We start from the raw sequence: 144,179 nt of genomic DNA, 5'->3' as shown, positions 1-144,179 counted from the left end.
GTGTGGCTAATAAGATGCCTCTGTGGCTTTAAAAAAATGTGTATTTTTCGCCACAAATGAAGATTGTGGCTCTTAGTTTAAAAATCCTAGCACTAACTCTGAGACTGTACTGTGTCGTCTAAAATGACCTAGTTTCTCTTTCTCTCTCTCTGGAGTATGATTTCATAAAAGTGACTACAGAGAAGGGAAAGACATGAAGGTTTACATCAAAGTATGAGTAAAGTCTTACCATTTTGCCATATTCAACACTTAAAAAAGGTGTGTTGTTTAAACTAGGGTTGGCTGGGTTATCAGAAACACACTGGTTTTGTTAATTTGGTCAAAGAAATAAAATCTGTAAATGTAAATACTATGTATTTGCAAGTTACTTGTTTGTTGCATGGTGCGGACTGAAAGTGCTAGTAGTGTCACCCTTTAATACTAGTAATAGTGATAATACATGTACACATGCAATCAGCATGAATTTTAAAATAGACAGACTAATTTGTAATGATCTAAAAAGTGATGCTGACACACACAACAATAACAACAACAATTTTCACGAGGAACCAAAATGTGACTCTGAGTAACCATGTCGTAAAGTCTGTATTATTCTATTGGGTATCACACTTCCCAAGTAACCATGTCGTAAGGTCTGTATTATTCTATTGGGTATCACACTTCCCAAGTAACCATGTCGTAAGGTCTGTATTTTTCTATTGGGTATCACACTTCCCAAGTAACCATGTCGTAAGGTCTGTATTTTTCTATTGGGTATCACACTTCCCAAGTAACCATGTCGTAAGGTCTGTATTTTTCTATTGGGTATCACACTTCCCAAGTAACCATGTCGTAAGGTCTGTATTTTTCTATTGGGTATCACACTTCCCAAGTAACCATGTCGTAAGGTCTGTATTATTCTATTGGATATCACACTTCCCAAGTAACCATGTCGTAAGGTCTGTATTTTTCTATTGGGTATCACACTTCCCAAGTAACCATGTCGTAAGGTCTGTATTTTTCTACTGGGTATCACACTTCCCAAGTAACCATGTCGTAAGGTCTGTATTATTCTATTGGGTATCACACTTCCCAAGTAACCATGTCGTAAGGTCTGTATTTTTCTATTGGGTATCACACTTCCCAAGTAACCATGTCGTAAGGTCTGTATTTTTCTATTGGGTATCACACTTCCCAAGTAACCATGTCGTAAGGTCTGTATTTTTCTATTGGGTATCACACTTCCCAAGTAACCATGTCGTAAGGTCTGTATTTTTCTATTGGGTATCACACTTCCCAAGTAACCATGTCGTAAGGTCTGTATTATTCTATTGGGTATCACACTTCCCAAGTAACCATGTCGTAAGGTCTGTATTTTTCTATTGGGTATCACACTTCCCAAGTAACCATGTCGTAAGGTCTGTATTTTTCTATTGGGTATCACACTTCCCAAGTAACCATGTCGTAAGGTCTGTATTTTTCTATTGGGTATCACACTTCCCAAGTAAATATTTTAAAAATAATTTGGTATGATTTGGACTAGACTGAGAACTTTATACTAGTATTTACATTCATTTAAATATATTATTATATGGGTTATAACTTATATATACATGTGTACAGATGACAGTATGTGTCTATTGCATGCAAACATCCTTTATTGTTTATGTATATTTTACCCTCATATTTCACATTCACATACAAGAAATCATAACTGAAATATTTAGATCCGCTTTTACATGTAGTAAATATTTATTTATTTCTATTGAAAAGTTTTCTTGTCCCTTTTCCGATTATCAGTGGAGGTCACTATTTAGTCATTCGGTCATGGTATACATAAATTTATAGTTAAAACTTTGGTTTGACGAACAAAATTGGGTGAATTTTTACGGTAAATCACGACAATATTAAAAAACTAAGTTAAACATGGGGTAGGAAAATCGGACCATCTTGATAATTTCATAATCGAAAAACATTCGATAATGAAATGGTGTCATCCTTGTATGAAGCAATGTGTGACGACATGCATGGAATCCACTGTCAGCACTGTGCCGTGAACACACTGCAAAGTTGCTGATCAATGTATAAATGTAGTCAAATTTCTCATTCAACACTGTCATTGTGATACACATTTCTGAAAAAACAATGAAAAAATAGCCTGACATGCACAAATTTAAATCTTGAACAATTTGGCTAACGGAATGTTTATTGACTAAAATGTGACAGTTCACTACTTGTGCCCGATTCAATAAGGGAAAAATCTCGACGATCGCATAACGAAGTCTAACAAAACCAGGTATTTTTACATACTAATTTGTCTACTATACATCCTGTTTCAAATTGATTGTTAGAAATCGGACCGATGTTGTCGTTTACTAGCAATACTTGATTCCTTGTCTTTTGGTTAAAAAAACAATCCGGAAGTAACAGTGATGTTGTGAAAATCACTCTAATTGACTCCTCAGAGCAAAGCCAATGACGTCATTCTATCGGTACTACTGTCAACCACCCAATTTTATTTTTTAGGGGTTTTAAAATTGAATTTTCAAACGAAGTCATGTGATATATCCATTGTCATCATGTCGCTTGTTTAGCTCATTTGCATAGTATGCCCTGGCAACACCTGCACACCCATGTATGTGTGCAAGCACACATACAATGTTCCATATTGATTAGATTTCTCTTGCATTTATGGCAGTGAACAGCCATGGTGTGTGTGTAAGTGGGGGGTCAGAGGAATTTAGGGAAGGGGTCACTCAAAAACTGGGGAGTAAAGGGGGGGGGGGGGGTGCTACTTAAAATTTTACATGTTAAAATAGCACCAGAAAGCATTCTTTTAATCCTTGAAATTAAAAAATCTCCGGGATGGGAGGGGGTTTTCCCCTCCCGTACCCACCACCACTTGACTTCCTCAAACTTTGATTCAACTAATACCACCTAATTTCAAATTTTACCTATGATACTACTTTGGCAATAAGCTGCATAAATTATAACCCTTTCCTCTTGAAATATGCTACAACCATAACGATATAAGGAAATTCAAATTCAAAATAAAAAGTTTGAAAAATGAGAAGGGTAAGCAAGTGAATAAAGATTCCGAAAATGTATGCAAATATGCCTAACAAAAAGCCCACGCCCATAGCAACAGCTAAATCTAGTTGTGCTACTATGCCATTGGTGCTATTTTGACTTAGTTATGTATGAAGCAGCTACATTGACACTGATCTATGTGACGTTTGTTTTTTAAGGGTTTTTTTCTCACTTTTATTGGAAAACAGTTCTTTGGAATTATTTTATTTCTATTTTAGCAAGAGGGCACTAAGAAATTACAAAAGGGTGCAGTGCCACTGCTCCTTGTCCAGGGAGAACTCTGATGTGTCCATGCTAACCCATATCTACAATGGTGAATTGCATTCAAACCTGACACAAAGGTCACATACATATGGGTTATATTGAAAGAAATATTTCGTAATTTTTACAGTGGAGAAAGCCAAGTCAATCACTATGACAAAACCAAAGACAGCGGAGAAGATGATGGAATTAGCACCATCCAATGATAGTAGTAGTGTAACCAATGTTAGACAATTAAAGAGAAGGAAAACTGCACAGGATGATGTCATACCAAAGAAAGCCACGGCTGCCCAGTTTATCATCACTCCCTCAACTAATACACGTTCAGAGGTGAGTAATAACCTGTTTTCCCAAAATGTAATTCAAACTGAGTATGCGTAAATGCCAAGGATGTACATTATTTGTCTTTCTGGTCATAACTTACTTTAAATAGTCAGTTGGCTTATCAATATCACCATTTTTTAGCAATCTTGTTACACGACGGATAAAAGCACCAAATTTGGTGTTCCTAAGGACCTAGTTATTAATTTTAGCTTAGGAGCCCTCATGAATATTTGCATAAATTTGCATAAATCAGTAAAATTAGTAAAAAAGCCACATCAACCATGAGAAATCATGTTTCAGCAAAATAACCTGCTGAAAGGCAAAAATTTTGGCATGAATTATGCTTAAGATCTATTAAGATCTAATTTTATCTTACAGTAAACATAGTAAATGTATTAAATGTAGAGTAAACATGTAGTAAACATGTAGTAAACGTAGTAAATGTAGTAATCGTGTAGTAAACATTGAGTAAACATAGTAAACATGTAGTAAACGTGTAGTAAACATTGAGTAAACAGTAAACATGTAGTAAACGTGTAGTAAACATTGAGTAAACAGTAAACATGTAGTAAACGTGTAGTAAACATTGAGTAAACATGTAGTAAACGTAGTAAATGTAGAGTAAACATGTAGTAAACAAATTAAATCACACACACACAGAGGTATTGGTAACAAAGGGAACTTTAATCCTTACCTAACTTTACTACAAGGTAAGTCCCCTGAAGGACAAAGGCTTCCCCTGCATAGGGGTTACAAGATTACATCATTAAAGATACAATGCAAAGAGACAATGTTCTACAAAAGTATTGAACACTATAAATGCTTACAGTAACAAGAGAAAAAAAAACTTTTCTCCACACAAGGCATGTGTGACAGCCCAGGCGCCAATATCAAATCTCGTATGCTACAAGTCTCGTGAAGTCACACGTCACTTTGGCCTGTCTGTCACACTGTATTATTTAAACTACGCTCAAAGGAGCTAAACCTTAAATCACACACACACAGAGGTATTGGTAACAAAGGGAACTTTAATCCTTACCTAACTTTACTACAAGGTAAGTCCCCAAACATCCAATACTTGAGTTAGTGAGAGTTAGTTGTAGGATGTAGGTAAAGAGGAAGTGCACTGTAAGGCTGAGTTAACTTTAAACAGTAGGGGTAAGGTTAAATATTTCATGTAGGCATCACTCTGCCAATCCCCCATAATCTTAATTACCTCTCCAGGAATACCACACTGCAAAGCCCAAGATGCACCGCCCCGGCGCAAGCTGTGAGCTGAATAACGTTCCTTTGACACTCCTAAATGGCCTAGGTGTCTACGCAGCTTACTACAAAAGGTAGACGGGAGAAGCGGTTTAAATTCCCCATTGGCACAGGGCAGTACAAAAGCTGGTCCTTCCCCAGGGGCATTGATTGAAAAAGAGAAAGCCTTAGCAACAGCCCATACAGGGCAGAGTGGATGGCTGGGTACCATGGGGAGAGGCACCATTAGCACCCGATCCTTAGTTTGAATAGTTTTTGACCATCTAATGGACATGGCAAGTCCCCATGGGTGAACCTCGAAAGCATTACGAGAAAGATGTTTAGTGCCATCAAACCCTGTGGCCGATGGTGCCAAGAAATTTGACTTACGCAATAAACCAAAGAAACCCACTAGACAGGCTGCCCAGAAAACGGCATCAGAGGCAACCTGAAAATGTAATTGCTGTCTAATACCAAGTAGAAGCTTAGGAGTAATTGGGAGTTTCCTGTCAACAAAGGTTCCCTTATCTTTAGCAATGCCACGCAAGAGAATAGTCAGGAACCAGTTATCCTGCAAGGGGTTGTCAAACCCATGCTCAAGATGCAAAATGCGAACAATGTTTAAATACTGCCGGATTGAAGTAAATTTAAGCCTACGTGCCAAGTACGCTGCATATCTGCACACCATGAGGGATGAAGCAGGAACTGGCGGATATCCCATGCGCAAACAGAATTCAATATATGATCTCCAGTGTGTACTGTATGTACGTTTTGTGCTAGTGGCGAATGCTTTTGAACGATATCTTTCTACTTCCAAGTCAAGCTCTGTTTCCAACTGCGTGACCTGTGGATCTGTGAATAAACAGTTTGTAGTGAGGAGTAAGACATATGGTAGGGTAAGTTATCATATGTCCAACATGGGTGGACAGTCCCTGTTGGATGTAAAAGGGTATGAAGGCGAAGAAACTGTCCTGGTTCATGTAGCCTGGAGATAGCATCTGGAATGTCATTTTGTTTACCTGGAATATAAACAGCATGAATTGAAAATTGTACCTGGCTGATAGCCAAAACAGGGACCGCAGACCCTTCATCACAAATCTATTTCTGGTAGTACCTTTGTTTATGATGCTGACTGCAGTCATATTGTCAGTGTAAAGGATAACCTTGTGGTTTGCCCAACATGGTGACCAGCGCACAGCTGCCAGCAAAATTACGAGTGTTTCTTTATAGTTTATATGAAAGTCAGCCACAGTCGGCCAGTCAGACCATGGGTAGTAAAACCAATCATTGCGAAAGAAAGCTCCTGCTGCACGACCTGATGAGTCTGTATGAACATCAGTAATAGGAACCCTATTTAAAAAATGTTTAGTACCATTAAAAATCGGCAAATACTGGATCCACCACTCTAAATCTGCAAAAAATTCAGTCGACAATTTAACTTTGTGCCCTGGCTTCTTAAGCTTAGCCATTGTGTCAAGTATACGGCGGAGGAAAGTTCTACCTCCCTGAATAACCTGACATGCCCAGTTTAATTTCCCAGCAAGGGATTGCAATTGGCGTTGTGATGCGCGCTTTCGCTTTCTGAAAGGCACAAGCAGGTCAGACAAGTCGCGCAATTTGTCTGACGGCAAGGATAAAGTCTCCGCAACAGAGTCAATCACGACTCCTAAAAAAGTAATACGCTGTGTTGGGCCTACCACCTTTTGCCAAGCAATGGCAAACCCAAGTCTACGCAACAGCTGAAGTAAGGCATTGAGGGCCGCTTGACAGTCCTCATAACTATCGGCAATGATCAAAAAATCATCAAGATAAACAACAACACTATTAATCCCCATTCTATTGAGCATACGACGCACTGCTTGAGTAATGCGATGAAAAATCATAGGAGACCTCTTGGCCCCAAAAGGTAACCTAGTATCAAACATATATGTCGGTGAATTATGTTGATCAAATGTCCACTTGAGGCCTGTGGCCCTGTAATTGGAAGGATGTATACGTACAGACCGGTAGGCTGACTTAAGGTCAACCTTTGCCATGTATGCACCTGGCTGTATCAAATCAATAGCATCATTTAAAGACTGGTAAGTGAAAGAAGGTGCTGATGCATAATCATTAAGACCCGCACCATGTGGGCGACTACAATCATGAATAATGCGAACATCTGTTGAGTTTGCCTTAGGTATAGCACCAAGTGCACTTATAATGTCTGGCTTGTCTTTAGTAACCATATAACGACCCTCACTCAATTCAACACGAATCTGAGCTTCAACAGCATCTCTAAGTCCATGGTTAGTGGTTGACTTGTAATTATTCTGTTCAACCTTAACTATCATAGCATCATGGTCCACTATATGAAACCCATTTAAAACCCCATCTAAAATAAAGTCTCTGTCTGGGTCATCCTGTGCTAATTCAGTGACCCATGCCTCATAATTCAATGCGCTAGGGTGAAGAGGCGGGAGAGGAAGATCCCCTACGCACTGGCATTTTTTGCTGCAGAGTCATTTTTCTCACCAGGATGTGAGAGCTTAGCATGTTTTTGAAAACATATTTGACAGACATGACTATAATTGCATTTTACACCAAACTTGCAATCACCCCTATTAAAACCTAAGCAAACTGGTTTTCCTGTCCGCTTATCCAATGGTGCAGTCTGCACAACCCTACCTGAGGTTTTACCATTTTTGGTCTGAGTTATGACTGGTACTTTCTCTCTGAGGTACACTGTAGACAGATGTTGAGATTCAGTACCCCAGGGTAAGTTGTATGCAGACTGCAACATTCGAAATTCACGGTCATACAGCAAAACCGAAACCCATTCATATCTATCAGCTAGTTGTGATATCTTAACTGTATAGGCAAGATATTGCTTAACCTGTACCATATCATATGCATGATTTGAAATAAATTCAAATAAAATACGAGCATTAGCAGCTGCCCACTGTTGTGGTGTAACAGCATTTAAATCTGGCTTGTTTGGCCCAGATTCCAACACCAACTTCATGTCCCCTTCTCACCCACAGATAACAAAGTCTTGTCCATTTTAACAGTGAATGATCCGGGGACATAATCTACTATGTCCAAATGTTTCTGACCTGCAAGTGTTTTTGGTTTAAGATACACCAATGGATCTAAGTCCATTCGTTCTGGAATAGGGGCACGATTTTGAGGACCACCACAAGCATCCCATCCAACGAGACTGGTGCGGAATCCAATTCAGTGTGTGGTGATGCTGCCTCTGGTGTGTTGTTGACGATCGGTGACGGGTTATCCGGAGCGTTTGTTTTTGGTATGGCCGCCGCCATCTTTGTTGCCGTGTGTTTGTTTGTGTGCAACTCCTCCAATGCTGCTTCTAGTTGTCTAAACTGCACTAGAGGGCTCACTTTCATTAAAATCAAATCTTCGGGTTTCATTCTTTTTATCGAATTTAAAGTTACAAAACCATTAGCGCCCAACAAAGCCATCGTTGCTGTGGTTAGTCCACTCCCTTCGGCCCACAACATTACCTCCACGTTTGGGGTCAGTGAAAGTATGTCTTGTTCAGTTGACGTTGGTGAGCTAACTGATGTAGCGGGTCCATGTGCACCAGCATGTGCGCGTGTGGCTTGTGCCGACATATCGGACTCCTTCTTGACGGGTCCTTCCATATCATGCATATTGTCTTTAGAAAGTTCCACTGTGACTTCTGGCGTGTCGCAAAAGTTTCTTCTTGGTTTCTTACACCCAGTGTTATCCACAACGCAGACGTAAGCTCTTATTGCTCGTGGAAAAACCAGAGAAACTTTTCTCCACACAAGGCATGTGTGACAGCCCAGGCGCCAATATCAAATCTCGTATGCTACAAGTCTCGTGAAGTCACACGTCACTTTGGCCTGTCTGTCACACTGTATTATTTAAACTACGCTCAAAGGAGCTAAACCGTAAACGTGTAGTAAACATTGAGTAAACATAGTAAACATGTATTAAATGTGTAGTAAACATGTAAATGTAGAGTAAACATGTAGTAAACGTGTAGTAAACATTGAGTAAACATAGTAAACATGTAGTAACAAAGTAAACATAATAAACGTGTAGTTAATGTACAGTAAACGTAGTAAAAATAGAGTAAACATACAATAAACATATAGTGAACATATAGTAACATGTATTAAGTGTAGAGTAAACACGGAATAAACAAGGAGTAAACATCTGGTAAACAGATTAAACATGTAGTAAACATAGAGTAAACATGGAGTAAACATGGAGTAAACATGGAGTAAAGATAAAGTAAACATGTAGTAAACATAGAGTAAACATGGAGTAAACATAGAGTAAACATAGAGTAAACATAGAGTAAACATGGAGTAAACATAGAGTAAACATGGAGTAAACATAGAGTAAACATGGAGTAAACATAGAGTAAACATAGAGTAAACATGGAGTAAAGATAAAGTAAACACGGAGTAAACATAGAGTAAACATGGAGTAAACATAGAGTAAACATGCAGTAAACATGTCAATGTATGTATGGTATCACCATCAAAGACCTGGGGTTTTTTTTGCTCTGCAGGTCTCAGATTCCAGCCAAGTATCTGGACTTGAAGAAAAAACTTGGCCACTAGAAGAAAACAGACTTTGTAGAAATCCAGTAGAAGAAAATAGAGTATCTACAAGTTCAACACAGCAAAGGTCAACTAAAAGATCAAGGGGAGCCTCTGTGGAAGGAGACCTAAAATCAAAGTGAGTAGATACAGATTTATTAGCCCCACCAGGCAACACCCACCAGGGGCTATTGCATAGGGTTCCATTTGTCCACCCATGCTTGCATCCATGCATGTGTGCACTCTCATGTCTGTGACATTTATCAGCCTATTTCAACCAAACTCTGTATAAAAGTGACATAGTGTGTGGGACATGCACATTACTTAATTACATGACCTTTACCTTTATGGCCAAAAGGCAGCCATATTTGGGATTCAAACAGCTTATTTTGCCATATATCTTCAAAAGTTTGATACATACAGACACCATTGAAGTGTTTCACCACACATTATCAATGGTAGGCTTTCTAATGAAACCTTAACGTTTGACCCTGACCAACATTTCAAGGTCAAATAGCCAAATTGTTCTACCATAACTCAAGTTGAATACAAATACTCAAGTCAAGTGTGTACACCCTTATTATTAAAGGTGAGCTCTCTTTTTATACATTGACCTTGACCACCATTGTCAAGGTCAAGTAAATTGCTTAAGAGCTGATGAAATATCAATGTTGAGACACCATTCAAATGTCTTTTCCTATATTAATTGAGGAAAGCTTTCAGCTTGACATGAATTTTAAATCTCTTCATACACGTGAGTTCTAAAGGACATCACTTGAAATTTTAAATCTCTTCATACACGTGAGTTCTAAATGACATCACTTGACATTTTAAATCTCTTCATACACGTGAGTTATAAATGACATCACTTGACATTTTAAATCTCTTCATACATGTGAGTTATAAAGGACATCACTTGACATTTTAAATCTCTTCATACATGTGAGTTCTAAAGGACATCACTTGACATTTTAAATCTCTTCATACATGTGAGTTCTAAAGGACATCACTTGACATTTTAAATCTCATCATACATGTGAGTTATAAATGACATCACTTGACATTTTAAATCTCTTCATACACGTGAGTTCTAAATGACATCACTTGACATTTTAAATCTCTTCATACATGTATGTTCTAAATGACATCACTTGACATTTTAAATCTCTTCATACATGTGAGTTCTAAATGACATCACTTGACATTTTAAATCTCTTCATACATGTGAGTTCTAAATGACATCACTTGACATTTTAAATCTCTTCATACATGTGAGTTCTAAAGGACATCACTTGACATTTTAAATCTCTTCATACATGTGAGTTCTAAATGACATCACTTGACATTTTAAATCTCTTCATACACGTGAGTTCTAAAGGACATCACTTGACATTTTAAATCTCTTCATACACGTGAGTTCTAAATGACATCACTTGACATTTTAAATCTCTTAATACACGTGAGTTCTAAATGACATCACTTGACATTTTAAATCTCTTCATACACGTGAGTTATAAATGACATCACTTGACATTTTAAATCTCTTCATACATGTGAGTTCTAAATGACATCACTTGACATTTTAAATCTCTTCATACATGTGAGTTCTAAATGACATCACTTGACATTTTAAATCTTCGTACATGTGAGTTCTAAAGGACATCACTTGACATTTTAAATCTCTTCGTACATGTGAGTTATAAATGACATCACTTGACATTTTAAATCTCTTCATACATGTGAGTTCTAAAGGACATCATTTGACATTTTAAATCTCTTCATACACGTGAGTTCTAAAGGACATCACTTGACATTTTAAATCTCTTCATACATGTGAGTTCTAAAGGACATCACTTGACATTTTAAATCTCATCATACATGTGAGTTATAAATGACATCACTTGACATTTTAAATCTCTTCATACACGTGAGTTCTAAATGACATCACTTGACATTTTAAATCTCTTCATACACGTGAGTTCTAAATGACATCACTTGACATTTTAAATCTCTTCATACACGTGAGTTCTAAATGACATCACTTGACATTTTAAATCTCTTCATACACGTGAGTTCTAAATGACATCACTTGACATTTTAAATCTCTTCATACACGTGAGTTATAAATGACATCACTTGACATTTTAAATCTCTTCATACACGTGAGTTCTAAAGGACATCACTTGACATTTTAAATCTCTTCATACATGTGAGTTCTAAATGACATCACTTGACATTTTAAATCTCTTCATACATGTGAGTTCTAAAGGACATCACTTGACATTTTAAATCTCTTCATACACGTGAGTTCTAAATGACATCACTTGACATTTTAAATCTCTTCATACACGTGAGTTCTAAAGGACATCACTTGACATTTTAAATCTCTTCATACATGTGAGTTCTAAATGACATCACTTGACATTTTAAATCTCTTCATACATGTATGTTCTAAATGACATCACTTGACATTTTAAATCTCTTCATACATGTGAGTTCTAAATGACATCACTTGACATTTTAAATCTCTTCATACACGTGAGTTCTAAATGACATCACTTGACATTTTAAATCTCTTCATACACGTGAGTTCTAAAGGACATCACTTGACATTTTAAATCTCTTCATACACGTGAGTTCTAAATGACATCACTTGACATTTTAAATCTCTTCATACATGTGAGTTCTAAATGACATCACTTGACATTTTAAATCTCTTCATACACGTGAGTTCTAAATGACATCACTTGACATTTTAAATCTCTTCATACACGTGAGTTCTAAATGACATCACTTGACATTTTAAATCTCTTCATACACGTGAGTTCTAAAGGACATCACTTGACATTTTAAATCTCTTCATACACGTGAGTTCTAAATGACATCACTTGACATTTTAAATCTCTTCATACACGTGAGTTCTAAATGACATCACTTGACATTTTAAATCTCTTCATACACGTGAGTTCTAAATGACATCACTTGACATTTTAAATCTCTTCATACACGTGAGTTCTAAATGACATCACTTGACATTTTAAATCTCTTCATACACGTGAGTTATAAATGACATCACTTGACATTTTAAATCTCTTCATACACGTGAGTTCTAAAGGACATCACTTGACATTTTAAATCTCTTCATACACGTGAGTTCTAAATGACATCACTTGACATTTTAAATCTCTTCATACATGTGAGTTCTAAATAACATCACTTGACATTTTAAATCTCTTCATACACGTGAGTTCTAAAGGACATCACTTGACATTTTAAATCTCTTCATACATGTGAGTTCTAAATAACATCACTTGACATTTTAAATCTCTTCATACATGTGAGTTCTAAATAACATCACTTGACATTTTAAATCTCTTCATACACGTGAGTTCTAAATAACATCACTTGACATTTTAAATCTCTTCATACACGTGAGTTCTAAAGGACATCACTTGACATTTTAAATCTCTTCATACACGTGAGTTCTAAAGGACATCACTTGACATTTTAAATCTCTTCATACATGTGAGTTCTAAATAACATCACTTGACATTTTAAATCTCTTCATACACGTGAGTTCTAAATGACATCACTTGACATTTTAAATCTCTTCATACACGTGAGTTCTAAATGACATCACTTGACATTTTAAATCTCTTCATACATGTGAGTTCTAAAGGACATCACTTGACATTTTAAATCTCTTCATACACGTGAGTTCTAAAGGACATCACTTGACATTTTAAATCTCTTCATACATGTGAGTTCTAAATGACATCACTTGACATTTTAAATCTCTTCATACACGTGAGTTCTAAATGACATCACTTGACATTTTAAATCTCTTCATACACGTGAGTTATAAATGACATCACTTGACATTTTAAATCTCTTCATACACGTGAGTTCTAAATGACATCACTTGACATTTTAAATCTCTTCATACATGTGAGTTCTAAAGGACATCACTTGACATTTTAAATCTCTTCATACATGTGAGTTCTAAATGACATCACTTGACATTTTAAATCTCTTCATACACGTGAGTTCTAAATGACATCACTTGACATTTTAAATCTCTTCATACACGTGAGTTCTAAATGACATCACTTGACATTTTAAATCTCTTCATACATGTGAGTTCTAAATAACATCACTTGACATTTTAAATCTCTTCATACATGTGAGTTCTAAAGGACATCACTTGACATTTTAAATCTCATCATACATGTGAGTTATAAATGACATCACTTGACATTTTAAATCTCTTCATACACGTGAGTTCTAAATGACATCACTTGACATTTTAAATCTCTTCATACATGTATGTTCTAAATGACATCACTTGACATTTTAAATCTCTTCATACATGTGAGTTCTAAATGACATCACTTGACATTTTAAATCTCTTCATACATGTGAGTTCTAAATGACATCACTTGACATTTTAAATCTCTTCATACATGTGAGTTCTAAAGGACATCACTTGACATTTTAAATCTCTTCATACATGTGAGTTCTAAATGACATCACTTGACATTTTAAATCTCTTCATACACGTGAGTTCTAAATGACATCACTTGACATTTTAAATCTCTTCATACATGTGAGTTCTAAAGGACATCACTTGACATTTTAAATCTCTTCATACACGTGAGTTCTAAAGGACATCACTTGACATTTTAAATCTCTTCATACATGTGAGTTCTAAATGACATCACTTGACATTTTAAATCTCTTCATACACGTGAGTTCTAAATGACATCACTTGACATTTTAAATCTCTTCATACATGTGAGTTCTAAATGACATCACTTGACATTTTAAATCTCTTCATACACGTGAGTTCTAAAGGACATCACTTGACATTTTAAATCTCTTCATACACGTGAGTTATAAATGACATCACTTGACATTTTAAATCTCTTCATACACGTGAGTTATAAATGACATCACTTGACATTTTAAATCTCTTCATACACGTGAGTTCTAAATGACATCACTTGACATTTTAAATCTCTTCATACATGTGAGTTCTAAAGGACATCACTTGACATTTTAAATCTCTTCATACATGTGAGTTCTAAATGACATCACTTGACATTTTAAATCTCTTCATACACGTGAGTTCTAAATGACATCACTTGACATTTTAAATCTCTTCATACATGTGAGTTATAAAGGACATCACTTGACATTTTAAATCTCTTCATACACGTGAGTTATAAATGACATCACTTGACATTTTAAATCTCTTCATACATGTGAGTTCTAAATGACATCACTTGACATTTTAAATCTCTTCATACACGTGAGTTCTAAATGACATTACTTGACATTTTAAATCTCTTCATACATGTGAGTTCTAAAGGACATCACTTGACATTTTAAATCTCTTCATACATGTGAGTTATAAAGGACATCACTTGACATTTTAAATCTCTTCATACACGTGAGTTCTAAATGACATCACTTGACATTTTAAATCTCTTCATACATGTGAGTTCTAAATGACATCACTTGACATTTTAAATCTCTTCATACACGTGAGTTCTAAATGACATCACTTGACATTTTAAATCTCTTCATACATGTGAGTTCTAAATGACATCACTTGACATTTTAAATCTCTTCATACACGTGAGTTCTAAATGACATCACTTGACATTTTAAATCTCTTCGTACATGTGAGTTCTAAAGGACATCACTTGACATTTTAAATCTCTTCATACATGTGAGTTATAAATGACATCACTTGACATTTTAAATCTCTTCATACATGTGAGTTCTAAAGGACATCACTTGACATTTTAAATCTCTTCATACATGTGAGTTCTAAAGGACATCACTTGACATTTTAAATCTCATCATACACGTGAGTTATAAATGACATCACTTGACATTTTAAATCTCTTCATACACGTGAGTTCTAAATGACATCACTTGACATTTTAAATCTCTTCATACACGTGAGTTCTAAATGACATCACTTGACATTTTAAATCTCTTCATACACGTGAGTTCTAAAGGACATCACTTGACATTTTAAATCTCTTCATACACGTGAGTTCTAAATGACATCACTTGACATTTTAAATCTCTTCATACACGTGAGTTATAAATGACATCACTTGACATTTTAAATCTCTTCATACACGTGAGTTCTAAATGACATCACTTGACATTTTAAATCTCTTCATACATGTGAGTTCTAAAGGACATCACTTGACATTTTAAATCTCTTCATACACGTGAGTTCTAAAGGACATCACTTGACATTTTAAATCTCTTCATACACGTGAGTTCTAAATGACATCACTTGACATTTTAAATCTCTTCATACACGTGAGTTCTAAATGACATCACTTGACATTTTAAATCTCTTCATACATGTGAGTTCTAAATGACATCACTTGACATTTTAAATCTCTTCATACACGTGAGTTCTAAATGACATCACTTGACATTTTAAATCTCTTCATACATGTGAGTTCTAAATGACATCACTTGACATTTTAAATCTCTTCATACACGTGAGTTATAAATGACATCACTTGACATTTTAAATCTCTTCATACACGTGAGTTCTAAATGACATCACTTGACATTTTAAATCTCTTCATACATGTGAGTTCTAAAGGACATCACTTGACATTTTAAATCTCTTGATACACGTGAGTTCTAAATGACATCACTTGACATTTTAAATCTCTTCATACATGTGAGTTCTAAATGACATCACTTGACATTTTAAATCTCTTCATACATGTGAGTTCTAAATGACATCACTTGACATTTTAAATCTCTTCATACACGTGAGTTCTAAATGACATCACTTGACATTTTAAATCTCTTCATACATGTGAGTTCTAAATGACATCACTTGACATTTTAAATCTCTTCATACACGTGAGTTCTAAATGACATCACTTGACATTTTAAATCTCTTCATACATGTGAGTTCTAAATGACATCACTTGACATTTTAAATCTCTTCATACATGTGAGTTCTAAAGGACATCACTTGACATTTTAAATCTCTTCATACACGTGAGTTATAAATGACATCACTTGACATTTTAAATCTCTTCATACATGTGAGTTCTAAAGGACATCACTTGACATTTTAAATCTCTTCATACACGTGAGTTCTAAATGACATCACTTGACATTTTAAATCTCTTCATACACGTGAGTTCTAAATGACATCACTTGACATTTTAAATCTCTTCATACACGTGAGTTCTAAATGACATCACTTGACATTTTAAATCTCTTCATACATGTGAGTTCTAAAGGACATCACTTGACATTTTAAATCTCTTCATACACGTGAGTTCTAAAGGACATCACTTGACATTTTAAATCTCTTCATACACGTGAGTTCTAAATGACATCACTTGACATTTTAAATCTCTTCATACACGTGAGTTCTAAATGACATCACTTGACATTTTAAATCTCTTCATACATGTGAGTTCTAAATGACATCACTTGACATTTTAAATCTCTTCATACACGTGAGTTCTAAATGACATCACTTGACATTTTAAATCTCTTCATACATGTGAGTTCTAAATGACATCACTTGACATTTTAAATCTCTTCATACACGTGAGTTCTAAATGACATCACTTGACATTTTAAATCTCTTCATACATGTGAGTTCTAAAGGACATCACTTGACATTTTAAATCTCTTGATACACGTGAGTTCTAAATGACATCACTTGACATTTTAAATCTCTTCATACATGTGAGTTCTAAATGACATCACTTGACATTTTAAATCTCTTCATACATGTGAGTTCTAAATGACATCACTTGACATTTTAAATCTCTTCATACACGTGAGTTCTAAATGACATCACTTGACATTTTAAATCTCTTCATACATGTGAGTTCTAAATGACATCACTTGACATTTTAAATCTCTTCATACACGTGAGTTCTAAATGACATCACTTGACATTTTAAATCTCTTCATACATGTGAGTTCTAAATGACATCACTTGACATTTTAAATCTCTTCATACATGTGAGTTCTAAAGGACATCACTTGACATTTTAAATCTCTTCATACACGTGAGTTATAAATGACATCACTTGACATTTTAAATCTCTTCATACATGTGAGTTCTAAAGGACATCACTTGACATTTTAAATCTCTTCATACACGTGAGTTCTAAATGACATCACTTGACATTTTAAATCTCTTCATACATGTGAGTTCTAAAGGACATCACTTGACATTTTAAATCTCTTCGTACATGTGAGTTCTAAATGACATCACTTGACATTTTAAATCTCTTCATACACGTGAGTTCTAAATGACATCACTTGACATTTTAAATCTCTTCATACATGTGAGTTCTAAAGGACATCACTTGACATTTTAAATCTCTTCATACACGTGAGTTCTAAATGACATCACTTGACATTTTAAATCTCTTCATACATGTGAGTTCTAAATAACATCACTTGACATTTTAAATCTCTTCATACACGTGAGTTCTAAATGACATCACTTGACATTTTAAATCTCTTCATACACGTGAGTTATAAATGACATCACTTGACATTTTAAATCTCTTCATACATGTGAGTTCTAAATGACATCACTTGACATTTGAAATCTCTTCATACACGTGAGTTATAAATGACATCACTTGACATTTTAAATCTCTTCATACACGTGAGTTATAAATGACATCACTTGACATTTTAAATCTCTTCATACATGTGAGTTCTAAATGACATCACTTGACATTTTAAATCTCTTCATACACGTGAGTTCTAAATGACATCACTTGACATTTTAAATCTCTTCATACATGTGAGTTCTAAAGGACATCACTTGACATTTTAAATCTCTTCATACACGTGAGTTCTAAATGACATCACTTGACATTTTAAATCTCTTCATACACGTGAGTTATAAATGACATCACTTGACATTTTAAATCTCTTCATACATGTGAGTTCTAAATGACATCACTTGACATTTTAAATCTCTTCATACATGTGAGTTCTAAATGACATCACTTGACATTTTAAATCTCTTCATACATGTGAGTTCTAAATGACATCACTTGACATTTTAAATCTCTTCATACACGTGAGTTCTAAATGACATCACTTGACATTTTAAATCTCTTCATACATGTGAGTTCTAAATAACATCACTTGACATTTTAAATCTCTTCATACACGTGAGTTCTAAATGACATCACTTGACATTTTAAATCTCTTCATACACGTGAGTTATAAATGACATCACTTGACATTTTAAATCTCTTCATACATGTGAGTTCTAAATGACATCACTTGACATTTGAAATCTCTTCATACACGTGAGTTATAAATGACATCACTTGACATTTTAAATCTCTTCATACACGTGAGTTATAAATGACATCACTTGACATTTTAAATCTCTTCATACACGTGAGTTCTAAATGACATCACTTGACATTTTAAATCTCTTCATACATGTGAGTTCTAAAGGACATCACTTGACATTTTAAATCTCTTCATACACGTGAGTTCTAAATGACATCACTTGACATTTTAAATCTCTTCATACATGTGAGTTCTAAAGGACATCACTTGACATTTTAAATCTCTTCATACATGTGAGTTCTAAATGACATCACTTGACATTTTAAATCTCTTCATACACGTGAGTTCTAAATGACATCACTTGACATTTCTTCTTTCTTTGTTTTGTTTTTTTGACAGCGCAAACGCTAAAAAAACAAAGATAGAAGTGCCTGATGATAGCATTGCACTAGAAGATGAATTCGGTGAATTTCTTGATGATGACCTCCTAGATGACACCATGGATAAGGAGGATGGACCTGAAGATGACTTGCTTTTAGAATTAGATGAACTGATCAATAGTTAGTTAATGGAAGCACACATCCCCACATCAAAATGGAATGAACTAATGAACCATAACAGAAGCACACATCCCTATATCAAAATGGAATGAAATGATCAACCATAACAGAAGCACACATCCCTATACCAAAATGGAATGAACTGATCAACCGTAACAGAAGCACACATCCCTATATCAAAATGGAATGAACTTATTAACCATAACAGAAGCACACATCCCCACATCGAAATGGAATGAACTGATCAAGAGTTAACAGAAGCACACATCCCTATATCAAAATGGAATGAACTGATCAAGAGTTAACAGAAGCACACATCCCTATATCAAAATGGAATGAACTGATCAAGAGTTAACAGAAGCACACATCCCTATATCAAAATGGAATGAACTGATCAACAGTTAATGGAAGTACACATTGCTATACCAGAATGGAAATGAAGTATGTGAAAGGACCAACGCCACGGTTGACATTAAAAGTATTGCAAAAAACACTACAATACTGTGTACGTCTTAGAAAATAATGACAGTCCTGAGAAAGTTACATGACAAAAGAATGTATTAGGACCTCAAGAACTCCACTACTCTATAAATGCATCGGCAGAACTCTGACAACTTAAGTGGATAATTCCAAAAAATATCCAGATGTTCAAAGGGAGTAATTGTCCTGATAAACATGCTACAGTTATTAGTATTATTCATTTATTAAATGCAATATTTAGATTCTTGTAAGAATTGGTTGTTTTGTAGCAGACTGTCTTATATTAGAATTACATATCCTAGATGTTGAATATATTTACAATACAAAATTAGCAATCTCTAATAGAGACAAGTTGCAGGTATGTAGAATGTACCCAGCATTTATTTCAGATAACTGTGGCAACAAAAAGTTAGGATGTAGAATGTACCCAGCATTTATTTCAGATAACTGTGGCAACAAAAAGTTAGGATGTAGAATGTACCCAGCATTTATTTCAGATAACTGTGGCAACAAAAAGTTAGGATGTAGAATGTACCCAGCATTTATTTCAGATAACTGTGGCAACAAAAAGTTAGGATGTAGAATGTACCCAGCATTTATTTCAGATAACTGTGGCAACAAAAAGTTAGGATGTAGAATGTAGCCAGCATTTATTTCAGATAACTGTGGCAACAAAAAGTTAGGATGTAGAATGTACCCAGCATTTATTTCAGATAACTGTGGCAACAAAAAGTTAGGATCTAGAGATTTTCTCACTCTGCAGAGGATTTACCAGTCACCTTACCAGATGACTTACCAGTCACATTACCAGATGACTTACCAGTCACATTACCAGATGACTTACCAGTCACCTTACCAGATGACTTACCAGTCACATTACCAGATGACTTACCAGTCACATTACCAGATGACTTACCAGTCACCTTACCAGATGATTTACCAGTCACCTTACCAGATGACTTACCAGTCACCTTACCAGATGACTTACCAGTCACCTTACCAGATGACTTACCAGTCACCTTACCAGAGGACTTACCAGTCACCTTACCAGATGACTTACCAGTCACCTTACCAGAGGACTTACCAGTCACCTTACAGTATAGTAGTAGTCAGCATGGTAGTTATAACAACAAAACTTTTTTCTCTCTACTTTTGAGCTGATGAACAAATATTTGATTGAAATTTAGTAAATTTTAAGTTCAGTTCTTGTATGAAATATTGACCATATATCAGCTGTCACTGATTGGACACAATAATATCAAATGGTGAAGTCTGGTATAAACAAGCTGAAATCACTTGTAAACAGTGGATGCAGTAGTTTGCAGTTATTATATTCAAGAGGTGTATGTGTTCAAACACAATATTGATATTATTAGCTGTTTTCATTGACTGAAATTGTTGGATTGTCAGGATTACAGCCCTTATACCCCATCCCCCACTATGTACAACTGTTACATCCCCACCCCCACTATGTACAACCGTTACATCCCCACCCCCACTATGTACAACTGTTATACCCCCACCCCCACTATGTACAACTGTTATACCCCCACCCCCACTATGTACAACTGTTATACCCCCACCCCCACTATGTACAACCATTATACCCCCACCCCCACTATGTACAACCGTTACATCCCCACCCCCACTATGTACAACTGTTATACCCCCACCCCCACTAATGATGCCATGTAAAGTATATGATGAGACAAAAGAAAGGAACATGTATTAATAAGCTTGTAAGTTCCTATAAATACACCATCCCAAACAAATAAACTACTAGTGGTCAAACTATACTATCTGATTAGTACTACTAGTGGTCAAACTATACTATCTGATTAGTACTACTGTCAGAGAAAGACCTGGAATATTTGAAGTACATTTTAATATATGTGAAGCCTACTAGTGTGGCTAAAGGATATGATGATTTCAGACTAGTTTCATTGTTAGACATTATACATGTATAATTTGTTGTTGTTGCTTTCAAAGATCTTGACTAAAGGATTGATGACAATACCCAAATATCTGGGTTTGTAAAAAAAAAAAAAAAAAAAAAAAGAAAGAAAGAAAGAATAAGGGATGTCTCTAGAAGCTGGAAAAAAAATAAAGATAATTGTTAGTTGAGACTAGCCAGTAGTTGCAGTTAAGGTATCATTTTGAGATCAAATGGAATGATTTAAAAGGAGATATGATATTGTATTCTATGTAATTACATACTATTCCCTCAGATTAAATGTTTTCATTTTTAAGCCAAAGCACTTCAGGTCTTTTCATGTGTAGTGACAAACCCCATATGTCATGAGTATTTGTCAGTTACTGCCTACCAGAGTATAAAACCCATATGTCATGAGTATTTGTCAGTTACTACCTACCAGAGTATAAAACCCAGATGTCATGAGTATTTGTCAGTTACTACCTACCAGAGTATAAAACCCAGATGTCATGAGTATTTGTCAGTTACTACCTACCAGAGTATAAAACCCAGATGTCATGAGTATTTGTCAGTTACTACCTACCAGAGTATAAAACCCAGATGTCATGAGTATTTGTCAGTTACTGCCTACCAGAGTATAAAACTCAGATGTCATGAGTATTTGTCAGTTACTACCTACCAGAGTATAAACCCAGATGTCATGAGTATTTGTCAGTTACTACCTACCAGAGTATAAAACCCAGATGTCATGAGTATTTGTCAGTTACTGCCAACCAGAGAATAAACGTATATTTTTGGTTCATATGTGTTCAATTTGGCTTGCATGAGTTGTGATATACTAGTATACATCCTTACAATTTACTCTGTTTTTTTTTTACTGATGTAATTTCAAGACTAGTTAGGAATGTTTCATGAGAATATTTCATAAAACAAGAATTTTGCATTGTAAAAAAAATAAATTTTGTGAACGATGAATGGCATTTCTTGTGCAAATAAACAAACAGATTATCTGTTAATAACAAAATATGTTTGTTTTTTTAACCTCAGTTCAGTTGTGCTATAGGGATCGCCCGGTGTCAGTGTGTGTGTGTGTGTGTGTGTGTGTGTGTGTGTGTGTGTGTGTGTGTGCGTGTGAACAACTTAAAGTCAAAAATGGCTGGACTGATTTCCATGATATTTTGTTGGTGCATTACCTTGGGTGTCTAGTTTGGGAATTGTTCAAATGATCTTATCACTGGTGTGTGATTTGGGTCAAAAAATGTGATTTTTGGTCAGAAAGCTTAAACTTAAAAACTACTGGGCAGATTGGGCTGAAATTTGGGTGAAACATTCTTCAAGGTGTCTTTACTAAGAATTATTAAGGATACAATGATGTCATGAGTGATATGCAAATTAGGTGGTAAAGTGTTAAATTTTGGTCAAAAACATATCTCACAAAATACTTGGTCAATGAGACTAAAACTTGTTGAGATGTCTCTTAAAGTTTTATTATGCAGATTTTCTTCAAAACATTTTGACAAAATTGACCCTAGCAATCATGACCACGCCCTTGGCAACATCCAAATGGCAGTATATTTTGGTTAAATAACATCATCTGGTAGGCAAGTGAGTAAAACATTCAAAAAATGTATGCAAATATCCCAAGCAACCATGGCCATGCCCATGGCAACAGCCAAACGGTCAAGTATTTCACAAAGAGAACAATAGGGATTAATAAACAATTGAATAAACATTCACAGATATATGTAAATTTGCCTAGCAACAAGACCACGCCCATAGCAACAGCCAAATGATCATATAGATTGCGAAGATAACAGGGAAAAATTGAATAAACATTCAAAAAATGTATGTAAATTTGCCTAGCATCAAGACCACGCCTATATATGTATTTGTTTGAATTTCATATTTAAAAGGTGTAAAGCTGACTTTGTGTAATTTAATCAGCTGCTTTACAATTTGTTTCTAACTCCATACATCTAGTGTGATATAGCCCATATACCCTGATACCCCATATATCTAATGTGATAGCCCATATACCCTGATACCCCATATATCTAATGTGATAGCCCATATACCCTGATACCCCATACATCTAATGTGATATAGCCCATATACCCTGATACCCCATACATCTAATGTGATAGCCCATATACCCTGATACCCCATACATCTAATGTGATATAGCCCATATACCCTGATACCCCATACATCTAATGTGATAGCCCATATACCCTGATACCCCATACATCTAATGTGATATAGCCCATATACCATGATACCCCATATATCTAATGTGATAGCCCATATACCCTGATACCCCATATATCTAATGTGATAGCCCATATACCCTGATACCCCATACATCTAATGTGATATAGCCCATATACCCTGATACCCCATACATCTAATGTGATAGCCCATATACCCTGATACCCCATACATCTAATGTGATATAGCCCATATACCCTGATCAGTGATACCCCATACATCTAATGTGATAGCCCATATACCCTGATACCCCATACATCTAATGTGATATAGCCCATATACCATGATACCCCATATATCTAATGTGATAGCCCATATACCCTGATACCCCATACATCTAATGTGATATAGCCCATATACCCTGATACCCCATATATCTAATGTGATAGCCCATATACCCTGATACCCCATACATCTAATGTGATAGCCCATATACCCTGATACCCCATACATCTAATGTGATATAGCCCATATACCCTGATACCCCATACATCTAATGTGATAGCCCATATACCCTGATACCCCATACATCTAATGTGATATAGCCCATATACCATGATACCCCATATATCTAATGTGATAGCCCATATACCCTGATACCCCATACATCTAATGTGATATAGCCCATATACCATGATACCCCATATATCTAATGTGATAGCCCATATACCCTGATACCCCATACATCTAATGTGATAGCCCATATATCCTGATACCCCATACATCTAATGTGATAGCCCATATACCCTGATACCCCATACATCTAATGTGATATAGCCCATATACCCTGATACCCCATACATCTAATGTGATATAGCCCATATACCATGATACCCCATATATCTAATGTGATAGCCCATATACCCTGATACCCCATACATCTAATGTGATATAGCCCATATACCATGATACCCCATATATCTAATGTGATAGCCCATATCCCTGATACCCCATACATCTAATGTGATAGCCAATATACCCTGATACCCCATACATCTAATGTGATAGCCAATATACCCTGATACCCCATACATCTAATGTGATAGCCCATATACCCTGATACCCCATACATCTAATGTGATATAGCCCATATACCATGATACCCCATATATCTAATGTGATAGCCCATATACCCTGATACCCCATACATCTAATGTGATAGCCTATATATCCTGATACCCCATACATCTAATGTGATAGCCCATATACCCTGATACCCCATATATCTAATGTGATAGCCAATATACCCTGATACCCCATACATCTAATGTGATAGCCAATATACCCTGATACCCCATACATCTAATGTGATAGCCCATATACCCTGATACCCCATATATCTAATGTGACAGCCCATATACCCTGATACCCCATACATCTAATGTGACAGCCCATATACCCTGATACCCCATATATCTAATGTGACAGCCCATATACCCTGATACCCCATATATCTAAAGTGATAGCCCATATACCCTGATACCCCATATATCTAGTGTGATATAGCCCATATACCCTGATACCCCATGTATCTAGTGTTATATAGCCCATATACCCTGATACCCCATACATCTAATGTGATAGCCCATATACCCTGATACCCCATGTATCTAGTGTGATAGCCCATATACCCTGATACCCCATGTATCTAGTGGTATATAGCCCATATACCCTGATACCCCATGTATCTAGTGTTATATAGCCCATATACCCTGATACCCCATATATCTAATGTGATAGCCCATATACCCTGATACCCCATATATCTAGTGTGATATAGCCCATATACCCTGATACCCCATATATCTGATGTGATAGCCCATATACCCTGATACCCCATATATCTAAAGTGATAGCCCATATACCCTGATACCCCATATATCTAATGTGATAGCCCATATACCCTGATACCCCATACATCTAATGTGATAGCCCATATACCCTGATACCCCATACATCTAATGTGATAGCCCATATACCCTGATACCCCATACATCTAATGTGATAGCCCATATACCCTGATAGCCCATACATCTAATCTGATAGCCCATATAACCTGATAGCCCATATGTCTAATGTGATAGCCCATATACCCTGATACCCCATATATCTATTGTGATAGCCCATATACCCTGATACCCCATACATCTAATGTGATAGCCAATATACTAGTACCCTGATACCCCATACATCTAATGTGATAGCCCATATACCCTGATACCCCATATATCTAGTGTGATATAGCCCATATATCCTGATACCCCATATATCTAGTGTGATATAGCCCATATACCCTGATACCCCATATATCTAATGTGATAGCCCATATACCCTGATACCCCATACATCTAATGCGATAGCCAATATATCCTGATACCCCATACATCTAATGTGATAGCCCATATACCCTGATACCCCATACATCTAATGTGATAGCCAATATACCCTGATACCCCATATAGTGTGATATAGCCCATATACCCTGATGCCCCATATATCTAGTGTGATATAGCCCATATACCCTGACACCCCATATATCTAGTGTGATATAGCCCATATACCCTGATACCCCATGTATCTAGTGTGATATAGCCCATATAACCTGATACCCCATGTATCTAGTGTGATATAGCCCATATACCCTGATGCCCCATATATCTAGTGTGATATAGCCCATATACCCTGATACCCCATATATCTAATATGATAGCCAATATACCCTGTTACCCCATATATCTAATGTGATAGCCAATATACCCTGTTACCCCATATATCTAATGTGATAGCCAATATACCCTGTTACCCCATATATCTAATGTGATAGCCAATATACCCTGTTACCCCATATATCTAATGTGATAGCCAATATACCCTGTTACCCCATATATCTAATGTGATAGCCAATATACCCTGTTACCCCATATATCTAATGTGATAGCCAATATACCCTGTTACCCCATATATCTAATATGATAGCCAATATACCCTGTTACCCCATATATCTAATGTGATAGCCAATATACCCTGTTACCCCATATATCTAATATGATAGCCAATATACCCTGTTACCCCATATATCTAATATGATAGCCAATATACCCTGTTACCCCATATATCTAATATGATAGCCAATATACCCTGTTACCCCATATATCTAATATGATTAAGCAATAAACCACCCCCTGGGGATGGTATACCAAGAGGTTTTGACCAGTGAACGAAATATATGCACGAGCGATAGCGAGTGCATATATTGAGTTCACTGGTCAAAACCGAGTGGTATACCTTCCCCAGGGGGTGGTTTATCGCTATTATATTATACCAGTATATTGAAAATATCGGAAACAAGATAAGAACTAACGTTTTCTCGTTTCATATGCGCCCCTGTGGCTAATTTGCATAACAATAACGCTGCTTTCAAGACAGCTGATCTTGGCCTCAACGTGAACGTCGTGCAGCGACTGGATTTATTTTACCTGCGAATCGTTTCTAGGGATAATCTGTACATTGATCGGCTCATTAAAAGTGCACAGTGATGAATAAACAACCTGTTTGACTCAAGGTATAAACTTGAAGTGGTTTATTGAATACAGCATGCTTCGATCGTTCCCGGCCGAATTCGCGACTCGGTGAAGTGATAGACAGGTTGATATTTACAATGTATTTATATTACTGGAAGTTACGTCAGTAGATTTTCGGGTTTGAGGATTTCCCTCTCGGATTGATGACTGATACTCTAGGACAGGATCCCAGACAAATTTCTATTTAGATTAATGGTAAGTCGGCCAGTGTAACCTCTTTCACTTGCTTCATTTTTATGACAGGACAGGACAGCTCACCAATGTTTCCACTCCAACTGGCCGCGCCGCCCCGAGGTGGGACCGATTTCGTGCATGCCTTGACCTTAGTACATGTAGTAGGCGATGATTTGAACAAATACGCGATGACTTGGTTGCTTTCGAAATTTCCTTCAATAATTTCTCATAAAATATTGTCTCATTGAGAGAAAATCCTCCTCTGACAATTCGAAGAGTTCACTATCAGTATCACTACACGGCCCGGCGGACTACAACTCAACGCTCGTAGACGAACAAAATTTGGACGCGTGCCAGCAGTGCATTATCGTACCAGCAGTGCATTATCACTCGTTTTAGACGCGCTAGTTCGATGTCTAGACCAATCAGATCCCTCGATTTCCACCATCAATATACTGGTATAATATAATAGCCAATATACCCTGTTACCCCATATATCTAATATGATAGCCAATATACCCTGTTACCCCATATATCTAATGTGATAGCCAATATACCCTGTTACCCCATATATCTAATGTGATAGCCAATATACCCTGTTACCCCATATATCTAATATGATAGCCAATATACCCTGTTACCCCATATATCTAATATGATAGCCCATATACCCTGATACCCCATATATCTAATGTGATAGCCCATATACCCTGATCAATCAATCAATCAAAAAATCAATCAAAATAATTTGTAGAGCGCCAAAATCCAGGCAAAGTTCTGTTCAGGGGCGCTGGATGGTTAATCCACACCGTAGGCTTTACAAAACAAATGTGTCTTCAGTTTTCTTTTGAAACAATCAATAGTTGGAGCAAGTTTAATGTCAGTTGGCAGTGAATTCCAGAGCTTTGGAGCAGCATAAGCGAAAGAACGTCCACCGTAGTTGATTTGCTTGTAACTTGTTGTCGTAAGAAGGTTTTTGTCCTTTGAGCGTAAGGTGCGAGCTGGTATGTATACTTGTATAAGGTCGGAAATGTACTCCGGTGTAAGACCATGAATTGCTTTGTAAGTCAGGAGTAAGATCTTCGATTCTAGAACGAACTGGTAACCAATGGAGTTTGATGAGAGTAGGAGTTATGTGTTCATATTTCTTTGACCGCCGCGGGTGATGATTCTTGCAGCTGTGTTTTGTGCACGCTGAAGTTGGTTTGTGACTGATTCAGGGAGACCATACAGTAAAGAATTACAGTAATCAAGTTTAGTGGATATAACAGCATGAATTAAAGTACAGCAATCCGCACTTGAGACGTATTGACGTATAGATCCAATGCGGCGGAGATGACAGTACATTGATTTACATGTATTCTTGATGTGCTGGTTATACATGTGGATATTGTCAAAGAGTACACCCAAATTTCGTGCTGTTGTAACTGGTGTGATAGACGCAGAACCAATATTGACGGAGCGAAGAGGATCTGGGAGCTGATTGAATTTTGAGCGAATAACAAAAGAACTTCAGTTTTGCTGTCGTTGAGCTGTAATTTATTAAGTGTCATCCATGCCTTGATATCATGGATGCAGGACTCCATACTGTGTATAGCAGTTGGTGAATCTTGATGGGAGAACGCAAGGTATAGCTCATTATCATCAGCATACTGATGAAACTTTAAGTTATGGCGACGAATCAGATTACCGAGTGGTGCTGTATAAATTGTGAATAAAAGGGGACCGAGGACGGACCCTTGAGGCACCCCGTATTTGAGAGCTGAAGGTTCACTTGTGACGTTTTCGATTTTTACTGCCTGGTATCTGTTTTTGAGGTAGGATTCAAACCATTTCAATGGTGTACCCGTGATGCCGAGATTTGATAGCCTATTTAGGAGTAAACTGTGGTCGATTGTATCGAATGCCGCCGAGAGGTCGAGTAAGATCAGTATGACGTATTTTCCAGAGTCCAGTGATGTACAAATGTCACTATGAACTTTCAGAAGGGCTGTTTCGGTGCTGTGATACTTGCGGTACGCTGACTGAAGTGGCTCTAGAAGTGAATTCTCGTTGAGATAGCTGTTAATCTGTGAGGCAACTATTTTCTCAAGAACTTTGGACAGAAATGGTAGGTTAGAAACGGGTCGTTATAGTTCTTTAAAATGTTTTGATCTAGGGATGGTTTTTTCAGCAGAGGTGTGACAATGGCTGACTTGAACATGGATGGAACCTCACCAGTTTGTAGAGATAGGTTTATAACATTTGCAATGAATGGGAGAAGTGGATCAAGACATTGTTTCAGCAGTGATGTAGGAATCGGATCAAGAGAGCAATGACATATGACTTGGTGGGTGATTGCATGATAAATTTCCTGACGGCATCAATATTGACTGGTTTAAATGTTGACAGAGTAGATGAGCTGAATACTTCACTAGAATCAAACTCTTCAACGATTGTTGTAGTGTCTAGAGTGGCACGTATGTCTTTGATCTTCTTGGCGAAGTACTGTGAGAAACGTTCAGCGAGTTCATTAACAGATATATGCGCTGGAAGGGAGGCTTTGTTGTAAAACAGTGACGATACTGCATTAAAAAGAGACTTCTGATTATCTGCGTTTTTCTGTATAAGATCAGTGTAGTATTTCTTCTTGGCTTGGAAAATCAGTCTGTTGACAAGTTGACAGTGATGCTTGTAAATTTGGTGATGAATTTCTAATTTGGTGGTGCGCCATTTACGCTTGATCTTCTCAGCTTTTTAGCCTGATGAATTTCACTTGTATACCATTCCGTGTTGGGATGAATGGTTTTGATCAACTTCTTTTCAGGTGCATGCTTGTCCAGAACGAGGGAGAGATTGGTATTATATTCCACCGATTTTACATCTGATGGTGTCTGATGAAAGTCGCTGATCGATGAAATGTCACTGGCAAATTCGTGCGCAGAAATGGACGAAAACTTACGGTAAACCACTTGACGCCTTTGCAGTGCTGGTTTACTGAGTGTTAATGTGGCATGTATTGGGTGATGATCGGAGAGAGGGTGGTAATTCACACAGACGGAATCAATGACATGATCAGGCTTTGTTATGATGAGGTCAAGTATGTGACCTTGGACGTGAGTTGGATTCTTTACCCACTGTTTAAGTCCGCAAGAGTCTATGATGTCATTCAGCTTTCTGGTGTTAGAATTTTCATGGTTATCAATGTGGAAATTAAAGTCACCAACTATGAACAAATTTCCATCGTATGAATTTACTTGCTCAAGCATGGATCCAAACTCTGTGAAGAATGTTGACACGGTTATAAACTTGTTCTTAGAATTGGGTGGTGGGCGATAGAGAATGATCAATTTAATAGTATTATTGTGGTAGGTCAAGGTAGCTTCAGTTGACTCGAAGGATTTAAATTTGCGGAGTGCTTTCCAGGAAGAAAGCTTTATTGATGGCTTGTACACAAGAGCTAAGCCACCACCTGTAGCATTGAGTCGTGGACTTTGCTGGAATGAATAACCATTGATGACATGCTGATCTGCATCTTCTTTCAGCCAGGTTTCAGTCACTGCAAGCAAGTCAATATTCTTTTCTGTGATGTAATCACCAACCAGACTTGCTTTGTTGCAAATGGATCTAACATTCCAGGTAGTGAGTAGTAATTTACATTTCCTGGTTATGGGTTTGCATTGGTCAACTACAGGTGCACTGGGGTTAGGGTTCAGATCGACATCAGGTAGAATACCTGATTGTGGCTTTGTTATGACTTTGTGTTTATTTATTCCTGCCTGCTTACCTCTGTGGGTTGGTTGTCGAGTCTGCAGGTGACAGGACTTGATGACATTCCATACTGTAACTGGAAGCCTTTGATTGGCTGGAACTCTGTTAAACAGGTGTAGCAGATGCCTAGTATACGGCATGGTAATATTAGTATATGAAAGCAATGCAGAGAACAATAGTTTGCCGGTACTAGTAGTAGTTTCCAAGTGAACTTTCCAAAACTTTCCAAAACGAATGAAGGAGAAAACTTGTCGATATGCACCGGATTTTGGTGAGCCGCGTACAAAGTAAGAAAGGTGAACTGTTCATAAAGGATATATAGCAAATTCACTGTTCAACTAATTACTCCAATCGGGAAATTTAGGATAACTGAAGAGCACGGTGTGGAGGCTGCCAGCTAGGCGCACTACCCCAACATACCCATGATACCCCATATATCTAATGTGATAGCCAATATACCCTGATACCCCATACATCTAATGTGATAGCCCATATACCCTGATACCCCATAAATCTAGTGTGATATAGCCCATATACCATGATACCCCATACATCTAATATGATATAGCCCATATACCATGGCATGGTACGTACCCATATATCTAGTGAGATGTAGCCCATATACCCTGATACCCCATACATCTAGTATGACATAACCCATATACCATGTTACCCCATACATCTAGTATGATATAGCCCATATACCATGATACCCCATATATCTAGTGTGATGTAGCCCATATACCATGGTACCCATGTATCTAGTGTGATATAGCCCATATACCATGGCATGGTACCCCATATATCTAGTGTGATGTAGCCCATATACCCTGATACCCCATAAATCTAGTGTGATATATCCCATTTACCCATATACCCCATACATCTAATATGATATATCCATATACCTTGGTACCCCCATACATCTAATATAATATAACTCATATACCTTGATACCCCATACATCTAATATGATATATCCCATATACTTTGATACCCCATACATTTAATGATATATCCCATATACCCATACATCTAATATGATATATCCTATATACCTTGATACCCCATACATCTAATATGATATATCCCATATACCCTGATACCCCATACATCTAATATGATATATCCCATATACCTTGATACCGCATACATTTAATATATATCCCATATACCCCATACATCTAATATGATATATCCCATATACCCTGATACCCCATACATCTAATATGATATATCCCATATACCTTGGTACCCCATACATCTAATATGATATATCCCATATACTTTGATACCCCATACATCTAATATGATATATCCCATATACTTTGATACCCCATACATCTAATATGATATATCCCATATACCTTGGTACCCCATACATCTAATATGATATATCCCATATATCCCATATACCCATATATCTAATATTACCTCCATCGACATATAATATCCTTAGCAAACAACATATACATAACATTTTAAAGAAGTGAACAAACACAATTTGAGGTGATTTTAGAGAAACCACATTTGTTTTATTTATAGTATTAATCAAAAGAAAAGTCATAGACGGCTATTTAGTTGTAAAACACACATTGTTCCATTACAATCAATTACATTTCAAATTTCAATCTTGATATTACATTTACATTGTATTCAATAATTGCTATCATAAAATTCTTCAGCTACCTGGGTGTCTTAATTCATTTTTAACTGGCATGTAGAGGACTGTCAGAAAATCTGTGGATCGGATGTTATTTACTTCCCATTGATGTTGATAGTGTATTCAATAAGCCTGACAATAATTACTATAAAAAAAACCAAGTGTAAACTGAAAGTGCTCCCTTGGGCTAGTTTGGGCTGACTTTGGGACTAAAAGTATAATGGCAACAAATTGTGTAGCCTCTAGGCTAGCAAAGTGTAGTTTGGATGTCAATGGATAGCCTCTAGGCTAGCAAAGTGTAGTTTGGATGTCAATGGATAGCCTCTAGGCTAGCAACTTCTTAACTGGCAATTTACTCACTATTTTATCCACTTAAACATATGAACCAAGCATGAATACATTTCCTGTGTAAATATTGGAATTGAGAGTCTTGTAAATTTTTCCAATGTGTACTACAAATATAACCTTTTATGTTGATGAACAGTTCAACATACTTTATTTGTATTTAAGTAAATATAAAGTTACAAGAGGAATAACTAGAGTAGGTGGACATTTTTTTGGCAGCCACTTCTGATAGAAACACTAAAGTTAAATGCTACATCAACAAGCTATGTTATAATCAATGTGCATTAGAAATTTTAAGATTGCAAACTTACATTGCCTAATTACCAAAAAACCATTAATCATGCAAATAATTCACTAAAACTATAAACTACATCAACAGGATTTGTTGGATATCTGCTCTATCTTCAACGTGTCTACTAAATTATAATTCACTAAAACTATGAACTACATCAACAGGATTTGTTGGATATCTGCTCTATCTTCAACGTGTCTACTAAATTATAATTCACTAAAACTATGAACTACATCAACAGGATTTGTTGGATATCTGCTCTATCCTCAACGTGTCTACTAAATTATAATTCACTAAAACTATGAACTACATCAACAGGATTTGTTGGATATCTGCTCTATCTTCAACGTGTCTACTAATGTTGGATATCTGCTCTATCTTCAACGTGTCTACTAAATTATAATTCTGAAGTTTGCATGCTAAAGATATTGCCTAATTACCAAAACTTTTTATTTTTGCAAATGCATCATTAAGTTAATGTTCCTAGGATGTTTACCAAAATCTAATCAGTTCTCTGAATTTGCTCACAGAATCTCTATGCCAAATATTTCAATTAAAACAGGCCAATAGGGTTCTTGAAGTTGAGATATTGAAGATGTAGACAGACAGACAGCCAGACAGACAGCCGGTATATCTTAAGCTCCCCTTTGGGAGCTAAAAACATATTAAATGTAGTGGCAGTAAAAAATAAAATGTCAAACTGAGCATAAAATGGAGGGTTATTATACTGGAATGCAGGGAAAATTATCAATACAAGTCAAAGTTGCAAGACTAAAAAAAATCCTAAAAACTTGCAAAAAGTTCAAAAGTGTAGTGGAGATGAAAAAGGAAGCAGTTGCATTATCAGATATTTGTTGCTGCAAAATTACAGGAGAATTTAAAACCCAAATGTATGAAAATATGATAATGAGCACTTAACCAGCTTACAAAATTTACCTGTACATAATTATGAATATAGTAGCGGGTATTCATTTGTACACATACATATACATGTATATTTGAACGTATAACAGATCATTTTCATACAGCCTTCAGTGATTTGCTTAGACCATGTCACATGGTATGGACTAGTGACCCATAGTGACCTTAATTTGCATAGAGCGAGAAAATGGTCATTTTCCCTGGGGCAGTAGTTAATATATAGTCTTTTGGAAAGAATATGTGTCTGAGAATGTAAAGTTATAAAACACTCATTGCCTGCCATGGCCTTATTCGGGCACTAGTAGACATCATACCCCTCATGCTGTTATACATGTAGCAACTATTTCTCAAGGCTGAAAGCCAAGGGAAATAGTTGCTGCAAAACAGCCCTCAGGATATTAGACATCCCTTAGTACCCAAATAAGGCCAGACAATAAGTGCATAATATTAGCTGGTCATATACATACAAAATGTACAGTCATGTATATTTGAATACAACAGTCACATGATAGCTGGTCATATACATACATGTATATTTGAATGTATCAGTCACATGATAGCGGGTCATTTTGAATACATATTTGAATGTATCAGTCACATGGTAGCGGGTCATTTTGAATACATATTTGAATGTATCAGTCACATGATAGTGGGTCATTTTGAATACATACATGTATATTTGAATGTATCAGTCACATGGTAGTGGGTCATATACATACATGTATATTTGAATGTATCAGTCACATGATAGTGGGTCATTTTGAATACATACATGTATATTTGAATGTATCACAGTCACATGATAGCGGGTCATTTTGAATACATACATGTATATTTGAATGTATCAGTCACATGATAGCTGGTCATTTTGAATACATACATGTATATTTGAATGTATCAGTCACATGATAGCTGGTCATTTTGAATACATACATGTATATTTGAATGTATCAGTCACATGGTAGCTGGTCATTTTGAATACATACATGTATATTTGAATGTATCAGTCACATGATAGCTGGTCATTTTGAATACATACATGTATATTTGAATGTATCAGTCACATGATAGCTGGTCATTTTGAATACATACATGTATATTTGAATGTATCAGTCACATGGTAGTGGGTCATTTGTATGAGGCCACACATAAGTATTTATGCCCTGTTTACATGATGTCATTTAATATTTTTTTGTTTCAAATGCAAATAAGGTAGAAATGTCAGAAAACACAAATGAAAACAATCTGAAAATGACACTGAAAGTGGATTTTTGTCAAAATATTTTGTTTTCATTGGAAAACAGCTGAAAATGGAACAATTGAAAAATACTCAATATTCATGAATGAATGACCCACTGATGATAGACTGGTACATATTCCTAACTCATACCGGTACAATGGCACTTATTGGCTGTTTTCCTCTCATTTGCCTATCATGCAGACACGTAATGATCAAACATTAAAAAGGAAAACAACATTTAAATTTTTTATCATTTTAAGCATTTTCCCCTCGAAATGCTGTCATGTAAATGTCGCCTTATTTGCATCAGATCACATGATCACACTCATTTGAATCAGATCACATGATAAAGACTGATTTGAGAGAAGTTTATTTGTAAATGTTCATGTACTGATACTAGACCACAGAATGATTTCTTCAAAGAAAGGCAGAGATAAACTGATATTTGGTTACAATATCAATCGTCCCAATAAAGACTGAGATAGGCTTCTCTAATTTTAAACTTTCGTGCATCTTTGTAAGACATTAGTCTACTTTTATAGGTCGTTCCTTTACATTCTTCTGGTAGTAAGAAACCTCCATCTGGTGGAATTTTCAAAAGTTGTGGTCCTCCAAATGTGCCATGGAAACCAACTTTTCTATTTCTTGGAACACTGTGTTCATATGTACCGGGCCTGTAGGTAAGAAGTAAACTTGTCAATGTTATGATGGTGATGGGCCGGATGATGACAAAAATGAGTGAAGCATTCAAATATAAACACAGATTTGATTATAATAACAACCATAGACACACCCATAGCAACAACCATAGACACACCCATAGCAAGAGTATATTCTGCAAAGATAACAATTACTGAATTAGGGATTGGTATGAATGGGTATGGGTACCAAGACAGTGTGTCAAGTACATGTACCAATCAAACCCTCTGAATGGGTATGGGTACCAAGACAGTGTGTCAATTACCAATCAAACCCTCTGAATGGGTATGGGTACCAAGACAGTGTGTCAATTACCAATCAAACCCTCTGAATGGGTATGGGTACCAAGACAGCATGTCAATTACCAATCAAACCCTCTGAATGGGTATGGGTACCAATTGAGACAGTGTGTCAATTACCAATCAAACTCTCTGAATGGGTATGGGTACCAAGACAGCGTGTCAATTACCAATCAAACCCTCTGAATGGGTATGGGTACCAAGACAGTGTGTCAATTACCAATCAAACCCTCTGAATGGGTATGGGTACCAAGACAGTGTGTCAATTACCAATCAAACCCTCTGAATGGGTATGGGTACCAAGACAGTGTGTCAATTACCAATGAAACCCTCTGAATGGGTATGGGTACCAAGACAGTGTGTCAATTACCAATCAAACCCTCTGAATGGGTATGGGTACCAAGACAGCATGTCAATTACCAATCAAACCCTCTGAATGGGTATGGGTACCAAGACAGTGTGTCAATTACCAATCAAACCCTCTGAATGGGTATGGGTACCAAGACAGTGTGTCAATTACCAATCAAACCCTCTGAATGGGTATGGGTACCAAGACAACGTGTCAATTACCAATCAAACCCTCTCAAAATGACGTCACCATGCAATCATTGATTAACACTACATCTGTACTACAATGAATAAGACAGTATTTTTAATCAGGATACTTAACTTGAACTCATAGAAAATTCTACAAGTTTAGCTACCAATGCAAATAAAAGCAACAACAATAAATGGTAAATAACAAATGACATGAAACTTACCCAGGTGTAAGATCTGGGTCCTTTTGTATCCTAGGAAACCGTAATGCTCCAGCTTGGAAGGGTTTAAAGGCAGGATCAAAGGTCATGGGGTCAGTGATGTCTTTCTGGTATGCTGAGGGGCATGGTGTCTTCTCCTGCAATGAAAGATGAGATTTTAAGCCTTCACATCGCACTGTCACCATGGTTACAAGTAGTGGGATTATATTACACTAAGGCTACTTTGAGTAACATACACAAAAATGTAGAGATAGATCTCATTAACAACCATGTAGAGATAGATCTCATTAACAACCATGTAGAGATAGATCTCATTAACAACCATGTAGAGATAGATCTCATTAACAACCATGTAGAGATAGATCTCATTAACAACCATGTAGAGATAGATCTCATTAACAACCATGTAGAGATAGATCTCATTAACAACCATGTAGAGATAGATCTCATTAACAACCATGTAGAGATAGATCTCATTAACAACCATGTAGAGATAGATCTCATTAACAACCATGTAGAGATAGATCTCATTAACAACCATGTAGAGATAGATCTCATTAACAACCATGTAGAGATAGATCTCATTAACAACCATGTAGAGATAGATCTCATTAACAACCATGTAGAGATAGATCTCATTAACAACCATGTAGAGATAGATCTCATTAACAACCATGTAGAGATAGATCTCATTAACAACCATGTAGAGATAGATCTCATTAACAACCATGTAGAGATAGATCTCATTAACAACCATGTAGAGATAGATCTCATTAACAACCATGTAGAGATAGATCTCATTAACAACCATGTAGAGATAGATCTCATTAACAACCATGTAGAGATAGATCTCATTAACAACCATGTAGAGATAGATCTCATTAACAACCATGTAGAGATAGATCTCATTAACAACCATGTAGAGATAGATCTCATTAACAACCATGTAGAGATAGATCTCATAAACAACCATGTAGAGATAGATCTCATTAACAACCATGTAGAGATAGATCTCATTAACAACCATGTAGAGATAGATCTCATAAACAACCATGTAGAGATAGATCTCATTAACAACCATGTAGAGATAGATCTCATTAACAACCATGTAGAGATAGATCTCATTAACAACCATGTAGAGATAGATCTCATTAACAACCATGTAGAGATAGATCTCATTAACAACCATGTAGAGATAGATCTCATAAACAACCATGTAGAGATAGATCTCATTAACAACCATGTAGAGATAGATCTCATTAACAACCATGTAGAGATAGATCTCATTAACAACCATGTAGAGATAGATCTCATTAACAACCATGTAGAGATAGATCTCATAAACAACCATGTAGAGATAGATCTCATTAACAACCATGTAGAGATAGATCTCATTAACAACCATGTAGAGATAGATCTCATTAACAACCATGTAGAGATAGATCTCATTAACAACCATGTAGAGATAGATCTCATTAACAACCATGTAGAGATAGATCTCATTAACAACCATGTAGAGATAGATCTCATTAACAACCATGTAGAGATAGATCTCATTAACAACCATGTAGAGATAGATCTCATTAACAACCATGTAGAGATAGATCTCATTAACAACCATGTAGAGATAGATCTCATTAACAACCATGTAGAGATAGATCTCATAAACAACCATGTAGAGATAGATCTCATAAACAACCATGTAGAGATAGATCTCATAAACAACCATGTAGAGATAGATCTCATTAACAACCATGTAGAGATAGATCTCATAAACAACCAAATAAGTTCATGGAAAAAAGTGAGAAAAATTATCTTAGTAGTACTAAATCTTCACGACTGATACATGATCCCTTTCTGAAAATATTTAAACCCTGTTTAAGAACTCACTTATGTACTTAACTTTAGAATGTCACCCAAACTGTACATGACTTGTACATGACTTGTACATGACTTGTATATGACTTGTACATGACTTGTACATGACTTGTATATGACTTGTATATGACTTGTACATGACTTGTACATGACTTGTACATGACTTGTATATGACTTGTACATGACTTGTACATGACTTGTATATGACTTGTATATGACTTGTACATGACTTGTATATGACTTGTATATGACTTGTGTATGACTTGTACATGACTTGTACATGACTTGTATAAGACTTGTACATGACTTGTATATGACTTGTATATGACTTGTATATGACTTGTATATGACTTGTACATGACTTGTATATGACTTGTATAAGACTTGTACATGACTTGTATATGACTTGTACATGACTTGTACATTGTATATGACTTGAACATGACTTGTATATGACTTGCATACTACTTGTATATGACTTGTATATGACTTGTATATGACTTGTACATGACTTGTACATGACTTGTACATGACTTGTATATGACTTGTACATGACTTGTATGACTTGTATATGACTTGTACATGACTTGTACATGACTTGTACATGACTTGTATATGACTTGTATATGACTTGTACATGACTTGTATATGACTTGTATATGACTTGTACATGACTTGTATATGACTTGTATATGACTTGTATATGACTTGTACATGACTTGTACATGACTTGTATATGACTTGTATATGACTTGTACATGACTTGTATATGACTTGTACATGACTTGTATATGACTTGTATATGACTTGTATATGACTTGTACATGACTTGTATATGACTTGTATATGACTTGTACATGACTTGTATATGACTTGTACATGACTTGTACATGACTTGTATAAGACTTGTATATGACTTGTACATGACTTGTACATGACTTGTACATGACTTGTATATGACTTGTATATGACTTGTACATGACTTGTACATGACTTGTACATGACTTGTACATGACTTGTACATGACTTGTATATGACTTGTATATGACTTGTACATGACTTGTATATGACTTGTACATGACTTGTATGACTTGTATATGACTTGTACATGACTTGTATATGACTTGTATATGACTTGTACATGACTTGTATATGACTTGTATATGACTTGTACATGACTTGTACATGACTTGTATATGACTTGTACATGACTTGTACATGACTTGTATGACTTGTATATGACTTGTACATGACTTGTATATGACTTGTATATGACTTGTATATGACTTGTATATGACTTGTACATGACTTGTACATGACTTGTATGACTTGTATATGACTTGTACATGACTTGTACATGACTTGTATATGACTTGTACATGACTTGTACATGACTTGTACATGACTTGTATATGACTTGTATATGACTTGTATATGACTTGTACATGACTTGTACATGACTTGTATATGACTTGTATATGACTTGTATATGACTTGTATATGACTTGTACATGACTTGTATATGACTTGTATATGACTTGTACATGACTTGTACATGACTTGTACATGACTTGTATATGACTTGTATATGACTTGTATATGACTTGTATATGACTTGTACATGACTTGTACATGACTTGTACATGACTTGTATATGACTTGTATATGACTTGTATATGACTTGTACATGACTTGTACAAGACTTGTATATGACTTGTATATGACTTGTATATGACTTGTACATGACTTGTACATGACTTGTATATGACTTGTATATGACTTGTACATGACTTGTACATGACTTGTATATGACTTGTACATGACTTGTATAAGACTTGTATATGACTTGTATATGACTTGTATATGACTTGTATATGACTTGTATATGACTTGTATATGACTTGTATAAGACTTGTACATGACTTGTATATGACTTGTATATGACTTGTACATGACTTGTATAAGACTTGTATATGACTTGTACATGACTTGTATAAGACTTGTATATGACTTGTATATGACTTGTATATGACTTGTACATGACTTGTATATGACTTGTATATGACTTGTACATGACTTGTATAAGACTTGTATATGACTTGTACATGACTTGTATATGACTTGTACATGACTTGTATATGACTTGTATATGACTTGTATATGACTTGTATATGACTTGTATATGACTTGTATAAGACTTGTACATGACTTGTATATGACTTGTATATGACTTGTATATGACTTGTATATGACTTGTATATGACTTGTACATGACTTGTATATGACTTGTACATGACTTGTACATGACTTGTATATGACTTGAACATGACTTGTATATGACTTGTACATGACTTGTACATGACTTGTATATGACTTGTATATGACTTGTATATGACTTGTATATGACTTGTACATGACTTGTATATGACTTGTATATGACTTGTATATGACTTGTACATGACTTGTATATGACTTGTATATGACTTGTATATGACTTGTATATGACTTGTACATGACTTGTATATGACTTGTACATGACTTGTACATGACTTGTATATGACTTGTATATGACTTGTACATTGTATATGACTTGTATATGACTTGTATATGACTTGTATATGACTTGTATATGACTTGTATATGACTTGTACATGACTTGTACATGACTTGTATATGACTTGTATATGACTTGTACATGACTTGTATATGACTTGTATATGACTTGTACATGACTTGTACATGACTTGTATATGACTTGTATATGACTTGTACATGACTTGTACATGACTTGTACATGACTTGTACATGACTTGTACATGACTTGTATATGACTTGTACATGACTTGTACATGACTTGTACATGACTTGTACATGACTTGTACATGACTTGTATATGACTTGTATATGACTTGTATATGACTTGTACATGACTTGTACATGACTTGTACATGACTTGTACATGACTTGTACATGACTTGTATATGACTTGTACATGACTTGTACATGACTTGTACATGACTTGTACATGACTTGTATATGACTTGTATATGACTTGTATATGACTTGTACATGACTTGTACATGACTTGTACATGACTTGTATATGACTTGTATATGACTTGTATATGACTTGTATATGACTTGTACATGACTTGTACATGACTTGTATATGACTTGTATATGACTTGTACATGACTTGTACATGACTTGTACATGACTTGTACATGACTTGTACATGACTTGTATATGACTTGTATATGACTTGTATATGACTTGTATATGACTTGTACATGACTTGTACAAGACTTGTATATGACTTGTATATGACTTGTATATGACTTGTACATGACTTGTATATGACTTGTATATGACTTGTACATGACTTGTATAAGACTTGTATATGACTTGTACATGACTTGTATATGACTTGTACATGACTTGTATATGACTTGTATATGACTTGTATATGACTTGTATATGACTTGTATAAGACTTGTACATGACTTGTATATGACTTGTATATGACTTGTACATGACTTGTATATGACTTGTACATGACTTGTACATGACTTGTATATGACTTGTATATGACTTGTACATGACTTGTACATGACTTGTATATGACTTGTATATGACTTGTATATGACTTGTACATGACTTGTATATGACTTGTATATGACTTGTATATGACTTGTACATGACTTGTATATGACTTGTATATGACTTGTATATGACTTGTATATGACTTGTATATGACTTGTACATGACTTGTATATGACTTGTATATGACTTGTATATGACTTGTACATGACTTGTATATGACTTGTATATGACTTGTATATGACTTGTATATGACTTGTATATGACTTGTATATGACTTGTACATGACTTGTATATGACTTGTACATGACTTGTACATTGTATATGACTTGTATATGACTTGTATATGACTTGTATATGACTTGTATAAGACTTGTATATGACTTGTATATGACTTGTATATGACTTGTACATGACTTGTATATGACTTGTATATGACTTGTACATGACTTGTACATGACTTGTATATGACTTGTATATGACTTGTACATGACTTGTATATGACTTGTATATGACTTGTATATGACTTGTATATGACTTGTACATGACTTGTACATGACTTGTACATGACTTGTACATGACTTGTATATGACTTGTATATGACTTGTATATGACTTGTATATGACTTGTACATGACTTGTACATGACTTGTACATGACTTGTACATGACTTGTATATGACTTGTATATGACTTGTATATGACTTGTACATGACTTGTACATGACTTGTACATGACTTGTATATGACTTGTACATGACTTGTACATGACTTGTATATGACTTGTATATGACTTGTACATGACTTGTACATGACTTGTACATGACTTGTACATGACTTGTATATGACTTGTATATGACTTGTATATGACTTGTACATGACTTGTACATGACTTGTACATGACTTGTACATGACTTGTATATGACTTGTATATGACTTGTATATGACTTGTATATGACTTGTACATGACTTGTACATGACTTGTATATGACTTGTATATGACTTGTACATGACTTGTACATGACTTGTACATGACTTGTACATGACTTGTATATGACTTGTATATGACTTGTATATGACTTGTATATGACTTATACATGACTTGTACATGACTTGTATATGACTTGTATATGACTTGTATATGACTTGTATATGACTTGTATATGACTTGTATATGACTTATACATGACTTGTACATGACTTGTACATGACTTGTATATGACTTGTACATGACTATTGTATACCAGTCACTCTATAAATTGGTGAAATATCAATCACTCAATGAATCAACATTGTCCATCAATCGTATCTTACCTGGAATTTTTGTCTGATTCTGGGTCCAGTTCTAGCGCCTAGTGAATAACCTCTCTTACTTGTCACTTGTTTATCTATTTGGTAGACAAATCCACTCACCTGTCAATTACAAGAAAAAGAGTAATATCAAAGCTAGGCATAAGGGACCTTATTTGTTACCTTATTTGTGTAATACTTTTAACCATCACCTGATGATATTAGAACAGGCTTAATATGTGATTCAGTGTTGAATGATATAATGTATACTGTGTGAAATGTATACTGTGTGAAATGTATACTAAGTGAAGTCTATACTAAGTGAAATGTATACTACTAAGTGAAATGTATACTACTAAGTGAAATGTATACTAAGTGAAATGTATACTAAGTGAAATGTATACTAAGTGAAATGTATACTAAGTGAAATGTATACTATGTGAAATCTATACTAGTGAAATGTATACTATGTGAAATGTATACTAAGTGAAATGTATACTAAGTGAAATGTATACTAAGTGAAATGTATACTATGTGAAATGTATACTACTAAGTGAAATGTATACTACTAAGTGAAATGTGTACTACTAAGTGAAATGTGTACTACTATGTGAAATGTATACTTAGTGAAGTCTATACTAAGTGAAAAGTATACTACTAAGTGAAATGTATACTACTAAGTGAAATGTGTACTACTAAGTGAAATGTATACTAGTAATTGAAATGTATACTAAGTTAAATGTATACTGTATGAAATGTATACTGTGTGAAATGTATACTAAGTGAAGTGTATACTAAGTGAAATGTATACTAAGTGAAATGTATACTACTAAGTGAAATGTATACTCAGTGAAATGTATACTACTAAGTGAAATGTATACTAAGTGAAATGTATACTACTAAGTGAAATATATACTAAGTGAAATGTATACTAAGTGAAATGTATACTATGTGAAATGTATAGTGTGAAATGTATACTAAGTGAAATGTATACTATGTGAAATGTATACTAAGTGAAATGTATACTACTAAGTGAAATGTATACTAAGTGAAATGTATACTAAGTGAAATGTATACTATGTGAAATGTATACTAAGTGAAATGTATACTACTAAGTGAAATGTATACTACTAAGTGAAATGTATACTACTAAGTGAAATGTATACTAAGTGAAATGTATACTATGTGAAATGTATACTAAGTGAAATGTATACTAAGTGAAATGTATACTAAGTGAAATGTATACTACTAAGTGAAATGTATACTATGTGAAATGTATGGTGAGAAATGTATACTGAGTGAAATGTATACTAAGTGAAATGTATACTAAGTGAAATGTATACTATGTGAAATGTATACTAAGTGAAATGTATACTATGTGAAATGTATACAAGTGAAATGTATACTAAGTGAAATGTATGTGAAATGTATACTATGTGAAATGTATACAAGTGAAATACTGTTAATGTAAAAGTGTCTAACCTCAACCACCTGTCAATGTAACCAGTAATTTTGTCTTAAGAGTCTTACCTCTTCATTATCATAAGTACCAGGACCAATATTTGGTGAAGATTCTGAATTCAATATAACACCTACTCGTGTTGGTGGTACATTTGTTGGAAATAAAGGTCTGCCTAGAGTTGTACCAAATGATACATTACTGGTTTTCTCCCGACCTAACAATTCTGTCAGAAAGAGGAAAGGAAATATTAGCCAAGTGATTCTGTGAGTGATGGAAAAAAAACAATATTATGTAGCTGATTGTTACTGTAAATGACTAACTCTATTTAGCTAATTACTGTAAATGACTAACTCTATTTAGTTGATTACTGTAAATGACTAACTCTATTTTGCTGATTACTGTAAATGACTAACTCTATTTAGTTGATTACTGTAAATGACTAACTCTATTTTGCTGATTACTGTAAATGACTAACTCTATTTAGCTGATTACTGTAAATGACACTCTATTTTGCTGATTACTGTAAATGACTAACTCTATTTAGCTGATTACTGTAAATGACATTGACACTCTATTTAGCTGATTACTGTAAATGACTAACTCTATTTTGCTGATTACTGTAAATGACTAACTCTATTTAGCTGATTACTGTAAATGACACTCTATTTTGCTGATTACTGTAAATGACTAACTCTATTTAGTTGATTACTGTAAATGACACTCTATTTTGCTGATTACTGTAAATGACTAACTCTATTTAGCTGATTACTGTAAATGACACTCTATTTAGCTGATTACTGTAAATGACTAACTCTATTTTGCTGATTACTGTAAATGACTAACTCTATTTAGCTGATTACTGTAAATGACACTCTATTTTGCTGATTACTGTAAATGACTAACTCTATTTAGTTGATTACTGTAAATGACTAACTCTATTTAGCTGATTACTGTAAATGACTAACTCTATTTAGTTGATTACTGTAAATGACTAACTCTATTTAGTTGATTACTGTAAATGACTAACTCTATTTTGCTGATTACTGTAAATGACTAACTCTATTTAGCTGATTACTGTAAATGACACTCTATTTTGCTGATTACTGTAAATGACTAACTCTATTTAGCTGATTACTGTAAATGACACTCTATTTAGTTGATTACTGTAAATGACTAACTCTATTTAGCTGATTACTGTAAATGACTAACTCTATTTAGTTGATTACTGTAAATGACTAACTCTATTTAGTTGATTACTGTAAATGACTAACTCTATTTAGCTGATTACTGTAAATGACTAACTCTATTTAGTTGATTACTGTAAATGACACTCTATTTAGCTGATTACTGTAAATGACTCTATTTTACTGATTACTGTAAATGACTAACTCTATTTAGTTGATTACTGTAAATGACTAACTCTATTTAGCTGATTACTGTAAATGACTAACTCTATTTAGTTGATTACTGTAAATGACTAACTCTATTTAGTTGATTACTGTAAATGACTAACTCTATTTAGTTGATTACTGTAAATGACTAACTCTATTTAGTTGATTACTGTAAATGACTAACTCTATTTTGCTGATTACTGTAAATGACTAACTCTATTTTGCTGATTACTGTAAATGACTAACTCTATTTAGCTGATTACTGTAAATGACACTCTATTTTGCTGATTACTGTAAATGACTAACTCTATTTAGTTGATTACTATTATTATAATGACTAATTCTATTTAGTTGATTACTATTTAATTCATAAAACTCTAGTACATGCATGTTTTTCTACTTGGAAAATCACTGAAAAAGAACAGATATCAAGGGAAGTCCTTGTTTGTAACTCAAAAAAATGCAAAACATTGACAATGTGTAAAAAATTTATTATTGTACGAACAATAACAAACTTTTTACATACCTTTTAGCTTCAAATTTTATATAATTTGAGAGAAAAATATTGATGATAACACAATACATATGCACTATTAATTGAAATGAATATTTTGTATAAATACTAATTGTTGATAATCTAATAAGTAGGCAAAATCTAAGGATGATGAAAGCTTCAAATTTCATATAATTTGCATATATATCGACACTAACAAGATGCATGTGTCCAATTATGTAACCTTTCTTTGTAATATGTTATTTGCATGAATAATTTTCATAATGCACTTAGAACATGTAGTAGAATAGCAAAATTCACCTTGCCTAAAAACTTTTTTTTATTCTAATGAGTAAATAACTAAACTAATTAATGTATAACATGCATGGTTCATACACATAATTCCACATGTATAACATCCATGGTTCATATCCATGGTTCATACACATAATTCCACATGTATAACATCCATGGTTCATACACATAATTCCACATGTATAACATCCATGGTTCATATCCATGGTTCATACACATAATTCCACATGTATAACATCCATGGTTCATACACATAATGTAATTCCATGTGTATAACATCCATGGTTCATACACATAATTCCACATGTATAACATCCATGGTTCATATCCATGGTTCATACACATAATTCCACATGTATAACATCCATGGTTCATACACATAATGTAATTCCATGTGTATAACATCCATGGTTCATACACATAATTCCACATGTATAATATCCATGGTTCATACACATAATTCCACCTGTATAACATCCATGGTTCATATCCATGGTTCATACACATAATTCCACATGTATAACATCCATGGTTCATATCCATGGTTCATACACATAATTCCACATGTATAACATCCATGGTTCATACACATAATTCCACATGTATAACATCCATGGTTCATACACATAATTCCACATGTATAACATCCATGGTTCATACACATAATTCCACATGTATAACATCCATGGTTCATACACATAATTCCACATGTATAACATCCATGGTTCATACACATAATTCCACATGTATAACATCCATGGTTCATACACATAATTCCACATGTATAACATCCATGGCTCATACACATAATTCCACATGTATAACATCCATAGCTCATACACATAATGTAATTCCATGTGCATAACATCCATGGTTCATACACATAATTCCATGTGTATAACATCCATGGTTCATACACATAATTTACATAGAAACCCTCATCAACAATACAATACCTATATGTATACGCTCTAAATATGTACAAAATGTTGTCGACTATAAACTTTAATAATAAAGAGAGATGCATTACTCATAAAGAGAGATGCATTACTCAGTGCGTGTATAACATGGTTATACACAGGCACTTGACTCGAGACCTGTGAATAAATGGATACTGAATAAAATGACACTAATTATTATAGTTTACAAACTCATAAATGTTTGTTTCCTGTATATGTATGCCATATGTTGTGAATTGTGTTCTATCACAGACAAATAAGAAATTTCTTACTTGTCTGTGGTTTTCTGTGACTTGCGAATGTGCACTCCCAGCCCTGGTGTGTACCGAGCTGCCAGTACGCTGTACTTGGCATTACAAATGCTTCGTAACGAATGTATTGCCTGAGTGCATGTGAATGTACTATAAGTTAATGAGTATAAGCCTTACTATAAAGTGTAAAGTATTGAGTTTTGTTTTGTTTGTGTACATTTTCTGCATGCTGTATGCTATGCTAGCTATGTCCATACCGTATAGACAGAAGGAGATCAAATTCATAGATCTCGAGTCGAGTGCATGTGTGCGTAACAACAACAATAATGCCATGTTTATGGTGCTCCGAACATGAAACAAGAGAAGAATCGAAGGTACACGTACGGTTTAGAATAGCACGTACATTGTACCATTGATGATGGGTGTATTATTAGATATCCATGATTGTACTAGTGGCCATGGCGTTTAGATCCCTGTGTACATTTTTGACGAACTATCCGTTTCCATGGACTACTTCGCGCCGAATTATTTGAACTTGTACCCCATTAGTCTAGTTCCTGACAGACCGTGTTCCGATTTTACTGTATGTACGCTATCTTCACACATAATAATAATAATAATAATATAATGCTAATGACGTGAAGGCGTACGTATATTAGTACTAATAGTAGTGTAAAATCGGAATACGATCTGTCAGGAACAAATGTCTAGTAGTTCATGTGACTGAAAGAAAAATAAATGACCACAAACCTTCTACACTTGTTAAAGTTGTCATTTTCGAGCGTACAATTACAATGGACTAGCGACTATGACCGCAACACACCTCCGTTAAAGTATTCACTCGTCCTAGCTCGATACATTTGTTTGCAGGTCTTTGTGTGTCTTGTTGCCATGGAAGGCGAAGATGTCTTACGGCAATACATTGAAGAGTCATTTTTTGCTAAATGTTTGCCATTAAATTACCCTTTTATCACATTTTCAATCTTTAAACTGATCTTTTATGAACCGGTGACATTTTTTCAGGATCTGAATGACAATTTTTTTATTAAAACATTACAAAATATTCATTACGCTGAAATCACTTACCCATTTACGGTAATAAACGACAGTTTCCTAACATGTACCACTAGAGGGAGTAATCAAGCATGGCGGCGATGTCGTTCAACGTCGCTTTCGTACTTCGCCGGCTAACTTGTTTTTACTCGTAAGTCAATGGTAACAACAATTCTGAACTTTAACACTCCTTGATTTGCAATATTCTCATTCCCTATTCGTTACCTTTGTACTGACTTAGTCGCAAATTGCGTTTTGTCGTAATACTAAAACTAATTTCGGCGTTGATTGAGATGGCATCCAGTGAGGAAGTTTTGTTGGTAGTGAACCATGTCCGTCATAAGAAGAGAGACGGAACGCTATACTTAATGGCCGAAAGGATAGGATGGATGGAGAAGAGCAGAGAGATGTTTTCAATAAGTCATTTATATGCAGACATTAAAAGTAAGTGTAACGTTTGTGTTTGGTTTTTAACAGACTTGGTGTCACGGGCATGAAGGAAGGTTTTTACTTACACGTGTACTGATCTGATGAGTAAAATTACTAAAAATATGCATCGCCAATTAAAATAAGATAAGGGAGACACGGAACGTTGGTTGTAAGAATAGCACATTAATAAATAAATGCATATTTTAGCAGATTCTCTTTATAATATCTATCCACCATACCCTGCCACACCTAAGTACATGTGATTTGAATTTGATCCTATGTTTCAGTGCAAAAGATTAGTCCAGAAGGTAAATCTAAAGTCCAGTTACAATTAATTCTACATGATAGCAGTGCCTGTACATTTCACTTTGCTAACCCACACTCACCAAGTGTAGCTCTGAAGGACAGAAATGATGTCAAAGAACTCCTACAACAACTACTGCCAAAATTCAAGACCAAAGCAAATAGAGAACTTGAAGAGAAAAACCGGTAGGTAATGTCTTTGCTATGGTAATGGCTTTACTATGTGTAAATACATGGGTAATGTCTTTACTATGTGTAAATACATAGATAATGTCTTTACTATGTGTAAATACATGTAAATACATACATGTAGGTAATGTGGAAATACATAGGTAATGTCTTTACTATCTGTAAATACATAGGTAATGTCTTTACTATATGTAAATACATAGGTAATGTCTTTACTATGATAAGATAAGATAACACTTTATTTTAGCCGTTTAGAAAATTTTACATTTCTAATTTGGTATTTAAACAAAATAAAGTTAATAATGATCTATGAAATATAAATATTAAAATATACAGTAGTTCTAGTGTGTGTCTATTGACTACATGTATCATCCAGGTATATGTAGAGAGCGGTTATAATATCCTTATGTTTTGATTGTAGTATATATCTAAATTGCTCTCCTCTATCTAAGTTTATAAAGTTTGAGTTGAGGGTAGTGATAATACTAAACATTTTTTCTCTTTGTTTTGTATATAATTTACAATGAATTAGATGATGTCTTTCATCTTCTATTTCTTTACAATGTGTACATAGTCTGTCTTCTACTGGTGTTTTTGGTTTTGTATATCTACCCTTCTCAATGGCAAGTTGATGGCAACTTAATCTAAATTTGGCTATTGTTTTGATGTGTTGTTTATTGTTCATTACTTTAATGTATTCTTCTTGTTCCAGGGAATTTTTGAAGTTGTTGTATGTACATAACTTAGAGTTTTCCCTTTTGTTATTTTCATTCCATTGATTGATATAATATTGTCTAATTGAGTTGTATAGTTCTTGTTTTGTTAAATTGTTGATATTCTTGCTGTTATATAATTGTATATTGTGTTCAAAGGTAGTTAGCCATGAACCTGTGTAATCATTGTTCTCCATGTCATTCATTGCATAATAGGCTAAGTTGTTATTGTCTAATGTCTTGAGGTATTTGTAATAGTTTATTGCTGAGTAGTATATTCTACTAATCAGTGGTTCTCTCCCAAGTTCCATTCTGCATCCTATTTTGCTCACTCTGTTGCTGACATTTAATATTTGGCGACAAAAACGTAGATGGAATTTTTCTGTCTCTGTTTTGTCCCAAGTTGTTTGATTTTGGAGAACACCCCATATTTCGCCAGCATATGTCAGGATAGGTAGCTGTGTTGTATTCATGAGTTTTTCCTTTATCTTAGTACTGTTTATCTTTGTCGAATATATCTGTGACTGGATTCTTGCAGCTTTGCTGGCTTTGTCTGACAATCTGGTTGCTGTGGAGCTCATAGAGCCATTTGTCTTGAGTGTTACACCGAGATATGTGTATTGTTCTGCAGTTTTTATTTCTTCCAATCCACATTTGAATTGTCTTGTATCTTGTTTGCATCCTGATTTTCTAAATACCATTATTTGTGTTTTGTTTGTGTTTACTTGCAATCGCCAGTCTGTTGTGTATCGATGAAGGTAGTCCAGTGCATTCTGTATTCCTTCATAGGATGTTGACATCAATGCAATATCATCTGCATACAACAGGCTGTTGATTGTTTTGTTATTAAGCTTTGGTGCATTTGTTTCAATGTTTGCGAGTCCGGTAGTGAAACAATGTCGGGCTTAGTGGACAGCCTTGTTTAACTCCATTATCAATTTGGAACTTTTCTGTTATCACGTCAGTTAATTTCACGATGAAGTTCATATTGGTGTACATGTTTTTCATTATGTTGTATACATTTCCGTTGATGTTGTTACATAGTAATTTATAGAGTAGTGCTTTCCTCCAAATTGTATCAAAACACTTTTTGAGGTCTACAAAGCAACAGTAGATTTTCTTATTTCTTGAATGGTATTTCTTTATAATAGTGTGCAGTGTAAGAATATGGTCGATAGTTCTATGTTTGCGTCGGAAACCTGCTTGGTTTGGGTGGATGATGTTATTTCTTTCCAGATAGTTTGATATTCTATTGTTAATGATCATACTAAATAATTTAGCTATCACATTACCAACTGAAATACCTCTGTAGTTGTTTGTGTCTGTCCTGTCTCCTTTCTTGTGTACTGGGGTTATAACGCTGGTATTCCATATTTGTATATGTGTATATTTGTATATGTGTAAATACATAGGTAATGTCTTTACTATGTGTAGATACATTAGGTAATGTCTTTACTATGTGTAAATACATTAGGTAATGTATTTACTATGTGTACATACATAGGTAATGTCTTTACTGTGTGTATAAACATAGGTAATGTATTTACTATGTGTAAATACATTAGGTAATGTATTTACTATGTGTACATACATTAGGTAATGTCTTTAATATGTGTAAATACATAGGTAATGTCTTTACTATATGTAAATACATAGGTAATGTCTTTAATATGTGTAAATACATAGGTAATGTCTTTACTATGTGTAAATACATAGGCAATGTCTTTACTATGTGTACATACATAGGCAATGCCTTTACTATGTGTACATACATTAGGTAATGTCTTTACTATGTGTATATACATAGGTAATGTCTTTACTTTGTGTAAATACATAGGTAATGCCTTTACAATGTGTACATACATAGGCAATGTCTTTGCTATGTGACTGTACATACATAGGTAATGTCTTTACTATGTGTAAATACATAGGTAATGTCTTTACTATGTGTACATACATACAGTAGGCAATATCTTTGCTATGTGACTGTACATACATAGGTAATGTCTTTACTATGTGTACATACATAGGCAATGTCTTTGCTATGTGACTGTACATACATAGGTAACGTCTTTACCATGTGTACATACATTAGGTAATGTCTTTACTATGTGTACATACATAGGTAATGTCTTTACTATATGTACATACATATGTAACATTTTTACTATGTATACGTACATACCATAGGCAATGTCTTTACTATATGTACATACATACATACATACATACATACATACATACATACATACATACATACATACATACATACATACATACATACATACATACATACATACATACATACATACATACATACATACATACATACATACATACATACATACATACATACATAGGTAATGTCTTTGTTATTTGTACATACATAGGTAACATATTTACTAGATGTGCATACATACCATAGGCAATATATTTACTATATGTACATTACTACATACTGGTAGGTAATGTCTTTACTATGTGTACATACATGTACATACATAGGCAGTTTCTTTACTATGTGTACATACATATAGGCAATACCTACACTATGTGTACATATATTTGCACATGTAATGTCTTTGCTATGTGTATACATATATGTAGGCAATGTCTGCTATGTGTACACACATACATAAGTACGATGTAATGTCTTTGCTATGTGTACATACATAGGCAAAATCTATGTTAGTTCTCCAGATACATTGTATGACATCACCTATGTACTTTCCACTTGTAAACATTAAAACTAGAAACACTAAAACTACAGTAAAGATATTGTAAACACTGTGTGATAGGCCCTAAAATGTAGTCTGGTTGGTAATAGAATTCCAATACTGTAAACACTGTGTGATAGGCCCTAAAATGTAGTCTGGTTGGTAATAGAATTCCAATACTGTAAACACTGTGTGATAGGCCCTAAAATGTAGTCTGGTTGGTAATAGAATTCCAATACTGTAAACACTGTGTGATAGTCCCTAAAATGTAGTCTGGTTGGTAATAGAATTCCAATACTGTAAACACTGTGTGATAGTCCCTAAAATGTAGTCTGGTTGGTAATAGAATTCCAATACTGTAAACACTGTGTGATAGTCCCTAAAATGTAGTCTGGTTGGTAATAGAATTCCAGTGCTGTAAACACTGTGTGATAGGCCCTAAAATGTAGTCTGGTTGGTAATAGAATTCCAATACTGTAAACACTGTGTGATAGTCCCTAAAATGTAGTCTGGTTGGTAATAGAATTCCAATATTGTAAACACTGTGTGATAGTCCCTAAAATGTAGTCTGGTTGGTAATAGAATTCCAATACTGTAAACACTGTGTAGTAGTCCCTAAAATGTAGTCTGGTTGGTAATAGAATTCCAATATTGTAAACACTGTGTGATAGTCCCTAAAATGTAGTCTGGTTGGTAATAGAATTCCAATACTGTAAACACTGTGTAGTAGTCCCTAAAATGTAGTCTGGTTGGTAATAGAATTCCAATATTGTAAACACTGTGTAGTAGTCCCTAAAATGTAGTCTGGTTGGTAATAGAATTCCAATACTGTAAACACTGTGTAGTAGTCCCTAAAATGTAGTCTGGTTGGTAATAGAATTCCAATATTGTAAACACTGTGTGATAGTCCCTAAAATGTAGTCTGGTTGGTAATAGAATTCCAATACTGTAAACACTGTGTGATAGTCCCTAAAATGTAGTCTGGTTGGTAATAGAATTCCAATATTGTAAACACTGTGTGATAGTCCCTAAAATGTAGTCTGGTTGGTAATAGAATTCCAATATTGTAAACACTGTGTGATAATCCCTAAAATGTAGTCTGGTTGGTAATAGAATTCCAATACTGTAAACACTGTGTGATAGTCCCTAAAATGTAGTCTGGTTGGTAATAGAATTCCAATACTGTAAACACTGTGTGATAGTCCCTAAAATGTAGTCTGGTTGGTAATAGAATTCCAATACTGTAAACACTGTGTGATAGTCCCTAAAATGTAGTCTGGTTGGTAATAGAATTCCAATATTGTAAACACTGTGTGATAGGCCCTAAAATGTAGTCTGGATGGTAATAGAATTCCAATATTGTAAACACTGTGTAGTAGTCCCTAAAATGTAGTCTGGTTGGTAATAGAATTCCAATATTGTAAACACTGTGTAGTAGTCCCTAAAATGTAGTCTGGTTGGTAATAGAATTCCAATATTGTAAACACTGTGTAGTAGTCCCTAAAATGTAGTCTGGTTGGTAATAGAATTCCAATACTGTAAACACTGTGTAGTAGTCCCTAAAATGTAGTCTGGTTGGTAATAGAATTCCAATATTGTAAACACTGTGTAGTAGTCCCTAAAATGTAGTCTGGTTGGTAATAGAATTCCAATACTGTAAACACTGTGTAGTAGTCCCTAAAATGTAGTCTGGTTGGTAATAGAATTCCAATATTGTAAACACTGTGTGATAGTCCCTAAAATGTAGTCTGGTTGGTAATAGAATTCCAATATTGTAAACACTGTGTGATAGTCCCTAAAATGTAGTCTGGTTGGTAATAGAATTCCAATACTGTAAACACTGTGTGATAGTCCCTAAAATGTAGTCTGGTTGGTAATAGAATTCCAATACTGTAAACACTGTGTGATAGTCCCTAAAATGTAGTCTGGTTGGTAATAGAATTCCAATACTGTAAACACTGTGTAGTAGTCCCTAAAATGTAGTCTGGTTGGTAATAGAATTCCAATACTGTAAACACTGTGTGATAGTCCCTAAAATGTAGTCTGGTTGGTAATAGAATTCCAATACTGTAAACACTGTGTGATAGTCCCTAAAATGTAGTCTGGTTGGTAATAGAATTCCAATACTGTAAACACTGTGTGATAGTCCCTAAAATGTAGTCTGGTTGGTAATAGAATTCCAATACTGTAAACACTGTGTGATAGTCCCTAAAATGTAGTCTGGTTGGTAATAGAATTCCAATACTGTAAACACTGTGTGATAGTCCCTAAAATGTAGTCTGGTTGGTAATAGAATTCCAATATTGTAAACACTGTGTAGTAGTCCCTAAAATGTAGTCTGGTTGGTAATAGAATTCCAATATTGTAAACACTGTGTGATAGGCCCTAAAATGTAGTCTGGTTGGTAATAGAATTCCAATACTGTAAACACTGTGTGATAGTCCCTAAAATGTAGTCTGGTTGGTAATAGAATTCCAATACTGTAAACACTGTGTGATAGTCCCTAAAATGTAGTCTGGTTGGTAATAGAATTCCAATACTGTAAACACTGTGTGATAGTCCCTAAAATGTAGTCTGGTTGGTAATAGAATTCCAATACTGTAAACACTGTGTGATAGGCCCTAAAATGTAGTCTGGTTGGTAATAGAATTCCAATACTGTAAACACTGTGTGATAGGCTCTAAAATGTAGTCTGGTTGGTAATAGAATTCCAATATTGTAAACACTGTGTGATAGTCCCTAAAATGTAGTCTGGTTGGTAATAGAATTCCAATACTGTAAACACTGTGTGATAGTCCCTAAAATGTAGTCTGGTTGGTAATAGAATTCCAATACTGTAAACACTGTGTGATAGTCCCTAAAATGTAGTCTGGTTGGTAATAGAATTCCAATACTGTAAACACTGTGTGATAGTACCTAAAATGTAGTCTGGTTGGTAATAGAATTCCAATATTGTAAACACTGTGTAGTAGTCCCTAAAATGTAGTCTGGTTGGTAATACATTAGTAGAATTCCAATATTGTAAACACTGTGTGATAGTCCCTAAAATGTAGTCTGGTTGGTAATAGAATTCCAATATTGTAAACACTGTGTGATAGTCCCTAAAATGTAGTCTGGTTGGTAATAGAATTCCAATATTGTAAACACTGTGTAGTAGTCCCTAAAATGTAGTCTGGTTGGTAATAGAATTCCAATATTGTAAACACTGTGTGATAGTCCCTAAAATGTAGTCTGGTTGGTAATACATTAGTAGAATTCCAATATTGTAAACACTGTGTGATAGTCCCTAAAATGTAGTCTGGTTGGTAATAGAATTCCAATATTGTAAACACTGTGTGATAGTCCCTAAAATGTAGTCTGGTTGGTAATAGAATTCCAATATTGTAAACACTGTGTAGTAGTCCCTAAAATGTAGTCTGGTTGGTAATAGAATTCCAATATTGTAAACACTGTGTGATAGTCCCTAAAATAAAGTCTGGTTGGTAATAGAATTCCAATATTGTAAACACTGTGTAGTAGTCCCTAAAATGTAGTCTGGTTGGTAATAGAATTCCAATATTGTAAACACTGTGTGATAGTCCCTAAAATGTAGTCTGGTTGGTAATAGAATTCCAATATTGTAAACACTGTGTAGTAGTCCCTAAAATGTAGTCTGGTTGGTAATAGAATTCCAATATTGTAAACACTGTGTGATAGTCCCTAAAATAAAGTCTGGTTGGTAATAGAATTCCAATACTGTAAACACTGTGTAGTAGGCCCTAAAATGTAGTCTGGTTGGTAATAGAATTCCAATATTGTAAACACTGTGTGATAGTCCCTAAAATGTAGTCTGGTTGGTAATAGAATTCCAATATTGTAAACACTGTGTGATAGTCCCTAAAATGTAGTCTGGTTGGTAATAGAATTCCAATACTGTAAACACTGTGTGATAGTCCCTAAAATGTAGTCTGGTTGGTAATAGAATTCCAATACTGTAAATACTGTGTGATAGGCCCTAAAATGTAGTCTGGTTGGTAATAGAATTCCAATACTGTAAACACTGTGTGATAGGCCCTAAAATGTAGTCTGGTTGGTAATAGAATTCCAATATTGTAAACACTGTGTGATAGTCCCTAAAATGTAGTCTGGTTGGTAATAGAATTCCAATACTGTAAACACTGTGTGATAGTCCCTAAAATGTAGTCTGGTTGGTAATAGAATTCCAATACTGTAAACACTGTGTGATAGTCCCTAAAATGTAGTCTGGTTGGTAATAGAATTCCAATACTGTAAATACTGTGTGATAGGCCCTAAAATGTAGTCTGGTTGGTAATAGAATTCCAATACTGTAAACACTGTGTGATAGGCCCTAAAATGTAGTCTGGTTGGTAATAGAATTCCAATACTGTAAACACTGTGTGATAGTCCCTAAAATGTAGTCTGGTTGGTAATAGAATTCCAATACTGTAAACACTGTGTGATAGTCCCTAAAATGTAGTCTGGTTGGTAATAGAATTCCAATACTGTAAACACTGTGTGATAGGCCCTAAAATGTAGTCTGGTTGGTAATAGAATTCCAATACTGTAAACACTGTGTGATAGTCCCTAAAATGTAGTCTGGTTGGTAATAGAATTCCAATACTGTAAACACTGTGTGATAGGCCCTAAAATGTAGTCTGGTTGGTAATAGAATTCCAAAACTGTAAACACTGTGTGATAGGCCCTAAAATGTAGTCTGGTTGGTAATAGAATTCCAATACTGTAAACACTGTGTGATAGTCCCTAAAATGTAGTCTGGTTGGTAATAGAATTCCAATACTGTAAACACTGTGTGATAGGCCCTAAAATGTAGTCTGGTTGGTAATAGAATTCCAATATTGTAAACACTGTGTGATAGTCCCTAAAATGTAGTCTGGTTGGTAATAGAATTCCAATATTGTAAACACTGTGTAGTAGTCCCTAAAATGTAGTCTGGTTGGTAATAGAATTCCAATATTGTAAACACTGTGTGATAGGCCCTAAAATGTAGTCTGGTTGGTAATAGAATTCCAATACTGTAAACACTGTGTGATAGGCCCTAAAATGTAGTCTGGTTGGTAATAGAATTCCAATACTGTAAATACTGTGTGATAGGCCCTAAAATGTAGTCTGGTTGGTAATAGAATTCCAATATTGTAAACACTGTGTGATAGTCCCTAAAATGTAGTCTGGTTGGTAATAGAATTCCAATACTGTAAATACTGTGTGATAGGCCCTAAAATGTAGTCTGGTTGGTAATAGAATTCCAATACTGTAAATACTGTGTGATAGGCCCTAAAATGTAGTCTGGTTGGTAATAGAATTCCAATACTGTAAACACTGTGTGATAGGCCCTAAAATGTAGTCTGGTTGGTAATAGAATTCCAATATTGTAAACACTGTGTGATAGTCCCTAAAATGTAGTCTGGTTGGTAATAGAATTCCAATATTGTAAACACTGTGTGATAGGCCCTAAAATGTAGTCTGGTTGGTAATAGAATTCCAATACTGTAAACACTGTGTGATAGGCCCTAAAATGTAGTCTGGTTGGTAATAGAATTCCAATATTGTAAACACTGTGTGATAGTCCCTAAAATGTAGTCTGGTTGGTAATAGAATTCCAATACTGTAAACACTGTGTGATAGGCCCTAAAATGTAGTCTGGTTGGTAATAGAATTCCAATACTGTAAATACTGTGTGATAGTCCCTAAAATGTAGTCTGGTTGGTAATAGAATTCCAATACTGTAAACACTGTGTGATAGTCCCTAAAATGTAGTCTGGTTGGTAATAGAATTCCAATACTGTAAACACTGTGTGATAGGCCCTAAAATGTAGTCTGGTTGGTAATAGAATTCCAATATTGTAAACACTGTGTGATAGTCCCTAAAATGTAGTCTGGTTGGTAATAGAATTCCAATATTGTAAACACTGTGTGATAGTCCCTAAAATGTAGTCTGGTTGGTAACAAAAGTCTAAAATTCTTCCTACATGTAAGACTTCTCTCGACTGTCATCTGATGTTACCTTATATGTTACTATAGTGTCATTTTCTGATACTAACATTGTTCTGAGACCAACATACTTCCCCAATGACAAACTGTCTAATAATGTCTATTGACAGATTATGTTATCCTGTCAAAGTAACTAGTGTCAGTTAGTTTGTGTCAATCATAGCTGCTGCAATTCAATGTATGTCTGTAATAATGTTGTACAAATGTATGGTGTATAATGTTGTAATACCATTGGTATCTGTTATGTTGTAATACCATGGTATCTGTTATGTTGTAATACCATGGTGTCTGTTATGTTGTAATACCATGGTATCTGTTATGTTGTAATACCATGGTATCTGTTATGTTGTAATACCATGGTGTCTGTTATGTTGTAATACCATGGTATCTGTTATGTTGTAATACCATGGTATCTGTTATGTTGTAATACCATGGTATCTGTTATGTTGTAATACCATTGGTATCTGTTATGTTGTAATACCATGGTGTCTGTTATGTTGTAATACCATGGTATCTGTTATGTTGTAATACCATGGTATCTGTTATGTTGTAATACCATGGTATCTGTTATGTTGTAATACCATGGTATCTGTTATGTTGTAATACCATGGTATCTGTTATGTTGTAATACCATGGTATCTGTTATGTTGTAATACCATGTTATCTGTTATGTTGTAATACCATGGCGTCTGTTATGTTGTAATACCATGTTATCTGTTATGTTGTAATACCATGTTATCTGTTATGTTGTAATACCATGGTGTCTGTTATGTTGTAATACCATGTTATCTGTTATGTTGTAATACCATGTTATCTGTTATGTTGTAATACCATGGTGTCTGTTACGTTGTAATACCTTTAGAGTTCAAGGTATAAGTTTATGCCAAGCCATGCCAAGCAGACTTCACTCTTGTTTCCATATATTTTCAAATAAAATCAAAAGCATTGCAATCAGGTATTATTCATTTCAGACTCCTACAAGAAGACCCTGAGTTGTTTCAACTTTATAAAGACTTAGTTGTGAGTGGTGTTATATCAGCTGATGAATTCTGGTCAAGTAGGACTGAGGTAAGTTTGTGATAAATTCTTATCTAGTAAGACTGAGGTAAGTTTGTGATAAATTCTTGTCTAGTAAGACTGAGGTAAGTTTGTGATAAACTCTGGTCTAGTAAGACAGGTAAGTTTGTGATAAATTCTTGTCAATTAAGACTGAGGTAAGTTTGTGATAAATTCTTGTCTAGTAGGACTAAGGTAAGTTTGTGATAAATTCTTGTCTAGTAAGACTGAAGTAAGTTTGTGATAAATTCTGGTCAAGTAAGACTGAGGTAAGTTTGTGATAAATTCTGGTCAAGTAGGACTGAGGTAAGTTTGTGATAAATTCTTGTCTAGTAAGACTGAGGTAAGTTTGTGATAAATTCTTGTCTAGTAAGACTGAGGTAAGTTTGTGATAAATTCTGGTCAAGTAGGACTGAGGTAAGTTTGTGATAAATTCTGGTCAAATAAGACTGAGGTAAGTTTGTGATAAATCCTTGTCTAGTAAGACTGAGGTAAGTTTGTGATAAATCCTTGTCTAGTAAGACTGAGGTAAGTTTGTGATAAATTCTTGTCAAGTAAGACTGAGGTAAGTTTGTGATAAATTCTGGTCAAGTAAGACTGAGGTAAGTTTGTGATGAATTCTTGTCTAGTAAGACTGAGGTAAGTTTGTGATAAATTCTTGTCAAGTAAGACTGAGGTAAGTTTGTGATAAATTCTTGTCAAGTAAGACTGAGGTAAGTTTGTGATAAATCCTTGTCTAGTAAGACTGAGGTAAGTTTGTGATAAATTCTGGTCAAGTAAGACTGAGGTAAGTTTGTGATGAATTCTGGTCTACATGTAGTAGGACTGAGGTAAGTTTGTGATAAATTCTGGTCAAGTAAGACTGAGGTAAGTTTGTGATAAATTCTGGTCAAGTAAGACTGAGGTAAGTTTGTGATAAATTCTTGTCTAGTAGGACTGAGGTAAGTTTGTGATAAATTCTGGTCTAGTAAGATATAACTTTTAGTTTTAATGACTTATTTGCATAAGTCATGATGTTTAGTAATTGCTTAATCTTAAGAATGTACATTTCAAATGCAGTATTTATTTGCCACATACATCAATGTACAGCTGCTAAAAAGCTGCGTGATGTAGTTTTTTTATTATGTAATGAGTCATTTGCATATAGTTAATAATATGCAGTAATTAGTCCCCGCGGACGAAGTCCGGAACGGGGACTTATGGATTGGGTTCCGTCTGTCCGTCCGTCCGTCCGTCCGTCCGTCCGTCCGTCCGTCTGTCCGCAGCTGTTTCTTGGAGATGCCTGGACCGATTTTTTTCAAACTTGGTACAGGGGCAACATGCTATGGCATACATATGCACGTCAATTTGTTTTATGATACGATCCAATATGGCCGCCTAGCAACCATTTTGTTTGCGAATTTTCCCTGTCTAAAGCCATAACTCAGACATGCTTTAACAGATCTCATTCAAAGTTGGCATTAGGACAGTGTTCTATGACATACATGTGCATATTCATTGTTGTCATGATACGATCCAATATGGCCGCCTAGCAGCCATTTTGTTTGTGAATTTTCATGTCCAAAGCCATAACTCAGACATGCTTGAACAGATCTCATTCAAAGTTAGTATTAGGACAGTGTTCTATGACATACATGTGCATATCCATTTTCATTGTGATACGATCTAATATGGCTGCCTGGTAGCCATTTTGTTTGCGAATTTTCATACGCAAAGCCATAACTCAGACATGCTTGAACAGATCTCATTCAAAGTTGGTATTAGGACAGTGTTCTATTACATACATGTGCATATCCATTTTCGTCGTGATACGATCCAATATGGCTGCCTGGCAGCCATTTTGTTTGTGAATTTTCCATGTCCAAAGCCATAACTCAGACATGCTTAAACAGATCTCATTCAAAGTTGGCATTAGGACAGTGTTCTATGACATACATGTGCATATCCATTTTCGTCGTGATACGATCCAATATGGCTGCCTGGCAGCCATTTTGTTTGCGAATTTTCATGTCCAAAGCCATAACTCAGACATGCTTGAACAGATCTCATTCAAAGTTGGTATTAGGACAGTGTTCTATGACATACATGTGCATATCCATTTTCGTCGTGATACGATCCAATATGGCTGCCTGGCAGCCATTTTGTTTGTGAATTTTCCATGTCCAAAGCCATTACTAAGACATGCTTGAACAGATCTCATTCAAAGTTGGTATTAGGACAGCTTTCTATGACATACATGTGCATATCCATTTTCGTCGTGATACGATCCAATATGGGTGCCTGGCAGCCATTTGTGTTTGTGAATTTTCCATGTCCAAAGCCATAACTCAGACTCCATTTTCATTGTGATATGATCCCCATACCCAACCAATCCTTTATTGTTGTAGGCATGTTCCATGTCCAACAAGCACACACAACATATCTAAGTCTGTTTGTTTTAGGTTCACAAATGTTGTTGCGTGATCACAGTAGTGATAATTCCTTAAAACCCAATTATAGCGGGGACTATGTCATTCTCAATGATTTGTTAGGTTATATCTTAACCAGATTTAAACTGAATGCCTCTCATAAGGACAAAACCATAGATTTTTGGGCTTACTGAACTAAAGCTAATTTACATGATGTACCACTTAATTGGAAAATTAATTATTTGATATGTATAAAATTTGGAGCTTGCATTTATAGTGAACATCACCTAATTATCAGAAAATCATTGATTAATATGTAAATTAACCATGTAGCTTATAAGTTACATCATCAATTATAGCCTAATTACTAAAACACATTAATTATACAAATTACTATTTTATTCTTCATTTGTACATTGTAGTTGACCAAATCTAACCAGTTCTTGCCATTAGCATAATAGAAGATGTGTACCAAGTTTTATCAGAATTGATTGGTTTTTGGACATTTCTGCACCTAGAATATCTTTTTTTAGCACAACTGAACCGATGATAAGGTTCAGTAGTGCTATAGGCATCGCTAAGTGTCTGTCTGTCTGTCTGTCTGTCTGACTGTGTGTGTGTGTGTGTGTGTGTGTGTGTGTGTGTGTGTGTGTGTGTGTGTGTGTGTGTGAACAACTTAAAGTCAAAAACTGCTGGCAGGACTGATTGCCATGATATTTGGTGGGTAAATTATCTTGAGTGTCTTGTTCGGAAATTGTCCAAATCAAAATGATCTTGATTTGGGTCAGTGAAATTTGGTGGGAACGTTCCTATAAGTGTGTAGATGTGTGATGATCCCATCATGGATATGCAAATTAGGGATAAAATGTGTCATTTTGGTCGAATGCCTCTAATTCCAATTTAACTTGACTGATTTGGCCGAAATTTCACAGGAATGTTTTTGGGGATGTACAGATCACGTAATATTAAGTACACTATGATCCCACTAGCAATATGCAAATTAAGGCTAAAAACCCGAGATTGGTGAAATTTCTGTCAGGAATATTTAGGCAGGTATGAGTGTACAGAAGTTATTGTTTTATTGATCTCATTAAACTAATATCATAACTAGGCAAAGCGCATAAGCTCGTGCAGGGTAGATTCATGCGTGACTGGCTGCCTGGGCCAGGGTTGATACACTTGATTTGGGTCATTTTCCAGGGGTGTTTACCATCAAAATTTATTTTATTGAATGACATCTAATTCTCTGACATGGACAAGAAGTAAAGAAAGTCAACACTCTATGCAGTTGTTGGTTTCAAAAACCATCATAGCCATTAGATTGATATTGTTCATTTTCAATCAGCCAACTTATCATAGAACCTCCACCAACGTACGTTGGTCTTTGGACATGTTTTCTTGATATGTTGCTGAACATCATGATTTCTCAATTCAACTTGATGATTTATGAATGTTACTGTACCAACAAACATTGGAAAGTAGTTATTCTTTTTAGAACATGTAAAAAAAATTCAATTATCGACAATATAAATGTCAAACCGCACTTCCACAACCCGGAAATTCAACTGCGCTATGACATCAGTGGTCCGTATCGCGTACCGTGTGTCAGACTTCCAAATAGTGTAACAATTTCTCCTTGGGGTACAGTGATGCCTCGATACTCATTACAATGTTACGATAATCGTGCCAACAGACCTACTGTTACAACATTGCAATGCATGGCGATGTTATGTCGCCTATGTGACGATACGGTAGCGAGTGGAGAATGCACATAGAATTTGCACATAGTATATGGAAGGCGCATGCGTAGTCACTGCGTGCCGCAATGCATCCCTGGGAGAACCACCAATTTTTGTTGCATATAGTATATACGAAGCACATGTGTACTAGTCATTGAGCCGCTACGTGGCAGCTTTGCTAGTAAAAGTTTTTGGGGGTACTTAACACAATGTAACAAGTGTGTGTGAATGACACTGAAATTAATCTCTCCTTGAGGTTGCTTGGAAACATTGTCCACCTAACTTTAACCCTGAAATACAGGTTTGTTCAAGGTAAAATGCCTGTCTGTCTGTCTGTCTGTCTGTCTGTGATGATGATGCAAGTGACTTTTGATATTGAACTTTACCTCTCAAAGTACTGGGGATGAGATTTGGTAATGATTCTAAAAGTCTTCAAATTGTGAGCATGTCATACTTACATAAGTGGAACTAGCTTATCATTTGACTGTTGCTAAGGGCATGGTCATGGTTGCTAGTATGTTTTCTTTTTTACAATTATAACAACAGGGATGGATAGGCAATTGAATAAACATTTCAAAATTTTACATGCCCTTAGTAACAAGGCTACACCCATAGCAACATGTAAACAATGATGTCTAATGCCAAAATAACACCAGTGATGGGAAGATAAATGAATAATCATTACAAAATTGTATGTAGATATGCCTAGCAACAAGACCACAATCATAGCAACATTAAATGATGGTGTATATTGCAGATATAACACCATGGATGGGTAGGAAGGGGAAAAACTCTTCAAAATATGTATGCAAATATGTCTAGCTACAAGACTACATAACTCTAACAGAAAATTGAAGTGTACCGCAACTGTTGTGCCACAATGCCATTGGCGCTTTTATTGAGATATTGTGTTCAGACAGGCACACACTCACACACATGGTACATACATACATACACACATACACATACATACATGATACATACATACACACATTACATACATACATACATACATACATACATACATACATACATACATACATACATACATACATACATACATACATACACACACATACATACACACACATACATACATACATACATACACACATACACACACATACATACACACATACACACACATACATACACACATACATACATACATACATACATACATACATACATACATACATACATACATACATACATACATACATACATACATACATACATACATACATACATACATACACACATACACATACATACATGATACATACATACACACATTACATACATACATACATACACACATACACACACATACATACACACACATACATATATACATACATACATACATACATACATACATACATACATACATACATACATACATACATACATACACACATACATACACACATACACACACACATACATACACACACATACATACATACACACATACACACTCACATACACACACACACACACACATGGACACACCGACAGACAAGAGCATGTCATGACACTCCCATAAGTAAAAATGTACTCTTCTAAATCAATTACTCTGAGTCTTATGGAAGGCATTCAGTTGAAATCTGGTTAGTAATGTAATCAAAAAAATATTTTACCCTTATGAACTGCCCTATATAAAGAGGATTATGGCTAATCTATGCAAATGCGGGAAATTCAAACTGCTGTACAGAGCACTAGCTTCTGGGTCTTGTTTTCAGCATTTTTTCTGTGCTTCGAGAAACACACAGGTCATGTATCATGTACAAATTGTTTGTGAATGTCGTAGGATGGTAACTTGATACACAAATTAGTTGAAAATCAGTCTGTTTGTTTCATAGAATGAAAAAACCTTTCCAAATGAAACAAATTCCCCTGCAAACAGCTGCTTAGATTGTGTGTCATTTAGGATTATTCAAATATGCGGCATTTGCATGTGAAAAACCCAGATATAGGGAATGTTTATATTTTGGTGATTACTTGCCAGTGAGTCATCACAAGTTCTCCACCTCCAAACATACAGTCAGTCATATGCAAAAATGGTCCCAGGTGCCGCCAGTTGCATGTTTAAGTATGGAAGGCATTCACTTGCAATCTGTTAGTAATATAATCAAAATACTTTACCCTTACGGAAGGCATTCAGTTGAAAATCTGGTTAGTAATGTAATCAAAAGACTTTACCCTTACGGAAGGCATTCACTTGAAGTCTGGTTAGTAATGTAATCAAAAGACTTTACCCTTACGGAAGGCATTCACTTGAAGTCTGGCTAGTAATATAATCAAAATACTTTACCCTTATGGAAGGCATTCAGTTGAAAATCTGGTTAGTAATGTAATCAAAAGACTTTACCCTTACGGAATGCATTCAGTTGAAATCTGGTTAGTAATGTAATCAAAAGACTTTACCCTTACGGAAGGCATTCACTTGAAGTCTGGCTAGTAATATAATCAAAATACTTTACCCTTACAGAAGGCATTCAGTTGAAAATCTAGTTAGTAATGTAATCAAAAGACTTTACCCTTACGGAAGGCATTCACTTGAAGACTGGTTAGTAATGTAATCAAAAGACTTTACCCTTACAGAAGGCATTCAGTTGAAAATCTAGTTAGTAATGTAATCAAAAGACTTTACCCTTACGGAAGGCATTCACTTGAAGACTGGTTAGTAATGTAATCAAAAGACTTTACCCTTACGGAATGCATTCAGTTGAAATCTGGTTAGTAATGTAATCAAAAGACTTTACCCTTACGGAAGGCATTCACTTGAAGTCTGTCTAGTAATATAATCGTCATTTGCCTTTCTTGTGCCTATCTAGAATCTGAAATAATGGCTAGATTACATGTATTAAGACAAATATTTGATTTCCTTCTTAGGAGCAACAAAGCTTAGAGAAGTCACAGCAAGATGTGGGTGTGTCTGCGGCATTCTTAGCTGACATCAAACCTCAAACTGATGGTTGTAATGGTTTGAAATATAATCTAACAGCTGATATTATAGAGTCAATATTCAGAACTTATCCAGCTGGTAAGTACATCCAGGGTCATATTTAAAGTTATATAATCTAACAGCTGATATTATAGAGTCAATATTCAGAACTTATCCAGCTGGTAAGTACATCCAGGGTCATATTTAAAGTTATATAATCTAACAGCTGATATTATAGAGTCAATATTCAGAACTTATCCAGTTGGTGAGTACATCCAGGGTCATATTTAAAGTTATATAATCTAACAGCTGATATTATAGAGTCAATATTCAGAACTTATCCAGCTGGTGAGTACATCAAGGGTCATATTTAAAGTTATATAATCTAACAGCTGATATTATAGAGTCAATAATACAATTATATACCTACTAGTATACAGATATACAGAAACATTGAACAAAACATACTGCCATGGAATGACTTTTAAAGTCAATTTTACAGATCATACTAGGATTGTGTTTCCCTTTATGTTTGTATATTTCTCCTTTCTACCAGGTTTTGAGGGAACTTAATCTATTATCCCCTCTAGATCTATAGTTATTGAGTTTCTACACTTAATCTATTATCCCCTCTAGATCTATAGTCATTGAGTTTCTACACTTAGTCTATTGTCCCCTCTAGATCTATAGTCATTGAGTTTCTACACTTAATCTATTATCCCCTCTAGATCTATAGTCATTGAGTTTCTACACTTAGTCTATTATCCCCTCTAGATCTATAGTCATTGAGTTTCTACACTTAGTCTATTGTCTCCTCTAGATCTATAGTCATTGAGTTTCTACACTTAATCTATTATCCCCTCTAGATCTATAGTCATTGAGTTTCTACACTTAATCTATTATCCCCTCTAGATCTATAGTCATTGAGTTTCTACACTTAATCTATTATCCCCTCTAGATCTATAGTTATTGAGTTTCTACACTTAATCTATTATCCCCTCTAGATCTATAGTTATTGAGTTTCTACACTTAATCTATTATCCCCTCTAGATCTATAGTTATTGAGTTTCTACACTTAATCTATTATCCCCTCTAGATCTATAGTTATTGAGTTTCTACACTTAGTCTATTATCTCCTCTAGATCTATAGTTATTGAGTTTCTACACTTAGTCTGTTGTCTCTAGATCTATAGTCATTGAGTTTCTACACTTAGTCTATTATCTCCTCTAGATCTATAGTTATTGAGTTTCTACACTTAGTCTATTGTCTCTAGATCTATAGTCATTGAGTTTCTACACTTAATCTATTATCCCCTCTAGATCTATAGTTATTGAGTTTCTACACTTAGTCTATTGTCTCCTCTAGATCTATAGTCATTGAGTTTCTACACTTAATCTATTATCCCCTCTAGATCTATAGTCATTGAGTTTCTACACTTAATCTATTATCCCCTCTAGATCTATAGTCATTGAGTTTCTACACTTAATCTATTATCTCCTCTAGATCTATAGTTATTGAGTTTCTACACTTAATCTATTATCTCCTCTAGATCTATAGTTATTGAGTTTCTACACTTAGTCTATTATCTCCTCTAGATCTATAGTCATTGAGTTTCTACACTTAGTCTATTATCTCCTCTAGATCTATAGTTATTGAGTTTCTACACTTAATCTATTATCCCCTCTAGATCTATAGTCATTGAGTTTCTACACTTAATCTATTATCCCCTCTAGATCTATAGTCATTGAGTTTCTACACTTAATCTATTATCCCCTCTAGATCTATAGTCATTGAGTTTCTACACTTAATCTATTATCCCCTCTAGATCTATAGTCATTGAGTTTCTACACTTAATCTATTATCCCCTCTAGATCTATAGTCATTGAGTTTCTACACTTAATCTATTATCCCCTCTAGATCTATAGTCATTGAGTTTCTACACTTAATCTATTATCTCCTCTAGATCTATAGTCATTGAGTTTCTACACTTAATCTATTGTCTCTAGATCTATAGTCATTGAGTTTCTACACTTAGTCTATTGTCTTCTCTAGATCTATAGTCATTGAGTTTCTACACTTAGTCTATTGTCTCCTCTAGATCTATAGTCATTGAGTTTCTACACTTAGTCTATTGTCCCCTCTAGATCTATAGTCATTGAGTTTCTACACTTAATCTATTATCCCCTCTAGATCTATAGTCATTGAGTTTCTACACTTAATCTATTATCCCCTCTAGATCTATAGTCATTGAGTTTCTACACTTAATCTATTATCCCCTCTAGATCTATAGTCATTGAGTTTCTACACTTAATCTATTATCCCCTCTAGATCTATAGTCATTGAGTTTCTACACTTAATCTATTGTCTCTAGATCTATAGTCATTGAGTTTCTACACTTAGTCTATTGTCTTCTCCAGATCTATAGTCATTGAGTTTCTACACTTAATCTATTATCCCCTCTAGATCTATAGTCATTGAGTTTCTACACTTAATCTATTGTCTCTAGATCTATAGTCATTGAGTTTCTACACTTAGTCTATTGTCTCCTCTAGATCTATAGTCATTGAGTTTCTACACTTAGTCTATTGTCTTCTCTAGATCTATAGTCATTGAGTTTCTACACTTAATCTATTGTCTCTAGATCTATAGTCATTGAGTTTCTACACTTAGTCTATTGTCTCCTCTAGATCTATAGTCATTGAGTTTCTACACTTAGTCTATTGTCTCCTCTAGATCTATAGTCATTGAGTTTCTACACTTAGTCTATTGTCTCCTCTAGATCTATAGTCATTGAGTTTCTACACTTAGTCTATTGTCTCCTATTGAGTTTCTACACTTAGTCTATTGTCTCCTCTAGATCTATAGTCATTGAGTTTCTACACTTAGTCTATTGTCTCTAGATCTATAGTCATTGAGTTTCTACACTTAGTCTATTGTCTCTAGATCTATAGTCATTGAGTTTCTACACTTAGTCTATTGTCTCCTCTAGATCTATAGTCATTGAGTTTCTACACTTAGTCTATTGTCTTCTCTAGATCTATAGTCATTGAGTTTCTACACTTAGTCTATTGTCTCCTCTAGATCTATAGTCATTGAGTTTCTACACTTAGTCTATTGTCTCTATAATTATAGTCATTGAGTTTCTACACTTAGTCTATTGTCTCCTCTAGATCTATAGTCATTGAGTTTCTACACTTAGTCTATTGCCTCTATATCTATAGTCATTGAGTTTCTACACTTAGTCTATTGTCTCTATATCTATAGTCATTGAGTTTCTACACTTAGTCTGTTGTCTCTAGATCTATAGTCATTTAGTTTCTACACTTAGTCTATTGTCTTCTCTAGATCTATAGTCATTGAGTTTCTACACTTAGTCTATTGTCTTCTCTAGATCTATAGTCATTGAGTTTCTACACTTAGTCTATTGTCTTCTCTAGATCTATAGTCATTGAGTTTCTACACTTAATCTATTGTCTCTAGATCTATTGTAAAACTAAATGTAGATGGTATGTGATGTAGGACATGTACATGTACATGTATATGGTATGTGATGTAGGATATGTACATGTACGTGTTGATGGTATGTGATGTAGGGCATGTACATGTACATGTAGATGGTATGTGATGTAGGATATGTACATGTACGTGTTGATGGTATGTGATGTAGGACATGTACATGTACATGTAGATGGTATGTGATGTAGGGCATGTACATGTACGTGTAGATGGTATGTGATGTAGGACATGTACATGTACATGTAGATGGTATGTGATGTAGGGCATGTACATGTACATGTAGATGGTATGTGGTGTAGGACATGTACATGTACGTGTAGATGGTATGTGATGTAGGACATGTACATGTACATGTAGATGGTATGTGATGTAGGACATGTACATGTACGTGTAGATGGTATGTGATGTAGGACATGTACATGTACATGTAGATGGTATGTGATGTAGGACATGTACATGTACGTGTAGATGGTATGTGATGTAGGGCATGTACATGTACATGTAGATGGTATGTGATGTAGGACATGTACATGTACGTGTAGATGGTATGTGATGTAGGGCATGTACATGTACGTGTAGATGGTATGTGGTGTAGGACATGTACATGTACGTGTAGATGGTATGTGGTGTAGGACATGTACATGTACGTGTAGATGGTATGTGATGTAGGGCATGTACATGTACGTGTAGATGGTATGTGATGTAGGACATGTACATGTATGTGTAGATGGTATGTGATGTAGGGCATGTACATGTACGTGTAGATGGTATGTGATGTAGGACATGTACATGTACTTGTAGATGGTATGTGATGTAGGACATGTACATGTATGTGTAGATGGTATGTGATGTAGGGCATGTACATGTACATGTAGATGGTATGTGATGTAGGATATGTACATGTACGTGTATATGGTATGTGATGTAGGATATGTACATGTAGATGTAGATGGTATGTGGTGTAGGACATGTACATGTACGTGTATATGGTATGTGATGTAGGACATGTACATGTACGTGTAGATGGTATGTGATGTAGGATATGTACATGTACGTGTAGATGGTATGTGATGTAGGACATGTACATGTATGTGTAGATGGTATGTGATGTAGGATATGTACATGTACGTGTAGATGGTACATGATGTAGGACATGTACATGTAGATGTAGATGGGATGTGATGTAGGATATGTACATGTACGTGTAGATGGTATGTGATGTAGGGCATGTACATGTACGTGTAGATGGTATGTGATGTAGGGCATGTACATGTACGTGTAGATGGTATGTGATGTAGGGCATGTACATGTACATGTAGATGGTATGTGATGTAGGGCATGTACATGTACGTGTAGATGGTATGTGATGTAGGGCATGTACATGTACATGTAGATGGTATGTGATGTAGGGCATGTACATGTACGTGTATATGGTATGTGATGTAGGGCATGTACATGTACGTGTAGATGGTATGTGATGTAGGGCATGTACATGTACGTGTAGATGGTATGTGATGTAGGGCATGTACATGTACGTGTAGATGGTATGTGATGTAGGGCATGTACATGTACGTGTAGATGGTATGTGATGTAGGGCATGTACATGTACATGTAGATGGTATGTGATGTAGGGCATGTACATGTACGTGTAGATGGTATGTGATGTAGGGCATGTACATGTACATGTAGATGGTATGTGATGTAGGGCATGTACATGTACGTGTAGATGGTATGTGATGTAGGACATGTACATGTACGTGTAGATGGTATGTGATGTAGGGCATGTACATGTACGTGTAGATGGTATGTGATGTAGGGCATGTACATGTACGTGTAGATGGTATGTGATGTAGGGCATGTACATGTACATGTATATGGTATGTGATGTAGGGCATGTACATGTACGTGTATATGGTATGTGATGTAGGGCATGTACATGTACGTGTAGATGGTATGTGATGTAGGATATGTACATGTACGTGTAGATGGTATGTGATGTAGGACATGTACATGTATGTGTAGATGGTATGTGATGTAGGACATGTACATGTACGTGTAGATGGTATGTGATGTAGGATATGTACATGTACGTGTAGATGGTATGTGATGTAGGACATGTACACGTACGTGTAGATGGTATGTGATGTAGGGCATGTACATGTACGTGTAGATGGTATGTGATGTAGGACATGTACATGTATGTGTAGATGGTATGTGATGTAGGGCATGTACATGTACGTGTAGATGGTATGTGATGTAGGATATGTACATGTACGTGTATATGGTATGTGATGTAGGGCATGTACATGTACATGTAGATGGTATGTGATGTAGGGCATGTACATGTACGTGTATATGGTATGTGATGTAGGACATGTACATGTATGTGTAGATGGTATGTGATGTAGGATATGTACATGTACGTGTAGATGGTATGTGATGTAGGGCATGTACATGTACGTGTATATGGTATGTGATGTAGGACATGTACATGTATGTGTAGATGGTATGTGATGTAGGATATGTACATGTACGTGTAGATGGTATGTGATGTAGGGCATGTACATGTACGTGTATATGGTATGTGATGTAGGGCATGTACATGTACGTGTAGATGGGATGTGATGTAGGATATGTACATGTACGTGTAGATGGTATGTGATGTAGGGCATGTACATGTACGTGTATATGGTATGTGATGTAGGGCATGTACATGTACGTGTAGATGGGATGTGATGTAGGATATGTACATGTACGTGTAGATGGTATGTGATGTAGGACATGTACATGTACGTGTAGATGGTATGTGATGTAGGGCATGTACATGTACATGTAGATGGTATGTGATGTAGGACATGTACATGTACGTGTATATGGTATGTGATGTAGGATATGTACATGTACGTGTAGATGGTATGTGATGTAGGACATGTACATGTACGTGTATATGGTATGTGATGTAGGACATGTACATGTACGTGTTGATGGTATGTGATGTAGGACATGTACATGTACGTGTAGATGGTATGTGATGTAGGACATGTACATGTACGTGTAGATGGTATGTGGTGTAGGACATGTACATGTACGTGTAGATGGTATGTGATGTAGGACATGTACATGTACGTGTAGATGGTATGTGATGTAGGACATGTACATGTACGTGTAGATGGTATGTGATGTAGGACATGTACATGTACGTGTAGATGGTATGTGATGTAGGACATGTACATGTACGTGTATATGGTATGTGATGTAGGACATGTACATGTACGTGTAGATGGTATGTGATGTAGGATATGTACATGTACGTGTAGATGGTATGTGATGTAGGATATGTACATGTATGTGTAGATGGTATGTGATGTAGGATATGTACATGTACGTGTAGATGGTATGTGATGTAGGGCATGTACATGTACGTGTATATGGTATGTGATGTAGGGCATGTACATGTACGTGTAGATGGTATGTGATGTAGGGCATGTACATGTACATGTAGATGGTATGTGATGTAGGACATGTACATGTACGTGTAGATGGTATGTGATGTAGGACATGTACATGTACGTGTAGATGGTATGTGATGTAGGGCATGTACATGTACATGTATATGGTATGTGATGTAGGACATGTACATGTACGTGTAGATGGTATGTGATGTAGGATATGTACATGTACGTGTAGATGGTATGTGATGTAGGATATGTACATGTACGTGTAGATGGTATGTGATGTAGGACATGTACATGTACATGTATATGGTATGTGATGTAGGACATGTACATGTACGTGTAGATGGTATGTGATGTAGGATATGTACATGTACATGTAGATGGTATGTGGTGTAGGATATGTACATGTACGTGTATATGGTATGTGATGTAGGACATGTACATGTACGTGTATATGGTATGTGATGTAGGACATGTACATGTATGTGTAGATGGTATGTGATGTAGGACATGTACATGTATGTGTAGATGGTATGTGATGTAGGACATGTACATGTACGTGTATATGGTATGTGATGTAGGACATGTGCATGTACGTGTATATGGTATGTGATGTAGGACATGTACATGTATGTGTAGATGGTATGTGGTGTAGGACATGTACATGTACATGTTGATGGTATGTGATGTAGGACATGTACATGTACGTGTAGATGGTATGTGGTGTAGGACATGTACATGTACGTGTAGATGGTATGTGATGTAGGATATGTACATGTAGATGTAGATGGTATGTGATGTAGGACATGTACATATACGTGTAGATGATGGCATCAGAGATTGGAAATGTGTAGTTTGGGTTGAACCAATTTTGGACAGTTTGCTATATCATTCACATATGCAAAAGTATGGAATGAGATTGAAAAGTTCACCATATCTTTGCAGGAAATCTTTGTACAATATTTGATACAGCAGTATGGGTGATTAACCAGATTTAAACTGAATGCCTCCCACAAACCATAGATTTTTGGACCTATGCACATTGATGGAATGCAAAATTCTGAACTATAGATGTTGTACCACTTAATTGGAAACTGATGATATGAAACTGTGAAATTTGGAGCTTGCAGAGTTATCCTATTGCCCAATTATGAAAAAATCATTCATTTAATAATTATGACAAATCAACTATTAAGATTATTACTATGAGTACCACTGAGGTGTCTGTCCATCTGTGTGTACTGGTATGTGTATGTGTGTGTGTGTGAGTGTGAGTGTGTGTGTGTGTGAGTGTGTGTGTGTGTGTGTGTGTGTGTGAGTGTGAGTGAGTGTGTGTGTGAGTGTGTGTGTGTGTGTGTGAGTGTGAGTGAGTGTGTGTGTGAGTGTGAGTGTGTGTGAGTGTGTATGTGTGTGTGTGTGTGAGTGTGAGTGTGTGAGTGTGAGTGTGTGTGTGTGAGTGTGTGTGTGTGTGTGTGAGTGTGAGTGTGAGTGTGTGTGAGTGTGTGTGTGTGTGAGTGTGTGTGAGTGTGAGTGTGTGTGTGTGAGTGTGAGTGTGTATGTGTGTGTGTGAGTGTGAGTGTGTGTGTGTGAGTGCGTGTGTGTGTGAGTGTGTGTGTGAGTGTGTGTGTGTGTGTGTGAGTGTGTGTGTGTGTGTGTGTGTGTGTGCATATGCGTGCGTGTGTACGTGCATGTGTGCATGCGTGTGGGTGTTTGTGTACAACTTAAAGTCAAAAACTATGCTGAGCAGATTGGGCTGAAATTTACGAGGGGTGCATCTGTGGGTGTATAGATGAAGAAATATTAAGCATATAATGAGCTCAAAAGTAATATGAAAATTAGGTGTCAAAAAGTGAATTTTTGTCAAAATTTATCTAAAAAAGTGCTTGGTCAATGAGACTGAAATTTGGTGAGATGTTTCTAGAACTGTTATTCTGCAGATTTTCTTCAAAATATTTTGACACAATTGGTCCTAGCAACCATGACCACACCCTTAGCAACAACCAAACGAGTGTATATTTTGGTTAAATAACAACATCTGGTAGGCAAGTGAGTAAACATTCAAAAAATGTATGCAAATATCTCTAGTAACCATGACCATGCTATAGCAACAGCAAAACGGTGAGGTATTTCACAAAGATAACAGGCATTAATAGACAATTGAATAAACATAAAAAAATGTATGTAAATTTGCATAGCAACAAGAGCATGCCCATAGCAACAGCCACATAATCATGTATATTGCAAAGATAACAGGAATTGAAAGACAAATGAATAAATATTCAAAAAATGTATGCAAGTATGCCTAGCAACAAGACCACGCCCATAGCAACAGCCAAATGATCATGTATATTGCAAAGATAATCTCAGGAATTCATACACAAGTGAACAAAAACATTCAAAAATGTATGTAAATATATCTAACAACGTGACCACGCCCATAGCAACAGCCAAATGATCACGTATATCTCAAAGATAGCAACATGGTTGGATTGGCAACTGGATAGTCATTCAGCAAATGAACACTAATTGTTAGCATGGACTAGCATATCATATGGATAAACATTTTCATTAACTACAGTAGTGCTACAATGCCATTGGTGGTATTTATGGTCACAAAACTCAGAAACTACTACTATTACATGCAATTGTGGGGTAATATCAAATTTACTTGTTACTTGAAAATATCTCAAACCTGTGCGAAATTGGGTGTGAATGGTGATTTAGTAGTTGAGCACTGAGTTAATGTGAGAAGCTCATCTCTTTGCTTTGTCACATCGCTTGTCAAATGAGGTCACCTTCGACTCCAGTCAAATCACCCACTTTCTACCGCAAATCTTGAACAGACCTTTCTTTTTTCTTACTATAGCCATTTATTATAGCCAAATTTGTAAATTTTGGGTGAAAAAACAAATGGACGAAAAACCGGGCTGAAATTTACGACCTCAGGCCATGTCAAGTATTCGTCACGAAATTGCCGAAAAATCAGTATTCCTATCAATCATTACAAAATTGATTCTTATACCACGGAGGAAGAAGTATCAGTCTAGATTTTTGCTTTTATAGTATCTAAAATGATGAATTCTTGTGAAAGTTACGGCAATTTGAAAATACCACAAAACACAGCTGGTTAGCATTGAGCAGCCACCATTGTAAACGTACCACACAAGCAAAGTGTACACAATGGAGGCGCACGGTTTTTTACCCATCATGCTCTGCACCCCCTTCTAGCCTCCTCTGCCCAGGCGTAAGCATTGTAATGTGTTTCTCACATGACCCCTTCATGTTGGCAAAAAGTGAACAGAAATCAAACTCGTACCTTGATTGACGTTACCCACTATATAAAGAAGAAGTTGAAATAATTGGACTTGAAATGCCTTCTGCAGGCTGATAATGTAGGACAAAGAGGACATAGCATTGTTACTTTCTACCGTGGAATAACACTGTAGTACTTCGGCAGATAGCATTTAAAAAGCTTGCTGTGGGTTCAGCTACTGAGCATTTTGCACTATTAACACTGGATAGCGCAGATATGCGATACCAAAAATCATTATTTACTGTATAACTCAGAAACTGTGTCTATCCCATATTATCAGATGCATGCTATCCTTTGAGACTTTGCCCTTGACCTTGACCTTCAGGTCAAAATCAAGCCAATTCCTGATGATCACAGATATATTGTAGTGTTTTCATATTGACAATTTCTTTAAATCATGTTTACAAGTAATATTGAAGGAAAGAACTGTACACAAGCATTATTTTTGGTGCTCACATAATTTTTACGGAATCATGTGAGTGGCATTTATTTGTTTTCACCAATTTCTTTTAAATCATGTCTCCATTCAGTCACATAGAAGTAAAGTATTTCTGGAGGGAGTTGTTTCTTGTACAAAGACTTCTTTTTTTACCATTGCCTTTCTTTCAAGGTGGTTTGTAAATAGTTATTTGGGTAAATAAACCACTTGTTATGTTATTATTTCATTTTCAGTGAAAAAAAAACATGCAGAAAATGTTCCTGATGAGATGTCAGAAAGTGAATTCTGGACCCGTTTCTTCCAGTCCCATTATTTCCATAGAGACAGAATCACTACTGGCAACAAGGACATGTTTACAGACTGTGCTAAGAGTGATGACAAAGGTATGCTCAGAATTTTAACTAATTTTCCATAAAAAAATCATGATAAGACGTATTTTTCTGTCAAAGCAAAACTAAAGTTTGCAATAATGATCTTCATAAATATATTGAGAACTAAGACATGATGTACTACTACTCTCATTCAATCTATATACTTTAGTTTTATTACTACTCTCATTCAGTCTATATACTTTAGTTTTATTACTACTCTCATTCAGTCTATATACTTTAGTTTTATTACTATTCTCATTTAGTCTATATACTTTAGTTTTATTACTACTCTCATTCAGTCTATATACTTTAGTTTTATTACTACTCTCATTCAGTCTATATACTTTAGTTTTATTACTACTCTCATTCTGTCTATATACTTTAGTTTTATTACTACTCTCATTCAGTCTATATACTTTAGTTTTATTACTACTCTCATTCAGTCTATATACTTTAGTTTTATTACTACTCTCATTCAATCTATATACTTTAGTTTTATTACTACTCTCATTTAGTCTATATACTTTAGTTTTATTACTACTCTCATTCAATCTATATACTTTAGTTTTATTACTACTCTCATTTAGTCTATATACTTTAGTTTTATTACTACTCTCATTCAGTCTATATACTTTAGTTTTATTACTACTCTCATTCTGTCTATATACTTTAGTTTTATTACTACTCTCATTCAGTCTATATACTTTAGTTTTATTACTACTCTCATTCAATCTATATACTTTAGTTTTATTGCTACTCTCATTTAGTCTATATACTTTAGTTTTATTACTACTCTCATTCAATCTATATACTTTAGTTTTATTACTACTCTCATTTAGTCTATATACTTTAGTTTTATTACTACTCTCATTCAGTCTATATACTTTAGTTTTATTACTACTCTCATTCTGTCTATATACTTTAGTTTTATTACTACTCTCATTCAGTCTATATACTTTAGTTTTATTACTACTCTCATTCTGTCTATATACTTTAGTTTTATTACTACTCTCATTCAGTCTATATACTTTAGTTTTATTACTACTCTCATTTAGTCTATATACTTTAGTTTTATTACTACTCTCATTTAGTCTATATACTTTAGTTTTATTACTACTCTCATTTAGTCTATATACTTTAGTTTTATTACTACTCTCATTTAGTCTATATACTTTAGTTTTATTACTACTCTCATTCAATCTATATACTTTAGTTTTATTACTACTCTCATTCAGTCTATATACTCTAGTTATCTTAGTACTCTCATTCAGTCTATATACTTTAGTTTTATTACTACTCTCATTCAGTCTATATACTTTAGTTTTATTACTACTCTCATTTAGTCTATATACTTTAGTTTTATTACTACTCTCATTCAGTCTATATACTTTAGTTTTATTACTACTCTCATTCAGTCTATATACTTTAGTTTTATTACTACTCTCATTCAGTCTATATACTTTAGTTTTATTACTACTCTCATTCAGTCTATATACTTTAGTTTTATTACTACTCTCATTCAGTCTATATACTTTAGTTTTATTACTACTCTCATTCAGTCTATATACTTTAGTTTTATTACTACTCTCATTCAGTCTATATACTTTAGTTTTATTACTACTCTCATTCAGTCTATATACTTTAGTTTTATTACTACTCTCATTTAGTCTATATACTTTAGTTTTATTACTACTCTCATTTAGTCTATATACTTTAGTTTTATTACTACTCTCATTCAGTCTATATACTTTAGTTTTATTACTACTCTCATTCAATCTATATACTTTAGTTTTATTACTACTCTCATTCAGTCTATATACTTTAGTTTTATTACTACTCTCATTTAGTCTATATACTTTAGTTTTATTACTACTCTCATTCAGTCTATATACTTTAGTTTTATTACTATTCTCATTCAGTCTATATACTTTAGTTTTATTACTACTCTCATTCAGTCTATATACTTTAGTTTTATTACTACTCTCATTCAGTCTATATACTTTAGTTTTATTACTACTCTCATTCAGTCTATATACTTTAGTTTTATTACTACTCTCATTCAGTCTATATACTTTAGTTTTATTACTACTCTCATTCAGTCTATATACTTTAGTTTTATTACTACTCTCATTCAGTCTATGTACTTTAGTTTTATTACTACTCTCATTCAGTCTATATACTTTAGTTTTACTACTACTCTCATTCTGTCTATATACTTTAGTTTTATTACTACTCTCATTCAGTCTATATACTTTAGTTTTATTACTACTCTCATTCAGTCTATATACTTTAGTTTTATTACTACTCTCATTCAGTCTATATACTTTAGTTTTATTACTACTCTCATTCAGTCTATATACTTTAGTTTTATTACTACTCTCATTCAGTCTATATACTTTAGTTTTATTACTACTCTCATTCAGTCTATATACTTTAGTTTTATTACTACTCTCATTCAGTCTATATACTTTAGTTTTATTACTACTCTCATTTAGCCTATATACTTTAGTTATCTTAGTACTCTCATTCAGTCTATATACTTTAGTTTTATTACTACTCTCATTCAGTCTATATACTTTAGTTTTATTACTACTCTCATTCAGTCTATATACTTTAGTTTTATTACTACTCTCATTTAGTCTATATACTTTAGTTATATTACTACTCTCATTTAGTCTATATACTTTAGTTTTATTACTACTCTCATTTAGTCTATATACTTTAGTTTTATTACTACTCTCATTCAATCTATATACTTTAGTTTTATTACTACTCTCATTTAGTCTATATACTTTAGTTTTATTACTACTCTCATTCAGTCTATATACTTTAGTTTTATTACTACTCTCATTCTGTCTATATACTTTAGTTTTATTACTACTCTCATTCAGTCTATATACTTTAGTTTTATTACTACTCTCATTCAGTCTATATACTTTAGTTTTATTACTACTCTCATTCAGTCTATATACTTTAGTTTTATTACTACTCTCATTCAGTCTATATACTTTAGTTTTATTACTACTCTCATTCAGTCTATGTACTTTAGTTTTATTACTACTCTCATTCAGTCTATATACTTTAGTTTTACTACTACTCTCATTCTGTCTATATACTTTAGTTTTATTACTACTCTCATTCAATCTATATACTTTAGTTTTATTACTACTCTCATTCAGTCTATATACTTTAGTTTTATTACTACTCTCATTTAGTCTATATACTTTAGTTATATTACTACTCTCATTTAGTCTATATACTTTAGTTTTATTACTACTCTCATTCAGTCTATATACTTTAGTTTTATTACTACTCTCATTTAGTCTATATACTTTAGTTTTATTACTACTCTCATTCAGTCTATATACTTTAGTTTTATTACTACTCTCATTTAGTCTATATACTTTAGTTTTATTACTACTCTCATTCAGTCTATATACTTTATTTTATCCTCTTTTTTTTGTGTTAGAAATGAAGAAAATTGTTAATAAAAAGATCCAGGATCCTCTGTTGGATTTAACAGGTATGAAGGATCAAGTTCTGAATGAGGTATGAATGACTACATATTATATCTGATGTTTGAAAGTGTATAGGGGCAGACTTATAATCTGGTTATGATGGCTACCATTTTGTATGTGACTGTCAAAGTCTGTCGCTCACATGTGTATTTTTGGTTTTCTCAACAAAATGTAACTTACATGTATGTCATATAGGCTCAGATCCCCCTTGTGCTCCTTCCTTTTAGACAAAAACTCATACCCCCCTTGTGCTCCTTCCCTTTAGACAAAAACTCATACCCCCCTTGTGCTCCTTCCGTTTAGACAAAAACTCAGATCCCCCTTGTGCTCCTTCCCTTTAGACAAAAACTCATACCCCCCTTGTGCTCCTTCCCTTTAGACAAAAACTCAGATCCCCCTTGTGCTCCTTCCCTTTAGACAAAAACTCATACCCCCTTGTGCTCCTTCCCTTTAGACAAAAACTCAGATCCCCCTTGTGCTCCTTCCCTTTAGACAAAAACTCAGATCCCCCTTGTGCTCCTTCCTTTTAGACAAAAACTCAGATCCCCCTTGTGCTCCTTCCTTTTAGACAAAAACTCAGATCCCCCTTGTGCTCCTTCCTTTTAGACAAAAACTCAGATCCCCCTTGTGCTCCTTCCCTTTAGACAAAAACTCAGATCCCCCTTGTGCTCCTTCCCTTTAGACAAAAACTCATATCCCCCTTGTGCTCCTTCCTTTTAGACAAAAACTCAGATCCCCCTTGTGCTCCTTCCCTTTAGACAAAAACTCAGATCCCCCTTGTGCTCCTTCCCTTTAGACAAAAACTCAGATCCCCCTTGTGCTCCTTCCCTTTAGACAAAAACTCAGATCCCCCTTGTGCTCCTTCCCTTTAGACAAAAACTCAGATCCCCCTTGTGCTCCTTCCCTTTAGACAAAAACTCAGATCCCCCTTGTGCTCCTTCCCTTTAGACAAAAACTCAGATCCCCCTTGTGCTCCTTCCTTTTAGACAAAAACTCAGATCCCCCTTGTGCTCCTTCCTTTTAGACAAAAACTCAGATCCCCTTGTGCTCCTTCCTTTTAGACAAAAACTCAGATCCCCCTTGTGCTCCTTCCTTTTAGACAAAAACTCAGATCCCCCTTGTGCTCCTTCCCTTTAGACAAAAACTCAGATCCCCCTTGTGCTCCTTCCTTTTAGACAAAAACTCAGATCCCCCTTGTGCTCCTTCCTTTTAGACAAAAACTCAGATCCCCCTTGTGCTCCTTCCTTTTAGACAAAAACTCAGATCCCCCTTGTGCTCCTTCCCTTTAGACAAAAACTCAGATCCCCCTTGTGCTCCTTCCTTTTAGACAAAAACTCAGATCCCCCTTGTGCTCCTTCCTTTTAGACAAAAACTCAGATCCCCCTTGTGCTCCTTCCTTTTAGACAAAAACTCAGATCCCCCTTGTGCTCCTTCCTTTTAGACAAAAACTCAGATCCCCCTTGTGCTCCTTCCCTTTAGACAAAAACTCAAATCCCCCTTGTGCTCCTTCCTTTTAGACAAAAACTCAGATCCCCCTTGTGCTCCTTCCTTTTAGACAAAAACTCAGATCCCCCTTGTGCTCCTTCCCTTTAGACAAAAACTCAGATCCCCCTTGTGCTCCTTCCCTTTAGACAAAAACTCAGATCCCCCTTGTGCTCCTTCCTTTTAGACAAAAACTCAGATCCCCCTTGTGCTCCTTCCTTTTAGACAAAAACTCAGATCCCCCTTGTGCTCCTTCCTTTTAGACAAAAACTCAGATCCCCCTTGTGCTCCTTCCCTTTAGACAAAAACTCAGATCCCCCTTGTGCTCCTTCCTTTTAGACAAAACTCAAGAAACTCAGATCCCTCTTGCACTCCCTCCTTTTGAACAAAAACTCAAGACCTCAGATCCGGCTCCCTGTAGCGTAGTGGTTAGCGCACAGGATTAGCAGTCGGGAGGTCACGAGTTCTGTGACCGACCCAAAACCAGGGTGAGTGTTCTACAGACTCGATGGGTAGGCTGTATCACTCAGCCGTGTCACAAGACGAGTGCGAATTTGGGGGGACTCCTGGAGTAATGACTCAAAAAGTCAGGGACGATTACTCACACGGAGCCCGCAGGTGCTATGTATGCCGGGCCTGGGTGACTCTGGGATAGCCTGTGGTCTGACTGGGAAAGCCTTGACAGTTCCACAGCAACGTGATATAGAGTGTGCAACATAGCCCTGTCACGTAGTCCCAAACCCGAATGGATCTCTGTAGCATTTGTGTTTGTTTGTTTGTATTTGTCTGCATAACAGGAGGAATTCCCAGCACAAAAATTATTTTTAAAGAAAAAAAAAAGAAAAAAAAAAGAAAGAAACTCAGATCCTCCTTGCGCTCCCTCCCTTCAGACAAAACCCCAAGAAACTTTGACAAGTTCAGGCAGATCATAATAAAGTATCTGCTCATTCTTACTGTTTGTGTTAAATTTCTTACATCTACAGTTATTCTGCAAGGTATAGCATTCGTGCCATGCTAGCAGTCAGCACTGTAAACCGCTATCAGACTCATGTCTGTACTTTCATTGCATTGTCAAATGACATTCACAGTCAATAGTACAACACACTGATACTTTAAACTGCACAACACAGTACTAGTTAATACAGGAGTACAACACACATACTTTAAACTGCACAACACAGTACTAGTTAATATAGGAGTACAACACACATACTTTAAACTGCACAACACAGTACTAGTTAATACAGGAGTACAACACACTGATACTTTAAAGATATAATATGTTTTGGATGGTTCCATAAAGAGGCCTGTGATTTATGTTTTGGATGATTCCATAAAGAGGTCTGTGATTTATGTTTTGGATGATTCCATAAAGAGGTCTGTGATTTATGTTTTGGATGATTCCATAAAGAGGTCTGTGATTTATGTTTTGGATGATTCCATAAAGAGGTCTGTGATTTATGTTTTGGATGATTCCATAAAGAGGTCTGTGATTTATGTTTTGGATGATTCCATAAAGAGGTCTGTGATTTATGTTTTGGATGATTCCATAAAGAGGTCTGTGATTTATGTTTTGGATGATTCCATAAAGAGGCCTGTGATTTATGTTTTGGATGATTCCATAAAGAGGCCTGTGATTTATGTTTTGTATGGTTCCATAAAGAGGTCTGTGATTTATGTTTTGGATTATTCCATAAAGAGGTCTGTGATTTATGTTTTGGATGATTCCATAAAGAGGTCTGTGATTTATGTTTTGTATGATTCCATAAAGAGGCCTGTGATTTATGTTTTGTATGGTTCCATAAAGAGGTCTGTGATTTATGTTTTAGATTATTCCATAAAGAGGTCTGTGATTTATGTTTTGGATGATTCCATAAAGAGGTCTGTGATTTATGTTTTGGATGGTTCCATAAAGAGGCTTGTGATTTATGTTTTGGATGATTCCATAAAGAGGCCTGTGATTTATGTTTTGGATGATTCCATAAAGAGGTCTGTGATTTATGTTTTGGATGATTCCATAAAGAGGTCTGTGATTTATGTTTTGGATGATTCCATAAAGAGGTCTGTGATTTATGTTTTGGATGATTCCATAAAGAGGCCTGTGATTTATGTTTTGGATGGTTCCATAAAGAGGCCTGTGATTTATGTTTTGGATGATTCCATAAAGAGGCCTGTGATTTATGTTTTGGATGATTCCATAAAGAGGTCTGTGATTTATGTTTTGGATGATTCCATAAAGAGGCCTGTGATTTATGTTTTGGATGATTCCATAAAGAGGTCTGTGATTTATGTTTTGGATGATTCCATAAAGAGGCCTGTGATTTATGTTTTGGATGATTCCATAAAGAGGCTTGTGATTTATGTTTTGGATGATTCCATAAAGAGGTCTGTGATTTATGTTTTGGATGATTCCATAAAGAGGTCTGTGATTTATGTTTTGGATGATTCCATAAAGAGGCCTGTGATTTATGTTTTGGATGGTTCCATAAAGAGGCCTGTGATTTATGTTTTGGATGATTCCATAAAGAGGCCTGTGATTTATGTTTTGGATGGTGCCATAAAGAGGCTTGTGATTTATGTTCTGGATGATTCCATAAAGAGGCCTGTGATTTATGTTTTGGATGATTCCATAAAGAGGCTTGTGATTTATGTTTTGGATGATTCCATAAAGAAGCCTGTGATTTATGTTTTGGATGATTCCATAAAGAGGTCTGTGATTTATGTTTTGGATGATTCCATAAAGAGGCCTGTGATTTATGTTTTGGATGATTCCATAAAGAGGTCTGTGATTTATGTTTTGGATGATTCCATAAAGAGGTCTGTGATTTATGTTTTGGATGATTCCATAAAGAGGCCTGTGATTTATGTTTTGGATGGTTCCATAAAGAGGTCTGTGATTTATGTTTTGGATGGTTCCATAAAGAGGCTTGTGATTTATGTTTTGGATGATTCCATAAAGAGGCCTGTGATTTATGTTTTGGATGGTTCCATAAAGAGGCTTGTGATTTATGTTTTGGATGATTCCATAAAGAGGCCTGTGATTTATGTTTTGGATGATTCCATAAAGAGGTCTGTGATTTATGTTTTGGATGATTCCATAAAGAGGTCTGTGATTTATGTTTTGGATGATTCCATAAAGAGGTCTGTGATTTATGTTTTGGATGATTCCATAAAGAGGCCTGTGATTTATGTTTTGGATGGTTCCATAAAGAGGCCTGTGATTTATGTTTTGGATGGTTCCATAAAGAGGCCTGTGATTTATGTTTTGGATGATTCCATAAAGAGGTCTGTGATTTATGTTTTGGATGGTTCCATAAAGAGGTCTGTGATTTATGTTTTGGATGGTTCCATAAAGAGGCTTGTGATTTATGTTTTGGATGATTCCATAAAGAGGCCTGTGATTTATGTTTTGGATGGTTCCATAAAGAGGCTTGTGATTTATGTTTTGGATGATTCCATAAAGAGGCCTGTGATTTATGTTTTGGATGATTCCATAAAGAGGTCTGTGATTTATGTTTTGGATGATTCCATAAAGAGGTCTGTGATTTATGTTTTGGATGATTCCATAAAGAGGTCTGTGATTTATGTTTTGGATGATTCCATAAAGAGGCCTGTGATTTATGTTTTGGATGGTTCCATAAAGAGGCCTGTGATTTATGTTTTGGATGGTTCCATAAAGAGGCCTGTGATTTATGTTTTGGATGATTCCATAAAGAGGTCTGTGATTTATGTTTTGGATGATTCCATAAAGAGGCCTGTGATTTATGTTTTGGATGATTCCATAAAGAGGTCTGTGATTTATGTTTTGGATGATTCCATAAAGAGGCCTGTGATTTATGTTTTGGATGATTCCATAAAGAGGCTTGTGATTTATGTTTTGGATGATTCCATAAAGAGGCCTGTGATTTATGTTTTGGATGATTCCATAAAGAGGTCTGTGATTTATGTTTTGGATGGTTCCATAAAGAGGTCTGTGATTTATGTTTTGGATGATTCCATAAAGAGGTCTGTGATTTATGTTTTGGATGATTCCATAAAGAGGTCTGTGATTTATGTTTTGGATGATTCCATAAAGAGGCCTGTGATTTATGTTTTGGATGATTCCATAAAGAGGCCTGTGATTTATGTTTTGGATGGTGCCATAAAGAGGCCTGTGATTTATGTTTTGGATGATTCCATAAAGAGGTCTGTGATTTATGTTTTGGATGATTCCATAAAGAGGTCTGTGATTTATGTTTTGGATGATTCCATAAAGAGGCCTGTGATTTATGTTTTGGATGATTCCATAAAGAGGTCTGTGATTTATGTTTTGGATGGTTCCATAAAGAGGCCTGTGATTTATGTTTTGGATTATTCCATAAAGAGGTCTGTGATTTATGTTTTGGATGATTCCATAAAGAGGTCTGTGATTTATGTTTTGGATGATTCCATAAAGAGGTCTGTGATTTATGTTTTGGATGATTCCATAAAGAGGCCTGTGATTTATGTTTTGGATGGTTCCATAAAGAGGCCTGTGATTTATGTTTTGGATGGTTCCATAAAGAGGTCTGTGATTTATGTTTTGGATGGTTCCATAAAGAGGCCTGTGATTTATGTTTTGGATGGTTCCATAAAGAGGTCTGTGATTTATGTTTTGGATGGTTCCATAAAGAGGTCTGTGATTTATGTTTTGGATGATTCCATAAAGAGGTCTGTGATTTATGTTTTGGATGGTTCCATAAAGAGGTCTGTGATTTATGTTTTGGATGATTCCATAAAGAGGTCTGTGATTTATGTTTTGGATGATTCCATAAAGAGGCCTGTGATTTATGTTTTGGATGATTCCATAAAGAGGCCTGTGATTTATGTTTTGGATGATTCCATAAAGAGGTCTGTGATTTATGTTTTGTATGATTCCATAAAGAGGCCTGTGATTTATGTTTTGGATGATTCCATAAAGAGGCTTGTGATTTACGATTCTGACATGCATTTTGTAGACAGACGTAGGTGATTTCTATACCTCTCTGAGCTGTGACTGTTTGGGGCTAATACAAGTATAGCATTGTAAAATACTATTTATGTTTTATATTCCAGGGTTATGGAATAGGTGGCAAAGACACAAAGTCCTCTGCTAGTACCAGTAATAGTAATTTAATTAAACGATTTAATCTCCACAACTCAAGGGTGCTCAGTATTTCGGAGAAGTCAAGGTAACTCTTAGCCTTCACACTCTTTTAAGACTTATTACCTAAATGTTTGGAGCATTCCTTTTGTTAAAACAACTGAACCGAACTTTAAGGTAATAGTACAGTAACTATAACTTAAAGCGTTATAAAATATGTGTCTATGTGTGTGTGTGTGTGTGTGTGTGTGTGTGTGTGTGTGTGTGTGTGTGTGTGTGTGTGTTTGTGTGGATACAGCTTGTTCAAATGTAAATGATAGCACCACAGGTCATGCTATGTGTAAAAAGAAAAGGACTGGTGATTTTTTGTAAAATGTTTTAAATTCAAAAATACTGGTTGCATTTGTCAGAAATTTCATGGAGGATGTTGTTATAGGGATGTGTAGATAAAGATTCGTTATAGGGATGTGTAGATAATGATTTGGTATAGGAATGTGTAGATAAAGATTCGTTATAGGGATGTGTAGATAATGATTTGTTATAGGGATGTGTAGATAAAGATTCGTTATAGGGATGTGTAGATAATGATTTGTTATAGGGATGTGTAGATAAAGATTCGTTATAGGGATGTGTAGATAATGATTTGTTATAGGGATGTGTAGATAAAGATTTGGTATAGGGATGTGTAGATAAAGATTTGTTATAGGGATGTGTAGATAAAGATTTGTTATAGGGATATGTAGATAAAGATTTGTTATAGGAATGTGTAGATAAAGAATCATTATAGGGATGTGTAGATAAAGATTTGGTATAGGGATGTGTAGATAAAGATTTGTTATAGGGATGTGTAGATAAAGATTTGTTATAGGGATATGTAGATAAAGAATCATTATAGGGATGTGTAGATAAAGATTTGTTATAGGAATGTGTAGATAAAGATTTGGTATAGGAATGTGTAGATAAAGATTTGTTATAGGAATGTGTAGATAAAGATTTGGTATAGGGATGTGTAGATAAAGATTTGGTATAGGGATGTGTAGATAAAGATTTGGTATAGGGATGTGTAGATAAAGATTTGGTATAGGGATGTGTAGATAAAGATTTGTTATAGGGATGTATTCTCATGTTTATTATTAATTACTATTAATGATTTAATTTGTATGTTCAGTTCCAGTGCCAATAGTCAACCCACCGCAAGTGATACCAGTATGTTATATTTAACTGCCAATAAGTTTACAAATGGTGCAAGCAGTACAAGGTACTCAGATAAAAACACTCACTCTCAGGAAGATGCAGTACCACAAAAGAGAAAGAGGATACAGGAAGCAATAGAATATGAGGACCTGACCACAAAAACGTCCCTGGAACCTGTATTATTAAATTTAGATAAGGCTGAACGTTACCATCATGGTCCAATGCCAATTAATGTGATGAACTATGCAACTAGTGATGAAATGGTACATGCTACACAAACACTCAGGATGGATATGTCAGCAACCAGGTCAACGCTTATACAGGTTAGATCACAAAGAGCCATTTATGAAGTCATTTCTAATCTAATGACAAAGGGCCATTTATGAAGTCATTTCTTATCTAAAGACAAAGGCCCATTTATGAAGTCATTTCTCATCTAATGACAAAGGGCCATTTATGAAGTCATTTCTTATCTAATGACAAAGGGCCATTTATGAAGTCATTTCTTATCTAATGACAAAGGGCCATTTATGAAGTCATTTCTCATCTAATGACAAAGGGCCATTTATGAAGTCATTTCTCATCTAATGACAAAGGGCCATTTATGAAGTCATTTCTTATCTAATGACAAAGGGCCATTTATGAAGTCATTTCTTATCTAATGACAAAGGGCCATTCATGAAGTCATTTCTTATCTAATGACAAAGGGCCATTTATGAAGTCATTTCTCATCTAAAGACAAAGGGCCATTTATGAAGTCATTTCTTATCTAAAGACAAAGGGCCATTTATGAAGTCATTTCTTATCTAATGACAAAGGGCCATTTATGAAGTCATTTCTCATCTAATGACAAAGGGCCATTTATGAAGTCATTTCTTATCTAATGACAAAGGGCCATTTATGAAGTCATTTCTTATCTAAAGACAAAGGGCCATTTATGAAGTCATTTCTTATCTAAAGACAAAGGGCCATTTATGAAGTCATTTCTCATCTAATGACAAAGGGCCATTTATGAAGTCATTTTTTATCTAATGACAAAGGGCCATTTATGAAGTCATTTCTTATCTAATGACAAAGGGCCATTTATGAAGTCATTTCTCATCTAATGACAAAGGGCCATTTATGAAGTAATTTCTCATCTAAAGACAAAGGGCCATTTATGAAGTCATTTCTCATCTAAAGACAAAGGGCCATTTATGAAGTCATTTCTCATCTAAAGACAAAGGGCCATTTATGAAGTCATTTCTCATCTAATGACAAAGGGCCATTTATGAAGTCATTTCTCATCTAATGACAAAGGGCCATTTATGAAGTCATTTCTCATCTAATGACAAAGGGCCATTTATGAAGTCATTTCTCATCTAATGACAAAGGGCCATTTATGAAGTCATTTCTAATCTAATGACAAAGGGCCATTTATGAAGTCATTTCTTATCTAATGACAAAGGGCCATTTATGAAGTCATTTCTTATCTAATGACAAAGGGCCATTTATGAAGTCATTTCTTATCTAAAGACAAAGGGCCATTTATGAAGTCATTTCTTATCTAATGACAAAGGGCCATTTATGAAGTCATTTCTAATCTAAAGACAAAGGGCCATTTATGAAGTCATTTCTTATCTAAAGACAAAGGGCCATTTATGAAGTCATTTCTTATCTAATGACAAAGGGCCATTTATGAAGTCATTTCTTATCTAAAGACAAAGGGCCATTCGTTAAGTTTAATTTGTATGTTCAGTTCCAGTGCCAATAGTCAACCCACCACGAGTGATACCAGTATGTTATATTTAACTGCCAATAAGTTTACAAATGGTGCAAGCAGTACAAGATACTCGGATAAAAACACTCACTCTCAGGCCTCTACTTAAAGAAGTTCTATATGTTATATTAAAAGTACTGAGAATTTGATCAAATGTGACCTTTTCTAGCACCCTGGTGTAAGGAAATTTAGTAATAACTCATCTACATTTGTCTATGGCTATTGTGACAAATTTTCTGTCATACCTGTACCCACCTTAGTTGAGAGTCTGCATATAAGAATGGTCCAGTTGAACATATTCACTAGCTTTGTTGGATGTTGCCCATCGCATTTTCATTAAACTTTAATCTTTTCCCATCTCGAATTCTCTTACTTTGTTATAAAGTGACCGCTGTTTTTACAAGCCAATGACATTTTGAAGAATGTAGTACAAAATCACTATGGCAACATCACAAAAATGCATGTTAATGGAAAACGGTGTGCACTGCGTGAGACACTTGCATTTTGTATATCTATCGCTCATCTTTAAGTTTGGTGTTAGATATATTGGGTTGGATGAAGAAAATGTCTAGAAACTTTTCAATATGGAATTGGTTGCTTGACTCTAGGTACTTTACCTAATATCTACAGGACCTGAGCTAGGTGAATTGGTGCATGTGATTAGTGGAATGGAACATTTCATTTACATCTCATTGATTCAAATGATGAACATTGGTTGCTATTAAAATAATGCAGGACGTCGTTACTACCCACTTGAATAACAAACCCGATGCGTTACACCTTATTTTTGGCAATGCTAATCACTGTGTGAAAAGATTCACTTTTAGACCCATTCTTTTGCAATGTAAAGAAAGCCTACAAATGTAAACAACTACCTCCACTGAAAACCAGTGATCACAATATGATTCATATGACACCACAGTATAAACCGCAAGGTGAAACAGTTCAAACCAACAACAATTACAAAGTGGTAATGGATAAAGAAAGTATGGATAAAATGAACACATGCTTTGATCTAACAGACTGGAATTTATACATACAGGATGCCGACGGAGATGTGAGTGTATTGACGGATGTAGTTACATCAGACATAACGTTTTGTAGTAATTTACATTTTCAAATTAAAGAGGTGAAAGAGTACACAAAAAACAAGGTATGGGTTACATCTCTTCTGACATAAGACAGGCTATAATAGATAAACATAAAGTCATATGGCAAAGATAATTATCAAGAGAAACAAAACCAGTTGAATGATATTATCTGGAAAGCAAAATGCGATTACAAAAATAAAGTTGAGAGCCTATTTATGACTAATAATTCTAAAGATGCATGGAGAGGCCTAAACGTTCTCACTGGTATGAGTCCTAAACGTTCTCACTGGTATGAGTCTGAAACGTTCTCACTGGTATGAGTCCTAAACGTTCTCACTGGTATGAGACCTAAACGTTCTCACTGGTATGAGACCTAAACGTTGTCACTGGTATGAGACCTAAACGTTCTCACTGGTATGAGACCTAAACGTTCTCACTGGTATGAGTCCTAAACGTTCTCACTGGTATGAGACCTAAACGTTCTCACTGGTATGAGTCCTAAACGTTCTCACTGGTATGAGTCCTAAACGTTCTCACTGGTATGAGTCTCTAAACGTTCTCACTGGTATGAGTCCTAAACGTTCTCACTGGTATGAGTCCTAAACGTTCTCACTGGTATGAGTCCTAAACGTTCTCACTGGTATGAGACCTAAACGTTCTTACTGGTATGAGTCCTAAACGTTCTCACTGGTATGAGTCCTAAACGTTCTCACTGGTATGAGACCTAAACGTTCTCACTGGTATGAGTCCTAAACGTTCTCACTGGTATGAGTCCTAAACGTTCTGACTGGTATGAGTCCTAAACGTTCTCACTGGTATGAGACCTAAACATTCTCACTGGTATGAGTCCTAAACGTTCTCACTGGTATGAGTCCTAAACGTTCTCACTGGTATGAGTCCTAAACGTTCTCACTGGTATGAGTCCTAAACGTTCTCACTGGTATGAGACCTAAACGTTCTCACAAGTATGAGTCCTAAACGTTCTCACTGGTATGAGTCCTAAACGTTCTCACTGGTATGAGACCTAAACGTTCCCACTGGTATGAGACCTAAACGTTCTCACTGGTATGAGTCCTAAACGTTGTCACTGGTATGAGGCCTAAACGTTCTCACTGGTATGAGACCTAAACGTTCTCACTGGTATGAGTCCTAAACGTTCTCACTGGTATGAGTCCTAAACGTTCTCACGGGTATGAGTCTTAAACATTCTCACTGGTATGAGACCTAAACGTTCTCACTGGTATGAGTCCTAAACGTTCTCACTGGTATGAGTCCTAAACATTCTCACTGGTATGAGTCCTAAACGTTCTCACTGGTATGAGGCCTAAACGTTCTCACTGGTATGAGTCCTAAACGTTCTCACTGGTATGAGACCTAAACGTTCTCACTGGTATGAGACCTAAACGTTCTCACTGGTATGAGTCCTAAACGTTCTCACTGGTATGAGTCCTAAACGTTCTCACTGGTATGAGTCATAAACTCACAGATGCCTGTTCCAAAGAAAGATCTACCAAAGGTTGACAATGACCTCAGACCCGTAACCATCACAACTATTCTTTCTAAGTGTCTTGAACGAGTTGGTTTAGCATTATTGATGCCACATGTAAATGATCATTTGCATACATACATACTTGGACGTTCAACCGATGACACAATTTGTACTTTAATACATGGTGTGACTAAGCATCTAGATGCCAAGTCGTCGAATACAGCTAGAGTTCTATTTATGCCAAGTCGTCAAATACAGCTAGAGTTCGATTTATGCCAAGTCGTCGAATACAGCTAGAGTTCTATTTATGCCAAGTCATCAAATACAGCTAGAGTTCTATTTATGCCAAGTCATCGAATACAGCTAGAGTTCTATTACTACATCTTGTGACTAAGCATCTAGATGCCAAGTCATCGAATACAGCTAGAGTTCTATTTATGCCAAGTCATCGAATACAGCTAGAGTTCTATTTATGCCAAGTCATCGAATACAGTTAGAGTTCTATTTATGCCAAGTCATCGAATACAGCTAGAGTTCTATTTATGCCAAGTCATCAAATACAGCTAGAGTTCTATTTATGCCAAGTCATCAAATACAGCTAGAGTTCTATTTATGCCAAGTCATCGAATACAGCTAGAGTTCTATTACTACATCTTGTGACTAAGCATCTAGATGTCAAGTCGTCAAATACAGCTAGAGTTCTATTTATGCCAAGTCATCGAATACAGCTAGAGTTCTATTACTACATCTTGTGACTAAGCATCTAGATGCCAAGTCGTCGAATACAGCTAGAGTTCTATTTATGCCAAGTCATCAAATACAGCTAGAGTTCTGTTTATGCCAAGTCATCAAATACAGCTAGAGTTCTATTTATGCCAAGTCATCGAATACAGCTAGAGTTCTATTTATGCCAAGTCATCGAATACAGCTAGAGTTCTATTTATGCCAAGTCATCGAATACAGCTAGAGTTCTATTACTACATCTTGTGACTAAGCATCTAGATGCCAAGTCGTCGAATACAGCTAGAGTTCTATTTATGCCAAGTCATCGAATACAGCTAGAGTTCTATTACTACATCTTGTGACTAAGCATCTAGATGCCAAGTCGTCAAATACAGCTAGAGTTCTATTTATGGCAAGTCATCAAATACAGCTAGAGTTCTATTTATGCCAAGTCATCGAATACAGCTAGAGTTTTATTTATGCCAAGTCATCGAATACAGCTAGAGTTCTATTTATGCCAAGTCATCGAATACAGCTAGAGTTCTATTACTACATCTTGTGACTAAGCATCTAGATGCCAAGTCGTCGAATACAGCTAGAGTTCTATTTATGCCAAGTCATCGAATACAGCTAGAGTTCTATTACTACATCTTGTGACTAAGCATCTAGATGCCAAGTCGTCGAATACAGCTAGAGTTCTATTTATGCCAAGTCATCGAATACAGTTAGAGTTCTATTTATGCCAAGTCATTGAATACAGCTAGAGTTCTATTACTACATCTTGTGACTAAGCATCTAGATGCCAAGTCGTCGAATACAGCTAGAGTTCTATTTATGCCAAGTCATCGAATACAGCTAGAGTTCTATTACTACATCTTGTGACTAAGCATCTAGATGCCAAGTCGTCAAATACAGCTAGAGTTCTATTTATTCCAAGTCATCGAATACAGCTAGAGTTCTATTTATGCCAAGTCATCAAATACAGCTACAGTTCTATTTATGCCAAGTCATCGAATACAGCTAGAGTTCTATTTATGCCAAGTCATCGAATACAGTTAGAGTTCTATTTATGCCAAGTCATTGAATACAGCTAGAGTTCTATTACTACATCTTGTGACTAAGCATCTAGATGCCAAGTCGTCGAATACAGCTAGAGTTCTATTTATGCCAAGTCATCGAATACAGCTAGAGTTCTATTACTACATCTTGTGACTAAGCATCTAGATGCCAAGTCGTCGAATACAGCTAGAGTTCTATTTATGCCAAGTCATCGAATACAGCTAGAGTTCTATTACTACATCTTGTGACTAAGCATCTAGATGCCAAGTCGTCGAATACAGCTAGAGTTCTATTTATGCCAAGTCATCGAATACAGCTAGAGTTCTATTACTACATCTTGTGACTAAGCATCTAGATGCCAAGTCGTCGAATACAGCTAGAGTTCTATTTATGCCAAGTCATCAAATACAGCTAGAGTTCTATTTATGCCAAGTCGTCAAATACAGCTAGAGTTCTATTTATGCCAAGTCATCGAATGCAGCTAGAGTTCTATTACTACATCGCGTGACTAAGCATCTAGATGCCAAGTCGTCGAATACAGCTACCGGTAGAGTTCTATTTATGCCAAGTCATCGAATACAGCTAGAGTTCTATTTATGCTAAGTCATCGAATACAGCTAGAGTTCTATTCATTGATTCAACATGATTCAGTCACACCTAATGCTTAATAAACTAAACGTGCTTATTGTGCCGGCATACTTACAACTATGAATATTAGATTACCTTACTGAAAAATCACAATGTGTTGGCACTAATTATGAAGTATCCAGCATAAAGTTGATACAGGTGCACCACAGGGTTGTGTACTGTCACCTGTTCTTTTTGTACTTTACACAAATCATTTGGCATGGGACACTAAGGGCACGATGATTGAGAAATATCTGATAATTCTATATTGTATAAAGACAAAGCGTTTAAGACTGCCACAAAGATTATCAAAGATTCAACACATGTACTACATGTACATACAGAATATGAATATCTCCCAAGTGGCTGACGCCTCAGAGTACCACATGCACGTACAAACTGTTTCGTGCCAAGTTCAATTCAAATCATTAATCACACGTACGTAGTTGCTGCTAAATGTAAATGTATTTGATTGTATTTATCTGTATGTTGTAACCTTTATTACTGACAATGCAAATGAAATTTCATGTTTTACATGATGAATAAAGTAATTATTATTATTATTATTATTATTATTATTATTATAATTATTATATATAGACATGACTATATGAATAATCAATCATTATAAACTACAATATAAGCCCTGCCCGCAATTTTTGTCCCTTCAATAATCCCTTCACAGGGTAAGCAATGTCACCTCTCAAGGAAATTGTTCAGTCATGATGTATGTGCATTGCCAACTACTCCCTAGATTGCACATTTGAAACATGCATGTACAATGTTTGAGATTATGCTGTAATCTCAGGGACATCCCCCTTTCCAACCCTTCCAAATCATACTTGACATAGTCATGTTGTGAGTGTGGTTTAGTCTGTCAGTACTTGACATAATCATGTTGTGAGTGTGAGTGTGGTTTAGTCTGTCAGTACTTGACATAATCATGTGAGTGTGGTTTAGTCTGTCAGTACTTGACATAATCATGTTGTGAGTGTGAGTGTGGTTTAGTCTGTCAATACTTGACATAATCATGTGAGTGTGGTTTAGTCTGTCAGTACTTGACATAATCATGTTGTGAGTGTGAGTGTGGTTTAGTCTGTCAATACTTGACATAATCATGTGAGTGTGGTTTAGCCTGTCAGTACTTGACATAATCATGTTGTCAGTGTGAGTGTGGTTTAGTCTGTCAATACTTGACATAATCATGTTGTGAGTGTGGTTTAGTCTGTCAGTACTTGACATAATCATGTTGTGAGTGTGAGTGTGGTTTAGTCTGTCAGTACTTGACATAATCATGTGAGTGTGAGTGTGGTTTAGTCTGTCAGTACTTGACATAATCATGTTGTGAGTGTGAGTGTGGTTTAGTCTGTCAGTACTTGACATAATCATGTTGTGAGTGTGAGTGTGGTTTAGTCTGTCAGTACTTGACATAATCATGTTGTCAGTGTGAGTGTGGTTTAGTCTGTCAATACTTGACATAATCATGTTGTGAGTGTGGTTTAGTCTGTCAGTACTTGACATAATCATGTTGTGAGTGTGAGTGTGGTTTAGTCTGTCAATACTTGACATAATCATGTTGTCAGTGTGAGTGTGGTTTAGTCTGTCAGTACTTGACATAATCATGTGAGTGTGGTTTAGTCTGTCAATACTTGACATAATCATGTTGTCAGTGTGAGTAGTGTGGTTTAGTCTGTCAGTACTTGACATAATCATGTTGTGAGTGTGGTTTAGTCTGTCAATACTTGACATAATCATGTTGTGAGTGTGAGTGTGGTTTAGTCTGTCAGTACTTGACAATCATGTTGTGAGTGTGGTTTAGTCTGTCAGTACTTGACATAATCATGTTGTGAGTGTGAGTGTGGTTTAGTCTGTCAGTACTTGACATAATCATGTTGTGAGTGTGAGTGTGGTTTAGTCTGTCAATACTTGACATAATCATGTTGTCAGTGTGAGTGTGGTTTAGTCTGTCAGTACTTGACATAATCATGTTGTGAGTGTGGTTTAGTCTGTCAATACTTGACATAATCATGTTGTGAGTGTGAGTGTGGTTTAGTCTGTCAATACTTGACATAATCATGTTGTGAGTGTGAGTGTGGTTTAGTCTGTCAGTACTTGACATAATCATGTTGTCAGTGTGAGTGTGGTTTAGTCTGTCAATACTTGACATAATCATGTTGTCAGTGTGAGTGTGGTTTAGTCTGTCAGTACTTGACATAATCATGTTGTCAGTGTGGTTTAGTCTGTCAGTACTTGACATAATCATGTTGTCAGTGTGAGTGTGGTTTAGTCTGTCAGTACTTGACATAATCATGTTGTGAGTGTGGTTTAGTCTGTCAGTACTTGACATAATCATGTTGTGAGTGTGAGTGTGGTTTAGTCTGTCAGTACTTGACATAATCATGTTGTGAGTGTGAGTGTGGTTTAGTCTGTCAGTACTTGACATAATCATGTTGTGAGTGTGGTTTAGTCTGTCAGTACTTGACATAATCATGTTGTGAGTGTGAGTGTGGTTTAGTCTGTCAGTACTTGACATAATCATGTTGTGAGTGTGAGTGTGGTTTAGTCTGTCAGTACTTGACATAATCATGTTGTGAGTGTGGTTTAGTCTGTCAGTACTTGACATAATCATGTTGTCAGTGTGAGTGTGGTTTAGTCTGTCAGTACTTGACATAATCATGTTGTCAGTGTGGTTTAGTCTGTCAGTACTTGACATAATCATGTTGTCAGTGTGAGTGTGGTTTAGTCTGTCAATACAATACGCTTGTTTGGTCATACTAAGACAAAGTCATGTGCGAATTTGTTTATTTTATGAAATTAAACACACAACGATAATTATCTATTCATATTTCTAGGCCATTCATCCCAGTACTGCTGGTAGTGTTGTCAGTGAGCTGTCACCAGGGGGTGCTTTAATGCATGGTCTCAGTCAGCAGCCACTACACTGTAAGTGAAATGTTCATCCTAGTTAGATCTTATGCTAGTCAAAGAGGACTAGTCAGTCCCCAAAGAGGACTACTACATTGGGTGCCATCCATTGATGTATCAGTGCATATGTATCTCAAACATGCATGATTTTAACCAAATCTGGTATAAATGTCAAATGCTATGGTTGGCATATGCATGTTACTTTGTTTTATGGCCTTTGCAATAAATAGCAGCCATATTTGTCACAAAAATTCAGATTTTGCCCTCCAACTCTGAAAGCCTAATAGATAGAGACCCCATTTGAGTGTCTATGATGTATATGATATGCTTTCAAATGAGAGCTTGACCTTTGACCACGAACCCTGTGTTCAAGGTCAAATAGCCAAAAGTATTCAAAGTGTATATGAACACATCTGACATGCATGTGCTGAATGAACACATCTGACATGCATGTGCTGAATTCAAGAGTAGTGTTTAATATTGGAGAACAAACACACCTATACATTTACCATGTTGTCACCATTTTACTTTCTACAAAACACACCTATACATTTACCATGTTGTCACCATTTTACTTTCTACAAAACACACCTATACATTTACCATGTTGTCACCATTTTACTTTCTACAAAACACACCTATACATTTACCATGTTGTCACCATTTTACTTTCTACAAAACACACCTATACATTTACCATGTTGTCACCATTTTACTTTCTACAAAACACACCTATACATTTACCATGTTGTCACCATTTTACTTTCTACAAAACACACCTATACATTTACCATGTTGTCACCATTTTACTTTCTACAAAACACACCTATACATTTACCATGTTGTCACCATTTTACTTTCTACAAAACACACCTATACATTTACCATGTTGTCACCATTTTACTTTCTACAAAACACACCTATACATTTACCATGTTGTCACCATTTTACTTTCTACAAAACACACCTATACATTTACCATGTTGTCACCATTTTACTTTCTACAAAACACACCTATACATTTACCATGTTGTCACCATTTTACTTTCTACAAAACACACCTATACATTTACCATGTTGTCACCATTTTACTTTCTACAAAACACACCTATACATTTACCATGTTGTCACCATTTTACTTTCTACAAAACACACCTATACATTTACCATGTTGTCACCATTTTACTTTCTACAAAACACACCTATACATTTACCATGTTGTCACCATTTTACTTTCTACAAGACACACCTATACATTTACCATGTTGTCACCATTTTACTTTCTACAAAACACACCAAAATGACTTTAATACAAAGTAATTTGGTCAGTTAAATATTTCCATGGGAGGCTATTCAGCGGATGGGTGTCTATGGGGGGGGGGGGGGGGGGGTACTCCCACCTATTGGGTATACGTATATGTGCCGCCCTTTGGGGTAGGGTTTTTCGCCCTTTGGTCTAGGGTACTGTCTTTTGAGAACTAATGAGTCTAATGGGGTCCACATTTCACAACTTTTTATTTTGTTAGGTCTAAAATGGGGTCCTGAAAGGAGCTACTTAATAAATTCTCGACGAGTTCGGGAATTTTCCTCTGCTAATTCACTGGTTGAGATAGCATGCACACCCCCTGAAATGCTTGGTATTAGATATCGCCCCATAATGCATTGTTACATTAACTGCGCATGCGCAACATTGGTCTAAAATGAGGTCTGGGGTCCACAGCAGTGGCCACACACCACTACCAGACCTGGCCAGTGGTACCCCCCCCCCAGGGGGTACGGTGTACATGATATCATGTTTGTGTTGAAACATGGTCAGATTTTGCCATACTTTTCCTTACGTGAATTTGATAAATATCTGTGAAAAACTTCTATATGATGGCTTTCAGCATTTTGCTTGTTCTACATTCTGAGATCATTTCCATATATACATTGTATATCCAGTATTTTGTTTGTTTACAGTATTGTATAGTACCGATACACAGGCAGAGTTGAAAAATCTGTACAGTGCATTGTGTGAACTTCTCCGTCATTTTTGGAGCTGTTTTCCGGTGTCCTCAAAATTTCTTGAAGACAAGGTTAACAGAATGAAGACCAACCTGGAAAGATTCCAAGCTGCCAAACTACAACCATTTAGAGACAAACTGATGTCTGAACACACCAATCTCAGTGTACGTAATTATATATATATAACATTTTATTGTTCAAACATACATAAAGACATTTCATATAGACACACACCAATCTCAGTGTACGTAATTATATATATATAACATTTTATTGTTCAAACATAAATAAAGACATTTCATGTGTGTATAGTTTCTCAGTAGAGTACATATATATTATACCATGCCTGTATTCATGTCTGTATATTATACCATGCCTGTATTCATGTCTGTATATTATACCATGCCTGTATTCATGTCTGTATATTATACCATGCCTGTATTCATGTCTGTATATTATACCATGCCTGTATTCATGTCTGTATATTATACCATGCCTGTATTCATGTCTGTATATTATACCATGCCTGTATTCATGTCTGTATATTATACCATGCCTGTATTCATGTCTGTATTGTTTCTCAGTAGAATTACTTTCATGTCTTTATCAGGTTGTCAGTCACATGGAGGAACTATTACAAACAGCATATGGAAAGTATACTTCATGGCAAACAAAGAGAAGTGGAATGCTGGCAAGATAGTCAAGATGGTATACTACCATTTGTATTCATATGTATGGAGAGTTGTTGGTTGGATGTCAGGTGTTGATAGTAGCACTTGTACATGTAGATAGATCATTCCACATACAACAATGGTAAATCATAGAAATAAACCAATGATTCTAATTACTTAGGAGTAATAATTCACCTTTACAAGTCAACACCCATTGTCAAATTGTTCAGCAAACTGGTCATTTGTTCATTTACTGCCAAATAGTAAATGTATACACAATTAAAATTACAAATGTATAGTTGATCAGTTGTACGTAGTACTCCATTAAATGTTGCTTGAAGGTTTGTTTGAAATGATCTAAACAGTTTATGTTGACAGGGATAATCAAAATGTTTTGCACCAAAAAAAAAAAGAAATAGAGAATTGGCCTGTGTTCAATCTGGCATGATATGGATATACATGTAGTTTTTGATAAAAGCAGAATAGAGTATCATAGTCATGACTAGTAACTCTAAAATAATCATACAAAGAATGTGATTGTTGATGGATTAAACCATAAATATAAGAGCCTACTAAATATTTATGAAGTTTGAAAATGTCTCGAATATTCAACTTAATAAACACAGGAGCTGAATGGTCCAAAAAAGATTTAAACAATATTGTACAAACAATCATTTTTTTACCTCCTGTAAGTAGAGGTTATGTTATGCTTCTGTGTGTGTTTGTATGTATGTATGTATGTTTGTGTTTGCGTGTGTGCGTTCGTCTGTGGACACAATATCTCAAAAAAGTACTGCATTGATGCTGAATGAAACTTGCTACATATCTTCCATATGCTAATCACAAGAGCTGGTGAGATGTTGGTAAACATCCAATGAACATTAATTAGTCATTTGCATTGCATGGTTTTTAGCAGAACTTAACTGATAAGGCTCAGTAGTGCTATAGGCATGGTGCAGTGTCTGATCGACCATCTGTCTAAGAATTATAATGAAAACATTCCAAACACAGAAGGGAGATTAAAAGACTAGGAAATGATGATGATAAACCATCCTTCTGATGAAAACATAGAATGATATAGTGAAACAATTAAAGCAAAAGTTAGAAGATTCGTACAATGTACTAGCTGAAGGTGCTGAGATAACAGCCAGAGCAGCATGGATAGAAGGTGCTGAGATAACAGCCAGAGCAGCATGGATAGAAGGTGCTGAGATAACAGCCAGAGCAGCATGGATAGAAGGTGCTGAGATAACAGCCAGAGCAGCATGGATAGAAGGTGCTGAGATAACAGCCAGAGCAGCATGGATAGAAGGTGCTGAGATAACAGCCAGAACAGCATGGATAGAAGGTGCTGAGATAACAGCCAGAACAGCATGGATAGAAGGTGCTGAGATAACAGCCAGAGCAGCATGGATAGAAGGTGCTGAGATAACAGCCAAAACAGCATGGATAGAAGGTGCTGAGATAACAGCCAGAACAGCATGGATAGAAGGTGCTGAGATAACAGCCAGAGCAGCATGGATAGAAGGTGCTGAGATAACAGCCAGAGCAGCATGGATAGAAGGTGCTGAGATAACAGCCAGAGCAGCATGGATAGAAGGTGCTGAGATAACAGCCAGAACAGCATGGATAGAAGGTGCTGAGATAACAGCCAGAGCAGCATGGATAGAAGGTGCTGAGATAACAGCCAGAGCAGCATGGATAGAAGGTGCTGAGATAACAGCCAGAACAGTATGGATAGAAGGTGCTGAGATAACAGCCAGAACAGCATGGATAGAAGGTGCTGAGATAACAGCCAGAGCAGCATGGATAGAAGGTGCTCAGATAAGAGCCAGAGCAGGATAGTAAAATATTGCGTAGTGGAAAGTAAAATATTGGGTACTGGAAAGTAAAATATTGGGTAGTGGAAAGTAAGATATTGGGTAGTGGATAGTAAAATATTGGGTAGTGGATAGTAAAATATTGGGTAGTGGAAAGTAAAATATTGGGTAGTGGAAAGTAAAATATTGGGTACTGGATAGTAAAATATTGGGTAGTGGAAAGTAAAATATTGGGTAGTGGATAGTAAAATATTGGGTAGTGGAAAGTAAAATATTGGGTAGTGGAAAGTAAAATACTGGGTAGTGGATAGTAAAATATTGGGTAGTGGAAAGTAAGATACTGGGTACTGGATAGTAAAATATTGGGTACTGGAAAGTAAAATATTGGGTAGTGGAAAGTAAAATATTGGGTACTGGATAGTAAAATATTTGGTAGTGGAAAGTAAGATACTGGGTACTGGATAGTAAAATATTGGGTACTGGAAAGTAAAATATTGGGTAGTGGAAAGTAAAATATTTGGTACTGGATAGTAAAATATTGGGTAGTGGAAAGTAAAATATTGGGTAGTGGAAAGTAAAATATTTGGTACTGGATAGTAAAATATTGGGTACTGGAAAGTAAAATATTTGGTAGTGGAAAGTAAAATATTGGGTACTGGATAGTAAAATATTGGGTAGTGGATAGTAAAATATTGGGTAGTGGAAAGTAAAATATTTGTTACTGGACAGTAAAATATTGGGTAGTGGAAAGTAAAATATTGGTTACTGGAGAGTAAAATATTGGTTACTGGAAAGTAAAATATTGGGTAGTGGAAAGTAAAATATTTGGTACTGGACAGTAAAATATTGGGTAGTGGAAAGTAAAATATTGGTTACTGGAAAGTAAAATATTGGGTAGTGGAAAGTAAAATATTGGTTACTGGAGAGTAAAATATTGGTTACTGGAAAGTAAAATATTGGGTAGTGGAAAGTAAAATATTGGTTACTGGAAAGTAAGATATTGAGTACTGGAAAGTAAAATATTGGGTAGTGGAAAGTAAAATATTGGGTACTGGAAAGTAAGATATTGAGTAGTGGATAGTAAAATATTGGGTAGTGGAAAGTAAGATATTGGGTAGTGGATAGTACAATATTGGATTCTGGAAAATATTGGGTAGTGGATAGTAAAATAGTGGGTACTGGAGAGTAAAATATTGAGTACTGGAAAGTAAAGTATTGGGTAGTGGATAGTAAAATAGTGGGTAGTGGAAAGTAAGATACTGGGTACTGGAAAGTAAAATATTGGGTACTGGAGAGTAAAATATTGGGTACTGGAGAGTAAAATATTGGGTACTGGAGAGTAAAATATTGGGTACTGGAAAGTAAGATAGTGGGTACTGGAAAGTAAAATATTGGGTACTGGAGAGTAAAATATTGGGTACTGGAAAGTAAGATAGTGGGTACTGGAAAGTAAAATATTGGGTACTGGAGAGTAAAATATTGGGTACTGGATAGTAAAATAGTGGGTACTGGAAAGTAAAATATTTGGTACTGGAAAGTAAAATATTGGGTACTGGAAAGTAAAATATTGGGTACTGGATAGTAAAATATTGGGTAGTGGATAGTAAAATATTGGTTACTGGAAAGTAAAATATTGGGCACTGGAGAGTAAAATATTGGGTACTGGAGAGTAAAATATTGGGTAGTGGAAAGTAAGATACTGGGTAGTGGAAAGTAAAATATTGAGTACTGGAGAGTAAAATATTGGGTACTGGAGAGTAAAATATTGAGTACTGGAGAGTAAAATATTGGGCACTGGAGAGTAAAATATTGGGCACTGGAGAGTAAAATATTGGGTACTGGAGAGTAAAATATTGGGTACTGGAAAGTAAAATATTGAGTACTGGAGAGTAAAATATTGGGTAGTGGAAAGTAAGATAGTGGGTACTGGAAAGTAAAATATTGGGTACTGGAAAGTAAAATATTTGGTACTGGATAGTAAAATAGTGGGTACTGGAAAGTAAGATAGTGGGTACTGGAAAGTAAAATATTGGGTACTGGAAAGTAAAATATTTGGTACTGGATAGTAAAATAGTGGGTACTGGAAAGTAAAATATTGGGTACTGGAAAGTAAAATATTGGGTAGTGGATAGTAAAATATTGGGTAGTGGAAAGTAAAATATTGGGTAGTGGAAAGTAAAATATTGGGTAGTGCTAGTGGATAGTAAAATATTGGGTAGTGGAAAGTAAAATATTGGGTAGTGGAAAGTAAAATATTGGGTACTGGATAGTAAAATATTGGGTAGTGGAAAGTAAAATATTGGGTAGTGGATAGTAAAATATTGGGTAGTGGAAAGTAAAATATTGGGTAGTGGAAAGTAAAATATTGGGTAGTGGATAGTAAAATATTGGGTAGTGGAAAGTAAGATACTGGGTACTGGATAGTAAAATATTGGGTACTGGAAAGTAAAATATTGGGTAGTGGAAAGTAAAATATTGGGTACTGGATAGTAAAATATTTGGTAGTGGAAAGTAAGATACTGGGTACTGGATAGTAAAATATTGGGTACTGGAAAGTAAAATATTGGGTAGTGGAAAGTAAAATATTGGGTACTGGATAGTAAAATATTTGGTAGTGGAAAGTAAGATACTGGGTACTGGATAGTAAAATATTGGGTACTGGAAAGTAAAATATTGGGTAGTGGAAAGTAAAATATTTGGTACTGGATAGTAAAATATTGGGTAGTGGAAAGTAAAATATTGGGTAGTGGAAAGTAAAATATTTGGTACTGGATAGTAAAATATTGGGTAGTGGAAAGTAAAATATTGGGTACTGGATAGTAAAATATTGGGTAGTGGATAGTAAAATATTGGGTAATGGAAAGTAAAATATTGGGTAGTGGAAAGTAAAATATTGGGTAGTGGAAAGTAAAATATTGGGTAGTGGATAGTAAAATATTGGGTAGTGGAAAGTAAAATATTGGGTAGTGGAAAGTAAAATATTGGGTAGTGGAAAGTAAAATATTGGGTAGTGGAAAGTAAAATATTTGTTACTGGAAAGTAAAATATTGGGTAGTGGAAAGTAAAATATTGGTTACTGGAGAGTAAAATATTGGTTACTGGAAAGTAAAATATTGGGTAGTGGAAAGTAAAATATTGGTTACTGGAGAGTAAAATATTGGTTACTGGAAAGTAAAATATTGGGTAGTGGAAAGTAAAATATTGGTTACTGGAAAGTAAGATATTGAGTACTGGAAAGTAAAATATTGGGTAGTGGAAAGTAAAATATTGGGTACTGGAAAGTAAGATATTGAGTAGTGGATAGTAAAATATTGGGTAGTGGAAAGTAAGATATTGGGTAGTGGATAGTACAATATTGGATTCTGGAAAATATTGGGTAGTGGATAGTAAAATAGTGGGTACTGGAGAGTAAAATATTGAGTACTGGAAAGTAAAGTATTGGGTAGTGGATAGTAAAATAGTGGGTACTGGAGAGTAAAATATTAGGTACTGGAAAGTAAAATATTGGGTACTGGAAAGTAAAGTATTGAGTACTGGAAAGTAAAGTATTGGGTAGTGGAAAGTAAAATATTGGGTTCTGGACAATATTGGGTACTGGATAGTAAAATATTGGGTAGTAGAAAGTAAAATATTGGGTAGTGGAAAGTAAAATATTGGGTACTGGAAAGTAAAATATTGGGTATTGGAAAGTAAAATATTGGGTAGTGGAAAGTAAAATATTGGGTACTGGAGAGTAAAATATTGGGTACTGGAAAGTAAAATATTGAGTACTGGAGTAAAATAGTGGGTACTGGAGAGTAAAATATTGGGTACTGGAAAGTAAAATATTGGGTAGTGGAAAGTAAAATATTGGTTACTGGAAAGTAAAATATTGAGTACTGGAGAGTAAAATATTGGGTACTGGAAAGTAAAATATTGGGTACTGGAGAGAAAAATAGTGGGTAGTGGAAAGTAAAATATTGAGTAGTGGAAAGTAAAGTATTGGGTACTGGAAAGTAAAATATTGGGTAGTGGAAAGTAAAATACATTTGCATTCTATGGTAAGAAGAGAATTTAACGTGAGATTTGATATAGAACAAGAGATGAAACACAGTGAAGCCAAGTTGGCAACATTTTATAACATTTTGAACTTCCTGTAACATGGTTGTTTATTGTTTGCATCTGTAAGTGATCAATTTGGTGTAGATATTTAACAAAAGAAAAATGATCTCACATATCGCAAAGATAACCTGGCAACACGACCATAGCAACAGCCATATGATGATGTATATCGCAAAAGATAACGGATTCATAGACAAGTGAACAAACATTCAATGTATGCAAATATGCCTAGCAACAAGACCATAGCAACAACCAAATGATCGCATATATTGTAAAGATATCAACGGGGATTAATAGAGAAATAAATTAACATTGAAAAATGTATGTAAATGTACCTATCAACAATACCATGCCCACAGCACCATCCAAATGATCATGTATATTGTAAAGATAACAGGAATTAAATAGGCAAATGAATAAATATTCAAAACATGTATGCACATATACCTAGCGACAAGACCACGTTCATAGCAACTGCCGTATGATGATGTATATCGCAAAGATAACATCTGGGATTCATAGATAAGTAAATGAACATTCGAACCAGATTTAAACTGAATGCCTCCCGTAAGGGCAAAACCATAGGTTTTTGGGCCTACACACTTTGTTGGAATGCAAACCTCTGAACTATAGCTATTATACATGATGTACATACCACTTAATTGGTAAATTGATGATACGAAACTGTATGAAGTTTGAAGCTTACATAGTTAACATATTGTCTAATTATTTAAAAAATCATTCATTATGCAAATTAACCATTTAGCTTATAATAACATTATCAAGCTTTAAATGGCGCACACATGGCTTTAGCCACAAATACATATACTAAATTATCTGATATTTTAAGTTTTCATTCTAAAGATATTGCCAACTTATCGAAATGATTACTTATGGAAATTACACGTTGCAATTAAAAACTACACAAACAACTACATCAAAAGGTATGATTTTTTTATGGTTGATGAATGTATCACGTTAAATGAAATTTGAAATTTGCATTCTTAAGATATAGCTTAATTACCGAAAATTATCAATTATGCAAATGTGTATGGTCATACCTAATATAATCAGTAAACAAGAAGGGAGAGAGTGGTCTCAGGTTTTGATGTTTTATGAAACAACATGCCAACCCAACAAGGTTAAACCTGATGGACACATGGGGTTCCTGAATGTGGCGAGACGCAAGTCTGTAGTAATTCCCGCCAGAACTATTAAGAAAGTGGTTGGTAATGGACGATGGTCTAAAGATGGTACTTTTACGGCAATGGTTGAACGAATCCAGGTAGCAGTTAGTGCTTTACCCAAGAATTTGTTGTTGATCCGATCCTATGGTGATGTCCATTTGCTGGTGTACTGGTAATGATTGCCAGCTTAGGAAACGAAAGTGTCCCTTTACAACCTCAAATTCGACTTGATATGATTATGTATATTGCAAAGATAACAACAGCGATGGCCGGTTAGGCAAGTGGATAGACATCCAAAAGGTGAATACAAATATGCCTAGCAACAAGATCATGCCCATAGCAACAGTAAAATGATGGTGTATATGTTAAAGGTAACAACAGGGCTGTATAGGCAACTAGATAAACATTCGGCAAATAAACACCTACAATATACCTAGTATGGCTGAGCATGTGGATAACAATTATTTTTAAATGTACAGTTGTGCTACAACGCCATTGGCGCTATTTTTCCTGTGTTTTGCAGAATTATTTTAAAGATGAATACCAATTTCACATCCTGGACTTTCATGCCATACGTGAATGGACATAACGTCATGATGTAAATGGACATAGACGTGACGTCATGCTGGACATGGATGGATGTGTTATCATACCATACATGGATGTACTCATGCCATGCCATGCCATGCGTGGATGGACGTGACGTCATGATGTAAATGGATATATGGACGCGACGTCATTGAGTATGTGAATGGCGTTGACATTGTGTTGTGTGTAGATGGATGGTATAATGATAGATGGATATATATATATATATATAGACAGAGTCAATCTTTCCAATAAAGACTGAGATAGGCTTCTCTAATTTTAAACTTTCGTGCATCTTTGTAAGACATTAGTCTACTTTTATAGGTCGTTCCTTTACATTCTTCTGGTAGTAAGAAACCTCCATCTGGTGGAATTTTCAAAAGTTGTGGTCCTCCAAATGTGCCATGGAAACCAACTTTTCTATTTCTTGGAACGTTGTGTTCATATGTACCAGGCCTGTAGGTAAGAAGTAAACTTGTCCTTATGATGATGGTGGTGTGGGGGACGTATGTCTTGATAGTGATGGGGGTATTTGGCCAAAAACAATTACAGATGTTCAACAAACAAAATTCTCACCGTTCAAGTCTATTTCGCTAGTTTAGTACAATGATTAAGATAAATGTATGACAAGGAACCATATATACTGCTAGTAATACATTTGAGACTACACAGTTCTTTATTCAGTCACTTTGATTTCACATTTAGGTTATTTAGCTGTCCGAAAAGCTGGAGATTCCTTGCCACCAGTTCTACAGTTAGTGGACAGTGGAAACACAGTAGCTTAGTTGACATGTACATGTACAACTTATGTATGATCAGAGCGCCAGGTCACAGTATATATATATATAAATTGTGATAAACTCATTTTAACCAACTTTTTCTATTCAATTGACATTTGATCTGCCCTTCATGTTATATACTTTTACTTGAAATTGGAGTAACCTAAATATGCGTAGGTCGGGCCCGTAAAACAGCACCTGCCTTTATATTTGGGGATAATGCCATAATGTGTTGTACAGATGAAAACTCACCCCGGTGTAAGGTCATGGTCTCTATGTACCTTAGGGAATCGTAAAGCTCCTGTGTTGAACGGTTTTAAGGCAGGACTGCAGGCCATTGGTTCATGAACTTCTTTGAAGTATGTATTCACTGATGGAGTCTCTTTCTAAAATAAAATAATAAATGCACTGTCAGACACATCGTAAACATTAAGAATTGTACATGTATGATGTTCAAATAACAACATAGAACAATTCCACCAACAGTTTCAATGAAAAATGTTCGATAAAAGTTTTTATTAAACTAACAAGCTCTGTATGGAAACTAACTGTAAACAATGTAATCCTATATAGCTGTGGTCTTAACATAAAACGTAATGAGACAAACTGAAAATGAAAAAGACCTCAAAATTAATGAATATCCATGAAAACATGAAAAACAAAACAAATATATCGCTTCTTCTGTCTAGGCAAGTTGATTCATACCTATCATTGTTGTTATTGTTGCACTAGGAACTCCTGGTTGTTGCAATGGTTAGTCTGTGGTTGCTGGGTGAATGCATATCATTTGACATTTTGGTTATTGCTATGGTTAGTATGTGGTTGCTGGATGAATGCATATCATTTTGGTTATTGCTATGGTTAGTATGTGGTTGCTGGGTGAATGCATATCATTTTGGTTATTATTATGGTTAGTATGTGGTTGCTGGATGAATGCATATCATTTTGGTTATTGCTATGGTTAGTCTGTGGTTGCTGGGTGAATACATATCATTTTGGTTATTGCTATGGTTAGTATGTGGTTGCTGGGTGAATACATATCATTTAAAAAAATGTTTGTTCCCTTGCGTAATCATCCTTGTCTCTGCAATATAAACTAAGATTTCACTGTTGCTTTTGGCGTGAGCTTATTGTTAAGCATATATATATATATATATATATATATATATATATATATATATATATATATATATATATATGTCCATTTTATGAACATTTAGGAAGCCTTCAGTTATTACAAGGAGGAGGGCCGTGGGAAATCAAGCTCGGTCTATGGCATAAAATGTGACACCCCCCTCCACCAGTCCACTGTGCTAAAAGTGACGCTCCCTCAATCTCCTTTCTCTAAAATATGACCCTCGCCTGTTTAGATATTTCAATGAAATGTTTTTAACACCGCTCAAAGATTAGTTGTCAGGAGGTCCTGGGTTCGAATCCACTAGAGACAGGCGATTTTTCGGTGGTAAGATTCCACCCACCATATAGATGGCTTTTAAAGTTGTTTCCCATTATTACCATCATAGTGACTTTGTTTGTGTATTAAATCAATGCTTATATTTGGATCTAATTGGTTAACCAAAAGGCCAAAACTCCCAAAGACAAGAAGAGTGCTCAATTGACAACCAGGACAGAGGTCAACATCTCCACACCACCACATTATCCGCAATATGTTGCCACCCTGTTCCTCCTATACTGCTGTGAGACCCGCTCCTCTCCGCAATATGTTGCCACCCTGTTCCTCCTATACTGCTGTGAGACCCGCTCCTCTCCGCAATATGTTGCCACCCTGTTCCTCCTATACTGCTGTGAGACCCGCTCCTCTCTGCAATATGTTGCCACCCTGTTCCTCCTATACTGCTGTGAGACCCGCTCCTCTCTGCAATATGTTGCCATTCTGTTCCACCTATACTGCTGTGAGACCCGCTCCTCTCTGCAATATGTTGCCACCCTGTTCCTCCTATACTGCTGTGAGACCCGCTCCTCTCTGCAATATGTTGCCACCCTGTTCCTCCTATACTGCTGTGAGACCCGCTCCTCTCTGCAATATGTTGCCACCCTGTTCCTCCTATACTGCTGTGAGACCCGCTCCTCTCTGCAATATGTTGCCACCCTGTTCCTCCTATACTGCTGTGAGACCCGCTCCTCTCTGCAATATGTTGCCACCCTGTTCCTCCTATACTGCTGTGAGACCCGCTCCTCTCTGCAATATGTTGCCACCCTGTTCCTCCTATACTGCTGTGAGACCCGCTCCTCTCTGCAATATGTTGCCACCCTGTTCCTCCTATACTGCTGTGAGACCCGCTCCTCTCTGCAATATGTTGCCACCCTGTTCCTTCTATACTGCTGTGAGACCCGATTCTCTCTGCAATATGTTGCCACCCTGTTCCTTCTATACTGCTGTGAGACCCGCTCCTCTCTGCAATATGTTGCCACCCTGTTCCTTCTATACTGCTGTGAGACCCGCTCCTCTCTGCAATATGTTGCCACCCTGTTCCTTCTATACTGCTGTGAGACCCGCTCCTCTCTGCAATATGTTGCCACCCTGTTCCTTCTATACTGCTGTGAGACCCGCTCCTCTCTGCAATATGTTGCCACCCTGTTCCTCCTTTACTGATATGAGACCCGCTCCTCTCTGCAATATGTTGCCACCCTGTTCCTTCTATACTGCTGTGAGACCCGCTCCTCTCTGCAATATGTTGCCACCCTGTTCCTCCTTTACTGATATGAGACCCGCTCCTCTCTGCAATATGTTGCCACCCTGTTCCTTCTATACTGCTGTGAAACCCACTCCTCTCAGCAATATGTTGCCACCCTGTTCCTCCTATACTGCTGTGAGACCCACACGACAACTAAATGCACTACATTTCACTGGTATGTTATCATCATGGCAGTGGTGGGGAACAAAAGTTTCATTCTAGTATGTCAGTTTTTCTGTGCATCCCGGAAGGAAGAGAAGATATAACAGTAGCCATGTGATAACATTAGTCCCATGAGGCATGGTGATTAGAAGAACGGTATTGAAGAAATTATTTTAGATTTTTTTTTAACTTTGACCTTTAGATACAAAGAAGAACAAAATATTGCTTAAAGTAATATTTATAATAATCAAATGGATGTGGCGACATCCTAGTGCTAGGAAGAAGAGCACAGTTATGTACCAGCTGTGTGCCTCACAGCCCCATTACAGGGTATATTTCTCCACAGTCCTGGTACATGGTGGTGAAAAATATGCCTGTTGCATGGATGTGGAATACCGCCTCTGTGCCACGACTGTTTTGCACATCCCAGTACCATAGCTGTGTACTGCATACCTGTCACACAGTTGTGCACATACATGTAACACCTATGGTAGAATAACACCCTCCAGCAACCCTTTTGTTCTTATCCGACTAGCATTGCTCACACAGCTGGTGCATGGCTATGGGAAATACCTACATTACAGCTATGCTCACATAGCTGGTATATGCATAGCTATGGGAAATACCAATGCTTCAGTTATGTTCACGTAGCTGGTACATGGCTGTGGGAAATACCTACATTACAACTATGCTCACATAGCTGGTACATGGCTGTGGGGAAAATGTTGTGTATGTGGATGTTATAAAAACCTATGCTACATTGCTATTTTTAACATCCATGTTACATTGATATTGGCAAACCAGTTACACATCTGTCAAATCTAGGTATGTTACACCTAGTGTGCTGGCCAGAACTGTTACAGGGATATTTTTCACACAGCTGGTACAGCCTCCATGGCTACACTGAGCTGGTACAGTCATGCGCACAACCCTGTCCTAAGTATGTGAATATTACAGGGGTGTGCATGGTTCCCTGTGTATAATCTCAGAAAATGTAGCTGTTAAACAACCACAGACAAGCATTTGGGAATAAAATGAATGCAGCGTATGTATAATCTATAAAAGTAATACAAGAAAAATAAGTCAAATATTGGTATATAATATATGTCTGTCACCGACATGACTTGTTTACCTTACCCGATATGCGGCATTGGCCTTTGGATACATCGTCCTGGTTACCATAGGATATCCTTTCAGACTTGTAACTCTTTGATTCATTGTGTACATAAACCCATTGATCTATGAAAAACAACAATACATGAATTTTTGACCCATTGACCAATGGGGTAACAGTAATACAGACTGACCCGTTGACCAATGGGGTAACAGTAATACAGACTGACCCGTTGTTCAATTGACCGAGGGCAAAACATAATGATTGACTTTAAGTGTGACTTATTGTATCAACTTGTTCATCGGAAAGGAGTAGAATAGTAAGGACATAAACCCAATATATATTGATAAATACTTCTATTTCATTTAGGGAGCCTTCATCAATTACAGGGGCTGGGGAAATTTCGGGGCAGTGGTGGACCAGTCCCAGAATTAATAGTTTAAAAGAATTAATTCGTTTTCCATGTCTGACAGTATTTAACTATGTTTTTGAAATATTTTGGCAGGGGAAATTGAGGGAGGGTCACTTTCTAGAATGACGGAATAAGGGAGTATCATATTTTACGCAATAGCCATGTTCTCATTTCGCACACGCATGCACAGACAGACAGACAGACAGACAGACAGACAGACAGACAGATAGATAGACAAGACATATTTGCATACATACGCCTTGTATTTACTGCATATCTTACCTTATTAGTACTGTAAGTACCAGGTCCTACATTTGGTGTTGAATCTGACTTCAGTACAACTCCTGCACGTGTAGGTGGTACTTTACTTGGATATACTGGCCTGTCTGAAGATGTCCCAAATGAAACATTTCTTTTAACGTCCCTGCCAAGAAGTTCTGAAAATTATAATTTAAAAGAAAATGCAATGTCAGTATAATTAGTCATTGATTGTGCCACATGGGTTCTGTCCACCACCACCACCAGCACAACAACCCATCAGGTCCACAACTCACCACGCCCGCAGCCAATCAGGCCCACAACTCACCAGGCCCACTGCCCACCAGGCCCATAGCTCACCAGGCCCACAATGCGCCAGGCCCACGTCTCACCAGGCCCACAGCCCACCAGGTCCACTGACCACCAAGACCACAACTTACCAGGCCCACTGCCCACCAGGCCCACAACTCATCAGGCCCACAGCCCGCCAGAGCCACATCCCACCAAGACCAGGCTCACAGCCCGCCAGAGCCACATCCCACCAAGACCAGGCCCACAGCCCACCAGGCCCACAGCTCCCCAGGCCAACAGCCCACCAGGCCCACAACTCACCAGGCTCACAACTCACCAGGTCCACTGACCACCAAGACCACAACTTACCAGGCCCACAGCCCACCAGGCCCATATCACACCAGGATCACAACTCACCAGGCCAACAGCCCACCAGGCCCATAGCTCACCAGGCCCACAACGCACCAGGCCCACACCTCACCAGGCCCACAGCCCACCAAGATCACAACTCATCAGGCCCACGGCCCAACAGGCCCACATCCCACCAAGACCACAACTCACCAGGCCCGCAGTCCACCAGGCCCACAACTCACCAGGCCCACTGCCCACCAAGACCACAACTCATCAGGCCCACATCCCACCAGGTCCACAGCCCACTAGACCCACAGTCTACTAGACCCACAACTCACCACGTCCACTGCCCACCAGATCCACAACTCACCAGGTTCACAGCCCACCAGGTTCACAGCCCACTATGCCCACAACACACCAGGTCCACTGTCCGCCATACACACGGCCCACAAGGTCTACAGCCCACCAGACCCACACTCCACTAGCTAGGGCCACAGCCCACCTGCACCAGGTCGATATCTCACCAGGTCTACATCCCACCAGGCCCACAACTCACCAGGCCCACAGCCACCAGGCCCACAACTCACCAGACGCACAGCCCACCAGGCCCACAACTCACCAGTCCCACAGCCCACCAGACCCACAACTCACCAGGCCCACAGCCCACCAGGACAACAACTCACCAGGCCAACAACTCACCAGGCCCACAGCCCACCAGGACAACAACTCACCAGGCCCACATCCCACCAGATCCACAACCCAAGTTAGACCCACAGTCTGCTAGGTGCATAACTCACCAGGACAACAACTCACCAGGCCCACATCCCACCAGATCCACAACTCACCAGGTCCACTGCCCACCAGATCCACAACTCACCAGGTCCACTGCCCACCAGATCCATTACTCACCAGGTTCACAGCCCACCAGGTTCACAGCCCTCTAAGCCCACAACCCACAAGGTCCACTGCCCTCCATACACACGGTCCACAAGGTCTACAGTCCACAGGGCCCACAGCCCACCATGTGCACATCTAGCCCACCAAAGTCCACCAGACCCACACTCCACTAGCTAGGTCCACAGCCCACCAGGTCGATATCTCACCAGGTCTACATCCCACCAGGCCCACAACTCGCCAGGCCCACAACTCACCAAGCCCACAACTCATCAGGCGCACAGCTCCCGGGGCCCACAACTCCCCAGGCCCACAGCCCACCAGGCCCACAACTCATCAGGGCCACAGCTCCCGGGGCCCACAACTCCCCAGGCCCACAGCCCACCAGGCCCACAACTCATCAGGCCCACAGCTCCCGGGGCCCACAGCCCAGCAGGCCCACAACCCATCAAGCCCACAACTCATCAGGCGCACAGCCCACCAGGCCCACAACTCACCAGACGCACAGCCCACCAGGCCCACAACTCCCCAGGCCCACAGCCCACCAGGCCCACAACCCATCAGGCCCACAGCTCCCGGGGCCCACAGTCCAGCAGGCCCACAACTCGCCAGGCCCACAGCCCACCGGGCCCACAACTCATCAGGTCCACAACTCACCACGCCCGCAGCCAATCAGGCCCACAACTCACCAGGCCCACTGCCCACCAGGCCCATAGCTCACCAGGCCCACAATGCGCCAGGCCCACGTCTCACCAGGCCCACAGCCCACCAGGTCCACTGACCACCAAGACCACAACTTACCAGACCCACTGCCCACCAGGCCCACAACTCATCAGGCCCACAGCCCGCCAGAGCCACATCCCACCAAGACCAGGCTCACAGCCCGCCAGAGCCACATCCCACCAAGACCAGGCTCACAACTCACCAGGTCCACTGACCACCAAGACCACAACTTACCAGGCCCACAGCCCACCAGGCCCATATCACACCAGGATCACAACTCACCAGGCCAACAGCCCACCAGGCCCATAGCTCACCAGGCCCACAACGCACCAGGCCCACAGCCCACCAAGATCACAACTCATCAGGCCCACGGCCCACCAGGCCCACATCCCACCAAGACCACAACTCACCAGGCCCGCAGTCCACCAGGCCCACAACTCACCAGGCCCACTGCCCACCAGGCCCACAACTCATCAGGCCCACTGCCCACCAGGCCTATAGCACACCAGACCCACAACTCACCAGGCCCTCAGCCCACCAGGCCCACAACTCACCAAGCCCACAACTCACCAGTCCCACAGCCCACCAAGACCACAACTCATCAGGCCCACATCCCACCAGGTCCACAGCCCACTAGACCCACAGTCTACTAGACCCACAACTCACCACGTCCACTGCCCACCAGATCCACAACTCACCAGGTTCACAGCCCACCAGGTTCACAGCCCACTATGCCCACAACACACCAGGTCCACTGTCCGCCATACACACGGCCCACAAGGTCTACAGCCCACCAGACCCACACTCCACTAGCTAGGGCCACAGCCCACCTGCACCAGGTCGATATCTCACCAGGTCTACATCCCACCAGGCCCACAACTCACCAGGCCCACAGCCACCAGGCCCACAACTCACCAGGCGCACAGCCCACTAGGCCCACAACTCACCAGTCCCACAGCCCACCAGACCCACAACTCACCAGGCCCACAGCCCACCAGGACAACAACTCACCAGGCCCACAACTCACCAGGCCCACAGCCCACCAGGACAACAACTCACGAGGCCCACATCCCACCAGATCCACAACCCACTAGACCCACAGTCTGCTAGGTGCATAACTCACCAGGACAACAACTCACCAGGCCCACATCCCACCAGATCCACAACTCACCAGGTCCACTGCCCACCAGATCCACAACTCACCAGGTCCACTGCCCACCAGATCCACAACTCACCAGGTTCACAGCCCACCAGGTTCACAGCCCTCTAAGCCCACAACCCACAAGGGCCACTGCCCTCCATACACACGGTCCACAAGGTCTACAGTCCACAGGGCCCACAGCCCACCATGTGCACATCTAGCCCACCAAAGTCCACCAGACCCACACTCCACTAGCTAGGTCCACAGCCCACCAGGTCGATATCTCACCAGGTCTACATCCCACCAGGCCCACAACTCGCCAGGCCCACAACTCACCAAGCCCACAACTCATCAGGCGCACAGCTCCCGGGGCCCACAACTCCCCAGGCCCACAGCCCACCAGGCCCACAACTCATCAGGCCCACAGCTCCCGGGGCCCACAACTCCCCAGGCCCACAGCCCACCAGGCCCACAACTCATCAGGCCCACAGCTCCCGGGGCCCACAGCCCAGCAGGCCCACAACCCATCAAGCCCACAACTCATCAGGCGCACAGCCCACCAGGCCCACAACTCACCAGACGCACAGCCCACCAGGCCCACAACTCCCCAGGCCCACAGCCCACCAGGCCCACAACCCATCAGGCCCACAGCTCCCGGGGCCCACAGTCCAGCAGGCCCACAACTCGCCAGGCCCACAACTCATCAGGCGCACATCCCACCAGGCCCACAACTCACCAGACGCACAGCCCACCAGGCCCACAACTCCCCAGGCCCACAGCCCACCAGGCCCACAACCCATCAGGCCCACAGCTCCCGGGGCCCACAGTCCAGCAGGCCCACAACTCGCCAGGCCCACAGCCCACCAGGCCCACAACTCCCCAGGCCCACAGCCCACCAGGCCCACAACTCATCAGGCCCACAGCTCCCGGGGCCCACAACTCCCCAGGCCCACAGCCCACCAGGCCCACAACTCATCAGGCCCACAGCTCCCGGGGCCCACAGCCCAGCAGGCCCACAACCCATCAAGCCCACAACTCATCAGGCGCACAGCCCACCAGGCCCACAACTCACCAGACGCACAACTCCCCAGGCCCACAGCCCACCAGGCCCACAACCAATCAGGCCCACAGCTCCCGGGGCCCACAGTCCAGCAGGCCCACAACTCGCCAGGCCCACAGCCCACCAGGCCCACAACTCATCAGGCCCACAGCTCCCAGGGCCCACAGCCCACCAGGCCCACAACTCGCCAGGCCCACAGCCCACCGGGCCCACAACTCATCAGGCCCACAGCTCCCAGGGCCCACAGCCCAGCAGGCCCACAACTCACCAGGCCCACAACCCACCGGGCCCACAACTCATCAGGACCACATCCTGCCAGGGCCACAGCCCACCAGGCCCACATCCCACCAGGTCCACAGCCCACTAAACCCACAGTCTACTAGGCACTTGATCCACAACTCAGCAGGTTAACAGCCCACAAGGTTCACAGCCCACTAAGCCCACAACCCACCAGATCCACTACCCCCATACCTTTGAAATGAATCATTGTATTTTAGTAAATTCTTATCACACTGTCATAGAGAATATTTTAACATATGCCTTCGCCATCTTGTTTAACAACATCACCAACGATGAGTTGAATGCACTGGAGAGAGTTGTCCGGATAGTACAGAGAATCATCGGCACAGAATTACCATCCTTACACTCAATCTATCAATCCAGATTCATTTGCAAAGCTACATCCATCATAAAGGGTTCTAGTCATCCGGCACATTCATTAGCATCTTAAACCAGTCCCAGGATATTTCACCATTTGTTTTAGTGTTATATTTGTCTCAGCATTGTATCTTTTTAGCATCATGTGCGTTTTGTATCGTTTGATGTATAATTATCACACCAATTTTATCTTCTTCTTTTTTTTTTAATTGCATTTTCTTTGCTACGTTTTATTCATTGTTGTTTTCTTTCCAGTCCAAATCCAATAAGTTTCTGTTTCCAACTTTCATCAACTTTCTTATGTAGTTATCTAGGTGAATTCTTACGGCCAACCACAACATGCAATAATGTGAAGCTTTTATAGAATGTTGTAGCATAGATCGCACAGTAGGAGTTTTTAAGGCCAAGAAAAAAAGAATTGTTTCTGGTCAGTGTGCCTCACTTAAATACCCCACTTTGACCTTTTGTTTCTCGTGTTTGTCCAGCCAATGCAGACTGCAGATCCAAGGGAAAACACAAAACAACTCTCCCTACTTCAGGGAAGACAACTGCAGAACTAATCATGAACAATTAAAAAATCTCGCATCGTTACAACACTTTAGACAACATTTCCTGACTTTCTTGTTGTGGCCCACAGCCTGGGACAGGGTCTAATTACCGAACATATGCCATTAACTTATTTAAACTAAAAGGTACATCGATAGTATTTTCAGGACAGATGCACTTTGGTAATGCAAATATATGAACCATATTATATTGAATTTGAAGCGTGCATTCGTGAGATATAGCCTAATTACCGAAAAGCATTACTTACGCAAATTGCTCATTAATATTCATGGATGTTTACCAAAAACTTAATCGGTTCTTGTCATTACCCTATGGGACGCGTGTACCAAATTTCGTTTGAATTGAGCCAGTCGTTGGTTATACAGACACTAACACAGACAGACACACACACACACACACACACACACACACACACACCCACACACACACACAGACTTTTCATCCCTAATACATATAAGGAGTATGAACCATGAGTTATAGGTAGGTGTGAAATTAACAAATTGTCATTGAGGTGTTTTGATGATAAAATATATTTACTGGATGATGGCATGTAGTCATTATGAAATTCTAAGTGACTGGGTGAAATGACTACAAACGTAACTACAACGTTATATTAAGAATTCGTTTGATATCAGATATTTAAATTAGTTACAAATGTGTACTTTCTTAAGCTTGTTATCGACATCTGATATTTTAAGTAGTAGGGAGATAAAACTACTAAATTTCTATCATGAGAGATCCCTTGGTGAATTCCCTTTTAAGTTGGTTGTGCGCATGCGTGAATTCCTAGATGCGTGTGGTTTTGGGATTCTATGTATGAAAAAGGATTAGTAAATTTAAAAATGTATAAAGAATATATAAGAAAGATAGCAAAAATTTGATATTGGGATTCAGGCAGGAAAAAACACTAGAAATTGTATGAAATTCTAATGTCGTTCCGGAGTTGATTGAAAGTGCGCAGGAGAAAACTTTCCTATATAAAAAAATATATACGAACGAATTTCGGATTCTGGCAGAAGAAAACACTAGAAATTGTACTTTCGTTCCAGAGTGGATCCAAACGTGTGTTCGTATTCGCAAGTTCTATACTACTATCATCACTAAATTAACTTCGTAAGGTATAGTCATATTCTATATTCTGTCTTCCTCTAGTCGGACAAACATTACTCGACTTCGATTCGTGGTATAACAATGCCGCTTATGTCACCAGTGTGTTTTTCTTGACGGACATTCTGAGCATTGGGATTGTGTATATATTCCACAGTGTGTAGAGTACCAGTTAAGTTTGATTGGACAGACATGGTTGTACATTGGTTGTTGAGTATTAGTCGGTTCAACCATAAGACAAGTTAAGACATTTGAACCTATGGTTTGATTTATTGGTTAGGTTGATTGATTACTTTATAGGCTTATCTCTTCATATCAATAATAAAAAAGTTGAAACTGTACAACTCAAATATCTATTTAGGACTGAACATGGTGAAATTCCACTACTGTTTAGTAAACCAAAAATGTCGGATTAAGAGAAATTACGAGCGACCAAATATTTACTTTTGTCGAATGAAATAATTCAGTTTCTATAGTCTTGATAGTTTACAAGTACCTGTATACTGAACAAAATACTTTGACATTAGGTTTATAAATTAACTATATTTGATAAGGTGACAAGTCAATGCTACTTTAGTTTTTCTCTAATGGCCAGAGGTCAATGGAACCAATTTGTGAAGTTAGCAAGAACACATAATAAGCACACTGTACCCGGTATGTATGTGTGATAATGATTTTAAAACGCAGTGACAAGAAGATACCCATAGGATCCTAGTCAACATACCTTGAAATACACTGACTCTTGTAGAGTCTACTTTGTTGAAAGAAATGACGAATTGAAAAAAAAGAAGAAGACTTTCAAACAAAGCTACCAAATAATTGACAGACTGGTATCAAAGCTACCAAATAATTGACAGACTGGTATCAAAGCTACCAAATAATTGACAGACTGGTATCAAAGCTACCAAATAATTGACAGACTGGTATCAAAGCTACCAAATAATTGACAGACTGGTATCAAAGCTACCAAATAATTGACAGACTGGTATCAAAGCTACCAAATAATTGACAGACTGGTATCAAAGCTACCAAATAATTTCGTTTGACACCATATCAAATTGAACTTCGATTTGTTACACTAAAAAACGAGATATCAATGACTATGCCTACCTTCTATACTCAGTCTGTTCAATGACTATGCCTACCTTCTATACTCAGTCTGTTCAATGACTATGCCTACCTTCTATACTCAGTCTGTTCAATGACTATGCCTACCTTCTATACTCAGTCTGGTCAATGACTATGCCTACCTTCTATACTCAGTCTGTTCAATGACTATGCCTACCTTCTATACTCAGTCTGTTCAATGACTATGCCTACCTTCTATACTCAGTCTGGTCAATGACTATGCCTACCTTCTATACTCAGTCTGGTCAATGACTATGCCTACCTTCTATACTCAGTCTGTTCAATGACTATGCCTACCTTCTATACTCAGTCTGGTCAATGACTATGCCTACCTTCTATACTCAGTCTGTTCAATGACTATGCCTACCTTCTATACTCAGTCTGTTCAATGACTATGCCTACCTTCTATACTCAGTCTGTTCAATGACTATGCCTACCTTCTATACTCAGTCTGGTCAATGACTATGCCTACCTTCTATACTCAGTCTGTTCAATGACTATGCCTACCTTCTATACTCAGTCTGTTCAATGACTATGCCTACCTTCTATACTCAGTCTGGTCAATGACTATGCCTACCTTCTATACTCAGTCTGTTCAATGACTATGCCTACCTTCTATACTCAGTCTGTTCAATGACTATGCCTACCTTCTATACTCAGTCTGGTCAATGACTATGCCTACCTTCTATACTCAGTCTGGTCAATGACTATGCCTACCTTCTATACTCAGTCTGGTCAATGACTATGCCTACCTTCTATACTCAGTCTGTTCAATGACTATGCCTACCTTCTATACTCAGTCTGTTCAATGACTATGCCTACCTTCTATACTCAGTCTGGTCAATGACTATGCCTACCTTCTATACTCAGTCTGGTCAATGACTATGCCTACCTTCTATACTCAGTCTGGTCAATGACTATGCCTACCTTCTATACTCAGTCTGTTCAATGACTATGCCTACCTTCTATACTCAGTCTGTTCAATGACTATGCCTACCTTCTATACTCAGTCTGTTCAATGACTATGCCTACCTTCTATACTCAGTCTGGTCAATGACTATGCCTACCTTCTATACTCAGTCTGGTCAATGACTATGCCTACCTTCTATACTCAGTCTGTTCAATGACTATGCCTACCTTCTATACTCAGTCTGTTCAATGACTATGCCTACCTTCTATACTCAGTCTGGTCAATGACTATGCCTACCTTCTATACTCAGTCTGTTCAATGACTATGCCTACCTTCTATACTCAGTCTGTTCAATGACTATGCCTACCTTCTATACTCAGTCTGTTCAATGACTATGCCTACCTTCTATACTCAGTCTGGTCAATGACTATGCCTACCTTCTATACTCAGTCTGGTCAATGACTATGCCTACCTTCTATACTCAGTCTGTTCAATGACTATGCCTACCTTCTATACTCAGTCTGTTCAATGACTATGCCTACCTTCTATACTCAGTCTGTTCAATGACTATGCCTACCTTCTATACTCAGTCTGTTCAATGACTATGCCTACCTTCTATACTCAGTCTGTTCAATGACTATGCCTACCTTCTATACTCAGTCTGTTCAATGACTATGCCTACCTTCTATACTCAGTCTGGTCAATGACTATGCCTACCTTCTATACTCAGTCTGGTCAATGTTGCCATTTTGACGTCGAGTGTACCAATAGGTAATAACCTTCACACATATATTGATAACGCTATCAGAATCACCTGTGTCGTCAAGAAACCTTGGACGACATGATACGCGCATGCGCTTAGTTACTATATACATTCAGCTTATACATTCACGAATACGACAAAATTATTTAACGGTCGGTACAAAATGCAGGTACAGGTCAGGCCAGGCCAGGTGAGGTATCGACTGAATATTTTTTATTTATTCACATTCAGATCCAAAGATGTGAAGATGTCTTCTGTTCTAGATTCATACTCATTATTGTACATACTAGGTGCATTCAAGAATAAAAACTTTTTGCCAACTACAGGCGTTTTTAGAATGTTGCACATGAAAATCAAAAAATATGGCAGCGCAGACACCCGCACTCCCATTTCGTGCATTTTCAGTATTTATTGATAACACAGGACGATTTGCACAACTAAAATATATCAATGCAATATGAAGATAAATAACGACCTTGCAGGTGAATATTTCAGGACTGGAAATATGTAACCCTAACTCAGAGGGTAAACATTTGGCAGTTTGCAAACATTGATAAAAACATCTTGAAAATTAACATCTCAATTTTTTGTCGAGATGTTATGTTTACGTAAACGCGTTTCAGGTGAAAAGGTCAAAGGTTATTCAGTGGGCGATATAACATGCATCTTAACAGTCCTTAGAATTTAACAGTTGAAACATTGTGTGTAACAATAAGAATGCTTACACTACGGCTAGACCGACTTGGCCAATCAGAGGCCTTGATTTCAGTTGGTTATATGGAGCCATAACCCACTCTTTCTTAGGGGTATGAACTATATTACGCTCAGCACACATTTTGGAAAAGATCCGTTTGAGCCAATCACGCCGTAGTATAAGTAAGACAGACAACGAGTTCGGTAGGGTCATGTGCCAAAAACTCAGGGGCTACGCCTTCAGTATTTACAGGATGGGGGGGGGGGGGGGGCTGGAGGAAATCACATATGGTCTGTTAAGTAAAACATGACCCTCCCTCCATTCTCCATTTGTAAAAGGTGACCCTCCCCTGTCCCATTTTGTAAAACATTACCCTCCCCATCACAATTGCATATACTGAACGTTAATCAATATTCCCATTATATGTATACATACAAATTAAATGATTTTGATGCTGTATTAGAAAGCAATATTTCTACATATAAAGTGACAAACAGGAAAAGACTGGCTAGTGACCTTTCTCTTATAATCATACACAATATAGTTAGTATCTAAAATGTGCTTTCTATGTTGTGCATACTCTGCCTGATCTGGTCACTTGTAAAAGTTCTCTGATATCATCATCATCATCATCATCACCATCATCATCATCATCATCATCATCATCATCATCATCATCATCATCATCATCATAGTTTAACAACAACATGCACGGACAGTAGTGTGAGGGATAAGGTGAAATGCATCGTTTTATTGAACAATTTTCTTACAATATGTGTATTTTTATTTTTGTACTGCATGTAAAGTACTCGTAAAAATAAAATAAATGTTGAGTGCTCATCTCACTTTTACATCTCAAAACACACAAAACAAATTGACAATCACTGAATCTTCAATTTGGTCACAAACTACGGATTGTAAAATGTAACCCTCTCACAAACATTATAATGCAAAATATGACCCTCCCCAAGAACAGATTTGTAAAGTGTGACCCACCCCCCGATTCCTCCGGCCCTCCCCTCCTGTAAATACTGAAGGCTCCCTTAATAGTACGGTTGATGCTGTGAAGAAGTGCATCCGGACGCCATGCTGTCTCATATGGGGAATCTTTTATTTCTCCAAGCTCACATAGAGGGCGACATTACATAGGTGGTACAACATACATAATTATAATTTCAATGTAAGTACATCACATGACCTTGATGTTTATATTATCTTTGACTAATAAACTGATATAAAGCTTTCATTTGCAAAATGTCCGTGGTCTTACAAATAAGTCAAATCAATGTTTTGAACATTACAACTACCACATTACGTACAGGGCAGTTTTTGTTTTAAAATAACTTGAACAATACAATTCAAACTGAAAGAGTTCAAAGTGAGTAAAATATCATATACAACATTAATCACTACTATATCAGTTCAAATGTTATATACAACATTAAGTACTACTATATCAGTTCAAATGTTATATACAACATTAAGTACTACTATATCAGTTCAAACATTAATCACTACTACCGGTATATCAGTTCAAATGTTATATACAACATTAATCACTACTATATCAGTTCAAATGTTATATACAACATTAAGTACTACTATATCAGTTCAAATGTTATATACAACATTAAGTACTACTATATCAGTTCAAATGTTATATACAACATTAAGTACTACTATATCAGTTCAAACATTAATCACTACTACCGGTATATCAGTTCAAATGTTATATACAACATTAATCACTACTATATCAGTTCAAATGTTATATACAACATTAAGTACTACTATATCAGTTCAAATGTTATATACAACATTAAGTACTACTATATCAGTTCAAATGTTATATGCAACATTAAGTACTACTATATCAGTTCAAATGTTATATACAACATTAAGTACTACTATATTAGTTCAAACATTAATCACTACTACCGGTATATCAGTTCAAATGTTATATACAACATTAATCACTACTATATCAGTTCAAATGTTATATACAACATTAAGTACTACTATATCAGTTCAAATGTTATATACAACATTAAGTACTACTATATCAGTTCAAATGTTATATGCAACATTAAGTACTACTATATCAGTTCAAATGTTATATACAACATTAAGTACTACTATATCAGTTCAAATGTTATATACAACATTAAGTACTACTATATCAGTTCAAACATTAATCACTACTACCGGTATATCAGTTCAAATGTTATATACAACATTAATCACTACTATATCAGTTCAAATGTTATATACAACATTAATCACTACTATATCAGTTCAAATGTTATATACAACATTAATCACTACTATATCAGTTCAAATGTTATATACAACATTAATCACTACTATATCAGTTCAAATGTTATATGCAACATTAAGTACTACTATATCAGTTCAAATGTTATATACAACATTAATCACTACTATATCAGTTCAAATGTTATATACAACATTAAGTACTACTATATCAGTTCAAATGTTATATACAACATTAATCACTACTATATCAGTTCAAATGTTATATACAACATTAATCACTACTATATCAGTTCAAATGTTATATACAACATTAATCACTACTATATCAGTTCAAATGTTATATACAACATTAATCACTACTATATCAGTTCAAATGTTATATACAACATTAATCACTACTATATCAGTTCAAATGTTATATGCAACATTAAGTACTACTATATCAGTTCAAATGTTATATACAACATTAATCACTAATATATCAGTTCAAATGTTATATACAACATTAATCACTACTATATCAGTTCAAATGTTATATACAACATTAAGTACTACTATATCAGTTCAAATGTTATTTACAACATTAAGTACTACTATATCAGTTCAAATGTTATATACAACATTAAGTACTACTATATCAGTTCAAATGTTATATACAACATTAATCACTACTATATCAGTTCAAATGTTATATACAACATTAATCACTACTATATCAGTTCAAATGTTATATACAACATTAAGTACTACTATATCAGTTCAAATGTTATATACAACATTAAGTACTACTATATCAGTTCAAATGTTATATACAACATTAATCACTACTATATCAGTTCAAATGTTATATACAACATTAATCACTACTATATCAGTTCAAATGTTATATACAACATTAATCACTACTATATCAGTTCAAATGTTATATGCAACATTAAGTACTACTATATCAGTTCAAATGTTATATGCAACATTAAGTACTACTATATCAGTTCAAATGTTATATGCAACATTAAGTACTACTATATCAGTTCAAATGTTATATACAACATTAAGTACTACTATATCAGTTCAAATGTTATATACAACATTAATCACTACTATATCAGTTCAAATGTTATATGCAACATTAAGTACTACTATATCAGTTCAAATGTTATATACAACATTAATCACTACTATATCAGTTCAAATGTTATATACAACATTAAGTACTACTATATCAGTTCAAATGTTATTTACAACATTAAGTACTACTATATCAGTTCAAATGTTATATACAACATTAAGTACTACTATATCAGTTCAAATGTTATATGCAACATTAAGTACTACTATATCAGTTCAAATGTTATATACAACATTAAGTACTACTATATCAGTTCAAATGTTATATACAACATTAATCACTACTATATCAGTTCAAATGTTATATACAACATTAATCACTAATATATCAGTTCAAATGTTATATACAACATTAAGTAGTACTATATCAGTTCAAATGTTTCAAATGTTGAAATGTGATGTTGATGTGTATAAACACCCTACATTCAACCATTACTTACTTACACCAGGTCAAATTTATGCTTGTTTTTCTACTTTATATTTTGTCAATTTTAATCAAAATCTTAATCTTTATTCCCTATTAATGTGCCTTACTTTACAAAATAATCACAATGCACTGTATAACCCTATTAATGTGCCTTACTTTACAAAATAATCACAATGCACTGTATAACCCTATTAATGTGCCTTACTTTACAAAATAATCACAATGCACTGTATAACCCTATTAATGTGCCTTACTTTACAAAATAATCACAATGCACTGTATAACCCTATTAATGTGCCTTACTTTACAAAATAATCACAATGCACTGTATAACCCTATTAATGTGCCTTACTTTACAAAATAATCACAATGCACTGTATAACTATATTAATGTGCCTTACTTTACAAAATAATCACAATGCACTGTATAACCCTATTAATGTGCCTTACTTTACAAAATAATCACAATGCACTGTATAACCCTATTAATGTGCCTTACTTTACAAAATAATCACAATGCACTGTATAACTATATTAATGTGCCTTACTTTACAAAATAATCACAATGCACTGTATAACCCTATTAATGTGCCTTACTTTACAAAATAATCACAATGCACTGTATAACCCTATTAATGTGCCTTACTTTACAAAATAATCACAATGCACTGTATAACCCTATTAATGTGCCTTACTTTACAAAATAATCACAATGCACTGTATAACTATATTAATGTGCCTTACTTTACAAAATAATCACAATGCACTGTATAACCCTATTAATGTGCCTTACTTTACAAAATAATCACAATGCACTGTATAACCCTATTAATGTGCCTTACTTTACAAAATAATCACAATGCACTGTATAACCCTATTAATGTGCCTTACTTTACAAAATAATCACAATGCACTGTATAACCCTATTAATGTGCCTTACTTTACAAAATAATCACAATGCACTGTATAACCCTATTAATGTGCCTTACTTTACAAAATAATCACAATGCACTGTATAACCCTATTAATGTGCCTTACTTTACAAAATAATCACAATGCACTGTATAACCCTATTAATGTGCCTTACTTTACAAAATAATCACAATGCACTGTATAACTAACAGGAAAACAAGTAAACATAAACAAAATACACTATTTTAAAACAAGTAAAAAGATAGACATGCATAAAGGTAAAATATATAAATTGTCTAAAATGATAAAACGATCTAAAATGTAGGTTATCAAACTGCTTTTAAAACTGTTGAATGAAGAAGCAACACGGATCGGTGATGGTAAGACATTCCATAGACGAGGCGTACAGACTGAAAAAGCTCGATTACCATAATACATAGTAGTGCCAATAGGCTGGTGTAAAATAATGTTACCATTGAACTGAGAATGAAGGGTACGACTAGTGGCCCGCCGTGTCAGTAATTCACTTAAATAAGATGGTGCAATTCCATTTATAACTTTAAAAGTAATACATAAAATTGTGAATTCAATTCACTGCTGAACAAGGGAGCCAGTGTAAATAAATATATTATGTAAAAACATCAAATATCTTGTAGTGTAAAATTTCTAGTTTGTGATGAAATAGAATAACCTGCATAATGAAAACCGTCATTACCCTTCCCTGTATTTGACTGCATAGTGCAGTGCTTCTCAAATGACGTCTACTCTAGCAGAGTAACCCTCAGGCAAGTTTTACTACATCAGCAGCAGTGTCTACGTTTAGATGTCGATGGTTTTCTTCTTTATCAGACACTGCCTGTCACCGTCTTTGTGATGGACATACTCCTCAACACTTTCCGTCTGTTCGGTACACAACGTACGACACTCTGTCTCTTTGTCTTCCTTGCAGTTTTCATTTACATTTCGCTTCTTCTCTGTTTCTTTTCCATTAGGATCATTAAAGGCAAGTAACTCTGACGGCAGATTTCGTCCTAAAGAAGAAATCGAAATGACGGATTACATGTAACTGTCATTTGCACATTTGCGGTTAAAGGTATGACTGCCTGGGCCTGGGACCCTATTTTGCATATGACTGACTGTATGTTTGGAGGTGGAGAACTTGTGATGACTCACTTGCAAGTAATCACCAAAAATATAAACATTCCCTATCTAGGTTGTTCACATGCAAATGCCGCATATTTGAATAATCCTGAGTGACACACAATCTAAACAGCTGTTTGCAGTTGAATTTTGAAAGTTGTTTTCATTCTATGAATCAAACAGATTGCTTTTCAACTAATTTGTGTATCAAGTTACCATCCTACGACATTCACAAACAATTTGTACACGATACATGACCTGTGTATTTCTCAGAGCACAGAGAAAATGCTGAAAACAAGACCCAGAAGCTAGTGCTCTGTACAGCAGTTAGAATTTGCCGCATTTGCATAGATTAGCCATAATCCTCTTTATATAGGGCAGTTCTGTCTTTAACGGTATAGTGTATTATTGTTGCGCGAAACTATGTCTGTCTGTCTGTTTGTCTGTCTGTCTGTCTGTCTGTCTGTCTGTCTGTCTGTCTGTCTGTTCGTCCGTCCGTCCGTCCGTAAGCCCACCCGCCTGTGTGTCTGGCCTATTGTATGTCAGAGGCTGTCTCCATTTTTCTATCTGAATTTTTCTGTATGTATAATGACTGGTCGTCTGTATATTTACATTTTGACTTAATGTTTCATGTCATAGTCACATGATGATGACGTCATGTATTGAAAGTGAAAGTATAAGTACGTTATAACGCACGGCTACTGTTAATTACTGTGTTTTCACTGCAAGACCGTCAAATCGACGAGTATAGACATTATGAACACAATTTCTAAATAATTCCTACAGGGTGTATATTCACAATTTCTAAATAATCCCTACAGGGTGTATATTCACAATTTCTAAATAATCCCTACAGGGTGTATATTCACAATTTCTAAATAATCCCTACGGGGTGTATATTCACAATTTCTAAATAATCCCTACAGGGTGTATATTCACAAGTACATTATACATGTTTTGGCGTAGTTTTAATGCATATTCATTAAAAAGGTACTCGCATTGTACCTATTGAACACTTTCAGTCATCATTTACAATAGAGTGGACTCAAACCTGGTACCTGGAGCTCTATACCCTGATTAGCTGGAGCTCTATACCCTGATTAACCGGAGTTCTATAACCTGATTAGCTGGAGCTCTATACCCTTATTAACCAGAGTTCTATACCCTGATTAACCGGAGTTCTATACCCTGATTAGCTGGAGCTCTATACCCTGATTAGCTAGAGCTCTATACCCTGATTAACCGGAGTTCTTTACCCTGATTAACCGGAGTTCTATAACCTGATTAGCTGGAGCTCTATACCCTGATTAACCGGAGTTCTATAACCTGATTAGCCGGAGTTCTATAACCTGGTTAGCTGGATCTCTATACCCTGATTAGCCGGAGTTCTATAACCTGGTTAGCCGGAGTTCTATAACCTGGTTAGCTGGATCTCTATAACCTGATTAGCTGGATCTCTATACCCTGATTAGCCGGAGTTCTATACCCTGATTAGCCGGAGTTCTATAACCTGGTTAGCTGGATCTCTATAACCTGATTAGCCGGAGTTCTATAACCTGGTTAGCCGGAGTTCTATACCCTGATTCATACAAACCTTCTAGCTTAATTACTGAATTGGTGGCTAAAACTTGAACGTGTTTGTCTTTCCATCTATCTATCTATCTATCTATCTATCTATCTATCTATCTATCTATCTATCTATCTATCTATCTATCTATCTATCTATCTATCTATCTATCTATCTATCTATCTATCTATCTATCTATCTATCTATCTGTCTGTCTGTCTGTCTGTCTGTCTGTCTGTCTGTCTATCTGTCTGTCTGTCTGTCTGTCTGTCTGTCTGTCTATCTGTCTGTCTGTCTGTCTGTCTGTCTGTCTGTCTTTCTGCTCGTCTGTCTGTCCCACCTATCTGTCTGTCTGTCTGTCTGTCTGTCTGTCTGTCTGTCTGTCTGTCTGTCTGTGTAACTGTCTGTTTGTCTGTCTGTTCTGTCTGTCTGTCTGTCTGTCTGTCTGTCTGTCTGTCTGTCTGCCTGTCTGTATGTCTGTCTGTCTGTCTGTCCTACCTGTCGGTTTGTATGTCTGTCTGTCTGCTCGTCTGTCTTTCCCACCTGTCTGTCTGTCTGTCTGTCTGTCTGTCTGTCTGTCTGTCTGTCTGTCTGTCTGTCTGTCTGTCTGTCTGTCTGTCTGTCTCTGTCTGTCTGTCTGTCTGTCTGTCTGTCTATCTGTCTGTCTGTAACTTTCTATAATCATATAATCCCTATGTCTGAATGACTCTCACTCAGATCACAATAACAAATTGAAAACAATAATGCTAGCTATTCGACAAAACACATATAGCAATAAAACTCTAAATAGGCCCGGTTCTAGTTTACCACCTGTAATTATTGCAACTATTTTAATCATTTGTTGTAAGATTGCAAACAGAGTGGAGATTGTTATGTAAACACATTTTCTATTGATGTATAGTTCTGACCACACTTCCCTCCCTGTCTTCTCATTGAATTACTGTCAGTCATGGATGAATCGGGTTCGATTTTCCATCCACTTTTTAACTTAAAGTTAATACTTAGTTACAGATTATAACATATTATCTCATAACCGAGGAAAATGAAAATAAAGAGTGACATTGTGTATGCACACTGTGATTGTAAATGGTATACGAGTATATACCATTAGGTAGTTCCATAACCCAACCTCAGGGACCTATAAATTAAATATTATGCTGTTCAGATCTGGTCAAACAATTATTAATATTAGTTATCGGTACATATATGTCACCAAGTCACACATCTTTAATGTACTAGTGAGCACAAAATTTGTCATGTACAAGTCTAGAATGAATGCAATACAAAAAAGATAACTGACTTGTAAATTTACAGTTCACCAATATGTTATATATTTTTGATAACTGTGACTGCTTACCTGAAAATGAATTACTCTTTGTGTTTATTCGCCCAGTGATACATTTCACCAGACAAGTTACGACGAGAAGCACTGCTGTCAGTAGTGTCATGCTGAACACCGTTACCGCAGCAACGAAAAGTGTGTCTATCGTAGATGATGACACCATGGAACCATTTCCACCACTTGTACTCTTAGTAACCGTGAGCTTTGCTTTAAATCCTTCTACACCGTATACCAGATTCAATGGTTGACAAGACTTTGTGCCCTGGTCGAAAACATAGTCTTTCTTAAGACAGTCCCCACAGACTGTGTCAGCTGTCGGTTTGCAACCTGATATGATCTTTGCCCCATCAGCACAAACTTGACATTGCCGACAAATGTAACCCGGATCGAGGGCTTGATCAACGCCTTCGTAATTGGTATAGATATTAGGTGGGATTTTGAATAAGTACTGATCCAAAGAACATCGATTTGCAGGAGATTTGAGCTTAGTATGTAACTGGCGAATCGCTGCAGCTGAGACTTGGTCACTGTGTCCGACAACCAACACGATGCATAGGATACATAGATACGACTTGTGGATACCGAGCTCCATATTAGTTACTTCAACTCTTATACGCTAAGGACGAACATTTCACGAACAGACCTTGAACCTAACTAGCTGTATCCAGACTAAAAGCAATGGAAAGCTCATGCAGTTCACAGAAATGACGTGTTGGGAAATCCCTGGTTAGAAATAGCTATGACGATAGCAAAGGTAAAAAATTGTGTTGTTTTGAATCATGCAACGGAGCGAAACAGTTTCTTCATCAAATATTGTTTATCTCATTTTACACTCTTATTAATGTGATATTACACGCTTGTCTGATCGACCAAGTATTAAAACAATTCACTATTCCTAACGTCACCATTTGGCTACACGTCCCAAAAAAATCGAGAAAGCCCTGAGGCGACAGTTCTAAGTTTATGCAATCTATCACGTATTTTCGATGCAAACAGTATATAAGATTTGTTCATATATAGATGATCATCTCTTACAGAAAATTTTGTGTTTTTCTTGTCATTTTTGCCGGGTGGAGGAAGACAATTAAATGTGTTGCTTTTAAAGTATACAGAGAACAACAACATTATAAACCAGTCACGGGACTATTTCATATCGGAGCATGCGCTGTATCCGATCATGTCTATTTTTAGCCGGGAAAGTACCTGGTTAAAACGTCAACGTAAACCTTTAAACAGGCGCTTTGGGGGTATTTCAATAGTACCGTTCCCAGTAAACAACCCAATTTAAATAGGGTAGCCATGGAAACAGTCAATTTGCAGAGCGTAGGTACAAGGGGTTTTGACCTTCAAGGGACCTCGTCAGGCCAATTGGCAATTTATTTGATAGAGGCGAGCAGACACAGGGGTTGCCGATGATACCCGCAACACTAGTCTGATTTATTCAGTAGTAATGGGCTTTCTAGGAACATTTTATATTGGCCTCGTTTTCAATAGTAAATGTTGTTATATGCAAATTATCAATTAAACCCATGTAAATACTTGCCAATGCTAATACCATTACTTATTTGATTAATTTGTATTAATTCAACAATTCCAACATAGGATGGCTGATCAGAAATATTTATGACATTTAGTTTTCACATCTCGAAACGTGACAGATAGTCATCAATAAAACGTGACAGATAGTCATCAATAAAACGTGACAGATAAAACGTGACAGATAGTCATCAATAAAACGTGACAGATAGTCATCAATAAAACGTGACAAATAAAACGTGACAGATAGTCATCAATAGAACGTGACAGATGGTCATCAATAAAACGTGACAGATGGTCATCAATAAGTTCACTTTGATAAGAGGGTCTGAATTTAACTTTGCATGAAAATATCTATAATAGTGATTCGACCCTTCTCTCCCTCTAACGCTATCTGCCTCCACCCCTCCCTCCCTGTCTGTCTGTCTGTCTGTCTGTCTGTCTGTCTGTCTGTCTGTCTGTCTGTCTGTCTGTCTGTCTGTCTGTCTGTCTGTCTGTCTGACTGTCTGTCTGTCTGTATGTCCGTCTGTCGATCCGTCTGTCTACTCCCTCTCTCTTTCATACTCACTCTATTCTATAGCTCATAAATGAAGTAATTCCATATTTACAAACTCATTGAATAATAATGTACAAATTATCAGAGAAAACACCATCACATTGCAAACTTTTGAAAACATGCAAAACAATACATTTACATTTTTATAGTATTTCTTCTAATTCTGTTTACTCTTTCTCACGTCTAGACTACCTAGTTTCAAATGTATTGTCATAAACTATTAGGATAATCGAAAAGTAAGAGACCCTGTCAGTGCAGAAATTTACAAGGACATGGTTATACATAACATGATATAGGTCAAGGATTACTGGGTCATAGGTTACAGGTCACGGGTTACTGTGTCACAGGTTATAGGTCACAGGTTACTGGGTAACAGGTTACAGGTCACGGGTTACTGGGTCACAGGTTATAGGTCACAGGTTACTGGGTAACAGGTTACAGGTCACGGGTTACTGGGTCACAGGTCACAGGCTACTGGGTCACAGGTTACAGGTCACGGGTTACTTTGTCACAGGTTATAGGTCACAGGTTGCAATCTATCTTAGGGGTAGACCATTCGATATCCTGGGGGGGGGGCTTGGAAGATTGGTGGAGAGTCATTATTTTTTTCCCCTGCTTGCCTGAGAACTATTTTTTTTCTCCTTCGCCTATGCTAGCAACTTTTTTTTTCTTTGCTTCTTTGAGATGTCCGTATTTTTTTTACGTCAATGTTGAACACCTACATTTGTTGCCATAATTTTCTGTTTGGTTTTCACACACGGTAATACAGAGAGTAAAAAGATGCTGTTCTATCACACACAGATTATATTTAGAAAACTACATATTTCATACATATTTGATTTTCAATTAAATAAACATCGTTGACAGTTTTTATGCCATGGTATGGTGACACACTGAAAATGCAAATCTGAAACTTGATTGGTGAGCTCAAACATTTAGATAGACCGGTCAGTTTCTCCAGCTTGGGGGGATGGGGTGTCAGTGTTTTTTTCCATTGGGCCGAAAAAATGTCACTGACCCCCGTGAATAAAGTTTCATAGCATCTGACAGTAAGCCGTAGAGGGAAGAGCTTTGAGACTGGGATATGTGGGGGGGGGGGGGGTTCTAGGTTCTAGGCGGTCTCCCCCTAGAAGCCCTGGAGGATTTTTACTTTTAAAGGCAATGTTTAGGCTATTCACAGACACTTTCAGACAATAATTTACAAACTTTACAAGACAGCTCTAACATGTAACAAGCAACTACGTGAGGTTGAAACATTTTTGAAATAAAGTTTCATAGCATCTTAACACAAAGAGGTGGAGGAAAGAACTTTGATTTGAGACTGGAACATGTCTACCTCTTACGGGGGGTTCTAGGCGGTCTCCCCCTAGAAGCCCTGGAGGTTTTTTACTTCTAAAGGCAATGATTAGGCTATTCACAGACACTTTCAGACAATAATTTGCAAGCTTTACAAGACAGCTCTAACATGTAAAAAGCAACTACATAAGTTGATATCCAACTGAGTCGATATCCAAATGCCGACACGAGAATAAGTTTTATTTGTCCAACTTCAATAGAGCATCTAAACCCGTTAACTAACGGAACATCAAAGCCCAACATGTAACAACCCGCCAACACCTACTTGTCCACACCCAATAACTCACACAATAACAACCAACACCTCCACACACACAACACCAACCCACCAACACAGACAATAGTGATGATATTTCTATTGTCTACACTCTATAGAAAGAGTTCCAGTACTACCAAAACTATTACGCTCTGGTAATATACTAGCATAGGACCTGTAATTTATGTGATTAAAAAGTGACCTTTTGGTGAAAAATGTAAATACAAAAACGTCTGGCCAGATTTAATATAGATAGGTGTTTTATTTTTTTCCTTGACACTATTCTTGAGTTTCACTCTCAGACTCACTAGAGTCTGAAGATGTGAGGCAAGACTTGTCTTTCTTTCTATCTAAAACCAGTGAAATTAAACTATTTCCCTCCTCAGCTTAATGTGAATGGTTTAGAAAACTGTGAGTAATACTCATCTGATCATGACATCACAAATGTCTGACATTAGATAGTTATTGTGTTATGAGTATAAATAGATATTTGAATACACTATGTAGGTGATGTGATGTCCTTAGATACTCCCCACAAATGTCCCCGCTACAGTTTTTCACAAATCACGCATGTGAATATGTGTTTACTCTGTGTCTGTGTTTCTGTGTATGTACCAGTGAATGACAGTTAAAACCACCACATCAAATGCCTTGGTATTAAGTGATGACTACTTATGGTGTCTAGTTGGGAAATAAACAAGATTATACCACATGTGTATGATTACATGTATGGTCAAAATGTTTTATTTTGTTTTGTTTTCTAAAACCTTCCTCTACAACTACTAAGTTGTTTGGGCTGAAATAGTAACATAATAGTAGTACCAAAAGAAATATTACAGTTGTGCTACAGTAACAAAAAAAATTTGTACTCTTTTTAGTTATTGTAGGGGGCAGGATACTGTGCACTTTTTTTCTTTTTTTTTCTTTTTTCTTTCTTTTTTTTTTTTTGGGGGGGGGCATGAAATTTTTATACTTTTGAAAGGGGGGCTGTGAAATTTTGGTCACAGTGGATGGGGGGGGGGCAGGAAAAAAACCAAGTCAGAGATAATTTCTCCCCAGCCCCCCCCCCCCCCCTGCCGTAAATTCTGTCCGGTCCCTTACCATTACAAAACCTTGAAGTTCACAGGCTTTTGCCCCAAAGTGTAAGATAAGTGAAGCACTGATTGTGAAACAGCCAAACACTTACATGGCATGTTCTGTAACTAGTGTGGTAGCTAGGTAATACATGTATTATATGTATCATGTTATGTATAGTTATGTTTGAACCCTTACATGAAGTAATATTTAAACCATTTATGAAAGAAACAGAGACAAGAACAAATATATATATGTACCACAGGCTAACGAAACTGACTGGTCCCTGCCATGTGTTTGAAACTGTTTGTCATGATTTGACAAGTGTCCTGGTTGGAGAGGTACGAGCAGGTTGAACAGTATACTCGAACCTCAATCTGATTAAAATCTGATGTTAGATAGGCTGGTATTCCTGTATTTACCTTTATTTCATCGTTATTGCGTCTTTTACGTGAGTTTTTTTTTCCTGGACGAACGCCTTTCAAAGCATTTTATTCAGTCTATGTCACGGTATTATGTTTGAAAAAACAAAACAAACATACTAGTATTTAAGCTTATTATAATCCTCACCAAGAACATAATTGCGTAGTTGAACACTTTACATATGGAAACGAGTCTGATATGTTATATCTGACAGGTTAATTAACTTATATGTTTGTTTGTTTGTTTGTTTGTTTGTGATTTGGCTCTTCTCCAATTATTCTTCGAATTCTCAGTACGCCGAACGTTGTGTCATGAACGTTCATTTACCCATGTTACTGGCGTGGATTTGAGAATGTGTGGGCGGTATAAATTATATATTGGTATGCAAACTTCTGCTTTCAATAGCAGTTAGGCAACAGACATCACATTGTTGACTCTCAGTCGCGACTGGAACCAGCCACAAGTACAGCTCCTGTATCTGTATTGAAATTCAGCTAAATTTGAGAACAACCCTTGTTGCTGTCGATATTGGTGAAAAGCGACAAGTTGTTACTAGGACTGTGAACAGTGTGAAGTACATCATACCGTGACTATCACGAACTTGTAGCGTGCGTGCAGGCCAACACCCATTCGTGTGAACTTGGAACGTTCAGCTGAATTAACATTCACTGCCTATTTTAGTGTTGTAGTTGTGATACGTGGAACAGTATGTTGAACGTTCATATCTACTCTATGGTTGCAATTTTCTTGGTTGTACTAAAGACGTCTACGACGGCTGGACACAGAGCTGACAAAAATAGACGAGAATGGGGACATGTGAAACACTGTGAGCTAGGCCAATACGTAGCACATTCACATAGAAAACATCACCAACATAGACATAGTCAATCCCAGGATAGATTTGAAAACAATGACGAAAAGAAAAGGTATGTTTTATTGGTTGCAAACGTCGTTATATTTATTTTAACACACACATTCCGTCCTTTGTATACAAACAAACTCGAAACCGGATCATACTTGCCATGCCCAAGCGTTCTAGATATCACGTGATCACATATGTTTATAAACACACGTGGTAAATAGTCATTCCCCAGTCACGGCCACCCAGACTCTCGCGAGCGGTTAACGTTGGGACGAGACTGTTATTAGTCTCGGTTACCCAGCCTCTTGCCAGTGAGGACATAACCCGGGGGGGGGGGGGGGGGCTATTATTTCTTTCAAAGTTTATATACGCATGTGCAACATATATTCCTATTGCAACCCTATTGCTGATATTCACCAAATTGAACCACGCCCATCTCAGTGTGTCAGAGTTGAAAGTATCAGAACGATAAAACCTAGTCTTGCTTCTAGACGTTCGGGCTTTCCTTCGATACTAAGTATAAGCGAACGAAGTTCGCAGTGAGAGCCTGCCCGGATGTTCCATCCTCGATAGCGATGTTCGGTCGTGTGTCGTATTTTATCGGAAGAACATCCGAGGTCTAGCAGATAAAACCATGCATGGGTGCATCACCGATGGGCGATACTTTCATGATAAACTTATTTCACGATTTGTTCTAATTGCTTCGACCAGACCAGTCACATTTGTTAGCCAATGTAACGTATGCATTCACATGAATAGGAAATTTAGTGTCTGGTGAATAATTACACGTCCAGCACATGAACAAGTTTGACAAGATCTTGTAAAAACATTACTGACCCCTGTCACTTGCATGAAATATGGTAACCATCGCGAAACGTCTATAAATCACAGTAGACACACATGTACACATACACACACTAGCAGAGATCGATATACACTACATACACACACTAGCAGAGATCGATATACACTACATACACACACTAGCAGAGATCGTTATACACTACATACACACACTAACAGAGATCGATATACACTACATACACACACTAGCAGAGATCGATATACACTACATACACACACTAGCAGAGATCGTTATACACTACATACACACACTAACAGAGATCGATATACACTACATACACACACTAACAGGTGTGGTATATAGTACAATACAGAAAGAAGAAAAATTACACAATTGAACAACATCAATAGAATTAAAACATCTACATCTATGTAATATATAAATATTACTGTTTATATGTGTGTTCAGATATAACAGACGCCATTGTGAGAAATGTACAGTGTGTGAGGAAGGAGTAGAAGTGTTATTGCCATGTTACAGAGATCAAGACACAGTATGTGGAGATTGCATCAACCCAGATTATGTCTACAATAAATCTATACAATCATGCCAACCAAAGGAAGTTAGTACTATTGCAAAAGCAGGTATATATTTGACTACAATTTCTTCAAAATACAAGAGAAGTGCACCACTCTATGTTTTTAGCACAACTGAACTGAAGGTTCAGTAGTGCTATAGGCATGGCAGAGTGTCTGTCTGTCTGTCTGTCTGTCTGTCTGTCTGTCTGTCTGTCTGTCTGACTGTGTGTGTGTGTGTGTGTGTGTGTAAACAATTTAAAGTAAAAAAACTACTAGACCTATTGCTTTGATATTTGGTGGTCATGTTACGTCATGTGTCTAGTTAGGAAATTGTTCAAATGAAAATGATTGCATCAGAGATATGGGTTTTGGGTTAAAAAAATGTCATTTTTGGTCAAAAAACTTAATCTCCAAAACTACTGGGCAGATTGGCATGAAATTTTGTGGGAACATTCTTAGATGTGAGTAAATTAAGATTTGTTTATGACATGATTTCCCTAGTAATATGCAAATTAGGGCTAAAAATGTGTCTTTTTGGTCAAAAACCTATAATTCCAAAACTACACAGCAGATTGGGCTGAACTTTAAGAGGGATGCATCTGTGGGTGTATAGATGAAAAAATATTAAGCATATAATGATCTCATCAGTAATATGCAAATTAGGTGTAAACATGTGAATTTTGGTCAAAAATTTATATCTCAAAAAGTACTGGATCAATGAGACTGAAACTTGGTGAGATGTTTCTAGAAGTGTTATTCTGCAGATTTTCTTCACAATATTTTGACACAATTGGCCCTAGCAACCATGACCACGCCC

General features: G+C 36.5%; 6 protein-coding genes across 9 annotated transcripts in view; 3 read left to right on the top strand and 3 right to left on the bottom strand.

Annotated features, from left to right (window-relative positions):
• LOC144447983 (zinc finger CCCH domain-containing protein 11A-like) overlaps positions 1-22,776 on the top strand; it is a 71,441-nt gene extending 48,665 nt beyond the window's left edge. For all 3 annotated transcript variants that reach the window (XM_078138118.1, XM_078138120.1, XM_078138119.1), the window contains 3 exons: positions 3,461-3,660; positions 9,446-9,615; positions 19,218-22,776. In XM_078138118.1, the coding sequence (XP_077994244.1) occupies positions 3,461-3,660; positions 9,446-9,615; positions 19,218-19,383 (536 nt within the window). In that variant the 3' untranslated portion in view covers positions 19,384-22,776. The remainder of the gene's footprint in view (positions 1-3,460; positions 3,661-9,445; positions 9,616-19,217) is intronic.
• Positions 22,777-33,086: 10,310 nt separating this feature from the next.
• On the bottom strand, positions 33,087-50,297 carry LOC144448007 (ciliary microtubule-associated protein 3-like). The gene is made up of 5 exons (XM_078138150.1): positions 50,167-50,297; positions 46,076-46,230; positions 44,570-44,668; positions 37,785-37,918; positions 33,087-36,699 (listed from the first exon to the last, which is right to left on the bottom strand). Exons 1-5 carry the CDS (start codon positions 50,189-50,191, stop codon positions 36,483-36,485), a joined length of 630 nt encoding a protein of 209 aa, XP_077994276.1. The 5' UTR covers positions 50,192-50,297; the 3' UTR covers positions 33,087-36,482.
• Positions 50,298-50,571: 274 nt separating this feature from the next.
• LOC144448256 (general transcription factor IIH subunit 1-like) lies at positions 50,572-111,533 on the top strand. Of its 2 annotated transcripts, XM_078138436.1 has the most exons (12): positions 50,572-50,913; positions 51,186-51,387; positions 61,801-61,897; positions 68,931-69,081; positions 79,940-80,089; positions 83,547-83,626; positions 90,151-90,266; positions 91,347-91,695; positions 100,973-101,063; positions 103,005-103,213; positions 103,660-103,757; positions 111,352-111,533. In XM_078138436.1, exons 1-11 carry the CDS (start codon positions 50,763-50,765, stop codon positions 103,747-103,749), a joined length of 1,686 nt encoding a protein of 561 aa, XP_077994562.1. In that variant the 5' UTR covers positions 50,572-50,762; the 3' UTR covers positions 103,750-103,757; positions 111,352-111,533. The 2 variants fall into 2 exon arrangements, with proteins under 2 accessions (XP_077994562.1, XP_077994561.1); XM_078138435.1 differs by lacking the exon at positions 111,352-111,533 and having other exon boundaries at positions 103,660-104,354.
• Positions 111,534-111,655: 122 nt separating this feature from the next.
• On the bottom strand, positions 111,656-117,190 carry LOC144448605 (ciliary microtubule-associated protein 3-like). Its single transcript, XM_078138882.1, has 5 exons — positions 117,166-117,190; positions 116,862-117,016; positions 116,191-116,292; positions 112,448-112,581; positions 111,656-111,872 (listed from the first exon to the last, which is right to left on the bottom strand). The coding sequence occupies exons 1-5, from the start codon at positions 117,188-117,190 to the stop codon at positions 111,656-111,658; spliced, it is 633 nt and encodes a 210-aa protein (XP_077995008.1).
• A 14,603-nt stretch (positions 117,191-131,793) lies between these two features.
• Positions 131,794-136,554, bottom strand: LOC144448545 (uncharacterized). The gene is made up of 2 exons (XM_078138814.1): positions 135,932-136,554; positions 131,794-132,898 (listed from the first exon to the last, which is right to left on the bottom strand). The coding sequence occupies exons 1-2, from the start codon at positions 136,506-136,508 to the stop codon at positions 132,687-132,689; spliced, it is 789 nt and encodes a 262-aa protein (XP_077994940.1). The 5' UTR covers positions 136,509-136,554; the 3' UTR covers positions 131,794-132,686.
• A 4,904-nt stretch (positions 136,555-141,458) lies between these two features.
• Positions 141,459-144,179, top strand: part of LOC144448307 (uncharacterized) — a 9,854-nt gene continuing 7,133 nt past the window's right edge. Inside the window, exons 1-2 of the mRNA XM_078138494.1 lie at positions 141,459-142,043; positions 143,253-143,428. Coding sequence (XP_077994620.1) covers positions 141,826-142,043; positions 143,253-143,428 — 394 coding nt within the window. The 5' untranslated portion in view covers positions 141,459-141,825. The remainder of the gene's footprint in view (positions 142,044-143,252; positions 143,429-144,179) is intronic.

Source organism: Glandiceps talaboti, chromosome 17 (genome assembly GCF_964340395.1).
Source record: "Glandiceps talaboti chromosome 17, keGlaTala1.1, whole genome shotgun sequence".
Lineage (NCBI taxonomy): Eukaryota > Metazoa > Hemichordata > Enteropneusta > Spengelidae > Glandiceps > Glandiceps talaboti.
This window is presented reverse-complemented; position numbering and strand designations above follow the sequence as displayed.

Bases quoted from the DNA above. Each gene is read 5' to 3' on its own strand.
- LOC144448007 (XM_078138150.1), bottom strand. From the start codon at position 50,191: ATGACAACTTTAACAAGTGTAGAAG. The intron at 46,231-50,166 runs GTTTGTGGTCAT...TCTTTCTGACAG, and splicing joins AACTTTAACAAGTGTAGAAG to AATTGTTAGGTCGGGAGAAA. The intron at 44,669-46,075 runs GTAAGACTCTTA...TGTAATTGACAG, and splicing joins GTACTTATGATAATGAAGAG to GTGAGTGGATTTGTCTACCA.
- LOC144448256 (XM_078138436.1), top strand. From the start codon at position 50,763: ATGGCATCCAGTGAGGAAGTTTTGTTGGTAGTGAACCATGTCCGTCAT. The intron at 83,627-90,150 runs GTATGAATGACT...TTTATATTCCAG, and splicing joins AGGATCAAGTTCTGAATGAG to GGTTATGGAATAGGTGGCAA. The intron at 101,064-103,004 runs GTAAGTGAAATG...GTTTGTTTACAG, and splicing joins CAGTCAGCAGCCACTACACT to TATTGTATAGTACCGATACA.
- LOC144448605 (XM_078138882.1), bottom strand. From the start codon at position 117,190: ATGGGCCTGGTGGGCAGTGGGCCTG. The intron at 117,017-117,165 runs GTGAGTTGTGGG...TATAATTTTCAG, and splicing joins CCTGGTGGGCAGTGGGCCTG to AACTTCTTGGCAGGGACGTT. The intron at 111,873-112,447 runs GTGAGTTTTCAT...TCTTACCTACAG, and splicing joins GACCATGACCTTACACCGGG to GCCTGGTACATATGAACACA.
- LOC144448545 (XM_078138814.1), bottom strand. From the start codon at position 136,508: ATGGAGCTCGGTATCCACAAGTCGTATCTATGTATCCTATGCATCGTG. The intron at 132,899-135,931 runs GTAAGCAGTCAC...TTTCTTCTTTAG, and splicing joins AAAGAGTAATTCATTTTCAG to GACGAAATCTGCCGTCAGAG.